Raw genomic sequence first — 127,829 nt, 5'->3', positions numbered from 1 at the left:
GGAAGGAAGGAAGGAAGGAAGGAAGGAAGGAAGGAAGGAAGGAAGGAAATTCACAGATCTAAGGAATCTTGAGAGGGAGGAGAGAGGTCTGCTTCCGATACACTGAGCACAAAAGAAAAAATTCTCAAATTTTTTAATATCAAATTTTCTTCCAGAATATGCTTGATCAAAAATTAATACTTTAAGGGGCATCTAGGTGGCTCAGTCAGTTAAGGATCCAACTTGGGCTCAGGTCATGATCTTGCAGTTCATGAGTTCAAGCCCTGCATCTGACTCTGTGCTGATAGTTTGGAGCCTGATTCAGATTCTGTCTGTCTGTCTCTCTCTCTCTCCCTCTCTCTCAAAAAATGAATAAACATTAAAAAATTTTAAATAAATAAAATTTTTAAAAATCACTAATTTAAGTCTAAAATTTGCCTGCAACTGTTATAGACTCCTTTTCTTCCTTTCCTATCCAAAAGAAGTCATGACACCCAGCATCTTGGGCAACAAGGAAAAAGTTGGAGGTCATTGCCCAGTGCTTCCTCTCTCCTCCCCTCCTACATTTTGCCCTCTACAGAAGCCTCACCCCAGTCTCTACCTGCCTCCCAGATGGCTCATCCCTCTTCTTGCCTTCAGAAGAATCCAGTGGTAGGGCACATGGGGAAAAGCAGATGGCAAATGGAAACACAGAAACCTCAGGCTTGAGAGGGCTGCCAGACTGAAAGCAGGAGCCATATCTTTCATTTCTCTATTTTCAGCACCTAGTATAAGTCCTGGCACAGAGCAGCCTCCCAGAAATTGGGTGGAATAAATGAATGAATGAATGAATGAATGAATGAGAGAAATCAAAGCACCCATAAGGAAAGACTCTTAGTCCTTCTTTATGTCTTCCAAATTCAAAAAGGAAGGTGAGAGAGGCTCAGGAGAAAGGAGTCACTTCTGCAGAAGCTCTGCTCACACTGGAGGTCTAAGATGTCTGCCCATCACCCTGGAGTCTAGGCAGGAAATTAAGCAACTACATCCATCATATTTATTGAACAGCTCTTCTCTAGAAGACACTTGTGCAGGAGGTCGGTCATGCACATGAATCCTCAAACTCTAAAAGAGAATGTTCTTCTCACTTCACAGCACTTTGTCCTTGCTCTCCACACTCCAGCCTCACTTGCCTTGTTTTTGTTTCTCAAACACACCGAGCCTTTTCTTGCCTCCCAACTTTGTCTATTGCTGTTCTCTAGGGCTGGGACTCTTTTCTCCAGCTCTTCATGCAACTGGCCCTACCATTCTGCAGGATGAAGCTCAACTGTGAACTCTTGATGGAGACTTTCCCTGATCTTCTCATGTAAAAAGCCCCTCTCAGGATTCTCCGTAGTTCTTGATCCTGTGATTTCCTTCTTATATCTCATTCAATATTTTTATTTATTCAGCGTGTTTGCTTGTCTATTATACCCCTAGCATATAAGCTCCTGAGGTGTACTGGGATGATGAACAGCATGAGTTCTAGAATTAGACTGCCTGCATGAAATGCCAACTTTCTCACTTACTAAGCATGTGACCTTGATTATATTACCTAAATACTATGCCCTGGATTCCTGACCTATAAAATGGAATTTATAATAGAACCTTGTCATAAACAGTGCCTCATAAACAAACATCATGAAATTTGTTAATGCATGTGAAGACTTAGAACATTACCTGGTACATATAAAGGGACTCATGAAAATTAACTTTGCTCATTGTTGTTATTTACTGTTACATCTGTTATTACTGCTCTATCCTGATGCTTAGCACAGAGTCTGGCATAAGAGTATCTTATAATAGGCACAGAATATCAGCTAAACAAATGAAAGCATGCATGCATCAATAAGAGCCTTCAGAAAAGCCCAGAGAAGATGTTATGGCACTGAGAGGAAGGCAGTTTACTTCCTGAGGTGCCTCAGTCAGGAGAGGTTGCAGGGGGAGAGCAGCAGGGCCAGAGAAGTCTCTTGAAGGAACTGAGGGAGTCCCTAGGGCTCACACTGTGACTGACCCAGACCTGGGCCATAAGGAGTTCCAGAGGGACTTGGGAGGAATGGGTTCTGGGGAATAGTTAGGGAGTAGTTGAAGAGGTCAAGGGGCAACCTTGGGTTGTTTTCACCGCCCCAAGAGGACAGAGACTGGTCCCAAGTTTGCCTCAGAGGGATGCACCTCCAACTCACAAGGCTCTCCTCCCATAGCCTCTCACGCCTCCCTCAGCCACAGGAAAAAGAAAGCAAAACAAAAATGAGATCATTTTATGTTGGCGAGGATGTAGAGAAAAAGGAACCCTTGTGCACTGTTGTGGGAATGCAAGCTGGTGCAGCCACTCTGGAAAACAGTATGGAGGTTCCTCAAAAAGTTAAAATTTGAAGTACCCTACAATCCAGTAACTGTACTACTGGGTATTTACCCAAAGAACACGAAAACACCAATTCAAAAAGACATATGCACCTCTGTGTTTATTGCAACATTATTTACAATAGTCAAACTCCAGAGTTTGGCACACTGAGCAGCCCAAGTGTTCATCTATTGAGGAATGGATAAAGAAGATGTGGTATACATATAGTGGAATATTACTTGCCAATAAAAAGAATGAAATCTTGCCATTTGCAGCAACATGGATGGATCTACAGTCTCTAATAGTAAGTGAAATAAGTCAATCAGAGAGGGATGAATTCCATTATTTAATTCATGTGTGAAAATTAAAAAAACAAACAAAGAAAAAAAGAGACAAACCAAGTAACAGACTCTTAAGTACAGAGAACAAACTGATGCTTACCAGAGGGGAGGTGAGTGGGCAGGTGGCTGAAATAGGTGAAGGGGATTAAGAGTACATTTATCACGATAAACACTGAGTAATGTATAGAATTGTTGAATCACTGTATTGTACACCTGAAACTAATATAACACTGTATTTTAACTATACTGGAATTTTAGAAACTGAGATAATTTGGGGGGTCTAAAGCCATGCAACTGCACCCTCCCCATGGATGCAGGGATTTGAGAAGGGCAAGTTCAGCCTCCTTGCTGTAGTTCAGGAAGGATCCTGGACCTGCTAAAGAGAGAAAGAGGGAGACAGTGGGAGGTCTGAGAGTCCTGAGAACCCAAGGACCATCTCTAATTTGTTATGGGGAAGCAATAATGTCCAAAATCCAAAGCTCTGACCAGAGAACTGCTGATGAAAGAGAACAGCTAAAAGGTTTCCTCTCCATTCTCTCTCTGGGCCATGAGCTCAACCACCCAAAACAACACATGCACACACATCCAGCGAGAGCCACTGAGGAGCAGGTCATGCATGCCTGCCAGATGCTGTGAGGTGTGCCAGGGCCCTGGGGAACTCACCCTGACTGCCCTGCCCAGCCTGAGTGCAGCTGTCCTTCCTCTCAACTCCCACCACTCTGGTGAGGTAGGGGCTACAATAATGGGTGAGCACATGCAGCATGTGGGGGCCCGGGGGAGTCTTCGTGGACCAGTACATTCACATCAGCAAAATCACTGCTGTAGATTCCAGGGTGGGGGGTGGCTCCCTAGAAATGGGGGCCCCAACAGAGAGCAAAGACTAGCACTGGATCCCAGATAGGCAGAGAGCAGCTCAGCTGTTTTCTGTTTATCTCTGGGCTTTTTGGTTAGCTGAGGAGGAAGGGTGGTCAGAAAAGGAAGTTTCATTACAAATCAGGAGAAGGCCAAAGGTCCTGCTGAAAGAGAGGCCAGCAGAGTCAGAGGGAACTTACAAGGGGAAAAATTAACCGATAAGAGTAAACTGTTATTCATATTAAATTAGGGGACAGGTGATTTGGAGAAAACCTACAGACCCTCCCAGATGGTTTTTGGGGTTTTGCACTGCAGATGATGGTTTTATGGAACCCTTCTGGGAGTCAGATTGTAGGAGCTGTGCCAGGACCTGAGCAGGGACAGGACTCCCTTCCTATTTAACTACACAATAAACACATAATAGCTTGTCCCAGAGGACAGACCCAGGCTTTGCATACTAAACATTTTGGTGGTAGGCTTTGGGGGCCTCTGAGAAGAGGGGCTCACTCTTGGCAGGGAAGAGGGGGAATGGGAAGATAAATCATTCAAGGAGATTCAGGAACTGCTCCAGGTGTTTGGAGCAAGGGCTAAATTATAGGGGAAGCACTAAATCCAGATGTGGAAGAGAAGGGTTTCCAGAGACCTGAAGAGGCAAGCAGGAAAACAGAAAAAGGAGTAGAAGGCAATCATTATGGCCCAACCACCTTGTGGGGACTGGTGTGTATATGTGTGTGCACATATACATGTGTGGGCGGGTTCAGGTATGCATAGGTGTATGCATGCATGCATGAGCGCACTGGAGGAATACAAGAGTTGTGTGTGTTTGTATGTGTATCTGCCTCTGTGTGCACATTTTGTGTCTATATAGCTGTTTGTGTATTTATATGTGTTCACGCACTTGGGGTGTTGCCAAAACTTCCCACCGAAACTAATGGCAGGCTGTTCTCTCTTCACTGAGGCTTATCATGCTAATTTTAATCCCACATTATTGTTTTAAGTTGGCTCTAAAAATTAATATTAAAAAATTCTATAAACAGAGCCTGGGGCTAAACTGCAAGAAAGGTCCCTAGAAAGGAGTTTTATTATCACTATTGTTCTCATAAGAATGTTGAGGGTAAAGCTTGTCACCCTTCCTGTTCCATCTGGCTAGCCTCCCATTAGTGCAAGGCAGAGCACCAGAGAACACCTGCAGAAGGTATCCAACTGGCCACAGCCTGTCAGGACCAGAGAGGACTGGTGACTGTTTAGTCAGACCCCTGGTTTTCTTACTGAAAACACTGTCTGTGAAAAGACTAACTACCTAGTCACTCAGGTAGTATCTTCAGAATCAGCCTGAAGCTCTCCATTGCCTGAGCTTACCATATGAAGGTTATGTCCTGTCCTGGGAGAATGGATGGAAAATGAGTGTAATCTCTGGCACACCCTCACACACATAGTTCACACATTGCTGATGATGACATCCTTTGTGGCTCCAGTTCCCTTGTTCATAAAATCAGGGGTTAGAACTAACAACTCTTGTAAGCCATTTCTATTCTACCATTTGGTGAGTGTGTGAACAGGACCAGCTGGTTTAGTTGGGGAGAGAGGCAGTTTGTATTCCATGCAAACTCATGGCCTGGCCCCTCCACTGTGCTCTCCTGATCTGCCCTCTCTTGTTCCAGCACCTGCCCTTCCCCTGCTCCAGTTGGTGTGGAGCAGGGAGCAGAATGTAGAGACAAGGAAAACATAGTCTCCGGAAAGATTCTCTTAGCAGAGTAAAAGGAACAAGGGTTATTCAATAGGGAAGGAAAAAGCAGAGTATAGGGATTGCTGTAATTCATGCTTCATTAAGAGAATGAGGAAATGATCCTGTGCTGCAGCAGAAGGTACTCAGGTTAGATTTGGAAGAACTTCCTTGCTGGCGAAGAGGGCTGTTAAATACAGGAAAGGAAGAGGGAATGAGAGGGAGGGACAGCTGTCACCAGAAGCAGTAATTAATTATATTTTCAAATATCTGTGAGATGGCATGGACGATGAGGCCCCTTCCACATCTCAAGATCTTGATCAAAGTAGCTGACTCTGAAGCCCCTGCCCCTGCCCCTACCCCATCCTCCACCCACCACACATATTCAGGGAAGGAGCAGGGCAGAGCCTGGCTGGGTACTGACCAGGAGAGGAAAGGTGGTGGGGAAAGAGGTCCCCTGCTTCTCACCATCAGTCCATGGTACATAGAAACACATTGACTGGTGGTACAACTTTAATTCAGCAATGCCTGACAGTGGGTCTAGAGTTGGTGGAGTTAAGAAGGCATCAGACCTTGAGCAAGAATTTGAGCTTCTAAAAAACACTGACATTCTCTGGCCCTGCTATGGCCAGAACCCCAGCAATAGGAGCTGGCCTCTCCTGGGGCTGTGAAGAGGATACAGGGTGGCCTTGACTACAGGTGTCCGGGAGGAAGACCAGCCTGTGGGTACAAACCCTTAAAACAGGTATAAGGATAGCTTCTAAGTCTCTGGCAACCTGACACAAAAGCATTTGGAAGTATCTCCATAGATAGCTACATGCCATGGCTGTATCTACACCCCATATATACATGTACACACATATGCATACACAAGGACTCCCTGGTCATACACTCCCCTGGCCCTCCTGGCACACACAGGCAGGAAATATACTGGGGCTTCTTTGCCCAAGGAACCCTGGGAAATTACTAGATAGCCTGCTGGCCCCCTTCTCTCCATCTCTGCTCCTCCTTGTTCCTTCCCAGTCCATCTCTACCCCACGCATTGCCCCCCTGCTTTCTCTTTGGAATGTCCAGGGCACTGTGGGAGAGGGAGTTGAAGATGACACTAGGCAGCTGGACATGCCCTTCGACAAGGCAGCAGTGCCCACAGGTGGGGCCGCTCTGTTGGCCGGCGCCCAGGGACCCCCGTCTTCACCCTACATGGGTAGCTCCGTATCCCAGCAGGTACCCCTGCCCCCACCAGCTATCTCCCACTCCGGGGTGCCTGAAACCGAGGAGGGAGCCGCACCCTCCCCGCTCCCCAGCTCTGCCTCCCAGTCCCAGAGAACCGCCCCCCAACTGCCCAGCCCGGAAACAATCACCCTTTGAGAAAGGCTGCCAAGCTGGGCGCCAGGAACAGCCAGGATGGAGGCGGGGTGGGATGGGGGTGCAGGCAGCGGGTCTGGCGAGCTTTAACTCTAGAGAGCCGAGGTCGGGCTTGTCTCGGCCCCCGCCCGCAGCCCCTGCTCCAGCTCCTCAAGCTGGTGCTGTTGGGGCTGGGAAGGGCGAGTGTGTAGGGGGGCGAGGGGTGATACCAATCCCGGGAGGGGGGGTCGCCTCCTCCTCCTCGCGCCCCCCGCCTCAGCTGGCGAGGTTGGTACCGCCCATTAGCGGCGCGGGTCCCGCCAGCAGCTTGCGCGCTCTCGGGGGCGGGGGCAGGGGGAGTGGGGGTGGGGAACGAAGGGGTGGGGGCGGGGCGGCAGGCGCTGTCAGAGCCGCGGCTGCACCGGCGCATCCGCTGCCGCCGAGGGGACTCCGCGCTGGCCCTGTCGGCTCGGCTCCGGTCGCTCCGCGCCTCCCCCTCGCTGTCCCCAGGGCCTGGCTCCCTCGCCTCGCCCCCTCTCCGGTACCCCGTGCCTCCCCCTACCCGGCTCCCCCGCCCCTGTCTCCCTGCCTGCGCCCTCCCGCGCGCTCCCAGGCTCCGGCCGCCGCCTCGTTGAGCCCAGAAGGAGCCGGGCCGGGGCGGCGGGTGGGTGCGCGGACCCCGCGGCTATGAAGTGGCCCCCGGGGGCCCGGAGCCCGAGAGCCCCCGGGGAGGGAGGTGCGCGCGGCCCAGGGCAGCAGCCAAGGGGCGCCGGAGTCGGCGCGTAGGGGCCGCCGCCCGCCATGGACCGCGCCGGGGACGATCCGGACTCGCCGCCGCAGGTCAGTGCCCCCGCGCCCGCGAAAGCCACCGCCGCGCACAGAGCCCCTTTATGCGTCCCCATCAGTACCCATGCCATGTCCTCCTTGGATGCGAGTGTGTCTGTGTGTGTGTGTGTGTGTGTGTGTGTGTGTGTGTGTGTGTGCGCGCGCGAGCGCGCGCAGCGGGGGCAGCTGGAAAGCGGCCGGGAACGGGCCGGGGCTGGTAGGCACTGCTACCGAGGGGGCTGCGAAACAAAACCCGGGCGATGCCTGCCCTCCTCCGGTCGGCCTTAAGGGGAGAGTTGGTTCTCGGCAGCTTCTCACAACTGGCGCAGGCTTCTAGCTCTTGGGTCCCTTTCCACCTCAGCAGGTGGTTCCTGGTGGCCCGGAGGAGTCAGGGGCCCGACACCTGCCGCACCCCTGCTCCCCAAAGCCATCCCCAGTCGCTGCAGGCGCTGGCAAGTTAACTCTCTTCAGGGGACCCAGGCTCTGCAACTCTGCTGGGGAGACTGAAAGGTTGTAAGGTGGCAAGGATGACAAAGGGTCCTTGGGACCCTCATCGTAGCCAGGAGGAAGGAGGCATGACCAGCTTCACCACCCAGCCTCCTGCATCTGGGCTTAGGCCTGAGGTCCTGATCCCTCCAAAGGGAGGGATACAACTTCTGAAAAGGAGGCTGAGAGGTGAGGCAGGAAAGAATAGAGGAAGCCACAGGATCTAACAGTGCCAGGGAAAGGAGGTGACAGCCTGGTACCAAGCAACTAAGGTCAAGGGAGACACCCCCTCCCCCCCACACATATAATACATCAATCAACAAACAGTCCTGACTACCTCCCCTTCCCCTGCCTCCACCCAGCCAGGCCTAGTGTCACCCATGCACTATTTTTTAAAAAATTTTTTAATGTTTATTTTTGAAACAGAGAGACAGAGCATCAGTCGGGGAGGGGCAGAGAGAGAGGGAAACACAGAATCCCAAGCAGGCTCCAGGTTCTGAGCTGTCAGCACAGAGCCTGATGCTGGGATCTAACTCATCAACCTCAAGATCATGATCTGAGTTGAAGTCGGAAGCTCAACCAGCTGAGCCACCCAGACTCCCCAGCCATGTACTATTTAGATGAATTCTAGTAGAAGCTGGAGCTAAGGGATTCCAGGGATTTCCAATTCACAGGACTCCAAAGGGGACCTCTGCTGACAGTTGCTAGCCCTATGCTGGTGGGGCAGCTCTGCCTGCATGGTTATCAGTCTGGATGGAGGACCCGTTGGGACCTGGTTGGGTTCTGTGGCATGCTCTGTAAAAGGATCAGGTGTGAGTGTCCTGTGCATAGCACTGTGAAGTTATTATGTGTTTGTGTGGAAACAGGGGGCACATAGCTTCTTAAGTTACTGGGGTTATGGGGGCAAGTGGCTTCACAAGACTGATGCTGTAGGGTTTTCTAAGATTTGTCTTTCTGTGCCTCATGTCTCCCTACCTCTGCCAATAGCCACCACAGAGATTGAGACATTTGCTCCCAGAACCTGCTTAACTGGTGACCATTATTGCCCTTACTGGACCAAATGACAAGACCCCCCTTCCTTCATATGGAATGAAGACCCTTCCCATGAGACCCTCAAGGACACTGTCTACTCTGCCAAGTCCATCCCCAGCACCCCAAAGGTTCTAGAGTTGCACGCCATTTACCGCTTCCCCTTTTGGTGCGAGCAAGATGGCTCACCAGCATTAATGGAAGAAGGAGGGTTAATGAATGTGTGCCCATTCAGCACAGGAGCCAAGTGGCTTGCTGTGCCCATTTCTCTACCTGTTCCTGCATACTTGGAAATTACTCTATTTTTAGGCATGTTGGAAGCTTACATGTGCTGGATTGAATATGTGCATATAGGTTTCTGGATGAGCAGGCACTAACTGGTCCACCTGAAGGATGGGGCAGGTAAATCACTGAGGTGGGACAGTTCCAGTGACAGGATTGGAGCCTGCAGTAGAGACCAGGGGTTGTAGAGGAAGATGCCAGTGGGGCTAGCCCAGTCCCCCTGCCTCAGGCCTCTGGATAGACCTGGATTTTCCCATAGTAGTTTTTGAGCGGTGAGGGAAACAAGTCGGCTTTACTTCTTGTTGTGAAGCATAGGGTGAGGAGACAAGGCAGGAGCTTTGCAAGTGTGAGAAATGCAGTAGGGTGAGCTGCCTGGGAGTCAGGCTTAAGGGTAGGGGAACATGCTGGTTAAGTCTGGCTAGAAAAGAGGAATAGAAATGCCTGAGAGCTCCCATCTGCTGACACTGAAGGAGAAGCAAAGGCAGGGCTCAGGAAGAGAAGGAATCTGAGAGTCTGAGGCAGGCAGAGGGGTTAGCCTGAGACAACAGACAAAGACACAGAAGCACGCTCACAGAACAACAGGGCAGGGGGCCCAGAGGCAGAGGTCTGGCTTGCCTGGCAGTGCAGTTGGGGTTTGTCCAGTGCTCTCCCAAGCTCCAAGGTATCAGCACTCATTTGCCTGGGCAGGGGACTCCTCAGGGAATTAGGAGGACAGTCTCCTGAGGAATGCTCTTTCCATGGCTCTGATGAATGCAGGGGTGGTTCAGAGGGAGGCCCAAAAGGCAGAAAGGGGACTGGCTATTGGATCAAGAGTCTTCTGGAAGACCTTCTTGCTCAGGCCCATCCCCCAGTGCTGAGGGTTTCTCCCATCTTCTGGACCCTGCCCCTCCGCCCCTCCTGGTCCTGGGATGAAGTAGGGTAGGGAAGGGTGTCGACTCTGGGGAGACTGGCTCTGGGGAGAAGAAAAAAGTAAAACCTCTTTCATGACCCCCCAGGCTGCCAGACAAGAACTTTGGAGACCCTGCTGAAGAGCATTATGGGGAAAGGAATTAGTACAATGCAGAGCACAGGCTCTCAGCCAGGCCTGGGGGGCCCAGCTCTGTTCCCTCTATGACTAGTTGAGTGGACTTTGGGAAAAACTGAGCCCTCTAAGCCCTGGTTTCCTAAAAACCTGTAAATTGAGGAAGCCTCATCTCACCAGGCTGTCTTTAAGTGAAGTGCTAGATGGATATTAATTTATGTACTTATTTTATATAACCTCCTCCCCTATTCTTCCAGGATCTGGATGGCTCTAGGATTTGGAGTAGCAATTCTCTGGCCAGTTCTGAAACCAGTCACATTGGGATGGTTGTAGTCTCTCCACCCCCCATGCTGTTCCACCCCATCTGCTTTGCCACACCTCCAGACTCTGGGCCTTCCCCTGGCCCACCTGGGGCATGCCTGTGTTGCAAGGACATTCTAGGTGTCTCCTTGAAACAGCATCAACAATGTTTCGATGTCTCATTAGTAGTCAGTGTAATTGTTCCAATTTATCAGCCAATGCTCCCCTAAAACAATTTGTGTAACTTAGAAGAACTCTGGCTCTGTGACCTTCTATTATCCATGATGAAAGATGACAAGGTGGACAGAGATCACTCAAAATTCCGTTCACTTCCACACACATTGACTGAGCACCTACTGTGTTCCAGGCTCTGGGCCAGTGCTGAGAACATAAGGCATCAAATAATCCAAAATCAGGGGTTTTTATTTAGCTTTTGGAAGGGTTATGTGGGTTGCTCTTTTTTTTTTTTTTTTTTTTGCAGCTACAGCAAATTTACTTTTCTAATGAGGTTCAGCCCTAGCCAATATTAAAATGAGTCTGTGCTCCCTGTGCGTACCAGCTGACAGCAGGGCAGGCAGCCTCCCAGCAAAGTGCCTGGCAGGGATTAGGGCTTTGCCACCGATAAGCCCAAAAGTGGAGAGTCTCAGTCTGGATCACCAAGAGTTGACTGGATTTAGGGATAAGCCTTGCCCACAGGGCTGCGGGTCTCACAGCTAAGTATTAGAGCCATGGGCAGGGCTTCTTTCTTCTTGTATGTGGGAAATGTGAGCTCTTATTATCTCTTTATGAAGGGAAGAAGCATGGAGGGAGCAGAGACAAGAAAGCAATATTGGGTATTAGGAGTGGAACTATAGTACCAGACCTGAGATTGGGTACCTGGTTCTGCCAGTCCTCTCTGGCTGGGCTCATGCCTTCTCCTCTCTCCTTCACTTCTGTCTTGCTTCCTTCCTTATGAGGCAGGTGGGCAATCTGGCCTCTGAGGCCACACGTCTCTTTAGGCTCAAGACTCTGTACTATTCATTTGACCGTTATTCAGAAACCTGCATAGCCCAACACTAGATGTAGGATGGACTGCTTTCCCTCCCATAGTGGGCAATTCCTCATTCATAGCAGCCACATTTCAAGAGTTCAGTAGCTACATGTGGCTAGTGGCTACCATAACTGGACAGCACAGATACAGAACATTCCCAGCATCACAGAAAGTTCTACTGAAAGTGCCATTCTAGACTTGACATAGATGGTTTAGTGAGATGGCTAAGAGCATGGACTCTGGAGTCTGACTGGCTAAATTCAAATATTGCTCTGCTACTTAATAACTGTGTTTCCTTGGGATGTTACTTAACCTCTCTGTGCCTCAGATTTATCATCTCAAAAATGGGAATAATACTAGGAGATTTTTGAGGACAGAGCAAATCATTACAGTTAATCATGGTGATCACCCAGAACATGCAATAGTAAGTGCTTTGCCTAGCAATTTCTATTCATTTATTTAACAATTCACTTAATAAACACTGAACAGCTTACTTTATGCCTGGCATGATGCCAGGTGCTGGGTCTGTCAGTCGTCAGCATGTGACCTTGCTTCCTAAGCCTCAGGCTCCTCACCTGTGATGGGAATGTAGCCCAATAATAGCGCCTGCACCACACCCCTGATGAGATACAATGAGATGAGGAATATGTCTTCCTTTGTCCGTGACACTTCTAGATAAACAGGAGCTAACATTTTTGGAAGTGGATGCACCTGAAATTCTCTTTTTATTGGAACCACTCTCACCAAAAAGCATTTCCTAAGCCCCCAGAGGTTCAAAATGAGCAAATGAGGCCCCAGCTGCCTCCAGCATCATGCTGAATGAGGATGGAGCAGGAGACTTAAGGGGCTCTTGCCTGGGCTCAACCCCACCCTCGTCCTGAGGGAAAGAAAGCTAGGAGGCCACTGTCCTGAGCTCAACAGAGGGAAGCAGCAAGGAGGGAGAAGGGCCCTTGGCCTGACAGGATGAGGTGATCAGCTGGCTAACCCAGGGACACAGCTATGTCAGCAGCTAACTATGTAATAGAATCTCATGGAACCTCATCTTCCTCATCTAAAATATGAGGAGTGGGAGCCATATGAACATTGCCCTACCTGAATTATACCATTTACCTTGGTAGAGGAAATGGGTCTGAGAATCAAGAATTTGCCATCCATAGCCACAAAGTATCAGATAAACACTGAAAACTATCTAGCCTGCAGGGCTTTGCCCAGAATTTGGATTCTGTGATTCTTGGTTGCTTCCTTCTTTTTATAGATAAGGAAACTAATGCCCAGAGAGGTTCCTGGCTTATCTCAGGTCACACAGCATGGTAGTGCCTTATCCTAGACCATGACCTAAGTCTCCCAGCTCCCTGCTTCTCCCTCTCTGTCAGCCGCCTGCCCTCTTATCAAGACAGAGATGCACATCAGGGCAGCAGGAACAGCCTCACTCAGGCTGGGGCTAAGAGGCCAGCACTTGAGACACCAAGGCCCCTTTCACACAGGCTGGGATGAGTCTTCTCTCTCCTCCTCTGACACATGGCCCAGGAAGACTAACCAAGCTATCTCTGACAGACCCCAGGGAAGGTCAGATCTTTCAGACCACAGGCAACACATTAAAAATACATACAAAACTTTAATTAAATCACTGAACCATTATCCCAGTATTGTGTCCATGCACACTCTAACCAAAGGAATAAGGTCAGCCTGGAAATCATCAGGCTGAGTGAGCCACCAGGGGCCCTTGATATCTTGAGACTGAGGTTGTCTCAGCCCAGACCTAAAGCACTCAGGGTTCCCAGTGGTTGATTGAGGGTTTCCTCAGGGATGTCTTCTGAAGCCTGAGGAGATCTGGGCATGCTCCTCAGCCCACCTCCCCCATCACCAGCATCCGGATGCCCTTGGAAATAGGTACGTGCAGACTCCCAGAGATGTTAGTGACCTGTCCCCTGGGAGGCAAAGTTAATGGAATAATGCATCCAGGCCAAATAGGCCGCATGATGGACTTCAAGGAGGTGCCTCTTCCCTTTGGCCATCCTGGGCATATATTTGTTTCCCCCACTCAGTACCCTGTGCTCTCTTTTCTACCCTCTTAGTGCATGGAGCACAGACCAAGGACAACCCCTTGTTCCAAAAGAGTGACTGGCCAGAACTCACACCAGGATCCAGGAGCCTCATTTCTGGGCAGCAGGTTGTCCATGCCACCAGCCTGTTTAGGTTGACGTACAGCCTCTGGACATGTTATTTTCTTTTTCTGCCAGCGTTTCTGAACTTAAGCTGAAGTATTACTAGCCTAACTCATCACTTGTTGATACTAACTTCTTCTCCCACTCATAAATCTCTCTCTGGAAACAAATGCCCCAACTGCTCCATCTCTGTCCCTTCCCAAGCCCCATGACTGGGTGACACAGCAAGCTGCCATGAGTGTATGAGGATGTGTGTGTGTGTGCATGCATGTGTGAGCATGTGTGTGCATTCATGTGTGTCCGTGTATGTGTGCACACACTCTTCCACTACATCTTGCTCACTCCTAGCAGCACATCTGGAACCTCTGGGGGGTGCCCTGTGTATGTGTACACACAGCAGTGCTCCCCAGTGACAGCCAGCAGGAAGGTGTACCCAGCAGCCCCACTTGGTACTACACACAGATGCCCACTCCAGCCCTGATGCCATGAAAGCCCCCAGCCCCGCCATCCCCTCACCCTGCCTAGTGTGCAGGCCCTAAGGGACGTGTCATTGTTGACAGATCTAACCAGACCTCTGGATAACCAGTTCTTTTTTGTGTGTGTACTACACACACACACACACACACACACACACACACACACACCATCTACCATCTTAACCATTTCTCAGAGTTCAGTGGTATTAAGTACATTCACATTGTCATGCAACCATCTATCTCCAGAACTTTTCATCTTGAAAATTGGAAACTATACTCATTAAACAACATCTTTCCACTTCTCCTTCCCTTGGCCCAGGTAACCACTGTTCTGCCTTCTGTTTCTGAGTCCGACTACTCTAGATACCTAATGTAAGTGGTGTCATCCAGTATTTGTCCTTCTGTGCCTGGCATCTTTCACTTAGCATAATGTCCTCAAGGTTCATCCATATTGCAGCATGGGTCAGGATTTCCTTCCTTTCTTAGGCTGAGTAATATTCCATTGTATATGTCAACTGCATTTTATTCAGTCATCCAGTTGACAGGTTCTTTGATGCCAGGCCATGGAGCAAAAAGTTCTCGGTAATGGTGGTTCTCCCCACTTGACCTTCTCATTTAGGGGGTGTCTCAGTATAAGGGTCCAGCAGAGACCTCTATGCTCTGAGCTAACCAGGTAGCATAGGAGCACAGAAAAGAAGCCCCATTTTATTTGAAGAGAATGGTATCTTTTTGGGATCTCTGGTTGCTCCCTTCACTGCCCAGTGACAACTGAGCATCCTTGATGCCTACCCCTGTGTGGCATTCCCCAGAAGTGCACCTGGCCCAGTCCTTGAAGGTTAAACAGGAGCTCAGTGCACTGAGGAATAATGAGGAGAAAAACATTCTAGGCAGAGGTACCTGCCAGTGAAGGGATGCCAAAATCCTGTCCCAAACCCCTCCCCACATGCCACCTTCTCAGGATCCTGAGAGAGAAATCTTCCCTGTACTCCCAGAGCTCTTCCCTGGGGGCAGGAGCCCTTGGTGACCTCAGAGAGCTCCTGTGTATGTGGCAGGCCTACCTTAGCACATGGCTTTGAGCTGTTAAGGCTCCATCTTTATGATCCATAGCCACCCTGCTACTAGCTATATAATACACAGTCGGTAAAACATATAGATAATGTCAGCATAATCTACCATCTGGGGGACTGAGATTTAGGGATCCTCCATTCATCACATTCACGCCTGCCTGCTCACAGGGGGAACACACACTGTCCACTCTGGACTCCCAGGCCTTCTGAGGCTGGGCTCCCCGTACCCAACCACCTTCAACACCTTTCCTTAACTATTCCTCATCCAGTCAACAGGGTTAGCTGATACCAGGAGGGATCTAAAGGATAAGGTACAAGTAAGAGAGAAAGTTGGGCAGCCTCCGAGGTGGAAGATGAAGCTTTCCAGGCACCCGGCCTGCTTCCAGGGGAGAAAAGCCAGGGAATGAGGGGGCCCATAGGTGCATGGCCCTAGACCCCTGCTGATGGCCAACTGTCAGCCCCAATGCTGTGAGAGTCTCCATTCTCTGAGAGCTCTGGAAGCAGGAAAAGAGAAGAGGGGGCACCTGACCTTCCAACATCCCCAGTCCTTGCCTAAGTGTGTGTCTCAGGGGATTGGGCAGAAACATGGAACTGATGTTGGGAGGCAGCACCAGGAGGTGTCCCAACACCAGGACAGGCCCTGGCCATCTACCCATAGCACAGCCTCTCAGTTCTGAGCTTAGCTTCCAAATCTGTGAAAGAGGAGCAAGGAAAGAAGTGCCTTACCAAGGGAGCTGTGCAGAAAGGCAGCCATGGGCAACTGTATGTGAAAGAGCTTATAAACTCTGTAGTGGGCTGGAGGTGACCTGGAGGTCAGCACGGGGCTAGAGGGGCCAGGGCCAGGGCGCCAGGTTTCCAGGACACGGCCTCCCTGTGTGTGTGGCAAGTCTGCCTTCTCCAGGCCACTGCACACTTGCACCTTTGTTTATCACACTGCTGCATGCCAATGTGCCTGCTTATTGTGGAGTCCAGTCTCAGCACAGCCTTGTCCATGGAGGGAGGAATCTGCTAGAAAAGCTGCCCCAGAGGCTGGTCAGTGCTCACCTCTCTCTTCCCCTTCTTTTTCAGGCTCTTGAATTCAGCTGAATCTTAAAACAAGGTGGTGGTGGTGGTTATAATTACTCTTTTACTTTACATTATCTGACATTTTTAGTGTTAATTGTATGCAGGCCCCATGCTAGAATTTTCCATGGATTCCTTCATCTGATCCCAAAAATAGCCCAGTAAGAGTTACAGATAAGAAAACTGAGTCACAGGGGTATTGGTGCAGCTTCTGCTTTGTGTCAGGGCCTGGATTCTGTGGTGGGATCCAGAGGTACTTAAGTAAGACCTGGTGCCCCCAGGGGAACCCATGGCCTAGAAGCTGGAGACAAACATGAAAAACAACAAGTGCACAGAAGGTTACAGGGCTGAACCTTCACTGCATGGACACTGAGTGCTCAGGCCTGGAGAAGAGCATGGCTGGGGAAGGCTTCAAAGAAGGAAGGGCAGCCTGAGGGCATAGAGCTCAGGATGGTCTCACCTAGTCAGCACCCTCACCCAGAACTATGTAGACATCAGCTCCAAGAGAAACTGAGACAGACAGCAGCCTGAACGACATGAGGGTGGGAAAGATGGTGCTATGGGGACAGACTAGCATTGGCTGCTTACACCCTCCCTGGAAGGTGTCTGAATGCCAGCATCACCCACAGTCTGAGAGGCTCTGCATGGCTATCCCAGTCCACCCTCACCATCGACCCTCAGGTTACCTGGCCTGCTTGGTTCCAGTCCCTAGGCCCTGGTCACATGCCCTGCCTGCTGGTCTGCAGGGATCTAATGGATGCCAAGTCAGTCACCATGTCCTGTGCCAGGCTCCATAATGTGGACCCTCATTGCAACAAGTGCTTCACATCCACTGAGGCCAGCACTGGGCTTGTTTCATACTCCCTGGGCCACCTCTGTAATTGAGGGCCAATGAGATGAGAGCTGTGCCCTCCCAGCTCCCAAAGCCCAGGATGCTAGGGTACCATGGTCTTTCTGGGTTCCAGACTGTTCTCTAACCTCAGCCTCAGCAGGGAGCAGACCATCCCCACTGCTGCTGCTAGGCTGGCAGAAAAGGAGGGTCATACCTGTGTGGTTCTTGACCGCTGTTCCACTAGCAACTGATGATTTGCTTGTCTTGTCCCACTAGCCCCTACTGTTCATCTTGTATTGGAATCTGCTGAGCCCTCCACTCCTATTGCCCTCATCCCCACTCAAGCAGGTACCTGTGGTGGCGTGACCCCATGAGTGTGTGCCACTTGGAGGCAAGGCCCCACCACACGTCCTGAGCTTCTCTGCAACTCTCACAGAGCTCACTAAGTATTGCGGCAAGCTGGGCAGGAAAGGCTCACAAGCATTTTTCTGTAACCATACATGGAATCCAAGGCCGGACAGTATCCTGGTGCAACCTCGACCTGTGCCAGGGTGATATGCATTGCCAGTTCTGCACCCCTGTCTCCAAGAGGGTGAGGTGAGGCCAGGGCAGGCAGAGGATATGGGGAGGTGTCCTAGCAACTGTGAGTGAGAACTCCAGTGCTCCCACAGCTCATGATGCAGAGGACAGAGGAGCTGTTCTGGATTTGCTCACAGAACAAACCAAGTATGTTGATTTGTGCTTCATGCAGGAGCAAAGATCCAATTCTGAGAGTTGGCAGAATCAGGAGGAGCACTGGGTCCAAACTTGGCACTCATACGCATAGCTGGGCACCACATACTGAGTGTTAGCAGGCTCCAGTTAAGGGGACCACTGCCCACTGTGCCCAGAACAGTCCCTGAGCATGTCTATTCCTGATGCATTGACTCCTGTTGTTTTATCACTTCAGCATGGTCTGGAGGGCCCTGTTTTTGGTAATAAAATACATGGTCACACCCACTCTGATGGACAGGGTCAAGGAAGGTGACTTAAGCACAGATGCCCAGTATAGGCATGCAGGCCAGGAGGAGGAGCCCTAGTTTCCACTGAGCCCAGTGAAGAGGTGGGAGCATGTCCCTGGAAGGCAGCCAGCAGTGAGCTTGGACCAGGAGAGGTGTCACAGCTGCGCTGCCTGGCCCCTGTGAGGGTCACTTCCACCTAGGGAGCAGGTCTCAGACAGACATGAGGCTGAGCCGCTGTCTCACTGGACCCAGGATGCCTGGACACTCAATGCCCTGTGCCTCAGTTTTCTTCATCTGTAAAACATCAATAAAACTTTGGAATTACAAGTATTTATTGATTAAATGAGACCACCAGTATGAAATCATTTGGGAAGTTACAGGTCCCTATTGGGATGAGTCATTTTATCAGTAGTTTTTAGGGGAGGCTGCCCCCTACCCACAGCACCACAGAGAAGGTAAATTGGCCTGTCCACCTCTATGCTCTAGGATCTGGGGCCATTGGATGCCAAGGGCACACAAGGTAATCCTTCCTTTGAACAGAGACCCAATCATGGGATTCTCCAGAAGGACTCAGAAGCAATAACCAAACCCAGCCAAGAGTGTGTGTACATGTGCCCATGAACACATGTGCATTCATTCAGATGGTGTGCTGGCCATGAGCACAGTTCTGCATTCAGGTGTGTGTGTGAAATAACTTGCTGCCCTGTTAAATCACTCTGAAGGGGTGCTGTGTAGTTAGCTGACAGCCTTGATGACTTGTCAGAATGGAAGACTCAGTCCGGCCATTCTCCTGAGTGAAATTACAAATTCAGGAGGATGGGGAGCAGGGTATCTCAGTCACCTTTACCAGGCTGACATCTTCCCCAGTCAGTTTACAGAGGGTGGTAAGAGGTGAGAGGCCACAAACACCAAATTGATACTCAGACTATCACAGGATAAGGAGCTGTGACAGCCAGCAGGGTCAGGTACACATGTACCATGCTGGGTGATGGCAGAGGTCTGGCAAAGAGGGACAGCAGGGGTCAGAGGCCAAGGTGAAGAAGTAAGGTTGCAGGTGGAAGGAAATAAGGGAGATGCTAGCTTGTGAGAGCCAGGCCTTGCTTGCTCTTTGGGCATCTTGACTCTAAATTGAGACCTCTTCTCTTGGGCTGGCTCAGACACTGGCCCTAGATGGGAATGGGCAATTACCATCTGAATGAACCAAGTAGGTCTTCTAGCTACCAGAACTTCCCCAAGTAGTGCAGGGAGAGGAGAAGGCTCTGGATGGTAGAGGCCAGAGACTGCTGTGGACAGAAAGTGGATAGGAAATAGAAGAGGGTGCAGCTAGAGCAGTGGACTGGGCCACATGGCAAAGAGCCTTGAATGCCAAGCTAAGTAAGTTACAGTCAGCAGGAGATGCAAAAGGTTTTGAGTGTGAGCAAGTCAGTATGGGGGTGAGGGTCAGGCAGTGGGCTGGAATCTGAAGAAAGATCACAATGGGTGGCTGTGGGAGCAAAGATATGACCCAGACCTGTATTGGAGGGATGCAGCTCAAGGCCTAGGGGCAGGCCAGGCCAAAGGAGCTGAGGCCCACCTTACGTGAAGAGGGGGAGGGATCCAGGGCATTTCTGGGATTTTTATATTGGCAGAAGATGGATGACAGAAAGAAGGAAGGGATGGGGAGCTGCTCTAGGAAGAAAGATGATACTTGAATCTTAGTCATGTTGTATTTAAGGTCACAGTGGAATATGCCAGACAATAAAAGAGGCATAACAACTCCACACTGGAGATGGGGAAACTGAGGCTAAGAGAAATCATAGGTAGTTATCAATGTCCTCACACTGTGTAAGGCCAATGTTAGCACTTGAGGAAGGGAGGTGTCCGTTCTGACTATCCCAGCCACCCTTCCTCACTGCCTCCTCCTTCGGGGGTGATATGGGGCTTTCAGGATCTGTGGCTCCCACCCTGCCTTCCAGCAGCCAGTTCAGCTGGAGGGAGTTGGAGAGAAGCAAGGCCAAGCAGATCCATCTCATGCCCCCTTCTGGGCTGTAAGTAAGTTTGGCAGTTGCAAATAGCTGCTTTTATTGGCACCAATCATGGGTCAGATAGTTTAAACTTATTTTGCCTAATTACCCTAACAACCCTAGTGAGGGATGCACTATTTTTATTCCCATTTTACAGATGGAAGACCAAGGCCCAGAGAGATTACCTTGCCCAAGTCACACAGCAGAGGATGAAAGCCTCTAGTATTGTGCCCAGGGCTGTTGGCTCCAGGGCACAGGCTCTTCACTATTTGTCCAATTGTGTGCCACTCTTCTGGGCAGAAAAGAGCAAAGATGGGAGGGAGGCAACAGAAGGCTGTGACTATGGTTAGAACCTGCTGTTACCCTCAGGAGCTACAGGGGCCAAACAGGAGCTGAGGGTCCAGAGTGGAGACCAGGCCTCCTTGTTTTGGTGGACAGACTCTAAGGTGTCCTCCCTCCACCACATCTCCTGACTGCTGCTGTTTGTCCTTTGTGTAACTTCTTCCCCTTTGGTGTGGATGGCACCTGTGACCACCCTCTAACCAGTAGGATGTAGCAGAAGTGATGGGATGTCACTCCCATATTTTGTTATGTAGGACTCTGTCCCATTGGCAGACTTGCTCTAGATCCCACCCCCCTCCCTTGCTGGCCTGATGGAGTAAGTATTTATATTGGAGAAACCTATATGGCAAGGAACTTCGGGCAGCCTCTAGGCATTGAGGGCAGTCCCAGACAACAGCCAGCAGGGAGAGTGGCCCTGAGTCCTATGCCCGAAAGGCAGAGGACTCTGCCAATAGCTTGAGCCTAGAAGCAGGTTCCTCCCCAGTGAGCCCCCCAAGGAGAGTGCAGCCCAGACAGTACACTGCAACCTTATGAGCCCCTGAGCCATGTCTGCGCTCCTGAGCCACAGAAACTGAAGAGAGTAGACGTGTGTCATTTTAAGCAGCTAAGTATATGAAGACTTGCTAGGCAGCAGTTGACCTTCCCTTCAAAATGCTGGCATGGCTGCCAGAACAGGCCTGGGGCGAGGATGGAAAGATGACATGGAAGGGAAGGTAAAGGAGGTGAGGGTGGTGGCACTTTGCAGGCCCAGAGCCCTCCCTGGGCCCCAAGGCCCCAGCCAAATGCAGAATGCTATGCTGGAAGCTGGGCCTCAGGGCTCTTCGGACTGCTCCCCAAAGTCCCACACTCCAAAGTGTGACCCTTACTGCAGGGCTCTGTGGCCATGCGCAGCAGTTTGCCTGACTTGTACTCTCCATTGTCCTGCCAGTGATTAGCACACACCTGTGGAATGCCTTGCCCACCAGCTCCCTACAGTCAGCCCTCACAACTTGCCACATGCTAGCTCTTCAGGGGGGTGCCCATGGGCCTTGCCGGCCACTACCCAACTCTCCACAACCCTCCGTCAGGCATATGTCCTCCAACTAGCTGTCTCCCTGGCCACTGCGCCCTCCCTGCTGTCCCCACTCTTGAAGGACCAAGCTGGGGTCATCTGTGTGCTTGGGCCCCAGCCTAGGCCAGCACCAACTGACAGTAGCAACTAATGTCCCCACAAAATGAAGCATTTGATTTTTTTCTCTAAGAGCCTCCTGCCTGGAGGCTCTGGGATGAGTGGATGCCTCTCTGACTGAAGCCCACAAGCTACATGATTCAGGGAACTTCAATGAAACCAGCTGGGGCCAATCTCTTGTTCTGTTTAAATTCCTGCAGTGAACCAGAATGGACTTTACCTTGCAGAATACCACACAAAACCAAACCCCAATTTTCATTTCTTACTGATTCATAATCCAAATTGAGTTGAAAGGCTGTTTCAGAAAAAACAAAAAAAGAAACAAAGGAGCTACCTAAAACAAACAAACCATGAGTTGCATTTTCTGACACTGTTGGGCTGGAAGAAAACCAAAGCATAAAAGTGTGCTTTATGCCAAGCCTGAACTGAACTAATACTTCCTCTGCCCAAGCCCTTGGCTTGGTTTTCCCAGCTAGAAAGGAACAAGATGGTGCAAGATCTGGAATCTATGCCACTCTTCCTATCGGAAGTATCCAGGAGTGAGAGCCAGCAGTGGCCAGGCCCTGAGGCAGGACACAGACCTCCCCAGAGCCTGGGTCTTCCTCTCCTCAGCACCACACCATGAAAGCAGGGTAAGGGAGCCCCTTCCTGGAACACTCAACCTGACCACGAGGAGGGCAGGCCAGGACTGGGCCCCCACAAGCTCAGGAAGCTCTGTCCCTGGGGCAGAAGTGCCAGATGGGTAAGCCAGGAGGCAGCACCAGGCCTGCAGGAAGGGAGGCAGCATGGGCATGTGGGGCACACTGATTGAGAGTCCAAAGGCTTGAGCATGAACTCTGCCAGAGACTGACTTTGGCGGCGACCTTTGGCCAATCACACAGCCTTGGTTTCCTCATATGTAAAGTGAGTTTTCCTGCCTGCTTCATAGGGCTGTTGTGAAGATCAAAGGAAAATGAATCCTGTTGGCCCAGCATAGGGCTGTTACTGGGAAGGCTTGCAGTTCCAACCAGGTGTCCCACAGTACCTTCACTTCTTCTGAGTGGAATGAGTGGTGGAACTCCCATCCCTCCCTCCAAGTCATGGGGGAAAGGGAGGAGGAAAAGGATCAGGAGGCCTGGGCAAAGACGCTACTTGGATACCTCCACCATGAGTGTTCTGGGGGATGGTGGGTGGAGAGAGGCAAGTGCCTGTGTCCTGTTCCCCAGCAGGAGCTGGTGGCTGGAAGCCAGGGCCAGGTTTGGGGATGGAACATGGGGGTGGCCAGGGGTGGCAGAAGACTGAGGCCGGGTTAATGAAGTATGGATTGACTGGCCCAGGCAATGATTAGCTCTGGCATTGGGCTTTTCCTGAGCAACGGCAGCAGAATCAATACTAATCCCTTGATCCCATTAGGGGCTCTTGCAGGTCTTTGGGACAAAGTCTCTGCCCCTCTGAGAGAGGCACTGTCTGGGGCTAGAGGGTAAAGCTGGAGCCTTGACCAGCATCCTTCCCACTATCTTCTTTTAAAACTTCCCCACTTTCTGCCTCCTATTACCACATCCCTGCTCCCATGCTCAAAGGTCTGGTGCCTTCCCTAGCCATCCTAGCTTCCCCATCCCCCTCTGACTACCCCAACCTTCTTCTGGGCCCCCAACCAGTGGAGCTGATTATGCTTCTGCATGGGGAGGCTTCAGCATCTGTCTCGTCAGCCCCAGGGGGACTCAGGCTTCCAGATGACAGAGGATGGCTTCACACATACAGCAGAAGCTCTCCTAACCAAGACTTTCCTCAATTGGTTTAGCATAGTACTGATGCTCTCCATTCCATTTGTAAAGCACACTAACAGATGCGTGTGCAAGCATAATGCTGGACCTCCCCTCTGGTGTCCCCCCTCCCTGTGCTTATACTAGCCAAGCTGCATACTTGCTGAGAGTCCATAGTTCCCGAACAGTTTACAATGGGCATGCTTGCTGTCACCATCATGGGATATTATACAAACCATGAAACATGAACTGGAAAGAAATAAATATGCTGTTTCTATGAAAACTTAAGTTGAATGCTCTCAAAGGACTCCATAAGATGCATCTAGGGAAAATTTCTCAAAATTAGGTGAGGATTGGTTGGAAAAGTCATAAAAACTTTAAAGCATACTGCACTTGAATTGTTCACCAAGTGTCCTTCAGGTCTCAGACTACTCCAAAGAAACCCACACTGGAGGTCACAGGCAGGGCACTATGGTGTAGATGACGTCAGAAAGGCAACATGGGACTCACCTCAACTGTCCCTTGGCCCAAGAAAGAGCCTCGGCCCTGTGTCAAAAAAGCAGAAGTGCTGCAAGCTACCCAGTGCTGGGTGGTTTGGGTTTGTGAAAAATGACCACGTTATTGTGTAGTAATGGGAAAACATCATTTATTGAGCTCTTAGCTATTTAAAAGTTGCTTAAGTTGAAATGTGTATTCTATGTGTGCATTTTGAAGGACTCTTCACTTTAATGGATTCCTTTGACCAACTGACAAATGATGTCAGTCTTGGATGGTTTCTGAGTTTGTTTGTGACTAGTCTCCATCACACACACACACACATACACACACACTCTGCAACATTAGAACTCATCACACATCACCCTGAGTGATGTTGTGGGAGCCTCACAGACACCTGTGTAAAGTTCCTCTTTCCCTCTAGGCTGTGAGATGCTGGAAGGAAACCCTTGCCTCCCTCCCCCATGCTGCTGCATTGCCCATAGAACCTAACACAGTATTTGCCTACTACAGATGCTGAGTTAATATTTGTTGAATCTGATTAAATAAGCCTCCTCTTCAGCAACTAGGGGCATTGATGAGGTTTTCATCTGAACACCTGTAGGCTCAGAAGGAAACTTTCCTTGCATTTAGAATCATCCAGCCTTGAAGCCAACATGGATCTAGCTCTGCCACCCCAGGCCCAGCATCTCCTGTCCAGCCTGACTGGCTCTGCCCCCAGTCTTGGGAAGTTCCATCTGAGTTCCCATACCCAGGGAACCTAGTTCTCACACACAGCCTATGACACCCTAAAACCCATAGACAAATTCCTATGTCTTTCCAGACATGGCCAATCATCATAGCTAATTGGTCCTTAAATCATGACTATGTTCCATGAAAAGTTGCTAGGTTGACTTCCAGCCTTGAATGCCTACATGACCCCCACTGTTCTCATATAGAACACTTCTTCATCTTCATGGAGGCCTGTTTCAACCTCACATTGCTAAAATGGCAAAACTAAAAATTCATTAGAACTCTCCCAATCCAGCCTCTGTATTTTAAGATGAAGGTGGAGGCCAAGGAGGGCAAGCAATGGAACCCAGTCCCCCAGTGAAGGGGGACACTGTCCACTACCCAGAGCACTGTCCAGGCCATTGCTGCCCCATCTCCCTACCACTGCCTCCAAGTGCTCTGCTTTTGTCGCCAAATGACCATCCCCCACTCGACGTTATATTCTCCACCCACATCACAGCCTTTGTGTCCAGTGAAGGCTTCTGAGGGTGGAAGGGCCTCCACATATCTGTACTTACTGGGGGACAAATGACAATTGAGGTTGCTCACAGATATGAGTGACAAGTATCAGGTGGGGAATCATAGCCCCACCAGGTCCTTGCAGTTTCCTGTCAGCCACCCCTCGCAGCCTCCACCCAACACTTCCTCAAACATCCCATTCTCCCTGCTCTTGCCACCTCCTCTCTGCTGGCCTCTGGGGTGTGGCCAAGCCCCTGCTCCATCTTCATGTTGATTCTTCTGCCCTAGCCAGTAAGGGCCCAGAGCAATTCTGGGGTCTGAACCTGTGACCACAGTCTAGCTACTGCCTTTCTACCAAGGCACAGGCAGAAGCAGCAGGCTGTGGTGAGGAGGCCACCCTTGCAGTCCCGTCTACAGATCTGCAATAGGGGTAAGTGCAGCCCCCAGCTGCCTCCCCTGCCCCCAGCCCCATTTCCCATAAACCTGCCCCCTGCTGGCTAGCTGGCTTTCTCTAAGGCTGGGGGCTCTCTCTGTGCTGCTTAACAACTGCCTGGTAATTAGCTCCACGATTTTGCTACTATGCTTATAATAGCCTCCATTAAAGTTATGGGGTTTTCAAGCCATAATGGCTTCCAGAGTAATTAATGCACAACTGGGTTTATTGCTAAGTTTATTTTTAGAGCTTTTTTCCCTCATCCCATCCTTCCTTTCCTTTCATAGATGTTTTGACCAAAAAGACTGGATGGGATCAGAACGGTCTCTCCAGAGCCCTCATGTACACTTGACTGCATCCTTCCTCACCCCAAACCTGCTGCCTGCTCCCACCTCCAGGGAGCTGCTGGGACCCCACAGAGCAGACAACTTTCATGGAGGAGTGTGGCTGTGAAGCAGTTCTTGGCCAGGGCCTGTGTGTGGACCTGTGGTTACCCTGCACCTGAGCTGGATTCTAGGCTCTTGAGCCTGGAACCTCTCTTCCCACACTCCTGCCAACAGCATAGAGCCAAAGGGCCTGGACTTATGTCTGGGCCAACCATGACCTTATTGATTGCAACTTCAGACAAGTCACTGATCCTCACTGGGCATCAATGATTTCCTTGTGAAATGGGGTTACAACAGCACCTATGGCCAGCGGACCATGAGGATCGAACATGAAGTATAAGTGCTACATAACAGCTTGTTATTACTAATGACAGCCCAAGCAGACAAGCAGGAGGTTGAGCAGGTACAAGAGGAAAGAGACTTGGGATAAAGAGGCTGCCCATTAAAAAAAAAAAAAAAAAAAAGGTACAGATGCAGGCACCTGCACCATGAGCAGGCTGGATATGCACACAACAAATTGGCATGGAGCTTGCCTCTCTGTTACTTTCTCCATCCTGGAATTAGGACCCTCCCCAAGATGAAGGACATTTGGAAAAGCTCCTTTTTGAGTCACTAAGAACCCAAAGGAAATCTCCCAGCTAGACTTCTTAGAAGCTCCCTTGTCTTCCATCAAATGTGGCCTAAGATGGCCCAGCCAAACCAAGCCCCTGACTCAGCCCTTTGCAGCCTAGTCAGTGACCTTGGAGTGGGGAAATTGGGCTGGGGCTGAGGGTGGCATGAGGTCACTCCATTTCATCATACTTAGTACATGAGATCCAGACAGGCCTCCTGGGGTGGACACTGGGCTCTGTCACCTGGAGGGGCCGTGGAAGAGGAGTTTGTAGGAGACACAGCACATACCCCAGAATTATTCTCCCTGGTCTGTGTCCACATCATTTGTCCCTGCCAGTAACATTTAACCTCAGTGGATCTTCCATTTCCCTGAGAAGTTGGGGTAGCCTGTTTACCTCCTGCCTACGAGGAGACAGTGGAGGCAGAGCAGGCCCCTGGTGGTAAGTGGTTGGCTGCAACATGCTGACTGACCCTGGAAACCACAGTGCTCTTTACTGGAAGACATAACTGGTTCCTCCACAAGGTGACAAAACTATTTGGAGAGAGAACTAGACAAGGACAGAGAAACACACTGTTTCCAAATCTGGGATTGGGAGGTGGGGGGCAAAATTCTCCTTAGCCATGGCTCCTGATGCTGCCAGAGATAGAAAGCATGTGCTACCTGGGGCTGGATTGGGCAGCTGGCCTCTCTAAGGGATGTCACTGCACAGTGCTGGACACTAGAAGTGGTGAGCATGCCAGGACCAGCCTTGGACTTCCCAGGACTGACATTTCCCCACCCCCTTTGCAGATCCCATCTGTATCTTACACAGGGTTCAGCAGAGAAGGGACAAGGAAGGCAGAGAATAGGATCTGACAGTTTCCATGGTGGTTGTGAGGGCTCTGTGTGTGCTCTCTTTGTCACACAAGACAACAAGCCCCAGAGAAGGATGCTGCTGACGGACCCTCTGCAGAACTGAGAAGAAATTCAAGCAGGCTCACCCTACTCACCGAAGGGGTGTCTCTCCCAGGGCTCCTGTTGCTGCTATTTTGAGTTCCGTCTCCTCAGGGTATGGCAGCCCCCACAGGGACCATCTCTTCACCTTGCTGATACCCAAGCTATGCAGAATTCATGAGAATTTCCTATTGACATTGACAAAGAGAAGGCACTTGCTGCATGTACTCCCAGGGCCTGTCCCCAAAACATCTGTTGGCCCTCACCCCAACGCCTACCCCTTTATCTAGGCTATGAAGAAACCATCTGGACACAAACGTGGACACCAGAGTAGCCAATGCATCTTGAGCACTCAGTACATATATATACACCAGGCACCATTCTGTGGCTTTTGTGAGGTTAACATTTAATTCTGAGCCTTGTGACATAGGTAGTGATAGTACCCTATTTCATAGATGAGAAAATAGAGGCAGAAACAGTTGCCATAACTTGGTAAAGGGCATATGGCTTGTTGGTGGCAGAGTTGAGGTTTAAACCAAGACTTATGTGTCTGAAAGCCGTGCCCTTAACCTCTGTGCCCTGCTGACTCATGTAACTGGGCAGCACCTTGTCCCCATGCCTGTGGGGGACAGAGGCTGGCCGAAGCAGTCCTCAGGGAGAAGGCAGTGCAGGCTCCACTATGAAAACGCCAATGCTGTGAGCCCTGCAGCCAGGCCCTGCCCTTCTGGGCATCAGTCCCCCCACCCCCAGGTCTCTGGCCATCCTGTTCTGCTCTCTCTTGCAGGTGTCCACTTCACAGGGTTCCTGATTGTGCCCCTGGACAGCCACCCCTTTGCAGTCTCCGGTCTGGCTGGACTCTGCAAACCTGCTTCCACAATGGGTGGGTTGTGAGCGCTGGTAAGACCTGCTAGCCAACATTCGGCTTCTCTGCTCTCCCTGTGCCTGGCCTGAGCAGCCCATTCCTGTTCTTTTCTCCCCTGTGCTTGCCACTGTCTGCTGCCGTCACCCCTGGGGCCACCCTTCTCCTGACCTTGCCGCCACTCAGGTAACGAGGAGCTGTGGGCCCAGCCAGCCTTGGAGATGCCGAAAAGACGGGACATCCTTGCGATCGTCCTCATCGTACTGCCCTGGACACTGCTTGTCACCGTGTGGCACCAGAGCACCATTGCGCCTCTGCTCACTGCACACAAGGGTGAGCCCCTCAACCTCTTGCCCTGGCCCCAGCCAGGCTTCTGTAATAAGAATGACCACAGCTGACGCTGATGGAGTTCATATTTTCATTTACTAGGCAGTTGGGAAGAGCCATAGGATGATCAAGGCCAATGACCTTACCTTTTGGGGGGTCTTGGTCCCTTTCAGAATCTGATGAGTGCCAACACATGCATGCATGCACAGATGCACATACACGTGCACAGAGACACACATGCAGAGAAACACACAAAGGCACACATGCACAACGCTGCATCCAGTCTCAGGACATGTAAGGACTAGTTGCTTTTAGCTGTGAATGGGGAGGGATGGATGGACAGGGTTTCTGGCCTGTGTTTTAAAACCATTCAGGGAGAGCATATTATTTGCTTCTCTTTTCCTGCTTGGGCAACCCTGATCCTACCTAGTGAAAATAGACCTGGAAAGAGAAAAAGTCCCACAAAGCACTCGTGGATGAACAGACTAGAACCAGTTTCTCCTGGCTCTGAGTCCAAGACTTTCCCTCCCACCAGGTTGCCTTTCCTTCTCACAATGGGCTCCCTTTACTCTTCTCCCTTCTATCTGCCCCATATCTGGCCTGCCTCCTCATTCCTCAGTCTTTCATCTCATGCTCTTCTTTCCCACCCACCCCATGCATGTACAGACTCAATACTGTAGGGCAGCAATTCTCCTATTGAAATGCACATCATATTACATGGGGGACATGATAACATACACAAGTACCCAGGCCCATCCCAGAGAAAGAGAGTATGGCTCTGTGTTAGGGCCTATAAATCCATGTATGGCTCATAACCCTGAGTGATTTGGATGCAGGCAGTAGCCAAGAATCATAGTCTGAAGCCAGGCTGTTTCACAGTTACACGGTGGGGCCTGCTCAGCCCCAGCAGTTCTTGAAGCTTCCATGAGGAATATTTTCCAGGCTGGAGATTGCAGAATTCCCACTGCCCCATGCTGGGCACTTAGAGCCTCTCCTGACATTTATCCTCCAACATCTCTCTTTAATGCTCATCATTTGGAATTGTTATCCTACAACTACATCATTCCAGAAGGTTTAAAGCTACAATACACCAAGTGACATAATATCATGTAAATTCCATTCTTGGCAAAGCTCTAGAGTCAGAGGTGTCAGAATGTTTCGCTAAGCACTGATGCTGCTGCCTGAGGATAGGGAGCTGGCTTTCTGTGTCCTCAGAATATGTCAAGATGGGCTTAAAGAAAGCTGCAATGAAATAATGTCAGGGGCACCAGGAGGCCTTTGTGACTCAAAGGTTGCAGAAGCCCTGAAGCCAGCACTGTGGCCCAGACAGAATGCATGGAGAACTTTCCCAGGGCCAAGATCAGTCTGTTTGGGGTGATTTGAATGGAAGAAAGATGGGGAAAATGGCTCTAAATCTTCCTTCCCAGTATTCAGTTTCCAAAACTTCACTGACTGCAGGATGAATTAACCCTTATATCAATTTTGGTCAGAATCCCCATCACCTATCTCTCTTTCCTCCACCTTGGTCTGTTTTCCAAGTTTGACCTAAAACCCCTCCAAAAAGTCACCTTTGATCAACAGAGGCTGAGCTAGTCTTCTACACCTGCATTCACACACCAGGGGGCATGGTATTCCCCACTGCATGTCTTGTGCCCTTGGCCTGTGTGAACTCCCTAAGAGCCTGGAGCTGGTCATCTTCTGGGTGCATCTGTACCTCCTCCCAGAGCCCAGTGTCAGATCTAATACATGAACTGCACACACTCCATGTGCTAATGTCAGTGATGGGAAGTAGGGGAGGTGACAGAATGGCTGATTCCCAGCATCTTCCCTGAAACCATACTTCAACCCAATCATGAAAATGCTTATTGCATCCTTTCTCTAGGTACAGGAAGCTATGCAGAAGTAGGGCTGGCAACTGTCCTCCTTTTAAACACGAGGAAATGATAACAACTGCCTGGCAGTGTTCTGAGTCCTTTACATATATTGACTCATTAATCCACATAGTAACTCAATAAAATAGATGCTATTATTAGCTCCATATTGCAGTTGCTAAAATTGAGGCACGAGAAGTAACCTGCTCAAGGGCATAGTTAGTGCCAGAACTGGACAGGGTATGAGCCCAGTGTTTGGATTCCTAGGTATGTCCTCTGACCATTCCCATCTCCTAGGTATGTCCTCTGACCATTGCCACCTCCTGCTGAGATCATGTAAGAGCAGTGAGGGCCACACAGTTTTTCACACAGAAAGACTTGGAGAGCAGGAGCTCAGTAAAATCAATACCAATGACCCTGATTTGTCCTCTTGACAGGACTGCTAGCCTTACTAATGAGAAAAATGTCCAGGATGTAAGAAAAAGCTTGGTAATAAGAGCTGCCCCAACCAAAACAGGTTGCCTTCAGGAAGGAATGGGTTCCCCATGCCTGTGAGTGTTTTACCAGAGGCCAGACCTCTTCAAAATTTCACTGCCCCTGATGGTGTCCTTGGGGAGATATGTATAAACACTAGCTGGATGCTAGCACAGTTAGGGTCAGTGGTACGGTTAGTCTCCCAGATGTTTGAATGAGTGTCTAGAAAGTGCAGATCAGGAGTTTGACATCAAGCAGCAGAAAAGCTAAAGCAAGTGTCCACTCTGTCTTTTTGTGTAGGTCAAAATTTAAGAACATCTAAAAGCACAAACAACAGGTTCAGGATTCAAAATTATCTTGGCAACTATAGGCATAACCCTGGAAGAAAACGTGGTAGTTAAGCATGAAATTCTGCACCAAGATTCATAAACAGGAAGGGAGAGAGAGGCCCCACTTGAGTAGAGAGTTTGTGAAAAATTGGGCTGAGCTAACCTCACACTTTGTGAGATCCACAGTGTGCTGCAGCTAGGAAAGCACTAACACTGGGGCATTGTGGCATTTACACCACTGCGGGTGGCAGTGCTGCCCTGCTACGCAATCCTAAGGAGGTGGGGGGGGGGGGGGGAGAGCGGGGGCGGCAAGTGCAGTAAGCTCTGGCCAGATAGGGAGAGCACTAGGGTGGGAAGCGTCAGGACACTTTGTCATATAAAACCCAACACATTTAGGAAGTGAGAAAGCAGTCTTGGAATTTGGCCAGCCACACTCAAATAGCCACAGAGCTGTCAAATATGAGAAGGAGGAAGAGGTTATTTCTGTGTCATTTCGGGAGTCAGAACTGGGAAAATGCCTGAGAGAATTCCAGGGATGCAGCTTTCTCGGTTACCTGTAAAAGCTAGAGCCCAGGCAGGTTTCCGATGGCATTCCTGCAGAAGGAGCAGTGGGGAGGTGTGTCTTAGCAGGGTGGGTGACATCCTGCCCGTACCTGAGGCCAGAGCCAGGCCTGCACAGCCCAGCCACACACCGTGTGTCTCCCAACCCTACAGATGACGGTAGTGACTCCCGGCGCGACGTGCCTCAGGGCGCCGACCCCAGGGAATACTGCATGTCCGACCGCGACATCGTGGAGGTGGTGCGCACCGAGTATGTGTACACGCGGCCCCCGCCGTGGTCCGACACGCTGCCCACCATCCACGTGGTGACGCCCACCTACAGCCGCCCGGTGCAGAAGGCCGAGCTGACACGCTTGGCCAACACACTGCTGCACGTGCCCAACCTGCACTGGCTGGTGGTGGAGGACGCGCCGCGCCGGACGCCGCTGACCGCGCGCCTGCTGCGCGACACCGGCCTCAACTACACCCATCTGCACGTGGAGACGCCCCGTAACTACAAGCTGCGCGGCGACGCCCGTGACCCGCGCATCCCGCGGGGCACAATGCAGCGCAACCTGGCCCTGCGCTGGCTGCGGGAGACCTTCCCGCGCAACACCAGCCAACCGGGTGTGGTGTACTTCGCTGACGACGACAACACCTACAGTCTGGAGCTCTTTGAGGAGGTGTGGGACGGGGCAGAAGGCTGGGAAGGGGTGGGAAGGGGTGGGCAGAAGGCTGGTGTGGGGGCCCTTTGGTATGGGCACGAAGGGAAACAGTGGGGTGGGGCGAGCAATGCCTGCTGGGGTGTCAGTGTAGACTGCAGGCAACCCGAGAAGGATGGAAAAAACTCATTGCAGACTTCTGCAGTCACCCCTGCCTCAAGGGAAGAAAGCAGAGGATGTAGCTCATAGAACAAAGTCTTGGCCTTAGAGGCATGCCCTTAAGTGGTATAATTTTATGTGCAATAATTTATCCTTGGGACTTGGGAGTCATGGGAGTCTGGGCAGGGGAAGGAGTCATTTCAGACTCTACATTGGGAAGACAGAGGTTTTTGCAGGAGGAGAGAAAGCTAGACTCCAAGTCTTGTGGAGAAGAAGCATTTTAGCTGGGGTGAGCGTCAGGCCTTGCTTATGGCAAGGCAGGTTCCTCTGTAGATGCCTACCATGGAGGATGCATCTGGAGATGGGGCTGGGCCGGATCCCCTGGTATGGCTTCAGATGGCCTATGTGTGTAGAGTTAGTTGATTTCTCCTTCTCTGGGGACAGGCACCACTCCCTATCAGCAGTCCCATGTGTCCTGACTCTGGATTCCCTCTTGTAGATGCGCAGCACCAGGAGGGTGTCTGTGTGGCCCGTTGCCTTCGTTGGTGGCCTTCGGTACGAGGCCCCACGGGTCAACGGGGCTGGGAAGGTGGTCGGCTGGAAGACAGTGTTCGACCCGCACCGACCATTTGCAATAGACATGGCTGGATTTGCAGTCAACCTGAGGCTCATTCTACAGCGTAGCCAGGCCTACTTCAAGCTGCGTGGTGTGAAGGGAGGCTACCAGGAAAGCAGCCTCCTCCGAGAACTTGTTACCCTCAATGACCTGGAGCCCAAGGCAGCCAACTGCACCAAGGTAAACCCTCAGCAGAACTGGCAGGTATAACGCAAGCTTTTCCCAGCCCATCCAAACACTCCCGACAGGTCAGAGGGAAGGAAATAAAGACCTCAAAACTGCACTGCAAGGGACCAGCCTAGAGCCATGCCTTCCTAGAACACCCTCCCAAGAAGGTAGCTTATACCCAGTCAGGCCATCATGCTAAAATCAAGCACAGAAATGGAGAGGGTGGCAGTCAGTAAGGAAGACCAAGGGTCGCATCCCCTCCCAAACCTCAAAACAGCTAGGCTCCAGACATGTGTGAACACATATGCATGAACATGTTCATGCCAAGGTGCATGCACACACATGCCTGCATGCACGTGTGTGCACACACACACACACATACACATACACACTGCTTCTAGTTTGGACTGCTCCAGCGAGGGCCAGGACTATACACTTGGCTGAGCCGAAGTCTCTTGAAGAGACCCATCAAAAAACACAGGGGAAGATGAGAAGTAAGAGGAAATCTTGGGACTTATTTGTCTATTTTCTGTAGCTGCACACTTTGTATTTCCAACAGACATTTTGAATGCCTTATATGTACAAACAGCAAGAATCAGGAGGCAGGTAGAAATAAAGAACAAGGACAGAACGGAGGGGCAGCAGAAGTACTTGTAGAGTGTGGGAGGGACCTGGGAGGGGGTAAGCTGAGGTTAGGGGGGGGACCTGCTCCATGTTGTTTTGTGTCTCTGGACACACAGATCCTGGTCTGGCACACACGGACAGAGAAGCCGGTGCTGGTGAATGAGGGGAAAAAAGGCTTCACTGACCCCACTGTGGAGATCTGAGCCCCAGGCTACAGGTATGGCAGTGACAAGGGTAGACAACACACTGGGCAGGGGCACCCCAAGTGTGGATGTGGAACAAATCTGCCAAGGCTTTTCCTCTTGGTTTTTAACTGTGGGAGAGCAGGGCAAATACTTCAAGAGTAGAAGAGACATAGCTGAAGTCCCCTTCTCATTGTGCCGCCTAGAAGTTCACGGGAGCCAATTTCCCCTGCACACCTGGGTCCTTCTGCCACCAACTCCTTTGAAGGTCTCACCTTCTAGACACAGCCTCATGACAACCTCCTGTCATTACTGCTGTTATTGTGGCCATGACACCAGTCCCATTGCAAGGCATTACTATGTGGACTCTTTCTCCAGGCTTTGTCTTCCCCTGTGGGTTCCTCTTCAGCCATGCTGCTATGGCAGGCACCCCTCACTCTCCTGCCTCCACCTCATCAAGCACCTCCGTGTGTCTCTTAATAGCAACAGTGTAGCACATTGATGAAAGCATGGACCCCAGAGCCTAGTTCAGGCTCCAGGCCTACCACTTTTCATCCTTTGACCTTACTTTCTTTCTCTAGGCCCCAGTTTATTGACCTGTAAAATGGGTTGTTAGGGGCACCAAGAACAATCTTTGGTACATAATGAGTCTTATGTAAGTGTTGCTACTTTTATTTAATTCTTTAAAACTTTCTATTGAAGTAGGCCACAGGATCTATCTACATTTTAGAGGTAAAGAAAGGGTGTTCAGAAAAGCTAAATGAAGTGAATTGTGCCAGCTGTTTGTCCAAGTCAGGAAATTTATGGGCTTTTCTATAATATCATCCCAGAGGTGGGAGCTCAGATGGTGGGATACACATCTGTCCTCTAGCCTCAGAGTTAAGCTTCAACTTCTTTATCATGTTGGCAGCTACCCTGCCCACAGGAGACCATGGGGTGTCAGTCTGCCTGTTTTGTGCCTTGAACCAAAATATCAGCTTGAACAGTGCCACTGAAAATGCATCTGTACAGGGCCCCATCCCCTACCTCCTCACCTGGTCACTGGAAGGACCTGCCCCCACCTGCCTCTCAATAAGGGATTCACAGAGGACCCTAGGGGTTGGGCTCTGTGGAGCTCCTGGGTGAACCCTGATGGGGGCTCATGATTGAGCAGTTTGGCCAGACTGGCTGCCCCTCACCTGCCTCCCTGCTTAAACACCTCACCCATATTCTTCTCCCCTTCACAGGAGCCTCCTTCTCGAACCCTGTTCCTGGCCTTCCATCCTCTCCCCATGGCTGATGGTCCCTCCGAGGCAAACTCCTAAGGAATCACCATCACCCTCCTTTCTATACTGGGGGCTTCAGAGAGAGCCCAGCCTGATGCCGGGACAAAGGACGGAGAATCAAAGCACAGAAATCCCAGACCTGTTGTTACCTTCCATCCAGTATGACCAGGGGCCCAGCTGCTAGCCAAGTCATGCCAACCAGCGAGCCGGTGCCCCAGCACGCCTCCCCAGAGCTTCCTGCACTGACAGGGCCTGACGGAGCAGATGCGGTGGGCACCTAAGCCCTGGAGTGATGCTAGGCTGGGAGAGAGGTGAAAAGACCCCAGCTGTCAAGTGCAGTGTGGCCTTGCCCGGCTCCCTGCTCCTGGGGCCCAGCACGACTGCACAGGCCACCTGGCCAGGGAATTCTGAAGACCAGAGAACAGCCCCCTGCCCAGGCATCAGGAACACTGCCCCGCCCTGTCCTCGGAGAGCTGCTCTCAAGTAGACATACCTCTGTGGCTTTCCTCTGGTTCCTATTTCCAGAGCATAAGGCTGTCTTTGATCCCAACAGGCAACCACCCTGCATGAGGGGAGCCTGGGCCTGCCATCAGGCTCCCCCATACCTCAGGCTTGTGGTGGGAGTGGAGTCCCCTACTCCGGGCCCACATCCCTCAAGCCTGCTCCTTCCAGCACAGGGAAGGAGGTGGGCCCTTGAGCCAGCACAGGTCATGGACTGACCTGGACTAAGATCATGCAGGCCCCTGTCTAGACACTGTCTCCCCACTGCCCACTGGGCTCCATGGCCTCTTGCTTGGGCTGGGACTGGGGAGGGCAGGAGCCCTCTTTCTGGAGCTCTTGAGAACCACAGACCTCAGGGGCTGAAGTGAGCCAGGGGTGGGCAAGGCAGAAAGAGGAGGGAGGCAGGGGCCATCCAGTACTCCTTCCTGCCCCTGTTTAAGGGAGGAAGGGGCTTTGGGTTAGCAGAGGGACTTGTGGAAAAGGGGCAGAGATCATTTGGATCCTGAGGGGAAAGGAGACCTGAGCACACATTACTTTGGAAATCATTCTATTGTAAACACAAAATGGGAACAAAACTCTCCCTTCTCCCTGAGTTGGGAGCATGAGAACAAGCCTGCTGCTTGTTCCCTCTCCCCCCACCCCCACCCCTGAGGAAGAACAGTGTGCATGTGTTACTTCCCTGTACCTGGAGGCTACTGACAGGGACAGCCCTCTGCTGGCTATCACTCATGCTCCTGAAAGTTGGAAGCACAATTTTCCTCCCAACTGGAGGAAAAGGAAAGGACTGAGCCTACTGAAGAGGTGTTTATTTTTTAACCCTAACAGCCCCCACTCCATTTAAACTCACAGGACCGGTCTGAGGACCGCTAAGAACCCACTCCTGGGTGGGTGGGTAGGATTCAGTCCAGCAACCTAACATTCAAAAAATAGCATTGGCTGCCTATTTTGAAACGGATTTAACTTCCCACAGCATTCGTGAAACCATCCGATGGGATCATATCCCTGAGAACCCTGAGCCACCTTGCAGGATATTCCCAGCCTCTTACACTTTCTATGGTGGCTCTGGAAATCAACCCCTCAGAATCAAGTGGGGTGTCATGGGAGGGGAGGGAGGAGGTGTGCACAGGGCACCCACCAAATGAGTGAATTCATGCCCAGGCACAGCACTGCCTCACTCACTGAAACCAGCCCTGAATGCTCAGGTCAGCCTGGCTGGTCTTAGGCCACCTTCCTAGCCAAAAACCCAGGGCTTATTTTTCAGGAAATTGATAATGAACAACAAAATGGGATATTCTGTTTTTATTTTTGTTTTTTTTGGCGGATGCTATTTCTGTTGATTTCACCTAATAGCCTCTCTTAGCCGCATGTGTATTTATTTATAATTATAACCCTGGTGGACTGCAGCTTTCATCTTTGTTGGGAATGAGTTTGTTATCAATCAGAGTTGGGTCCGTGACTACAATTTGTTTCTCAAACCCAGTGTGTTCCTGCTCCCCACCACAAGAGTGAGGCCGGGGTCTAGGAGCCACCAGAACAGAGCCTGGGGTGAGGGTGGAGCCTGTGCAGCCGCACCATCTGGTCTGTTTTAATTTAACTGTATTTAATTTGTTTCCAAAATTAAAAGTCAAACATGGTTTTTAATAGCCCTAATCCTCTGCAGCCCTGCCTTACTTTATTCTCATTTACTGCTTTAACCATCCAACAAGTATTTACTTGGCAGGTGCCTACTATGAGCAGGCATTATTCTAGGAACTAGCACAGAGCACTTGTCTTCATGGAGCTTCCCTCCTTAGGGACAAGACAGATGAACACCAGGCATATACGGTATTTTAGATGTGATCTGGTCTAACGAGAAGTATGAGGCCAGATAGGGGTGTCAGAGTGTAGCTGAGGAGGAGTTGATCCCCTCTCTAGGGTGGTCAGGAAGGCCTCCCTGATGAGAGGACCCAGAAGAGCAGTAGAGTACAGACACACAGTTACCTGGATCAGACCATTCCAGAAACGGGAACTCACTTCCAGGCAGAGAGTACTTAGCATTTTTAAAGATCAGCAAAAAGGCCAGTGTGTCTACAACTGACTGGCAAGACAGGAGGGGTTGGGTGGGAGGTAAGATGGATGCAGTTGGTGGGGTGCACAGAATATACTGGCCCTGGGAACCGGGCAAAGCTTTTGGCTTCTGCAAGTAAAAAGGGAAGTGGAGCCGTTGGAGGGTTTGGAGCAAAGGGCCAAACTGGCCTGGCCTATAAAGAAATCACTCCCCTTTCTGTGCTGACCATAAACAGAGGGCAGGGCAGGCTAGCGGAGGTGGCTCCTGCCATGATCCAGGCAGGAGATGATGGTGAGTCAGAAGAGCAAGCCTTGGGACAGAGAGAAGTGGTCAGGTTCTGGATATGCCTGAGATACAGCCAGGAGAATGGAGTGGTGGAGTGGTTGTGCAATATAAAATGGAGAAGCTAAAACCAATCTGAGACACAGAATAACCATTTCCTGCTACGGGACAGAGTGCAGCAGGGATCATGGGGGAATAATCGGACTTTGTCATCACATGCAGGGGCAAAGGTGAGTGTACAGCCAGTAGATCTGGAGCTCAGATGGAGATAAACATTGGAGAGCATGAATTTCCAGGCTGTTTACAAACCCTGGTTAGTGATGCACCCACAGTGAGTGTGGACAGAGGGAAGAAGAGGCCCAAGAAGCAGGTCTAGAGATGTGGGGGTGATGAAGAGTCTTCTAAAGATTCTGTGATGAAGCTATCCAGTAGGGAAGGTCCTGACAAACATGAATAAACTCTGTAGGATGAGCTCTGCCAAGGGGCTTTGACAGAGAGAAGCTGCAGGGTTAGCTGGCAGATAAGAAGGTCAAGGACAGTAAGATGGAGCAAGAGGACCAATGCATCCCTAAACAGATTTTGATAAAAGCAATTAAAGGGGATTCTTCACTTTATAAAAGGATTTGCTGTAAGATTCATTTAAATACCAGTTCCCTATCACATCTTCCAACAAAGCCAACCTTTACATACACCTTTGTAAGAACACAGTCAGGTATAAAGTAAGGTACAGTGACACCGCTCCCAGTGCTGGCCATCCCCAGATAGTAGGACCCTTGGGCCCAGCCCCTTGTTATTGTATGTCCTTGACCCAGGCTCAGCTCTTGGGCCCAGTGGCTACACACCACAAATGCCCTACTGCAGAGTCCTTTCCTTAGCCAAGCCCAAGATGTAAGCCATGGGATGGCTGGGAGCCCCATGGCCTGCTATTCCCCACAGGCCTTTATGGATTCCTGGCATAGTCATCATCCTGGAGAGGTATTGGCTATTTACGTTTGATTATTACTGGCAACACTTAGTTTCTGGCAGTACAATCCAGATGTTATTCGTGAGGAAAACTCACCCTCTGTAGCTAACTCACATGTCGAGCTCTTGGCTATCTAGCAGATTCTTGCAACTACCCACCAGCACCAGAGTGAATATGTACTTGACTTCTCCTCTCCAAGGGCACTAGCAATCCACAATGACATGTCAGGCAGAATGAAGGTCAGGAGGGAGGTGGTAAGGAGCCAGGAGTTAGATCATCCACTAACTAGGTAAACTCAGGGTCTAGATTCTCAGTGCCAGATAGACTAAATGGGTGCCTGACACCACAATGCCTTTGCCTGTGGTAAACAGGGGCACAGATGGGATCAGAAATATCACTAAAAAGGGTTTGATTCAACTCTCGCTTTATTGCAATTCAGGACAGTGAACCTAAGCCAAACCAGTGGACTTGATCCCTAGAACAAGCACCTCAAATTTGGACAGACAGTTGCAAAGGAAGACTGGCTCTCCTCCCTCCTGCTTAGTTACAAGGATTGAAGGAGAGACTGAGTCGGAAGCAAGGTCTGGTCTAGGCTTGCAGGCCCCGTGGTTACACCAACATAGCAGGGAGGCTCCCTGCCCAAGCCACTGGAGCTGGGCCCTCATATTGGGGTGTGGTTTCTTCTAGGGCCTGCATTCCCTCCTCAGCTGATGTTCCTTCTCATCAAGTAAAACCAGAAATATTCTCTAATTCAGGCTGAGTATTTCTGTTTCTCCTAAGCTTGGCTTGTCATCCTGTCAGATGCAGTTAAAGTGGAAAGGAAAAGAAGAAGATGTGTGTGTCTCTCAAATGGAGCTTCTTCCAGAATCCCAGAGAGAGGTGAGACATCACCCCCTTCCCCATTCTATACAAATGGTGACAAACCTTCTATTTCAGAAATGAAAAGGGGCCATGAGGGCCATGCTGAGTGCAGGTGAGAACATCATAGAAGCAAACCTCATCACGTGGAGATATGATGAGACATTCCCACCCCCCAGAGAGACATCCCTCTGTCCTCTCCCAAAGAGCAGGAAAGTAGAAAGGTGCCATCAACAAAGCCCAGTCAAGAAGCCACTTAGGTAAGAAGAGGGTCCCTCCCTCCTATTCCACTTCTCTTCTTCAGTTCTTCCAAGTTTAGGGCCTTGAATTAAAGTAGGGGGCAGAGCTGTAGCCCCCATGGCTGCCTGAGAATGTTACTTAAGGAAACTCTCCCACATGGGAGAGTGTCAGGGAGCAGAGCACCAGGCCTTGCTCAGCTGGGAGGACAGTGGTGCTCTCCTGCTTCCAGGGGGCGCAGGAGCGGTGCTGCTCAATCAAGGTACTGGTTCCTGCCTAGGTGGGGTGTTTCAGTGAACTGTATCACAGGGCCTGCCATCTTCTCCTCGAAAACAATGACCTGGGAGAGAGAAGGGCTGGTGTATGACAGTAGCCGAGGTTTGTCTTGGAGCCAGATGAGGGTGCCTTAGGGGAAGGGATTGAGAAGCAGGCTGGAAGGAATGGGGACCCACAACTCATCAGCACCAAGGAGGAATACAGAAGGAGCTGGCTAAACCTTCTGCCCCCCCTCTCCTGCCCTAACCAACCTTAATAGACTGTCACCCGCAGCCCCCAGGGAAACACTGTGATACTGGGGAGGGCTGGGACAAGGGAAGGACTTGCAAGTGTTCCCACCTGGTTGATGCCTTGATCCAACCAGGCACCTGGGAGGTAGAGGGTCTCCTGGGGTCCGATGTTCCAGTAGCGTCCAAGGTTTTGGCCATTGATGAATACAACCCCCTTCTCCCAGCCCTTTAAGCAGAGTGGGAAAGGGGTTAGTTTACCATGAAAGGCACTGAATATAAAGTCACATGAGAAGACAGAGATGGACACATGCCTTGCATTCTTCTCTCAGCTTCCAAGATATCAGTATGAATGGATATTTTAACAGTCATGAGGTTAACACATGGGGTATTCTATCTCCTGTGTCCACTAGCTCTAAGCCTCCCCAGCAAGGCACCCAAGCTCAGACCTGGACCCTAAGAAGTATCACCAGGTGGTTCTTCTGCTTTGAGTCCACTCCGCCTCTCCAGGGAGGCCCCAGAGACCCTTCAGAGAGGGCAACACAAAGACAGAGACTCTCTGGGTGCAGGTGATATAGAAGGCTCCAGCAAGGGCAAGTACAGGGGCTTGGGCTCAGAGCCCTCGGAGGGAAGACTGGAGAACCCAGGCAGTAAGGGGACTACAAACCTCCAGCTTCATGAAGGTGTCAAAAGGGGAAAGGGAAATTGACAAGACACCCAAAAAGAAAGCAGGGAACGTAGGTACTGCAGGGATAGGGCTCCATTTGTCGACGCTGAACCTATGAACAGAAGACAAGAAAGAAGAAGGGCACATTCTCAGATCTGGACCCTATCCCGCACTCAATCACAAAGGCATCCCAAATTTTCACCACCTGTTAACAGCATATCATGGAAATTCCCCAGTCTTTAGCGTTGGTACTGCCCCTACCCTGAGCAAGCTGCTCTGAGCTCTGGGTCTGTTTACATGTGATCGGGAGGAGCTAGGCCAGAGCAGGGCCTTCCTGGCTCTTATTACATGTTATCCATGGGTACACACACTTCATGGGGTCAGGACTCACCTCTGAAAGAAGCTCTTTTTCATATCCAAGCTGTAGATTCTGAATTTTTTCAAGGGAGAATCATTCAGATAGATATTTCCAATTAAACCTGTTGGAAGAAGCCAAGGAAACATGAATAAGGCCAAAGGAAGGGGCACAGCTGACCCAGCTAAGGCCCAGCACATACATGGAGAGTTTCTGGAAAGTTCAAGTGAAAATTCCTCCAGAAGTATATACTCCCTACAGTATATAATACAGAGCTCTTCACGTGGTATAAAACCTCCTCTAGAAATCCCAAAGGAGAGAAGAGTTAGTAATAGCAATATTTGCCAGGCCTTCTCTGGGACTTGCATGGAAGAGTACATCTAAGGGCAATGACAGAGCTGAGAATGTCATAGGGTGAGAACAGTCTCTGGTCTCTCTCTGAAGGGGAAACTCCCTTTTGAGTATGAGAATTCCAACACAATAAAATGAAGCCCAGTGGGCAAATGATCAAGAGGTAACAACAGTTCTAACTTAGCTTCAAGGTCAGATTCAGTGGTGTCCCAAACTAAACAGACCTAATAACTCAGCCAGAAATCTTCTATATGGCCTAGGATTAAGGATATATTGTTTAAGTATTTGAATTGTGAACAGATGGCAATATGATTTGGGCATCTGAGTCTGAGGACCGATGCACACTTTTGCATAGTGATTAACTAGTGCCTGGGGGGAGGAGCCATCGATGTTGGTCCTGGAGCAGCTTCCAAGGTCCTCATAATCATGGAGCTGCTGAGTTTCTGAAGAGGGATTGTGAATAGGCTTGGGACTGTAAATAGGTTCCATGGAGCCTGTGGACTCTTAAATTGCAGGTACAGGTGTATGTGGGGGTAGGTCTATGACTTAAAAACACTGAACTGCTCCAGGGTAAGAACTCCACAGTGAGAGTCCAAGGCACATCTTAATCAGGGACCTGGGAGGCAAAGACTGGGAACAGGGTCATGCTGGCAATCCCTTCCTGTCCCCAGGAGAGCAAAGGAAGTGAAGATGGGCCTGGAGATGGAGCTCCTTGGAGGAAGAAGCTGAGATCCAGAGAGTAACACCGGGGGGATTGCTTAGGGGAAAAGGAAGGTAAGCCTGGACAATGCTAGAAGCAACTGTGAGGCCTATCCAGAGAGGGCCAATCTCCAGGACCCAAGAAGCCCCCAATGGCTGGGCCACAGTGCTTCCCTGGCAGGCAGGGAAGGGATGCACAAACTTCCTCATTACAAAGGCAAACACCCATGAGAGCTGGGAGGTCACCAGTGTCCCTTACAGTAGTAGGATTTATTTGTCTGAATTCTTATGTCACAACTTACATGAAACCACCCACATTTTGACAGATGAAAAGGAAGAGGCACATTTAAGCATAGAAGGTTTAGAAGACCAGGAAAAATAGAGGCATCTGGGTGGCTCAGTTTGCTGAGAATCCGACTCTTGATTTCAGCTCAGGTCATGATCTGACAGTCATGAGATCAAGCCCACGTCAGGTTCCATGCCAGGCATGGAGCCTGCTTGGGATTCTCTCTCTCCTTCTGCCCCTCCCCCACCTCTCTCAGCCTCTTTCAAAAAACAAACAAACAAACAAACAAACAACCCAGGAAAAATAACATGAATTGGTAAAATATTCCTAGGGGAGCATACCATCAAGAGCATTTGTTTACTGTATGTACTAACTCCTCCTCCCCACCACAAATGAGATCATCAATGGATTTCCAAGGTGGATCAAGAAAAGAAATTGAGTGTGAAGATCCAAGAAGGCAAGGGTCCTATGCCATTTTTCGATTTCTGGGGATCCCCTTCCTTAAGTCTCACCACCCCCACCCCACCCCAAGCAGATTATCCCCTGATAAAGCAGACTGCAGCCCAGAGAGATGTGGAAAGGCTGGCTCAGTGTTTCCTGTGTGTTCACCATGGACATGTGGACAACATGCATAGGAAAGAGGTCAGAACCCAGGTGGGACTTTCAGGCCCACATCCACCTCCCTCCAGTGGGCCTCCATGACTCAGCTCCCTCCAATGGCCCTCTGCAACCCACCTGTCTCCAATAGGACTCTACAAACCTCTTCCTTCCAATGGGCCTCCATGACCCACCTGCCTTCAATGGGTTTCCACAATGGGCTCCCTCCAAAGGGCTACAATGGGCTACAATGACTCTACCTCATGAGAGTCAGCCTCCATGAACTGCTGGCATGCTGGTATGAAGAAAATATAGCCAGGCACTGCTAAGCACTAGAAGCTCTTCTCTTAGCACATGCTATGACCCACCTTTGCGCTGGTCATCAATATTATCCCCGTAGTTGACTCGCCCACGATTCTCCACCAAGATCCTCAGCCTGGTGTAACCCTGCCAGGAACATAGTGGTTGATGATGACTGCCTGATTACCCAGCCATAAGATTTCTTTGTGGAACCCCAGTTATTCCCTGAACTCTGAGGATGGGTGTGAAAAAGTACCCACTGATCAGATACCAATCCTCTTCCCTTCTTGCCATCAGCAGCTCTGTGATTAAGAAGGCTCCCATCTTCTAGGTCTTCCTCTTTGACTCCCACCAAACCTATTCAGGAAGCAGCTGGTGCTAGCCATTACCCAGCTCCCCAGAATAACAAACCTGGATCAAGGGAATAACGATCTTCTGCTTTTCATAGTCCAAGAATCCTATAGACACTGTGTTCACAAATACCTGCCAAAGGAACAGACAGAAAGCATCCATGGGTCCACAGGTGAGTGGCATAAGAGGAATTTCTGCTAAGCAAAGAAAGGGGTAATATTATGTGTGTGTGGTGAATATGGGTGTTAGCCAGGCATAGGAGGAAAAATGGGCATTAGCCCATGATTGTAGTTGAAAAAGACAATGATGGGCCATTTCTACACACTGGTACCAGGCAGATACATGAAGACTCAGGAGAGAGAGTCAGATGTATATGGTAGGGCTGGATGACTACAAGGTCACAGGAATTAAGAGAAGACATTCCTACCTGTCCCCGGTCACGCACAAGACCACTAAGGACACCTGATGAAGCAATGGTAGTCTCATACAGAGTGTACCCAAATGACTGTCCATTTCCATTGTTTATTGGCAGGTTCTCCATATTGACTGGTTTTTCAGAATTGACTGGCTGTAGAGAGAAGAGTCGGTAAAGATGCAGACTAGGCAGAGGAGAAAAGAGGCACAAATTTCATCCTGAGGCTTCTCGGGGAGTGTGGAGTAGCAGACAGATCCTACCTGGGGCTGGCTGTGGGGCAAGGGGCCCTCTAGCCTTTTCTACTAGTTTGACTTCTCATTACACAAACATGGGGAGCCAGTCCTGCCAACTGGTTCTCCAACCTCCAAAGTTCTGATTTTGACTTATCACATTAACCCATGGCTATCCAGGGTCACGCGTGTGTGTGAAGGCAATGGAATGAAGCCCAGCAATGTATCAGACCTGTGGCCTTTCAAACCACCACCATTGCTGCATCACAGCACCCCCCTGAGTCAGCTCCAGGGTGCACCCTATTCTCAGAGAGGGATAGAGCCCACTCACAGGCCTCCTCACCTCCTCTCTGTCCACCCAGGCTGGAGAAAAAGACTTCCTACTGTGTTACCCAGTTTTTCTTCAAGTTCTTTTTGTTCCTTCCCACTTCATACCCTAGCAAAAGTCTGTTCTCTTAACTCTGAGCTCTAATGTCATAAAACAGACCTCAAAGCTATCAAGCATTTTTTACCCCTCCACAGCCCTGCTTGCCCACCTAGCAACTGCCCTGGATTCTCTACCCTGCTGCACTCACCTCCTCCATGTACTGCAGGGCATCCCACAGTGACAGGTAAAAATTCAGGCTCAAGGGCTCATATGCAATCTTGGGAAGAAGGTCAGGCTGGGGAGGGAGAGGTACACCTGCAACACAGACAAGAGGGCCATCCCAAAAAGTCATTGCCTCCTCCAGCCTCCCTAGCCACTGGCTCTTGTCCACAGCCCAGTGTGATCCTTTATTCTGGAGCCAAGATGTAAACAGTCTTAGACTGCCTGATTCCCACTGGGAAGGTAATGTGGGGGCGGGGGTGCAGGGGACTTTCTCATACCCTCAGGAGTCTTACCGCCCAGAGAAAAGATGAAGCTGCAAGCACACAAACTATGATGAAAACAGTTTCTCAAACTTGCCTGTCCTTGTCTAGGGACATTCTTGCACATAGGTCAACTGGGGTTTAGGTGGGATAGTGAAGAAGTAACTCTTTAGGGGTCTCAGAGCACAAGTAAGGGCCCAAATAGGTGCTCAAGTCTGCTGACTGCCAGGTACCTGAGATGGAGCCAAAGAAACTTCGGAGCTTGAAGTATTTAGCTGTGTAATCCCCCGCCTCTGTCAGCACAGCATCGTAGTCTGCAAGACACCAGGACACTGTCACTTGTCACCTGTATCACAGGACAGTGTCCGCAGCAGAAAAAAAGAGAAAGGAGAAGCTGGAGTATAGAGGCAGGGTCTTTTTCTCAGTAATCTGGGAGGCAAAACACTTTTCGTGTGAGCCATCAGTCAGAATACAATAAATACTAAATACTATAAAGTGACACTAAAAGTGCCATGGCCATAGCATGACCCTCAATTTCCTGCATCTTGCCTACCTTCTGTGGACTCTCAACCTAAAGGGAATCAGAGGTCACACATCTCAAGGGCCTAAAGAGGCTGCCCTCATTGAAGAATCTGCCTTCACCCTGCCTGTGCCTCTCATTTCCAAAGGCTCACAGGCATGTCCATGGGCTTCCATCTCCTACTGCTCTAGAAATTTAAAAGTGACAATCCAGACAAAACTATCCCTTCCCCAGGCACTCTAGAGCCGAATGCATTAAAGTGCCAGATGCTGCCCCTAAATGATTCTCCACAAAAAGCCCCAGACATGCAAATGTGGCATGTTCCAGGGAAGGCCAGTGTTGGGGACTACTTACCATAGCTGGTGACATCAGACTTATAGTCATGAAAATGCATGGCTCCATTTATGAAGCCAAAGTTGGTGCCTCCATGGAACATGTAGAGGTTGATGGAGGAGCCAGCATCGAGAATGGCAGACACTGTTTTTAAAACCTCTGCAGCAGGAGGGGAGAGAGGGGATGTGCAGAGCGAGTCAGAGATTGGGACAAGCCTCTCAGCTTTTCTGATCCCCCAACCCCATCAAATTCAACTCCATAGCTCTGCCCTTCAGCTTCCACTAGAACCGCAATCACAGAACATGAAGGGCATGAAGAGAAATGGGCCAGCACCACGACCCCCGAGCTGCAGCCTTCCAGCTGTCGGTTCCACCATGTCCCTGATGACTACGATCAGAACAGTGTGCTGCTTGGGCTACGTCCACCCTTCTCAACCATTACTCACACTTGGAAAGATGCAAAAGACTGGACTCATAATTGGAGATGTTTAATTCTGATCACCTCCCCAATCCCACCTCTATGAGAAAATAAGCCAAAGATGTGAAAACATAACATCAAAGGAGAAATATCAAGTACTTTTAAATTTTTTTTTTTTCAACGTTCATTTATTTTTGGGACAGAGAGAGACAGAGCATGAACGGGGGAGGGGCAGAGAGAGGGAGACATAGAATCGGAAACAGGCTCCAGGCTCTGAGCCATCAGCCCAGAGCCTGACGCGGGGCTCGAACTCACGGAGCGCGAGATCGTGACCTGGCTGAAGCCGGACGCTTAACCGACTGCGCCACCCAGGCGCCCCTATCAAGTACTTTTATACACACACACACACACGTATTGGCAATCATATTGGAAAATATTAATTTTTTTTAAAAACTCAGTATTGATGAATCTGTGGGAAATAAGTATTCTTGTTTAATAATAGTAAGAATTGCTAACATCTTGCCAGAGTACATGTACACCGAAATGTATACTGAAACTTCATTCATGTAGCAATTCTATTGCTAGGAACTTAAGCTAGGAAAAATAATATGCCAGGTATGCAAAACTGGATGTTCAAGAATGTTCACTGCAATGGTGTTCAATTAACAAAAACCACTGGGGGGTGCCTGGGTGACTTAGGTGTTGAGCTCAGGAGTTGAGCATCCAACTCTTGAATTTGGCTCAGGTCATGCTCCTGGGGTCATGAGATCAAGTCCTTCATCAGGGGCCCTGCACGGAGCATTGGAACCTGCTTAAGATTCTCTCGCTCTCCCTCTCTCTCTCTCTCCCTGATCTCTAAAAAAAAAAAAAATTAATTAAAAATAAATTAAAAAAAACGAAAACCACTGGAAGCAACCTAAGTGTTCATCAATAAGAGAATGGCTAAATAAATCATGTTTTAATCACCAACACCACAGGGTTCTTTGCATCCTTTAAATTTTTTTTTTCAACGTTTATTTATTTTTGGGACAGAGAGAGACAGAGCATGAACGGGGGAGGGGCAGAGAGAGAGGGAGACAGAATCGGAAACAGGCTCCAGGCTCTGAGCCATCAGCCCAGAGCCTGATGCGGGGCTCGAACTCACGGACCGCGAGATCGTGACCTGGCTGAAGTCGGACGCTTAACCGACTGCGCCACCCAGGCGCCCCTCTTTGCATCCTTTAAAACAGTGATGGACTCTCTAATAGTGTGGAAGGCTCTCCATTTGTGTCAGTCACTGGCACAAGCAGGTAACACAGAGCAGATGTGACTGTATGTGTCCATATCTCTATCTGTGTGTGCGTACAGGGCTGCAGACAGAGATAGCAAACTGCTAGCACACTCTACAGCTGACCCTTGAACAACATGGGTTTGAGCTGTGCAGCTCCACTTATGTACACTTTTTTATAGTGCAGTGCTGTATTTTCTCTTCCATATGATTTTCTTAATAGCATTGTCTTCCCTCTAGCTTGCTTTGTTGTAATAATACAGTATATGATACATACCATGTACAAAATATGTGTTAATCAATTGTTCATGGTATCAGTAGGTTTTTGGTCAATAGCAGGCTATTAGTTATATTTGGGGTGAGTCAAAAGTTATACCCAGATTTCAACTGTGCAGGGGGTCAGCACCCTTAACCTGCACATTGTTCAACAGTCAACTGCATGTGTTTTCTCTGGGCTCTGGGATTTTTATTTCTTCTTTCTACATTTTCTGTATTTGCAGGATGTTTGCAATAGGCACACGTTATTTATCTAATACAGAAACATGATAATGTACTGTTAAAAGTCCTACCATTCTCTTTAAATGTCAAGACAAATGACTCTGGACTATCAAGATCTGACTATTATATGCAGATAATCCCAGGAGCCTTGCACCCTACAGCTTATTTACATCAATTAGCAGGTTATTTGGAACTGATTTTTACTTTGTAGGTCAATACACATGGTGGATATAGGTACCGTAAAGCACTCACCAGAAGAATCCAGTATGTTGTGTGGGCCTCCCCACGAGTCAAACCACCCGGTCCAGTACTCCATCACCATCTTGGGCTGAACCCTCTGGACACCACAAAATGAGAAGTTAGCTGGCCAAAAGAGGCAGAGGAGAGCTCTTCCTTCAGGGAAATTCTAGCCCCTCGACCCTCCCAACTCATCCCTGGCCACACACTCCTTGACTTAAGGTCTATCAAAAGCAGAGCACAGATGAGGACCAAATGCACGAGCACCAGCTGAATCTCCACATGTGGCCTCCACACTTCAGGTGGAAAGTGGAACGAACTAACACAGTTGATGCAGGAGACCCTGCTGCCTTAATGTGGCTTTAATGTTGCATATGGTGCTAGTGAGAAAACACAGAAATGTGTGTTCAATGTTAGTCTGCATTAGAATTCAGCATGTGCTCCGAGAGTCTTTTCCTACATTGGTTTGCTTTCCAGGCCAAGCCAACCTTTGCCTATCCTCTCTCGGGGAAGGAGAATGTTATATCAGGATAATTCCATTTCTGAAGGGCACGCCGAGGATGCAGACCCCTCAGGTGCTGGAAGAGTCCGAGGGCTATAGAGTGGGCCCTTTCTTGAGATCTAGCTTAAACAAAAGTGTAAAACTGGACAAGAAAATCAGAGCACTATATAGCACACTTATTCACAGTTCAGGCACTGCAGCCACAATAATTGGCTTCACACCTTGGCTAGGATGTTCAATAACAATTAAGTCTTTAATATTACCTCAGAGTACTGACTTTCCCATGGGATTGTCCCCAGGAAGCAGAAATCATTCCCAGAGCCATGCTTTATTCTGCCATGTTTTCAGAAGAACCAGAGCATCTGAGGGAGGTGTAAGGACTAATTTGCTGCTGTTTCAGGTTTCCTACTAGAGATCCTTCCTCATTCATCCTCATTTATCAAGTACTTTCTCTGTTAGTGATGGCCTTACATTTAGAGGACAACACATACAGAGCAACAAAATCTGGTCCAGAGTGATGGGGTAGATTTATTATCTTATGAGTAGAAGATACCAACCCCACCAGAGTAAAGGTCAAAGTAGTCACAACAATTTTTTTAGCAAGACTGGTGGTTTGGTTGTCTTTACAGCTGTCTCCCTCCCAAGAAGGGGATACACTATACCATGTTTAAGTCACTAAGGGAGAAGTAGATTCCAAGTGTCATATGTCAATAGTCTCCAGTGCCAGGAAGGGATTTCCCAACTTGAGGGTGCCAGGGCCAAGGTATGGGGGTATCTACCAGTGGCCCAGGTCACTGCCCCACACAATGTGGTGAAGAGCTAGAACTCTGCCTCAGTCAACTGTGCTATACTCCCTCACCAGTCACTTACTGGGTGCTCTATTTGTTCTATAAATCTGTGCCCTTAACTGTAAAATGAGGAGACAGCTCACCTGGTTACTGGGAGAATTAAATGAGATATTACATGTACAGCCTTCAGCACATGATGCCTAGCACTTGGGAAGAGCTCAAGAAACCATCACTGGACATGAACATGAGGACCCAGCAAGGTTTTGACATCCCAAAGTAAGCAGAGCTGGAACTATCCTGTTTGAGTATTCAAAGCAGACTTTGATCTAAGTCCTCTTCCTTGAGGAAAACAGACATCCCTGAACTGTGGACAGAAAGGCCATTGGCAGTACCAGTCTGTCAGCAGGATGACCTGGCCTGGGTGCACAGGTGTGGGGCCGCTCTCTAAGGATGACTAGAAAGGAGCCAACATGAAGCCTTGCTATCCCAAGTGCTTTCCAAATATTACCTCATTTGATCCTCAACCCTATGAGAAGATACTACCATCATTCACACTTCACAGAAGAGGAAAGAGAAGCACAGAGAGATCACACTACAGAGTGGGCAGAGGGGAAGCTCACAAAATGCTATACCTGCCTTGGACAGCACTCAAGCACAATCCTACTCAGTTGCTGGGGAACTGTTTATTGGACACATATTTCCACAGGTAGGTCACAAACCCCATGAGGACACAGACCCTACTATCTTAGTTACTTCAGGGTAAGAGGGCCTAGCCACACTCTACATGCAGAGCAGACACTCAGTGAACACTGGAGGAAGGAAGGCAAGGAGAAAGGGTCTGGACCCAGGCCCACCCAGACCTACTGTCTCTCCCCTGATCAGCCTAACAAAATCTCCCTGGGGTCAGTTCCCATCCTGCCCCATCTCTTCTCATTCCATTTGTCCCTCTAAACTCAAGTAGTAGCCACATCATACACATGGGCAGCCCTCATCTTCCACGGCTTCACACTTCCATGGTGACTTCAGATGGATGTGCCTTCGGATGCTACTTCTGCTCTACCAAACAAACAGGTGGGATGGAGAACAGCCCTACCATCTCTGTGGGCACCTATTCACGAGTGATATGAACACTCCAACAGCTCCACACTAGGCCTGGGATCAATGCCTATATCTAATAGGTGGTGACAATTTGGAGCATTCACACCCTTCAGTAAGACATGGTGAGAGATGGGGCCTCAGCTCTATGAATGGGCCATGGCCAGATTCCATCTGCCTCCTTAGGAAAGACAGACACATGAATTCTAGAGAAGAGAAATCAATCAGAATAGGATTTAACTGTAAATTCCCATCAACTTGAGAGATGTGGACTTATAGTTAGAAACTCTTTTCTCCTCTGACCTGGAATGGCTCAGGCCTCCCATCCTGCTGATGAAATAATCTTTCTAGGCCTAGAAACCTACAAGTTAAGGTCAGACACACAGTACAGGACAGGAAAGCATTTTTGTGGAGTCCACAGAATTCTAGTCCAGAGCTTCTATGAGCAAACTGAGCCTAGAGCTCCAAAAAGGGCCCCTTTCTCCAGAGGCAGGAAACCACATTCATGCATCAGTCTATATAGCAACAACTTAGAGAAACTTCTCCACTTCTCCACTGCTATTCTGACTGGGGGTGTGGCAACATGGGGACAACAGGGGTTAAGAGCCACAGTGCAACAGGATGTCTGTGAGATGAAAGGCTGAGCGAGTCCTGAGTCCTTCTTCCCCTGTCCCAGAGCCCTGGGCATAGCTGCAGGTACCCCAAAACACCACACACTTCCTGACAGAGGTTCTACTTGACTCTAAGACTTCCTACACTCATGCCAAGCAGAGCAGGCAGCTGCTCCTGGGCCAGACTTACCTGGACACTTAAGAGAAAGTTGGTTAATAACTGCAACTCATGCTGTGACTGCAAGTTGATGGTGGCCAGCACTGTGAACGGCAAGCAGAAAAGAGAAAGGATTGTCTTAAAGCCAGGGAGACATTCTGAATTAACCATGACCTTTCCCAATTCATCAGCAAAATAAATTAACTAATCTTGACATTGTTTCCCACCTCCAATTAGAGTTAAGTTCCTGTGATGTCAGGAGATTTATCTTATTCATCTTGGAAACTCTACCACTCAGCACAGAGCTTACAGGGCAGTCACTCACGAGGCATCTGTTCTTGATTAATGTAATTTTTACAATGAGAGTGTGCATTTCTGTTAGTTATTCTTTTGGAGGAGCCGAGAGTCTGATGTTTATTTTGCACCTCAAGTATCTAGTGCAAGGTGATGATCTAAATGAAAACTCTTTTATTCCTTAGATGAGGACTAATTTTGTATTCCATTCCATAATGTGTCCATTCTATAATTTAAAATTATATTTTAAATGGCACCAGTGAGGGGTGCTTGGGTGACTTCGTTGGTTAAGCATCCAACTCTTGATTTTGGCTCAGGTCATGATCTCATGGTTCACGTGTTCGAGCCCTGCATCGGGCTCTGCACTGACAGCTCAGAGCCTGCTTGGCATTCTCTCTACAAACAAATAAACATTTAAAAATAATAATAAATGGCACCAGTGAAAGGTATGCTGGAGAAAGATGTGCTACATTTGGCTTGTGGCCATGGACCCTTTGGCCTACCCCAGCTGCAGAACTTGGCTCTGAGGCTCCTTGCCTGCCTGTTGTCCACCTGGACAGTAGGACTCAGAGGCACTGGGCTTGGTCTTAGCTCCAGTGGGTCTGGGAATACATGACAGAGACTGGGCCAGCCTGCCAAGCCGGCCACCCTGACACTGTCCTGTTGGACATAAGCCACTGATTACCAGTGATTAAAAATAAACAATAGCTGAGGCTCTAAGAGATTAAAACATTTGCTTCAAGGTCACACAATTGGTGAGCAGCAGACTAGGGTACAATCCCAGGCCCATCTGACACTGACCCATTGTCCTTGGATGTCACCATACTCCAGCAATCTACTGGATAAGACTCTATATCGAGACCCCTCGTCACATAAAGGAGAAACCTTGAAGACAAGAAGCCCGTCTGAAACTGAGCAGGCAAAAATCTCAGAAGTGAACAGGATTAGCATGACTAACTGAACATAACAACTATTGCTAGCCTTCCTCACACTCCACTAAAATAAAAATGAAGGAATGCAAAAGTAGAAGTTTGTAAAAAACAAGACCTGAAGAGAAGACAAAGCAGAGAGGAAGTTTCAAGAAAATCTCAGAAGACTGCAAAGGGCAGTGGGTCAGTAAATGGCCTAGGAGAGTGGAAGAAGTTTCGACCACTCCCCACTTCCAGCCTAAGGACTTACCTGACGTCCCAGACACCATGCAGCCGGAGGACATCTCTGTCCCCTGCCTTACACACTCCTCAAGCCTCTTCCCCAGCTGCTTCCCCACTGGTGCCCAACCCCAGGGGACCACACTCTCCGGAAAAGCTGAGCCCGAGTGTCTCCAGGCTTGGAGGGATCTGTGCAGCAGAGTGTGGAGAGGTTTGCAGTGGGGCATAAGGGCCATCTCAGTCAGGGGATTCCTGCCCATTCCTCCTGCCTGACTCCAGCAACAGATCAAAGGATTCTTCTCTGGAAACACTTAAAAGCGCTAAAGAGATTATCTCCAAACACTGACATTTAAAGGCTTCCATCCTTTAAATAGCACACCCCGGCCCAACCCCTGCCCCAGCCTCTCCTGGCACTCATTGCCATGTGGCTGTTCAGTGCCTCCTCCTTCAACTGCTCAGACAAGAGCCAAACAATTGAGAAAAATCCCCTCGTGGAAGATTGAGCAGAACTGTTAAGTATTAAAAAAAAAAAAAAAAAAAAAAAAAAAGTAGCACATTCTCAAAGCAAGGTAAGAAAGATACTGTCCATTTAAAAAGTATGTCCTTGGGGCATCTGAGTGGCTTGGTTGAGCAACCCACTTTGGCTCAGGTCATGATCTCACAGTTTGTGAGTTCGACCCCCGCGTCAGGCTCTGTGCTCACAGCTCAGAGCCTGGAGCCTACTTCAGATTCTGTGTCTCCCCCTCTCTCTACCCCTCCCCTGCTCATGCTCTGTGTCTCTCTGTCTCTCAATAATAAATAAACGTTAAAAAAAAAAAAGTATGCCCTGAGAAAAGAAATATATTCAAGAAAATAAAATCCAGGAAATAAGAGAAAGATTACAGGACAGAAATTGAGGAAGTCATCCAGAATATGGAACTAAAGGGCAGAGATCAATCAAAAAGACAAGCAACTTAGATAATCGATATAAAAGCCCAATCTACAAATAACAGGAGTGACCAAAAGATCAGAAAAAAGAGGGAAAACATATCAAAAAAAAAAAAAAAAAAGAAAGAAAGAAAGCACTGACTAGATGTCCCACTGACAACAACCACAACTGTTTCAATTCAAATGACTCACAAAAGTGCCACAAAAGGAAAAGAATCTCACACCAAAGAACATCATTGTGAAATACCAGAATACCAAGGATAAAGGAAAATCCTGTAATTTTGTAGAAATGGGAAGGAAAAAATATACACAGAGAACATATAAAAGAAGGATCAGGAAACAGAATGTGCCTGTACCTCATCAGTGACAGCGGGCGCTAGAAAATCAGGGAACAGTGCCTTCACAGTTCCAGAGAGAACCAGAGGTCAGCCTCAGGTAGAGCTCCATCAGGTCAGGGGCAGTGGGGTCTCAGACGCATCGGACTTGACACAGAATCTGATATATACAGATGTTTGAAACACAGTGTGACAGAAATTTGGAAGATCTTTGGTAAAGGTTTGTTTAAAAGAGAAGGGGGGGGACACCTAAAACTAATGTAATATTGTGTGTCAACTATGTGTGTGTCAACTTAAATTAAAAAAAAAAAAAAAACAAAAAAAGAGAAAGGGGGGGGGGAGATTTAAAAAATTGAAAGGAAAAGAGAATAAACAGGATAATTACACCGAAAGTGAAAACCAAGCAACCGAAAGTCAGCCAGTTCACAAATACTGCCCAGAATATGGCTCGCACCGTAGCGGGTGGGAAGGGCATTTCCACGTGGTAATGCAGGCACCAAGAAACCAACCAGAATTATGACGTAGCCACACCGCCAGGAACGCTGCGGACCCAGGTCTCGTACGGGGAGTGGAGGAGGAAGCCGCACTTCTGTGGCTTTATTTTTACACCTTGTGAATGTCTTACTTTAATTACATTTTTAACTAACTGAAAAAAGTCTTTCTGGGCAGCAAGCACGGCTCTGGAGGTCAGGGAGTTAGAAGACACCAGGAGGGGCTTGGCGGGGGCGGAGCCGGGGTTGGGGCGGGAAGGGCACGCCGAGGGCGGGGCCGGAGGGTGGGACCGGGAGGGGCACGGCGGGGGCGGAGCCAGGGTGAGGCAGAGAAGGGCACCGCGGGGGCGGCGCCCGAGTTGGCAGGGAGAGCAAGGAGGGGCCGCAGCGGGGCGTGGGGAGGAGCATGGAGGGGGCATAGCCTGGAGAAGGGGCCTGGCGGGCGGGCGAGGGGAGGAGCGCGCCGTAGAGAGGGTATGGTGTCCAGCAACCTGCCTGGGAGACTCCCTAATGCACCGGAGGCCTTGCTCAGCACACTGCCGACACGCTAAAAATGTACACCAGCCTTCAAAGGGCCTTGCCTTCCCAGCACTGGCCACAGCTCCTCCTAGGCCCCACCGAGTGGCACGGGCCCGCGGAGGCCTTGGAAGTAGTCACAGGAGACAGTGCCACCGCGTGGAAATGGCGGGAATCGCTGCTGGTCCTTGAGGAACTCAATAGTCTAGGGAAAGGGCCTTCTGTTCATTCATCCAGCAGTCACGCCCTGGGGGCCCCCTGCTGGCCGGCGCTGGCCTAGGGCTGCAAAGATGAAAGTCCCTATCTGTTCAGTCTAGTGGAGGGGAGGGCGACGAAGAAGGAACTGGAAAGGGACATGCACTGCAGCAGGGGCAAGCCGATTGTGGGAGCCCGCAGGAAGCACCAGGCAGCTCATTAGAGGCCCTTCAACCACCATCATCTATGCAGAGCATGAACCGAACCGTGTCCAGGCACAGAAGTACAGCCTAACAAGACGGAATTTAGCACTGCAGTGAGACAGGTAAATAAAACAAACTACCCAGAATGTTAGAAGGCCAAATAAAGCAGGCCCAAAGAGCCGGGGGAGCTCTAGGAGGAGCTTGGGTGTTTGGAGGAAACCTCACTTGGAGGTGATCTCAGAGAAAAACGGGAGGAAATGGAATAGCTATGCAGGTATCTGCATGAAGGCTGGAGGTGTCCAGTATGTTCCAAGAACAGGTAGGAGGCCAGGAGGGTGGAGCTGGAGACACCTGGCCAGATCACAGAGGTCACAGGTCAAAGGATGCCCCTGGAGGTTTTTCTCATAGCTTGTGCTTCACTGTCAGCAAGGCAGAATGTACCTGAAGTTCAGGTGAGGCATGAGGTGATCCAAATGACATTTTCAAATACTATGTTCAGAAAAAGTTGTGCAGGAGTCAACAGTAAAAAGGAGCATTAGTTCAGTGCTGTGGCAATAATGCATATGAGAACAGTGGTAACAGTTCAGATGCTAAAACTTGAATCTGGATAAATTTGAAGATAAAGATAAAAAGAATTTGCTGATGGCTGTATGTCAGGCACACAGAAGGAGAGGTCTGAGAGTGCCTACAAAGTTTAGGGCCAGGGCAACTAGGGGAAATGGAGATGCAATTTACTGAGAATAAGAAGACTAAAAAGTGGGGCGGACTCTGGGAGGGAAACAGACAAGTTCAGTTCTCTGCTGGTTCCACTGAGACCTGCAGCCTTCCTGGGCACTGTGCCCAGTATGCAGATGCACACGTGAGGCAGGAGTTCAGGGAAGGTTGCTGACAGAAACAAGCATCTCACAGTTATCAACACACAGATCAGATTTAAAGTCACCTGGATGACACCACCAGGGCACTGAGTGTATGGAGAGAATTCATTCCAAAGGGTGAGAAGTAAAGAATTTAAACATCAGAATTTGGAGACAGACATGTGACCAGCAGGAGATACCAAGAAGGAGCAGCCTGTGAGTTCAGAGAAAAAAGTAGGAAATTGGGTCTCAGACACCAAGGGTGGAAAACATTTCAAAGGGAAGAGATTGATGGCTGCTGATAAGTAAAATCAGAGAAGTCAGAGGCAATGAGGATGAACGCTTAAATTTATAACATGAGGTCACTGGCGATCTCAAAAAGAGCAGTGGCAGTGGAATGGTGAGGGTGGTAATGTGGTTCCCATGGTTTAAGAGAGAGGAGGGGAAAGGGCCTGGGGGGGCAGTGAGCATGGACATGGGGAGAGCTCTTGAAAGGGGAGCAGAGAAACACAACAGGCTTTGGATGGGGAAATGAGTCAAGAGATTTCTTTTAGAAGAGAGAAATGGGGGTGCCTAGGTGACTCTGTTGGTTAAGCATCTGACTCTTGCTTTTGGCTCAGGTCATGATCTGGGGTTCATGAGTTTGAGCCCCGCATCAGGCTCCCTGCTGAGAGCATGGAGCCTGCTTGGGATTCTCCCTCTCCTTTCTCTCTGCCTGTCCTATGGGCACAGGTGCTCGCTCTCTCTCTCTCTCTCTCGCTCTCGCTCTCTCTCTCTTCAAAATAAATACATAAACTTTAAAAAATAAAGAAGAGAGAAAGAACATGTTGATATGCAGATGGGAATAATCAAACAGAAAGAGAAAATCTGATCACTGAGGGCAGAAGCAGGGAGCTCCTGGAGCAATGCCCTTGAGTAGCTGAGGGAGAAAGGGCTTGGTGCACAAGGGTGGAGCTGGGCCGGCACATCTACAGTAACAGGAAGAGAGGTTAGAGTCAGGGAGATGGATGCTGCTGGATGGAGAGCCACCATGGTCATCTACACTTGCTGCTCAGCCAGTTGCTGTCACAGCAGGGGCTACATACCCCCTGGGCAGTGGTCAGCCATCTCCACGATTTTGGCAGGGTTTGAGTAAGCCATCCTCACAGGACACCCTCTCTGCAGACATGCAGACGCTTTCCAGTATGACCAACTCACCATTTCCAGCTTGTAGTCTGCAGAACACTGTTAGTGTCCTGCGTAAGTGCTCAGCAGAAGTGGGAGACCAGAGAGATCCATGTGACATGGATCCTCCAACCCTCTGAGGCCCAGAGCTTCGGGCCCAGTGCCATGCAAACAGGAGAAGCACAGATAGCAGAGAAACTCCACTTGTGGCTCAGGCCATTTGGGGAGGGGGGCGTGCACAGTGAGGCCAGGGTGCTGATCCCCCACCCTATCCCTGCACAGCCTCCAGGTAGGCACCTCCATCCATGACTCCCTTTTGCAGGCCGTCCTTGTTGTCTGAAGTCAAGAGCAATTCCACAATACCCCGGTCTTCCAAGGCCTATGGGGGGGAAGAAGACAAGTCAATATTCACTCCTCAGAGCTCCTGCCATGTCACACAGCTGGGAAGGTGGCAGCCAGAAAAGAAAGAGGGAGAGATTCAAAATAAAGCATTTACCTCTCCACAGAAAATGGACAGAAACCCTCCTGTCTGTGCCCACCATGTTCAACAAAGCTCCTATCAGCTGAAGTCCAGCTGAGGCAGGGGTAGGGCTATCAGACTCTGACATCTCTTGGCTGCCCCAGATCTGGCAAGGTGTCAGGTCTGGCTGGTGCTCTGTTCCCATCTAGGAACAGAGGGCAGCTCGGCAGGGCCAGATGCTATGCTGTCACCTAGCAGCTGACTACAGGGCTCTACAAGTGGGTCAGGCCTTCCTGATACCAGAAGCAAGCAGCCCATCACTTCCTCACACTGGGCCAGGGTGGGCTCTGTTCAACCGCCATGCCCCAGCCACATGCCTATGACATGCTGCACATGCCCAGTAGAACAGGAGGCACTCCTTGCAGGTTGTAAATCAAATGAAGAACTGGAAGGAACACACACTGTGTTGAGATGCAATAACCATTTTACCACTCCAAATAACTGCTAACACTTATGGACCACTTACAGTCACGCCAGGCCTTCTGCTAATTACTTTACATAGACTAGCCTATTCAATCCTCACATTTAATAACTGTACAGATGAAGAGTCTCAGAGAGGTTGGATAAAGTGTTAAGGGATACAGAGCAAGTGAGCCAGTATGGACTTGAATCTAGAGTCTGCCCACCTTGAAAGGCTCTGCTTTAGGCCTATGGGCTTTTTTGGATTAGAAACCCCAGCAAGGGGAACTTTCCTATAATTTAACATGCAGATATTTTTATAAGATTGCTTATTTCAACCAAATTCTTTGGGAAACAGGTGAGGCAGAGAGATAATCCCTGGGGTGCATAATGTTCATATCTAAACCTGATGCAAGTAAGGAAAGAGCAGAGTGGGCCCTAATTCTCAGGGACAACAGAAGCCACAGAAGTTCAATCCATTAGGTAAGATAAGATGTTTATTAAAAGCCCTGGACCTACCACCTCACAACTCTCTAGCCAGTCATTTGCTGATATGTAACAGGCTTTGCCTTTGTTTGTACCTTATACATATAGCATCATGTGGGTTGAGAGGGTGTAACCATCTTTTACAGCTGTACTAGTTGCACTTGACTTTTCATGGCCATCAATCTATTGACTGCACACTGTAAGGGGTAATTACTATTACTGTTTCCTGACGACCAGTGATCTGCCAAGCAGAGTTCAGGGTCTTGTGTCTATAATCTCATTTCATTCCCAGAACAGCCTTAGAGAAAGCATTCTTGTCTCCATTGAACACATGATGAGGCTAAGGCTCAGAAAGGTGAGGTGACTTACCCAAGGTCATCCTATGCTGATGGTGTCCACATGTCCATTACACCCAGAAGAAGCTGCATGGCAGCTCAGGAGGGGTGCTGGGAGCTCTTGCTTGAGAGCAAGAGCTCAGGATGACAGGGGTGTGTGCTGCAGCTTCTTTTTGTCCATCTGTCTCACATATGGTACCTTCCCCAGACACCAGGGAGGTGTTGACTGAGCAGGAGAAGCCCCTTAACAACTGAATTCTCCTCTCCACACCATCAGCAGAGCTCTTCTCTGCAGCTCAGGACTCAGTAAACACCTGCTGGAGAAGCTCCAGCATTCAAGAGATAGTCCAAGGGAAAGAGTTATAATGCAAGAAGCTCTCCTGTCCTGCACCCTCGTTGGGATCTTTCTAGCTAATTCAAAGGCAAAGAGGAAGCTGGAGGTGTGGTCTAATCAAGTCTGCAGTTGGGTTTGATTATCAGGGTGGAACTCTCCCCTTCCTGATTTTGGGAATGCCTCTTTCTGGAGACAGCCTTGCTCCCTACATGGGGCTTTCTGCAAGAGACAAAAAGGGAGCAAGAGTAGATGAAATCCTATAAGCAGGAGTGCTTGAGCTCATTCTACCTACATGCAGGGACTGAAGTAATTTCCAGACAGAAAATGAATCTGCCTATGACAGTAGAAGAGATGCTGACATCATGGGCCAAAGCTAAAGCAGCTTTAATTAGGTGGATTCCCTGAGGCCACTTAACATTTCCTCAATGTTTCCTCTATAACCACTGCCAATGATCTATCAAAGTCTTATTTATTGACTACTTACTGAGAACAGTCCTAGAACAATCCTGAGCCAAGTGATCTCACACACGCGCACAATTCAGAGAGGCAAATTCTCTCATTATCCCCACTTCAAAGAATAGAAAATGGAGGTTTAGAAAAATAAAGGCCTTTTCTCAAGGTCTCAGCTACTAAGTAACAGAAACCAGATAGGCTTGTTCTTTAAAGTGTCATCTAGCCCAGCCCTTCTCTGATCTCCCATACATTAAATCAATGGTTCTCAAACTCACACACACATTGGAATCAGATGTCTGAGGACCACCCCAGAGATTCTTATTTAATTGATATGCTATATGGTTTGGGCATAGGGATTTTTAAAGTGAATGTACAGACGAAGCTGGGAACCCTTGCTTTAGATGCTGGAATGAGGGCAGCCTTTACAGGGAGACTTCACTAATCCTCACACTCAATTAAGTCCATCCCTTTATTCTCAGCCACTGCAACCCCATGTGTGTACTGCAACCCCCAATTAGACTCAATAAAAAGTAAATAAGTGATGACCTCACTGAAATAAAAGTATGGTGAAAGGATTCACTAATAAATGTGGTATTAATATGAGAAAAGTACTAGACCAACATGTCACATCACAGCCCATACTACATTCCAGAGGAAGGAATATGAAGAAATAAAGATCTGATATTTACCTTCTTGATGTAAGGCATATAGGCGGGGTCTCTGTTATAGGAACCATATTCATTCTCCACCTGCACAGCAATGATGGGGCCTCCATGCTTGTACTGGAGAAAGAGATAAACAATCAGAAGCTGAATTTGTAGTGGAAGCTGTACTATCTAATTTCATCATACTTCTCACCCATTAGCAGCAAAATATTCCATTTGGAAGCAAAAGTCTCAAAAGATTTGATTATATAATTGAGAGTGATGTCAGTAAGACACAGAGAAAGTAGGGAGTTCCAGGCCCTGGTTCCCTATGGAAACATCAAACAATTAAAGACTAAATAAAATAACTTTATTTTATTAACTGGTCTGGAAACTAGTTAAATGTTTAAGCAAATGAAGAAAAACACATGTTTAAAATGATAGGAAATATCTTGGTGTTTTTGCTCATCCTTGCCCAACCTCCTCCCTGGCACAGTGTGGCATAATCCCAAAAGATCAATCTAATTCCCAGTTCCTTCCCTCAGGACAAAAGGAGCAAAATGGAACTTGTTTGTAGCCCACTTGTCTGTGGGCTGCCCAGTAGACTAGTTTCTGTCTCATCTGATTTGGAGCTCAGACAGCAAATGTTGGCATAGTTTGGACCTCAGGCTAAAAGCAACACAAGGCAGTGGAGGTCACAGCATGTGAAAATTTCAGAGGTTCTACAGACTCATATATGCCTGTGCAAGGGATTATAGGCAGAGGAATATGATAGAACATCTAAGGCCACAAAGGAAGGTGGGGTGAGACTCTTTGGAAAATTAAGACATGTAAAAGCAGCCAGGGAAAATTGGAGGCAGGGGTTTGGGGAAAGGCACACACACACAGGCCAGACTAGACACATACCCAGGAAACATCTGAGAAGATCTGGAGCCATAACCCTATGCTTATCTTAATGTGTAGGAGCCCACCAAATAGTGAAGATGTTCCCCACAAGTCTGCAAAGACTATGAGAGGTGACTGTTGTTTCAAATGTCCAATTTTCAACAACAACAAAAACACAAGGCAAAGAAACAGGATAATACAGCTCATTCAAAGGAATAAAGTAAATCTCTAAAGAAATGCACACACTTAATAGACAAAGATTTTAAAACAATCGCCATAAATATGCTCAATGAGCTAAGGAAAAACATGGACAAAGAGATCAGGAAAATGCTATATCAGCAAAGTGAGAATATCAATACAGATAGAGAAACTATAAAATATAAGAAACAAGATTTCTGGAGCTGAAAAATATATCTGACTAGAAAAAATTCACCATAGAAGTTCAACAGCAGATTCAAACAGGAAGAAGAAAGAATGGGCTAACTTGAAAACAAGTCATTTGAAATTATTCAGTCTACAGAACAAAAAGAGAGAATGAAGAAAAGGGAACAAAACCTGAGGGGCTTATGCAACATCAGTAAGCAGACAAAAATACTCATTGTGGAAATTCCAAAAAGAAGAAAGAAAAGGGGCAGAGAGATTATTTGAAAAATTAATGGCTGGAAACCTCTCAAATTTGAGAGGACATGGGTATACAAATCCAAGAAGCTTCGGTGAACTCCAAGTAGCATTAACCAAGAGACAACACTAAGGCACATTACAATCAAACCATCAAAGCCAAAGACAAAAAGAGATTCTTGAAAGGAGCAAGAGAAAAGCAACTTGAAACATACAAAGGATCCCCAATAAGACTATCAGTGGATATCTCACCAGAAATCTGGCAGGGCAGTGACAGAAGGATGATATATTCAAAGTGCTGAAGGGGAAAAAAAACTATCAACTGAGAATTCTGTATCCAGCAAAACTGTCCTTAAACAATGAGGAAGAAGTTAAGACATACTCATACAAGTAAAAGTTGAGGGAATCTGATACCACTAGACTTGAGTTATGAGAAATGCTACACAGAGTCCCTCAAATTGAAATGAAAAGATGCCACACAGTGACTTGAAGCCCCTTGAAAATATAAGGTTCTCCTGTAAAGGTAAATATATTTTAAAAATGTAAAAACCAGTATTATTCTAATTTTAGTTTATAAATCTACTTCTTATTTTTTAACAGGATTTAAAAGACAAATGCATGAAAATAATTATTAATCTAGATTAATGAGTACACAATATATAAATATGTGACTTGTGACATCAATAACATACAGCAAGGTTGAGCTGTAAAGGAGTAGTTGTGATTGTATGTGTGATTAAAGTTTAGTTGACATCAATATAAAATAGAACATCATATCTTTAGGACAGTATTTGTAATCTTCATGGTAACCACAATGAAAATATCTATAGAATATACACAAAAATGAATGAAAAAGGAATCAAAACTTGTCACTATGAAAAATCAACTAAATACAAAGGAAGGTAGTAATAGAGGAAATAAGGGAGAAAAAAAGCTACAAAACATACAGAAAACAAATAACAAAATGGCCAAAATAAATGCTTCCCTAATAGTAACTTCCTTAAATGTAAATGTTTAAACTCCCCAATAAAAAGACATAGATTTGGACTTGAACAACACTATAGACCAAATGTACCATATCCACATATATAAACACTCCATCCAATGACACAATACACATTTTTCTCATGTACACATGGAACATTCTTCTCCAGGAGAGATCATATTTTAGGCCACAACAGAAGCTTTAATACTTTTAAAAGATTGAAACCATTCAAAGCATATTTTCCAATCACAGTAGAATGAAACTAGAAACCAACAGCAGAAAGAACACTGAAAAATTCAAATTTCAAATTCCATGAATATGTGGAAATTAAACAACACACTCTTAAAAAACAACCAGTAACCCAAAGAAGAAATAATGGGAAAATCAGGATATATCTTGAGTCGAATGAAAATAAAAATTCAACATAAAGTTATGGGATGAAGTCAACATCTAACTTTTCACCTTAATGAACTAGGAAAGAGAAGCTAAACTTAAAGGTTTAAGGAGGAAGGAAATAACAAAGGTTAGAACAGAGATAAAAAGAGATTTAAAAATAGAGAAAAATAAAAAAACCCAAGAGTTAGTTCTTTGAAAAGATTAACAAAATTGGCAAAGCTTTAGTGAGATTAACTAGCATAGCCACATTATTCACAATAGACAAAAGTAACCTAGGTGTCCACTGATGAATGAATGGATGAGCAAAATGTGGTCCAGAGATACAATAGATTATTATTAGGTCTTAAAAAGTAAGGAAATTCTGACACCTACTACAACACAAATGAATGTTGAAGACATTATGACAAATGAAAGAAGCCAGACATAACAGGACAAGTATTACAGGATTCTACTTATATGAGGTACCTACAGTGGTCAATTTCATAGAAACAGAAAGTAGAATGGTGGTTGGCAGGGGTTATGGAGAGGGGAGATAGGAAGTTAATATTTAATGGATGCAGAGTTTCAGTTTGGGAAGCTGAAAAAGTTCAGGAAATGGATGGTGGTAATGTTTGCACAACAATGTGAATGTACTTAATACCAGTGAACTTAAAACCACTTAAAAATGGTTAGAATGGTAATTTTTATGTTAGGTAAAATTTATATTATGACAAAATTACCATAATAAAAATAAAATAATTATGTTATACTCAGAAAATGCTTTTTTAAAGAAAGGTCTAGTACATCATTTCCATATTTAAGAATGCTTCTAAGCCATACTCCTGGCATGACCTTCCCTAAAACCACCTTCCCTAAAACCTCTACCTCCACCAATCTACTACAACCTGCTGAATCATCTCAGTAATTCCATCTTCCTTATAAAAATGTAGGCCAAAAACTTCCTGGCTTGTTGCTTCTTTCATTACTAGGGCTTCCAGATTTAAGAAATAAAAATACAAGATAGCCAGTTATACGTGAATATATAATGAATAAGTTTTTATATAAATTATGAATATTTTTAATGTAAGTATGTCCCATGTAACATTTAGGATATATTTATACTAAAACATATTCCTTGTTTATCTGAAGTTCAAATTTAACTTAGTACCCAGTGTTTTATTTGTCTACCCTACAGATGATCAAGTAGTTCCTTTGATCTATGTGTGCTGTGAACATTACAAACCATTGACTGAAGAGCAATTTTTATTGATGTACTAATTTTTTATTGTACTAATTTCTCAGCATGACTCTTATTTTTACATAAACTATTAATTATTCCCATTCCTGCTTTTTTATTGCTTCCAAATATTACATGCAATAAGATAATTTCTTCCCAAAATTGATTTTTATCACTTATTGAATGAAATATGCACCATACAGCACCTTTTTGATAGCAGAAAGATGTACCTTGAAAAGTCATCAATTGTAATTTTATAACTACAAAAAGTCCCGTGTATTACAGGTAAGGGCCTATCCATTTATGCTCTTTTTCACAAAGAACTGAGCCACTATTGGGATGCCAATCAGTGGGTTTTTCAGAATAAGACATCACATCGGACATTGTGTGGAATAATGTAAGCCCTTGTGCCTATCTCTTCAGCACTGAACCACCTAAAACAATATTGAAATACATCTTTTAAAAGACAACTATTGCAAACCCCTCCAATTATAGATCTCAGGCAGTGGGGAGGAATGTGTTCTGTATTGAAAGGAACTGGGAGCCCTTTGTCTGAGAGCTAACCTAGGACTGTTTACTTCCAGTAGGAAAATAGCTGAACTTCCAAGAAGAGTCTCCTTGCTTTTACCTGGAGTGGCACCACCCTGGACATCAGGTGATCAAAATAAAGGTCCACTGCTTCGGTGAAGCCCTTGTAAGTTGTTCTCAGCCTCATGCCAGAGTCTTGGAGTAACCAGCTTGAATAAAAGGGGGGTGGGAATTAGTTGCACTGTTTATGAGTTTCTCTTGGCAGGAGATGGTGGGGAGAAAAGCAGTGGCTTCAGAGTGCTGGGGGTAAGCAAGACAATTCCCACCCCACCACCTCCACTCAGCCAGGAAGGCAGGAGATTGTGCAAACAGATTCAGGGGCAAACACTGCCAGAACTCAAGACCTGCACTCTGCACTTGTTTCCCTACCAAAAGACACCAGCACTGCTAGGGATTTTATTTCGAGCTTTATGGCTATGGTCTGGCTGCCAGTCAGAGTGAGAAAATCTTCTCACTGAATTCAAGGCCCAGCATGGAAGCATTTACTCTAAAATCTCATTACAAAGGGGTAAAGCCAAAAGGGTTAAAGAATCACTGGGACCAGATGCAACTTTCTGGTGTCTCCCAGAAAACTAAGCCTGACATGGAGGTCATGAGAGGCTAATCCACTTCTCATTCCTGTCCATCCATCCATCTGCTGCTCTCCACGCTGACCCTGTGACTCATTAACATCAGCCTCCACAGCTCTTCAGAGCTTAGTTCAGAGGAGGAGCTGCAGAGCGAGATTAGTTCTTCCCACAGCCTGTCCCTTGTGATCACATTTCCCAGGTGAACCCAGATCATTTGTTCCAGAGTTAGGAACTCTTCCTTCTCACTTGAAATTCTAAGTAAAACACTTATATTTTCTTAAAAAGGGTCTAATGCTTCACATCCTAAGTTGGAAGTCCTGAACAAGGTCAGAAAATTATCAATTGATGTTAGGTAAAAATGCAGGAGGAGAGAGCAGCTTCCTTTAGACTGACACCTCTACCCTCCCTCTCACCTAAACCAGGTCTAGCTTCTCATCACCACTGGGTCTTTGCCTGTTTGGGCCTCCCTGGGGTGTGCCCACATGCCCATCCTCGATGCCAGGACCTGAGTGGACAATGCTGCCCAGGAGAAGGACTGAGTGCTGGAGCTCCTGCTGTTCTGAGCTAACACTTAAATCCTGTCCTCCTGGCAGCTCTGGCTGGGCCTGAGGACATCACTGACACACAGATTTCTAATCCCTAGGTGCAGGGGGAGGGCACTCTGGCTGTGTGCATGGCCTTGTCAAGGGCACTCTTGCCAAGCTGAACAGCACAGAGACAGAGAAGTCATCCTGGAGAGCAAAGGAGATGGAGACAGAGCCTGCCTGGGATCCCTAGGGAAGGGCTGGGTGGAACTGGAGAAAAGAGAGAAAACAAAGCCTGGGCTAGTAGCTGTGTTACAGGGAGAGGCCATTCCCAAAGGAGACCACGAGGCAAACAGGACCAGCCTTCTTCCCTCTTGGGGTGGCATGGTATAGGAGAGAGTTGATCTAACCATCTGGAACACTGTGAGGATGGGAGAGATTACCCCCTATTAACAAGGAAGTCTTTTTGCTGAAAATTAATCACAATGATGAGGACAAGGAATGAATGTGGTACCAGGTGATTACTGCCCAGATTTCTACTCCAGCCACAGAGCACTCTACTGACCTCAGTGGAGACTACACATTCTAACATAACTCATTAAAGCCTTAAATTTTAAGATAAAACATAAAAACAATAATTTGTTTCTCTAATACTTTATTAAGATAAAGTAACATCATTTAAAATGGCTCCCTTTAGGTCCCACTTATTCTGAATGGTGTTTCAGTACAGAATGAAAAATATACTTCAATAGCAAAATTAAACCTACCTTTGTGATTAGCATTTTGCACAAGCACACAGGACAGCTCAAGCCACAGCCCCTCACAGCCCCGCTCACCTGGGCAAGCCCCCGAGGTCGATCTCACTGCAGATGTAGGGGCCTGGACGCAGAATCACCCACAACCCGATCTCTTCAGCCATCAGCACAAAGGCCCTAGGGAGGTCAGTGTTAGCAGCTCTCAAGACATCAGGGGGGGAGGGTGGGGATGAGCCTGGCACACATCACAAGGTGGTGGATCTACCTGGCTCCTCCCCTCCCTGCTTTCAGACGCCCTGTGAGCTGGGTTCTCCCCTGCCCCCAGCCCAGTACCTTCTGCATAGTTCTACTGGGGGCATGAGGACCAAGGACATCAGACAAGATACGGTGTGTGTGGGGGGGTGGGGGGTGGAGGGTGTTCCTAACAGTGAACCTGACCCCAACAGTCTTGCTACCCTACATGGGTAAGCTCTGTCCCAGCCCAGGTGCTGGACCACACTACAGAACAGGGCAGACACTGGAGATTGATACCTCTGAGCTGCAATGAAAAGGTCTGAGCTCAGAGGAGGCAAACTCAGACCCTGAGAGTAACAGGTTCATGTCTGGAGAGCATTTGGGTCCTGAGAACAAGGCTCCAGACCCCAGGCTGTCTCTGGTTCTCAATGCAGAATGGAGATGGCCCTTTGATTCCTGACCAACCCAAGGGGCCACCTCTTTGCCTCCCAGCCTTAGGCCATGCCACAGAAGCAGTGACAGCACTTACTCCAGGTCCAGGTTCCCAGAGAAGTCAAATTTGCCTCTTTCTGGCTCGTGGAGATTCCATGGAACATAGCTATAATAGAAGATAATTACAGGAATGAGCTTTTCATTTATTCCACTTCATCTTCCAGATTACCTTCTTTATCCCTAAAACCCATTATGATGGTCGAAGATGTATTTCTTAGGCACATTGTTTTAATGGTATCAGGACTGGAACCAAGAGCTAACTGAGGAGATCTAGGGACCTTAGAGTATCCAGGGCCAGTCCCTGGGTGGCTAACAACTCATCTCCTTAGGAGAAGGGAGAGAAGGCCAGTAAGATTTGGGTGAAGCATAAGATGTGATCACAGGTCAGCTTGAGCATGCACTCCCCCACGTTCCTCCTTCCCTCCCCATGTCTCCTGTTCTCTCTTTATCAGCTGGTGGAGAAAAGGTAACTTTCTAAGAGAGTAAGTTAGAAGTAAGGTAAGAGGAAACCTCTGATCAGTCCTGTTTTTACTGAAGCAACCAGAATTTCAAATAACTCTTTCCTTATCTTCTAAAGAGAAGATAAGGAAATAAAGTAAGTTCTTCAAGGGGCCCAACTCAAGGGATATATGATAGTAACACAGCTGCTCCTCTCCTGGACTCCCACCCACCCCTGACTTCCAGTGGAGCCCCTGGAATTGAGGGAAGTGAGACTCAGGAGCTCCACATTTAAGGAAATACACATTACTCAGATTTTATAATGCAAGATGCTTAGCCTACAATATTCCCACCAGCTTCAGGAGTCCTGTGATGTGTGAATGTACCCTCAGGATCAGAACTTACATACACAAATAAATGGATCCTTTTAAGTAATCCTTCTGGAAAATTATATACATGTGTTTCAACTGTGCTGTTATAGCCCAGAACATTCCTGTAATTCTTTTTAGAAATTATCTTCAGAGCTGCTTCAACAAACCACCCAAGAAAATCCACATCCTTGATCTGTAATCACATATGTTTTCCTGAAAATAGAATAGTCCAGCCTGATATAACCCACTTTATTTCATAGACTTGGATCCAACTATCTTTTGGCAGTTTTGAAAAATAAATCCACAGAATGATAAGATTCTTCACAACTGAGCATATTTTTAACTGATTCACATATTCAACATTGTACTGAGTGCCTATCATGTGCCTGTCCTTGTGGTCAGTGCTAGACTGGAAGCCATAGTGCTCTGAAGATAATTCTAAACAGGAATGCTGAAAGGTGATGAGAACTTCCTTAGGAAGCTATTTTGAAAAAGATCACACTCATTTGCTAAATAAATTGGGGGGTGGAGTGCTTGTTTAAAATATATATATATATATATATATATATATATATATATATATATATGATAATTTAATCACCTCCACCCCTACACTCCCCTCCTTCACTATATTCCTTCGTGTATACACCATTGTTCTTTCTATGCCTCTAAACCTTACGTCCATCCTGTCTCCTCATCTGCACTAGTGGGGAGTGCTGTGCAGATGAGGAAAAGGAAGGTGTCATAGCTGGCAAACCTAAGCAGGAGTGTGGATGACCTGATCCTCCTATATTTTTCCTCACAAAGCTTAGCACAAAGATTCTCTTCAGGGACTGCTCAGGTCCAGGATCTGGCAGTGCTCCCCCATCCTGACACGATGGAGACCTACAGGCTAGGCTGCCTAGAAGAAGCCCAGGACACAGATGCCACAGATGCCAAAGCTCTGGGGGGGGGGCGGCCGGGGGTGGGGGCAGCACTCACGTGGTGAGGGTATTCAAGCCACAGGCTTTCATCTTCAGCAAGCGGTCCCTCCAGTATTCCTTGGGCACCCGGAAATAGTGCACAGAGCCCCCAAAGATCCAGAAGGTGGAGTCCTCCAGCATGAAGTGTTGGCCGTTGGCCTGCAGCCCTGATTGCCGGTGTCTCAGCCATGCAGGGACCAGATTATACCAGTCCAACCTGCAAAGAGAAAAGGCAGCTGGCAAGGCTGGCTTATCTTCAGCAATGAGCAGCACAGAGTGTTAGGAGACAGGGTTCTTCTCCACAGGCCTGCTTCTGAGGCCTTCAGAAAAGGCTCCCCACCCTCCGACTTAGCCAAACTTTGAAAGGCATCTTTCTTCAGCACACTCATATGCACCCCACTGTAGGGGAAGAGCAAGCTGAGACTATAGTCAGGAACAAGACAAACACAATGGTCAACATGGAGACTCTGCTATGGGGACAGAAGGCGAGGTGGGGGCACACGGCACGGAATGGATATTCTCAGGGGGCGCGGGGTGCCCAGGGCAGGTGTGGCACGCAGGTTCCTACAATGGCCAGCTCTTCTAGGCCATTTGACTAAACATCAAAGGAGCAGCTACTTCAAATAGTACCTCTGAGCCACATTGTGGTCACAGCTGCCCGGCTTGAGGTGCAAATACCTGGAAGGAGGTATCTGGGTTAGAAACAGCATTTATTCATTGACCAAATTTCCAAGTCTTAATTATTATCTAAAGATCAAGTTGAAGTGATGATCTAGCACAACAGAGAGCCCCACCTGGGAGGGCTGTTGGAAAGTGTTAGTCCCTGGAAAAGCAACTCGACCAAGCGGAGCCCACTCAAATTGATCCCCATGACTAGAATTCCCTCCCTCTCTTTTCTCCCCAGTCTCCAAAGACCATGAGAGAAATCCAGCAAGAGACGCTGGAGGAGCCAGGACATTCAAGAGAGTTGGAGAGAAAGAACCTCAGCTAGGCCAAGATGGCAGAGAAGTAGGGGGACCCATTCTTCCTGCCACTCTCAAACAAAGAAGTGCAGAAGCCAAAGGACTTTGAACACCAGAGCCTGGGAGGAAAAGAGACTGAATCTACTAGGAAGAAAATGGGGAAGCTGGAAAGAAGATAGGTGGGTAACTGCAAACTGGGGGAGATAAAAAACAGCCACATGGGCACGGAGCGGAGGCACTCCCTTCAACGGAGAGACAAAGGGAAAAGAAAGAGCAGCTAGGGAAGTGCAGGACCGTATCTGGACAGGAGAAAGTCCAGGGATTGAGACAGAGAGGGATCCGATCTCTAACTGCAGGGCTTTCTTTGGACTGGAGCTGGCTCCCTGTTGGTGCACCTGGAGAGGAGGGGAGCCTGGGTGTGGTGGTAGGTCAGGGGCTCAGTCCTCAGTTGGAGGAAGTGGTTCCCTCCCTGGAGGGCTATGTGATAGTACAGAATCTGCCTGTGTCTGCCACTCCTGGGCACAGTGGCTGGGCCAAGGGTGCAGTCTGCAGGAGGAAAAGGCTGCCATCTCTCTGGAGTGCTGTGGGAAAAGACAAAGCCTGCCTGTGTCTGCCACCCCGGGGGCTCGTGGCGAAGGTGGTGGCTCTTGGTCCCCAGTAGGAGAAGGCTGTCCTCCCTGAAGTGCAGGGGCACAGACAAAGCCAGCCAGGACCACATATCCGTCACACTGAGAGGCGCTTCCCCAATGCCAGAGTGCACAGAGCGGGACTTTGAATCCTAGTCAAGCATAGGGTCACGGGAGTTGGTGGAGCGAGAAGGACCTCCCCACCTGTGCCCTCGGCACAATAAGGATGACTCAAACAGAGTCCATCGGGTCCAGCTCCGTGGAGAAGAGACTGGGGGATCACCATTCCACACACCACCACCACCAAGGTGGGGCCTCAGGGATCAGTACTGGGGCCCAGAGTGGAGGTGGGTCCAGATTATGCCAAACCATGCCCCTTTGTGCTGGGTAACTGCGTATCCACCACAGCAGCACAGACCCTGCAGACAACTACTCCCGACAAGCGACGCAGCATTGCCTGGATTAACTCTAGGTCAATTCTGGATATATAGATATATTCTCCATCCCCCCCCCCCATTTCTCCTCCTTATCTCTTCCATGCCCTAGGCTGGTTACTCTGGTTATTGCCTGTCTAAACAGACATATTTAATCCATTGTCTTGATACATGTTCTACACCTCCTTATTTACACTCCTTTCTCTCTCTCTGGAATAATCAAGCAATATCGTTTCTCTGTCTGAGTAACTTTATCTGTTTCCTTTTCCCTGCCTCCTTCTTTATTTTCCTTTCTCTCCATCTGGATTAAGCCTTTTACCTCTCTGTCTAATCAATGTTTATCTTTTCTCCCCCCCCCCCCGCCCCCACGCTCCCCACTCCTCCTGTCATTTCTCTCCTTGTATGTTCTCTTCCATTAGCACTGCCTCTGCCCTCTTCTTTACTTTAGTCAGTGTTTTGGGGTTTTTTTTGTTTTTAGTCTTTAGGTTTTTGTTTTTGTTTGTTTGTGTTATTTGTTTGTGTGTTTGTGTGTTTTTGTCTCCTGTTTGTCTATTTGTTTTCCTTTACAGGGCTACTCCAAGGAACAAATCAAAGCACACCTGGAGGAGGATCCAAAATATCACTAAGAGTAGGGTAATAAAAAAACCAAACACAACAGAGAGCAAGTAACCATCTCTGAAAAAACACCTCCTGAAGGGCCAGGCCCTGGACACTGTATAACCCTCCTTTCATATAGCAGTGCTTGCAGGTGCAGAGCACACAACAAGCATTTAAAATGCATAAGGGACGAAAAACTAGCCAAAATGACAAAACAGAATAATTCTCCTCAAATGAAATTCCAAGACGTGGCAACAGCTAACAAATTGATCAAAACCGATTTAAGGAGTATAACTGAACAAGAATTTAGAATAATAGTCATAAAATTAATTCCTGGTCTTGAAAAAAACAGAGGACAGCAGAGAATCTATTGCTGCAGAGATCAAGGGACTAAAAAATAGTGATGATGAATTAAAAATGCTACAAATGAGGAGGAAAATAAAATGGAGGCAGCCACAGTGCGGATTGAAGAGGCAGAGGGGAGAATAGGTGAATTAGAAGACGAAATTTTGGAAAAACAGCAACCTGAGAAAAAGAGAGACAAAAAAATCCAGGAGTATGAGGGGAGAATTAGAGACTAAGTGATGCAATCAAATAGAACAATATCCATATCATGGGAATTCCAGAAGAAGAAGAAGAGAGAAAAATGGGCTAAAGGTGTACTTGAACAAATCATACCTGAGAACTTCCCCAATCTGGGGAAGGAAACAGGCATTGAAATCCAAGAGGCACAGAGAACTCCCTTCAGACGTAACTTGAATCGATCTTCTGCATGATATATCATAGTAAAACCGGCAAAATACAAGGATAAAGAGAGAATTCTGAAAGCAGCTATGGATAAATGGGCCTCAATATACAATGGTAGACACATAAGAGTAGTAGCAGACCAATCTACTGAAACTTGGCAGGCCAGAAAGGAATGGCAGGAAAACTTCAATGTGATGAACGGAAAAAATATGCAGCCAATAATCCTTTACCCAGAAAGTCTGTGATTCAGAATACAAGGAGAGATAAAGGTTTTCGCAAACAAACAAAAACTGAAGGAATTCATCACCACTAAACCAGCCCTACAAGAGATCCTAAGGGGGATTCTGAGTGAAATGTTGCAAGGACCACAAAGTACCAGAGACACCACTACAAGCATGAAACCTACAGACATCACAATGACTCTAAACCCGTATCTTTCAGTAATAAAACTGAATGTAAATGGACTAAATGCTCCAACCAAAAGACATAGGGTATGAGAATGGATTAAAAAAAAAAACAAAAACAAAAAACAAGACCCCTCTATTTGCTGTCTACAGGAGACTCATTTTAGACCTGAGGACACCTTCAGATTGAAAGTGAGGGGACGGAGACCTATCTATCATGCTACTGGAAGTCAAAAGAAAGCTGGAGTAAACATACTTGTATCAGACAAATTAGACTTTAAATTAAAAGCTGTAACAACATATGAAGAAGGGCATTATTTAATAATTACAGGGTCTATCCATCAGGAAGAGCTAACTATTATATATGTCTATGCACAGAATACGGGAGCCCCCAAATATATAAAACAATCACAAACATAAGCAACCTTATTGATAAGAATGTGGTAATTGCAAGACACTTTAATACTCCACTTGTATCAATGGATAGATCATCTAGACAGAGAATCAATAAACAAACAAGGACCCTGAATGATACATTGGATCAGATGGACTTGACAGATATATTTAGAACTCTGCATCCCAAAGCAACAGAATATACTTTCTTCTCGAGTGCACATGGAACATATCAAAGATAGATCACATACTGGGTCACAAAACAGCCCTTAATAAGTATAAACAAATCGAGACCATACCATGCACACTTTGAGACCACAATGCTATGAAACTTGAAATCAACCACAGGAAAAAGTCTGGAAAACCTCCAAATGCATGGAGGTTAAAAAACATCCTACTGAAGAATGAATGTGTGAATCAGGTAATTAGAGAAATTAGAAAATATATGGAAATAAATGAAAATGAAAATGAAAATACAACAATCCAAATATTTTGGGATGCAGCGAAGGCAGTCCTGAGAGGAAAATACATTGTAATCCAGGCCTATCTCAAGAAATAAGAAAAATCCCCAATACAAAATCTAACAGCACACCAAAAGTAACTAGAAACAGAACAGCAAATACACCCCAAACCCAGCAGAAGAAGAGAAATAATAAAGATCATAGCAGAAATAAATAATATAGAACCTGAAAAAACAGTAGGCAGATCAATGAAACCAAGAGTTGGTTTTTGAGAAAATAAACAAAATTGATAAACCTCTAGCTAGGCTTCTCAAAAAGAAAAGGGAGAGAACCCAAATAGATAAAATCATGAATAAAAATGGAATTATTACAACCAATCCCTCAGAAATACAAGCAATTATCAGGGAATACTAAGAAAAATTATATGCCAACAAACTGGACAACATGGAAGAAATGGAAAAATTCCTAAGCACCCACACACTTCCAAAACTCAAACAGGAAGAAATAGAAAACTTTAACAGACCCATAACCAGTGATTAAATTGAATCAGTTATCCAAAATCTCCCAACAAATAAGAGTCCAGGACCAGATGGCATCGTGGGGAATTCTACCAGACATTTAAAGCAGAGATAATACCTATCCTTCTCAAGCTGTTCCAAAAAACAGAAAGGGAAGGAAAACTTCCAGACTCATTCTCTGAAGCCAGCATTACTCTGATTCCCAAACCAGACAAAAAAAGACAACTACAGGCCAATATACCTGATGAATATGGATGCAAAATTTCTCAATAAGATACTAGCAAATCAAATTCAATGGTATATAAAAAGAATGATTCACATGACCAAGTGGGATTCATTCCTGGGCTGCAGGGCTGGTTCAATATTTGCAAATCAATCAATGTGATATATCACATTAATAAAAGAAGAGATAAGAACCATATCATCCTGTCAATCGATGCAGAAAAAGCATTTGACAAAATTCATCATCCTTTCTTAATAAAGACCCTCGAGAGAATCGGGATGGAAGGAACATACTTAAACATCATAAAAGCCATTTAAGAAAAGCCCACAGCTAGTATCATCCTCAACGGGGATACACTGAGAGCTTTCGCCCTGTGATCAAGAACACGACAGGGATGTCCACTCTCACCGCTGTTATTTAACATAGTGTTGGAAGTTCTAGCATTAGCAATCAGACAACAAAAGGAAATCAAAGGCATCAAAATTGGCAAAGATGAAGTCAAGCTTTCACTTTTTTCAGATGACATGATACTGTACATGGAAAACCTGACAGACTCCACCAAAAGTCTGCTAGAACTGATACATGACTTCAACAAAGTCACAGGATACAAAATTAATGTACAGAAATCAGTTGCATTCTTATACACTAATAATGAAGCAACAGAAAGACAAATACAGAAACTGATCCCATTCACAATTGCACCAAGAGCATAAAATACCTAGGAATAAATCTAACCAAATATGTAAATGATCTGCATGCTGAAAACTATAGAAAGCTTATGAAGGAAATTGAAGAAGATACAAAGAAATGGAAAAGCATTCCATGCTCATGGATTGGAAGAATAAATATTGTTAAAATGTCAATACTACCCAAAGCTATCTACACATTCAATGCAATCCCAATCAAAATTGCACCAGCATTCTTTTCGAAGCTAGAAAAAGCAATCCTAAAATTGTATGGAACCACAAAAGACCCCGAATAGCCAAAGTAATATTGAAGAAGAAAACCAAAGCGGGAGGCATCCCAATCCCAGACTTTATCCTCTACTACAAAGCTGTAATCATCAAGACAGCATGGTATTGGCACAAAAACAGACACACAGACCAACAGAATTGAATAGAGACTCCACAATTGGACCCACAAGTGTATGGACAACTCATCTTTGACAAAGCAGGAAAGAATATCCAATGGAAAAAAGACAGTCTCTTTAACAAATGGTGCTGGGAGAGCTGGACAGCAACATGCAGAAGAATGAAACTAGACCACTTTCTTACACATTCACAAATGTAAACTCAAAATGGATGAAGGACCTGAATGTGAAACAGGAAACAATCAAAAACGTAGAAAAGAAAGCAGGAAAAAACCTCTCTGACCTCAGCCGCAGGAATTTCTTACTTGACACATCTCCAAAGGCAAGGGAATTAAAAGCAACAATGAACTTTTGGGACCTCATGAAGATAAAAAGCTTCTGCACTGCAAAGGAAACAATCAACAAAACTAAAAGGCACCCAACGGAATGGGAAAAGATATTTGCAAATGACATATCAGATAAAAGGCTGGTATCCAAAATCTATAAAGAACTCACCAAACTCCACACCCGAAAAACAAAATAATCCAGTGAAGAAATGGGCAGAAGACATGAATAGACACTTTTCTAAAGACATCCAGATGGCCAACAGGCACATGAAGAGATGTTCAATGTCACTCCTCATCAGGGAAAGACAAATCAAAACCACACTCAGATACCACCTCATGCCAGTCAGAGTGGCTAAAATGAACAAATCAGGGGACTATAGATGCTGGAGAGGATGTGGAGAAATGGGAACCCTCTTGCACTGTTGGTGGGAATGCAAACTGGTGCAGCCGCTCTGGAAAACAGTGTGGAGGTTCCTCAAAAAATTAAAAATAGATCTACCCTATGACCCAGCAATAGCACTGCTAGGAATTTTCCCAACAGATACAGGAGTGCTGATGCATAGGGGCATTTGCACCGAAATGTTTATAGCAGCACTTTCAACAATAGCCAAATTATGGAAAGAGCCTAAATGTCCATCAACTGACAAATGGATAAAGAAATTGTGGTTTATATACACAATGGAATACTACTTGGCAATGAGAAAGAATGAAATCTGGCCATTTGTAGCAACGTGGATGGAACTGGAGAGTATTATGCTAAGTGAAATAAGTCATACAGAGGAAGATACCATATGTTTTCACTCTTATGTGGATCCTGAGAAACTTAATAGAGGACTATGGGGGAGGGGAAGGGGTAAAAAATACATTACACAGAGGGAAGGAGGCAAACCATAAGAGACTCTTGAATAATGAGAACAAACTGAGGGTCGATGGGGGGTGGAGGAGAGGGGAAATTGGAGATATATATATATATATATATACACACACAAATCTATATATATATACATATATACATATACATATATACACAAATTTATATATATACATATATATACATATATACATATACATATATACACATATGTACACATATGTGTATATATGTATATGTATATATATATATATGAGAGTTGGAGACAGAAAACAACAGCGTGAGTGAGTGAGTGAGTGAGTGAGTCTGGGGCAAAAGCAAATTTCCATTGGTGCCTCTTCTATGCCCACTTTTCATTACAGTTCCTGCCACTAGAAGGCATATTGCCCTGCAGGGCTCTTCTGCATAAAAGAGCTCCCTAAACTGCTGCTGGTCTTTCCATTCCTTTTGTAACACTGGCTAAAACTGTGCCACTGCTTAAGGCCCAAATTGCTTCATTCAATCGATACTGATACACACTGGGGACTGTCATCACTTAGAAGAAACAGAGATGCATGAACCAAAATGGGCTGAGATCTTCAGTCTTGATTCTGGATTCAGCCATTCTCTGTGCACTTCAAATAGGCAGCTCTTTCACAGAGCTCTGGCCAGCCACAGGGACCAATGGTGCAGGTCATGGGGGCAGAGAACACATGCATGTCGCACACACCATCATTGACTCTCCCAACGTGCTTATTGGATGAGCCATCCCTCCTGCTCTCTCTCCATTTCTTCCACAGCCCTGTATTCCTGCTGGGTCCTTTTCCTACATGCCAGCCAGCTTCTCCTCCACCTACAATGCCAAGTGCTTCAGCTCTGAATATAAAGTTACATACCCTAAACTGTAAAGCAGCTGGAGCCCTGCTATTAATGGGAAAAATTCAATTGCACACACTCCTCAGGAAGTTAGCTCCTGTCCTACCAAAGTTCCTCCAAACCAGATGCTTCTGACATGTACAATGTTCTCCACATCACTGCACACTCAGATAATTACAAATTATCGGCTGCTATAAGCCAAGTGCAAAGATAAGGCCAGGGCTGGCCCTCCAGGGCATGTAAGGCATGCAGTCCACACAGGGTCCCAAGCTGAGAAGGCTCCCTTGCAACAAGTAAAATAAGCCACAGAGATCTAATCCACAGTGCAATGAATATAGATAATATTGTACTATAATTATGTCATGTGATAAATACTGCTACAGTGGCAATCATATTACAACATATAAATGTATCAAAGCACACACTGTACACATAGTTTCAGACACACTACCTTCATCCTGAAATTCTTAATACTTTTTTTTTTATATATGAAATTTATTGTCAAATTGGTTTCCATACAACACCCAGTGCTCATCCCAAAAGGTGCCCTCCTCAATACCCATCACCCACCCTCTCCTCCCTCCCACCCCCCATCAACCCTCAGTTTGCTCTCAGTTCTCAACAGTCTCTTATGCTTTGGCTCTCTCCCACTCTAACCTCTTTTTTTTTTTTTCCTTCCCCTCCCCCATGGGTTCCTGTTAAGTTTCTCAGGATCCACATAAGAGTGAAACCATATGGTATCTGTCTTTGATGAATGGATAAAGAAATTGTGGTTTATATACACTATGGAATTCTTAATACTTTTTAAACAAGGGCCCCATATTTTCATTACGCACTGGGCCCCACATGTTAGGGTAACCTGGCCTAGCAGTGGCAGAGGGCAGTAGCTGAAATATATATATAGCTAATTGTTGAATGAAGAAATTATCTAAATCATCCAGGAGGAGTCAGAAGGCTTTGTTTAGATGATAACTATTTCACAGGTCTTGAAGGCAGAGAATATAAGAAAACAGAGGAAACTAGGGGCAAAAGTATTAAAAAGTGAACGCAGATGTACTCCAAGAATAGCAAGCAGACTGGTGAGAAGACTGTATGAGCAGTATCCCAGCCTGGAGTCCCTCAACAGTATATGCGTGGCACTGGCACTCACTGCTCACAACTGCTTGCTACAGTCTGGGATTGGTACAGAAATTGAAGTACCTTTACCGTAATGAAGGTAATTTTATGTCTGTTGAAGCTCATCATAAAAGCTGGGGCAGGGACTTTGTATATCTTTTCATTTCCTTTTTCTAGTAATAATTTTTGAATGTGTTTTATCAAGTAACAGACTAGAAAAAAAAATTTTTACAAAAGGAAAAATGATTCTTCACCACAGATTGAGAAGTATTGCTCTAGACCAGAAACAACAGTCTGTCCTTGGGCAGTTGTGATCAGAGCTGGGAGGACAAATATATTGACCAGTTCAGTTTACCAGGCTTAGCAACCAAATGGATGTAGGACGTATGAGACCAAAACAGTGTGAAACCACTTCAGCAGAAGCCTTCCTAGCACTTTGCTGAAGTCAGCTACAGCACAAAAAGAGAGGTTTGGGTTTGGCCACAGTGGCTCTCAAAGCTGGTCCCATATCTAAATCACCTGGGAAACTTAGAACAATGAATGCGCAGGCCCCACTCCTGACCAGTTAATGACCTTGGAGGTGGGGCACAGGTATTGGTAGTTTTTAAAAGCTCCTCCACAGATCGGAGCAAGGCTGAGCCACTGGTCTAGGGCAAGTTTTACAGGAAGGTCTGGGGCAAATCAGGGACCCTGATGGCCAGAGTAGGGAGAACAGGAGGCCAAGAAGACAGAGGTGACACAGATATCACTGACCACTTGGGAATATTGTAAATGGCCACTATGGGAAAAGTAAATTATTTTGATCTCCTCCTTCCTACTTCTCACAGCCACCAGGACCCAGAATTCATGATGCCACTGCAGGAGTGAAGTTATGCTATATTATAGTTGAAACAGTCATTTGTGGATAACCTGAGAACCTAATCACTTTTTCCTTTCTCTAAACAGAAAAGTCCCATGTTCCAAGTGACTTGTAAGTGATATTTCAGAATATAGTTCTTCCAGAGGACCACCTGTATGGGAAAGTGAAAACAAGAACAATATTTGCACAAGGAAGATCTGGACATGATCCTGGCCCTACCCTTGTAGGACCATCACTTTGGGTCAGTGACACTAGCTCTGTGGCCATGAGTTTCTTCCTCTGTAAAATGGGTGAATGCCTAACTGTTCACAAAGACCCTTTGAAGGTCAGATATAAATGAAATACTCTGAAACGTGCTATAAAGGAGTTTTGTGGATATTTGAAATGTTTATTTTTGTATGCTTTGTATATTAGAATAGCCTCAGTGTGGGTTTTTTTTTTTTATGTCCTTAATAGAGAATACTCCCAATCTTTCCATTCTTAAGCATTTAATTTTCTGTCTAACCATGTTTTATGCACAAGATTTTGTGTCAAGTCATCTTATTACAGTTTCTAAAATTTTACAACAAAAGGTCTGTCCAGTGGGATCCTGTCAAACCAACCCAGCCCCTTGACCAGCAGTCAGCAAACCCCAGGTGTGGGCCAAAGCCACTATGCCTCCTGTCTTTGTGTAGTCAGCAAGATACGAATGTCTTTCACATTATTAAGTGGTTAGAAAAATAAAATCAAAAGAGCAAGATGTGGGAACACAAAAAAATTATATTAACTTCACATTTCAATGTTAATAAATAGTTTTATTGGCACCCTGCCATGCCCATTCGTTGACATACTGTCTGCGGCTGCTTTGGGGCATAGTGATGTTGACGTGAAAGACACCATGTAGTCTGCAAAGCTGAACACATTTGCTACCTGGCCCTTTACAGGAAACTGCCAACCCTGCCCTGAAGGATGAGGCCTTATATACTAAAAGGAGGCCTCAAGCCCTCTGTGGCCACTGTCTGGGCCTCCTAGCCATCTCCTTGCTTTGGCTCTTCCCCTTAGCTCTTCCCTTTGACCATAAGCTCCTGAGTGTTCTGACTGCATCTGAAGTTTCTCATACCACATGCACAGGACAAGTTGTTTTCCTCATATCTGCTCCAAAGAACACTCTCTGCCCTCATGCCTCATCTACTCACTAGGCTTTATGTACTCTCCCCACTGGACACCTCTAGGCATCCCTTAGGTCCTCCACCCTTCAGGCTCACCCCAGGCTAGAGTGAGGAAGAACTGATGGACAGATTCTCTTCTTAAACACAGAGATACATTGACCAGTGGTAATAATACATATTTTTGCCAGTGGTAAAAATACACACATGCACGCGCAAAATCTCATTACTTTTAAAGACAGTGAAAATACAATTCAGCAGTCATGCCACCAGGCAGCAATCCTTATCCACTGGCAAGAACTTCAAAAGAACAATCTCCAGCTCACCAAGCTCACATCACTGACCCCAACTTTTATTTAGGACTGTGTCTCCCAAATGATGCGAGAGCCTCCCTCTCTCCACCCACTCGGTGCAGAGGTGCTGATGGTGCTGGAAGCACTCTCTGTGACCCTCATTCCAAAATACTTCCTGCTAGTAAGAGAGTCTCCCTAATCTGTCCCCTCCTTCTGGATTTACATCTCCAGGTGTGCACTGCACCTGCAGGGTACCTTCATCTGGAGTTTGATAAAAATGCAGAAACTCGGGCTTTACCTGAGACCTGAATCAGAATGTGCATTTTGACCAGACCCCACAGTAAAGTTTGTGAAGCACTAATCTATATTTTGTCCTTTGATATACGTATATGCCATCTCTTCCTGGGCAGAGCTTGTATTTGCTAGTGTCTTTATGTACTATCACTTTCTAAATTTTTTAAAATAAATATTACTCTCAGTGCTTGTTTAGAGGCATGAAACTAACACTGCAAATAAAAAAAGCTAGCTTGTAACTCCAAATTCTAGAGAATTCAACTGTTACCTTTCTGAAATCTTTCTGGTAGGTTACTAGGTGAATTTTTAATACATTAATAAAAGGGATGAATTCACTGAGAAAATGAGGATGATAAATTTGGTATTTCTCCAAGGAATCCACTGTGAAAAATGAGATGATATATATTAGAGCTTCATAAACGAGAAAACAGTGAAAATGGTTATTAATACTGATAATGATCATTAGTACTTGTTACCATAAGTTAATAATAACCTCAGTGCTTCCTGAATAATTAACTCAGTAATAACAAAATAAGGACAATGGAAACTATATGGTTACATGAGGTCGGGAGACACTTTCCTTCTAAATTAGGCCTGTTACCACAGAGCAAACCAAACCTTTAGGAAACCCTGTTCCCTTGTTTGTGTTGTTTTTCCCAGTGAGCAACTCATTCATGTTGAAACTTTTTGTTTCAGATTGTGGAAAGCTTTTCTGTGTGTCTGTTTGTTTGTTAGATTGTGGAAAGCTTCTTCTTCTTTTTTTTTTTTTTAAAGAAATCCCTGCACCCAACATGGGGCTCAGACTCAAAACCCCAAGATCAGGAGTTCCATGCTCTACCAACTGAGCCAACCAGGTGTCCCTTGTTGAAACTTTTTTTTTTTTTTTTTTTTTTTTTTGATACAGGGCATCTGCCTTCTTTTTAGCTGGAGCGTATTTTACTTTCTCCTGGAATTTTTGTTTGCCTTTGTATCTTAGCTTCATAGTAGGATAAGTAAATTTTCAGCCCTTGAATAAACTGAAGAGCAGGCCTTGGTCACTGACCTGACCTGTCCTCAGGTTTGCCCTGCTCAGAGTCCTACTCTGTTCACAGTCTACAGTGAGGTTCCTGGAAAGTGGCACACATGTCAGATTTCTGACGGGGCCCCACACAATGTAACAATACCTCTACATTCTGGTTACTTCCATCCCTTTTGGCAGGTGATATATGCTGTGTGAGCCATAGATGCAACAGGTTTTAGCAGAAACATTAGGCAGAGGACTTGGGGCCTGAGTTTCCCAGGTGAGGAGTTGCCGTCAGGCAGACTGGGAGTGTGAAGGGGTAGAGGGATGAATCCTTCTTATACTTTATCACAGTAGTGGATCATAAGGACAAGGGACACAGCACAGGCTCTACACAGGCCAGACTTCACCAGACATGGTCAAAAGTGCTGAGTTAATGTGCTTGAATTAGAAAAGGCAGATGAGCAGGTGGCAAACTTACAATTTCTTTCATGTGAAATGGGTCCCTGAATTGATTCTCAGATCTCAGAGAGAGTCTTCAGGGTGGGGTAGGAGAAGAGCCAGCTCCGGTTGCTTACTTGAATGATCTTGAATGAAGTATGCTCATTGAAGCAGGTCTGAAATGGTTCTTTCCATGCCAGAAGGCATCCCTATATCACCTGTAAATCCTGAAAATATATTGATCAGTAACTGGGGCCATTGTAGAACTGGGAAGCTTCACCTGGGGTCACAGCCATCTCCTTCAGCCACACAGTCTGACCAGATTCAGACCAGTATCCATCGACCAGATGTGACAGAGACAGCATCATCATCTTCTGGAGCATCTTGGCCTCCAGCATAGACCAGGCAATGCCCATACAATTTGAGGCTCTCCAAGGGTATGGACAAGCTCAGGAGATGAAGTAGGAATCTGTAGAAATAGTCCTTCAAGTCACAGAACATAAGTCCTCGCTGGTCCTAAGGACTGGTTATTTTGGCACTATATGTAATGTATACTTGAGATATGACAACTTACAAATCCAATTTCCAGGTGCACTGTGAACCCATCAGGGCCACCTTGAGAAGAGGTTCAATCTGGGTCCAAAGCATCACATTAAAGATGATGACCAGGGGTGCCTGGGTGGCGCAGTTGGTTAAGCGTCTGACTTCAGCCAGGTCACGATCTCGCGGTCCGTTAGTTCGAGCCCCGCGTCGGGCTCTGGGCTGGTGGCTTGGAGCCTGGAGCCTGTTTCCGATTCTGTGTCTCCCTCTCTCTCTGCCCCTCCCCCATTCATGCTCTGTCTCTCTCTGTCCCAAAAATAAATAAAAACGTTGAAAAAATTTTTTTTTAAAAAAAGATGATGACCAAGGAAACACTCATATCTTCATTAATCCAAGTGTTCATGCTAGAAACCATTATTTAGATGGCAGTTATGTTAAACTGCCCAAAAGACATCATCATGCATAGAAATCTCCTCACTTGGATTTAAAATACAAATTTCTAGTCGTCACTCTCAAGATCCTAATGTGGTTACAGGCTCCCATGAGGCCCTATTTCCTTGGGCATTCTGTTCCCCTCAACTGTGCACTTGGGGATATTTTGGCCTTACCAGCCTTAAGGCTATATACTCCTCCCTCAGTGGGGAATCGTGAAGGCCTAAGGAAGGAGCTGCCCACTCTTTGACCCAGGCCAGTGCCTTTAATGCCTCTAATCTAGAATAATGGCTCTCGGATCAATCCTGGAACCCCAAGAACTTCAATCCCAGGGAAATGGAACTCTATCCTTGTAACTGATCCAACTTCCTGGATGTGATCCTTGGCCTGTGCCCAAAGCTTTAGGCTCCTGCTTTGCTAGAACAGCATTAAATATTTCCAAAGGGGTTGAACCTTCCATTTCAAAAGCTAGTATAACCTCATTTTGCAGGTCATTTTGCAGCATTCTGCAGGTCGATGGCACTGCTACAATCTTAGTACCTCTGTCTTTCCCTCTGAAAAGGCTTCTTGGTGAGCCAGGAACTGGCCTAGCATGCAGACTCCAGCAAGTCAGGCCAAGTGTCTACCTACATGATCCAGGGACATGTGTTGGTTTGGAGGGCAACATCTTCCAAATGCTGTAGGAAGTTTGTATTGAATAAACACCTACTAGACCAAAACCTTGAGACCCAAAGGTGAAGTAACAAAACAGTTCAGGAGTAATCAACCACATATTAACAATAAAAAGTGTCCTTGGGGCGCCTGGGTGGCGCAGTCGGTTAAGCGTCCGACTTCAGCCAGGTCACGATCTCTCGGTCCGTGAGTTTGAGCCCCGCGTCGGGCTCTGGGCTGATGGCTCGGAGCCTGGAGCCTGTTTCCGATTCTGTGTCTCCCTCTCTCTCTGCCCCTCCCCCGTTCATGCTCTGTCTCTCTCTGTCCCAAAAATAAATAAACGTTGAAAAAAAAAATTAAAAAGTGTCCTGATGTTATGTAACAGAAATTTTTCATTATGGGAAAATTTCCCACTGATAGCATCATAAATAGAAAAAAATATTATATCTCAACTTAGAGAGGGGTGAAAATTCTGTTAGATGACCCAGAGGACTCTACTGATAGCAAGACTCCCCTCTTAGAGTACTTGTGGAATCAGAATAAAATGATTTAATGACACAGGGGCAATATAAATATGCTCAACATTTTTTTTTAATCATTCGCCACTGCATGAGACTTATCTACATAGATATACAAGAAATGTACTAGCTCTTAAAGACACAAAGAACCTGTGCACATACAAAGTAAACAGAATTTTCCCCTCGGACTTTAGAGCTCAGAATCTCCCTCACAATGATCCAACAGAAACAGAATGTGCTATTTTACTTACTTATTTTAACTTATTTTTACTTACTTATTTTAAATGTCTATAGATATTTAAAATGAATATCTTATATGGTCAGCAATCCTAGAGACAGAAATATACCTACAGATATTCATTGTAACTTTGTGGATTTTCTTATTTGTTTTTACTTTATATTATTTTATTTTAATTCCAGTGTAGTTAACCTACGTTGCAACTTTGCTTGCAGTAGCTAAAAGATTGGAGACAATCGATGTTCATCAATAGGAGATTGTTTGAATAAATTATGTCCCTAATGGACAAATGGGGTAATAATACATAGAGCTGTCTTGTTGTATATGTAATTCCCCTGAAGAAACCATTATTAGTAATCACCTCTGCTAGAGGTGAGAGGGGTACCTTAGGACCAGAAGTGGAGGCTTTATTTTCCTCTTTATATTATTTGAATATTTTATCCTTACAGATTACCTACTCACAAAGTAAACTTTGCAGGAAGAGCAGCATGCTCTTGAAAGGAACAATGCCACTGTCTTGCTGTGCACGGATGCATGAAATCAGTGAGGATCATCACCTAAGAAGGTCTACCCAGTAGACCCAGTCAAGAGTTATTTGCTTCATTACCATTAGCCTCTAAAAATACCCCTGCCCTTCTATTGCAGGAGAATCTCACACAACATGTGTGGCCTTTAATATCCAGAGCAATAGATTTAAGCAAGAAATAAACCTGAATGGGGAAGAAGCAGAAAATATCCCTATACGAAAAGAATTCTGCTAGATTATAGGGGAGGAACCAGAGAAAGGGGGCTGGCCTCCAGAATCCTTCTCAGGTGCTAAATATTCTGAAAATACTGACCTAAACTCCAGCATATCCTGAATCTTCATTAGAAGAGCATTCAAGTCAGTATAATGGAACTCTGAGTCATTGCAACAAAGATTAAGCACTTTTATTTCACTTGCTACTTCCTTGACCTAACGCACAGAAAACTCTTTGGCTAACCTTCCAATACTTCTGCTGCTCAGGCTGTGCAGCTTTTGCCCCAAATTTAATCTCCATGTTCTTGCTCCAAGACACTCTGGTCCCTTCAGTTGGCTAGTACAGCATTGTAAGAATCCCAGTGCCAACTCTATCTTCCCAGCACAGGATGGCTCAGACATCCTACCTCTCTCTGACTGAGCCACTGCCCAGGTAGCCATGTTCCCCCACTTGTGTCAGAGAAATGACTACCTGCTGAAAGAGACACTTCCCACATGCTGAAAACTTCACTACTAGAAGATGAAAGGAACAGTGTTCAAAGAGTTCAAACATTCCAGGGAATATGACTCAGGCCTCAAGCAGGGTAAAGTCCTAAAACAGGCAAAGCTCATAAAATCGGTGACCTCACATAAGGCCAGGAAGAGAGGCACAATTTGCCCACACACCCTTGGAAGACAGCACTTTCCGTAATATGTTTGAAAGAAGGTGACCAGGTCATGTTGCTAAGTTATCCACCTCCTCTAAGGAGAAGACTGATAAGGTTCTCCTCTTCTTTCCTTCAAGAACTTTGGATCTAGAATCCAGGTAATGTCAGTGAAGGAGCACTAAATGAGGCAGAGCTGGGCAAAGAGATGAACTTACCTTTACAGAGGCATGATGCAGGGTGCCTACCTGGCCACTTTCCTCTCTCCTAACTTTTGCCAGCTAAAATATCAGGTATACGAGATGCAGAGTTAATTGGGTTATTGCTCACTGATGCATTTATATTAAGGAAAAAAGTCATGAGTAAGAACTATGCCTTGATCATATCAAGCAGGAATTCTTGCATTCATGGAGTGGGAGTAGGAAAGAGGAGAGGGAGCTGGTTCAGATATGGTTCACATTGATAAGCACCAAAGATCTCCAAATGATATGCTGAGTAAAAGAAACCAGATAAAAACAGAGTACATACTTTAGGACTGCATTTCTATAAAACTCTAGAAAATGCAAACAAATATATGGTGCCAGAAAACAACAGATCAGTGTGCCTGGGGCTGCGGAAGCAGAGAGGGGCAGGAGAGAGAGATGCAAAGGGGCATAAGGAAATCTCTGGGGCTGATGGATATTTTCACTGTCTTAATTGTGGTGGTATTTTCATGTTTGAAATTCTGAATTTTCATATTTGAAAATTTTATATATATATATATGTTGATCTATATATACATAAATTATATATATATTTATATATATAACTATATAGATATATACAATTATATATATAATTATATATATATTTATGTATATATCTATAAAATTTTCAAACTGTGCAAGCTAAACATGCAAGCTTATTGCTAACAATTATACTGCAGTAAAGGTAATTTGAGACCACTGTTCAATCTAAGGAAAAAAAAAAGAGGTCATCTTCAAAAATCATCTTTGTCCTCCTATTTCTTGGATGTGATATAATCAAACAGTTATGACTGACTATGAACTAGCATAAGGTAAAGTTCATGGGAAAAAACAAAAGCTGGATCCCAGCAGCCCCTTCCCTTCCCCCACCCACTACCTGCCTTCTGAGGTACAAGAAAAGGGCTGATCCTAACAGCTCAGCTCCACAAAGCTGCCAGCTAAGTAGCCAATTCCCTTGTGACCTATATTCCACTAGCCACATCCACATTCCCAGCTACTGCTGGGAAAGGTCCCCACCTCCAACTCAGTTAATGATCCAGTCAAAGCTAGAGCAAGGCAAGAAGAGGAAGCAACAAAAAGTGTGTTCTCCTCTGGCCTCCAGAGATAATCCTTGGTGCCCAGCCCATGCAAGACAGGACAAATTGATCAGAAAGCCTATTACCATATGGTGGTATCAAAAAGATGCCCAAAAGACACATATTGTGAAGGACCCTAAGAGATGGCCCTGAATTTGGGTCAGAGCTTCTCTGTCCTACCTAGTATAAAAGAATAACAAGGATAACAATGACTTTACTAAGCATTTCAAACTATTTCCTCAGGCTTGAGTCACAGCTATTCCCAGGTACCTCCATAAGCCCCTGACTGATTCCTGCTGCAGCCACCCCAACCCAGGTAGGGACATGGTTAACTCACCTGTGAGAAGCTCAGGCTTCTTCACAGCCAGTCGACTACCTGACACCTCATCTTCTTTCATGCCAGACATCAACAAATACCCAGCCTCCCTCCCACACCTTTTCCTGTGGACTATTAGGGTGCACTATCTGGCCCAACTCAAGCCCCTCAGAGCTGCTCCTCATAATGACCTGGCTGGGTCCCATGCATGGACTGCCATATCCTTGACCCGCAACAATAGACAAACAACATGCTACTTGCACACCTCTGGCCTTTCTCTCTGTGGTGTGGGCTCCTGATACCCTGCTGCATGCCAGAGGCTCCTGTTGCCTCTGCTTTCAGTAAATCCTTCTGGGGTTTGCATCAGCCTTGCATCAGGAGGAAGGCTGAGCATCCTACAAGAGCCAGAGCCAGTCTTCAAAGAGGAATGGGTTAGAGATCACTGACGAGATGGAAAAAAAGGCTTGGGAACAACTGGGGAAACAAAATGCCTCTTTAATTTTCTGAGCCCCAGAGTAAGAAGAGTGCCATGTCTTTCTCTCAAACAGTATCATGACATCCTTCCCAACACCAAAGTCAAGAACAGGTAAAACAAAGAAGACATGTAAGTCTTGAAAAGGTGGAAATAGAAAGTGTTTCTGAAGGTGTTCTTGTGGCAGCAAAATACATTCAGATATTCACTTCCATCAAAAACTTCCCTATCTCCTGGAGGAAACTCAGAGAAACTAACAAAGGGGATAGAGAAGAAGCAAAAGCTAAGTGGGGTTGTCTGCCCGGACTAAGCTTCAACATTAACTTGCACTGCCAAAGCATTTGATACTGCTGGTCTGTGTTCCCAGCAACACTGGAGGTTTTGAATATGGAAAGTGCCAGCCATCTACCTGAAAGACATGGTCAGGGTTATAGAATACTATAAATAGATACAGTTAACAAAAAATCTGGGCTAGGGCACCCATGCAGGCTGTGGGTAAGTTATTCTATCATTAAACACAACCATTTGCCACAGACAACACTTTGCAAAAGGGGACTGGGAAGGAGTGAGCTGGTGACTGACAAATGGAGAGAGAAGCTGTATCAATCCTAGAGTGGGGCAAATAAATCCAGGGCTGAGGATCTTGGAGGACCCATGGGACAGCGTTCTGCTGACTGCTCTGGGAAGTCAAGATCTACCATAGCTGGGAGCCCCGGAGCTCCGGCCTCTGCGGAATAGACAAGCCTTCTAGCAGGATTGGTAGGAAACGTACGGACCCGGGAGAAAAACAGAAGCAGGTTCCCCAAGGAGGACTAGGGGCGGAGCAGTGATGGGGGACATTTGAAAGAGACCTGAAAGCTAGTTCTGTTGTCCTTCCCAGAGAGCTGGGAGTATCCACGAGGAAAGCAGAGCCCGGGCATCAGAAGCACAGAGAAAGAGTGGGGAAGCTCTAGGACACAGACGCCTGGAGAATGAGCGGGTAGCGCCTAGTGTGACCCAGGGGCCTGGATCTCGAGGCAAGGAGCAGAGTGCCTAGTGATGCAGGGGGACGCCAGACCCAAAGAAGAAGAGACTGGAGAGCCATTCCCCGTGGGGGCTCGGAATTCGCGGGATGCAGACTCTTGGGGCCGCCTCCCTCAGGTGAGAGGGGAGGCGAGAACTACGGGTGTGGAAGGCTGAGATGTCTGGAGTCAGGCAGGTGCCGGGCGGGGCTCTCTCACCTGCGGAGCACCAGGTAACTCAAGATCACCAGCAGCAGGAGTCCGAGTGTGCGGCTGGGCTTTCGCCCGACGCTCCACTTGCTCATCGCGCGGCTTGGAGGGACCGCAGCTAGCATTCCAGCCAGCACTCAGCAGCGCGCGAGGGAGGCTAGACGCGGGGGGCGGGGCCGCACTCCGGTCGCCCGGGCTACCTGACCGCGGCCCGCCCGGCCCGCAGGCGCTCATTCGCTGAAGCCCTCGGCCCCGCCCCTCGCGCCGTCGGGCTAGCGTGGGCGGGAACGGGGCCTAGAACAGGCTGCAGCCCAGCGCTACCCGGCGGTTCTCTGGGTCTGCCGCGCCCCAAGTCTCAAAGAGGCATTGGCTGTTTCTGCGGATATTTACCTGCACGTGATATGCAAACGGGTGCAAAATACCCGGCGCGTGTAGCCCAGTCCTTGCACACTCCTAGAGTACACCCCACCCCCACGCTACATTAGCAAGCAGCGATTAAAGGCACCTGCAAAGCCAACGCACTATCTTAAAGCAATTCAGATTTTGAAGAAAGAAAAATTTGTAGTGACATATGTGAAAAGTCAAAACGTTGTAGAATTTTCTTTAGACATAATTTATGGCTTAGTGTGGTTCACGTTTGCATCGCATGGGGATGGTGGGGTGCCGAGAAAGGAACACCAAAATATTTTTTGCCTTTAGTCTCCACAAGTCTTGTTCCGGTCCTGACTCCCAGCACATTCAATTTTTTATCTTTAAAAAGTCCAGATAAAATACTCACATGAAAAGGACTAATAAAATTCTTATTCTGGTACAGAATTATATCACAAAGGATATTGTGTGAGATTTGGGCAAACTTATGCTTTCTAACAATCACACACCTAACTCATGCCAAGAACAGAATTCAGATTTTACTGAAAGAGAATCTGAAACATTTTCTAGGAAGGCTAATGTTTTTTCAGAGCACCCGAGTTTCTAGGAAATACCCCGTTTCATGTTTCAAAACTACTTCTGTCACTTGTACATAGTTTTGAAATTGTAAAGTTGATAGGAACAAAATGAGATTTTACTTTTCAAAACAAAGACATGCAGAGTTTGGTGTGAAGAGTCCTTTTTGTAGCATTGGGAAAATATTTAGTCAGGTAGCAAAAAACCAAGAAGCAAAAACAAACAAATAAGAGGGGAGGATAGCAGGGCCAGAAGCATTCCTGGAGACATTTAGAGAGAGAAGTAGCTACCCCTTAACACACTGTACAAAATCAGTACCTTTTCTCCATTTTTAAAGGCATGTAATTGTTTGATACATACTAGGAGTATGATGAAAATATTTTGGTATAATTGCGATAAAAGATAGCCCATGAAACATGGAGAAAGTGTTAAAAGTCTAGCCCCCTTTTTACCTTTGGAGGCCCAACCCTGGCACATACCCAACACTCACCCCTCACTCCTTGTGATATCGCTGGGGAGGAGTACAATCTATTACACATCAGGGTATTCTAAAGTTACTTAAACAATACCAGCAGCTCCATACTTTTTCAGATATTAGCAAAAACTAATGAGCTATAAAACCCCTGAAATTCTTAGCCCAACTCTATTACCCTTGTTTTTATTTATGGAAGAAAACATAAATAACTCAGTGGTTTAAAAATAATCATTACCCCTTAACCCCCTGGGAAGTACAGAACTATAGACACAACTACTCACACTTTAAGAGCAATTTTACTTTATCTTGATTTAATGATACCACGGAGAGTGTTACAAATAGCTCTAATCTGAGATAGCACTAATCTGAGAGGTGTTTTGCTGAGGAGCCAAGACATTTGGGTTTTAAAATATTAGCAAGGGGCGCCTGGGTGGCGCAGTCGGTTAAGCGTCCGACTTCAGCCAGGTTACGATCTCGCGGTCTGTGAGTTCGAGCCCCGCGTCAGGCTCTGGGCTGATGGCTCAGAGCCTGGAGCCTGTTTCCGATTCTGTGCCTCCCTCTCTCTCTGCCCCTCCCCCGTTCATGCTCTGTCTCTCTCTGTCCCAAAAATAAATAAACGTTGAAAAAAAAAATTTTTTTTAAATAAAATATTAGCAAGATACTCCTTCAAAATACTCTTTTCAAAATGTTTAATGAATTTAACCCAAGGAAGACAATGAAATACTCAAATCCCTGGGAATGTAAGCTACAGTTAAATGAACTGGCCTGGTGGAGATGAAAACAAAGTGTTCTGGCAAGGTGTATGAGGTGGAAACAAATCCCTGACGCTCAGGAATCATAATCTTCACAGGTCACCTTTCTGGGGTCAAGGGTTTTGCTTTAGAAAATATACCAAAAAAAAAAAAAAAACCTAGTGAAGTCCTGTTGATATCCTCAGCCCACAGCTCAGCTATTAGAGCTCTGACAGACTCAGAGAGCATGGTTCCTTCCTTGATAATTCACCTATCGCACATAGTCAGTGGGAAAGAAATGTACACCAAGAAGCATGGTGGGAGTAAAAGCTACAATCAGAATCAGTACAGTGTAGGCTCTCAAGAAAAATAATCGTATCAAACTAACCTCATTGGCAGTTTTATTTTTATTTATAATAGGTATAACAAACAGGTATATAGATCAATTATTCATTTATTCACATGTCTTATTTTTAGTACTTTGTGCTAATGCCTTAGATATAGAGTATCTGAATTTTAGAAAAACATTTGACAAAATCTTTCTTAAGGTCATGGGAACGAGATGCAAAATGTAGCTTCTGTGATAATGCAGCTACTTGAGCCCCTGGAATTACAAGGTCTATCCATCAGGAAAAGCTAACTATTATAAGTGTCTATGCGTGGAATACAGGAGCCCCCAAATATATAAAACAATCACAAACATAAGCAACTTATTGATAAGAATGTGGTAATTGCAGGGGACTTTAACACTCCACTTACAGAAATGGATAGATCATCTAGACACACTGTCAGTAAAGAAACAAGGGCCCTGAATGATACATTGGATCAGATGGACGTGACAGATATATTTAGAACTCTGCATCCCAAAGCAACAGAATGTACTTTCTTCTCGAGTGCACATGGAACATTCTCCAAGATAGATCACCTATTGGGTCACAAAACAGCCTTTCATACGTATACAAGAATTGAAATCATACCATGCATACTTTCAGACCACAATGCTATGAAGCTTGAAATCAACCACAGGAAAAAGTCTGGAAAACCTCCAAAAGCATGGAGGTTAAAGATCACCCTACTAAAGAATGAATGGATCAACCAGGCAATTAGAGAAGATATTAAAAAATATATGGAAATTAATGAAAAATGAAAATACAACAATCCAAATGCTTTGGGATGCAGCAAAGGCAGTCCTGAGAGGAAAATATGTTGCAATCCAGGCCTATCTCCAGAAACAAGAAAAATCCCAAATACAAAATCTAACAGCACACCTACAGGAAATAGAAGCAGAACAGCAAAGGCAGCCTAAATCCAGCAGAAGAAGAGAAATAATAAAGATCAGAGCAGAAAAAAACAATAAAGAATCTAAAAAAACTGTAGAGCAGATAAACGAAACCATGAGTTGGTTTTTTGAAAAAATAAACAAAATTGATAAATCTATAGACAGGCTTCTCAAAAAGAATCGGGAGATGACCCAAATAGATAAAATCATGAATCAAAATGGAATTATTACAACCAATCCCTCAGAGATACAAGCAATTATCAAGGAATACTATGAAAAATTATATGCCAACAAACTGGACAACCTGGAAGAAATGGACAAATTCCTCAACACCCACACCCTTCCAAAACTCAATCAGGAGGAAATAGAAAGCTTGAACAGACCCATCACCAGCGAAGAAATTGAATCAGTCATCAAAAATCTCCCAACAAATAACAGTCCAGGACCAGATGGCTTCCCAGGGGAGTCCTACCAGACGTTTAAAGCAGAGATAATACCTATCCTTCTCAAGCTATTCCAAGAAATAGAAAGGGAAGGAAAACTTCCAGACTCCTTCTATGAAGCCAGTATTACTTTGATTCCTAAACCAGACAGAGACCCAGTAAAAAAAGAGAACTACAGGCCAATATCCCTGATGAATATGGATGCAAAAATTCGCAACAAGATACTAGCAAATTGAATTCAACAGCATATAAAAAGAATTATTCACTATGATCAAGTGGGATTCATTCCTGGGATGCAGGGCTGGTTCAGCATTCACAAATCAATTAATGTGATACATCACATTAACAAACAAAAAGAGAAGAACCATATTATCCTGTCAATCGATGCAGAAAAGGCCTTTGACAAAATCCAGCACCCTTTCTTAATAAAAACCCTACAGAAAGTCGGGATAGAAGGAACATACTTAAAGAACATAAAAACCATTTATGAAAAGCCCACAGCTAACATCATCCTCAATGGGGAAAAACTGAGAGCTTTTTCCCTGAGATCAGGAACACGACAGGGATGCCCACTCTCACCGCTGTTGTTTAACATAGTGTTGGAAGTTCTAGCATCAGCAATCAGACAACAAAAGGAAATCAAAGGCATCAAAATTGGCAAACATGAAGTTAAGCTTTCACTTTTTGCAGATGACATGATATTATACATGGAAAATCCGATAGACTCCATCAGAAGTCTGCTAGAACTGATACATGAATTTAGCAAAGTTGCAGGATACAAAATCAACGTACAAATCAGTTGCATTCTTATACGCTAATAATGAAGGAAAAGAAAGACAAATAAAGAAACTGATCCCATTCACAATTGCACCAAGAAGCATAAAATACCTAGAAAGAAACCTAATCAAAAATTTAAAAGCTCTGTATGCTGAAAACTATAGAAAGCTCATGAAGGAAATTGAAGAAGATTTAAAGAAATGGAAAAACATTCCATGCTCATATATTGGAAGAATAAATATTGTCAAAATGTCAATACTATCCAAAGCTATCTACACATTCAATGCAATCCCAATCAAAATTCCACCAGCATTCTTTTCAAAACTAGAACAAGCCATCCTAAACTTCATATGGAACCACAAAAGGCCCCAAATAGCCAAAGTAATTTTGAAGAAGAAGACCAAAGCAGGAGGCATCACAATCCCAGACATTAGCCTCTACTACAAAGCTGTCATCATCAGGACAGCATGGTATTGACACAAAAACAGACACATAGACCAATGGAATAGAATAGAAACCCCAGAACTAGACCCACAAACGTATGGCCAACTCATCTTTGACAAAGCAGGAAAGAACATCCAATGGAAAAAAGACAGTCTCTTTAACAAATGGTGCTGGGAGAACTGGACAGCAACATGCAGAAGGTTGAAACTAGACCACTTTCTCACACCATTCACAAAAACAAACTCAAAATGGATCAAGGACCTGAATGTGAGACAGGAAACCATCAAAACCTTAGAGGAGAAAGCAGGAAAAGACCTCTCTGACCTCAACTGTAGCAATCTCTTACTCGACACATCCCCAAAGGCAAGGGAATTAAAAGCAAAAGTGAATTACTGGGACCTTATGAAGATAAAAAAGCTTCTGCACAGCAAAGGAAACAACCAACAAAACTAAAAGGCAACCAACGGAATGGGAAAAGATATTTGCAAATGACATATCGGACAAAGGGCTAGTATCCAAAATCTATAAAGAGCTCACCAAACTCCACACCCGAAAAGCAAATAATCCAGTCAAGAAATGGGCAGAAAACATGAATAGACACTTCTCTAAAGAAGACATCTGGATGGCCAACAGGCACATGAAAAGATGTTCAGCGTCGCTCCTTATCAGGGAAATACAAATCAAAACCACACTCAGCTATCACCTCACGCCAGTCAGAGTGGCCAAAATGAACAAATCAGGAGACTATAGATGCTGGAGAGGATGTGGAGAAATGGGAACCCTCTTGCACTGTTGGTGGGAATGCAAATTGGTGCAGCCGCTCTGGAAAACAGTGTGGAGGTTCCTCAGAAAATTAAAAATAGACCTACCCTATGACCCAGCAATAGCACTGCTAGGAATTTATCCAAGGGACACAGGAGTACTGATGCATAGGGGCACTTGTACCCCAATGTTCATAGCAGCACTCTCAACAATAGCCAAATTATGGAAAGAGCCTAAATGTCCAACAACTGATGAATGGATAAAGAAATTGTGGTTTATATACACAATGGAATACTACGTGGCAATGAGAAAAAATGAAATACGGCCTTTTGTAGCAACGTGGATGGAACTGGAGAGTGTGATGCTAAGTGAAATAAGCCATACAGAGAAAGACAGATACCATATGGTTTCACTCTTATGTGGATCCTGAGAACCTTAACAGGAACCCATGGGCGAGGGGAAGGAAAAAAAAAAAAAGAGGTTAGAGTGGGAGAGAGCCAAAGCATAAGAGACTCTTAAAAACAGAACAAACTGAGGGTTGATGGGGGTTGGGAGGGAGGGGAGGGTGGGTGATGGGTATTGAGGAGGGCACCTTTTGTGATGAGCACTGAGTGTTGTATGGAAACCAATTTGACAATAAACTTCATATATTGAAAAAAAAATGAAAGCAGGTATGGATAATGGGCCCTAACATACAAAGGTAGACACATAACGGTAGTAGCAGACCTATCTACTGAAACTTGGCAGGCCAGAAAGGAATGGCAGGAAATCTTCAAAGTGATGAACAGAAAAAATATGCAGCCAAGAATCCTTTACCCAGAAAGTCTGTGATTCAGAATACAAGGAGAGACAAAGGTTTTTGCAAACAAACAAAAACTGAAGGAATTCATCAGCACTAAACCAGCCTTACAAGAGATCCTAAGGGGAACTCTGTGAGTGAAATGTTGCAAGGACCACAAAGTACCAGAGACATCAGTACAAGCATGAACCCTACAGATATCACAATGACTCTAAACCCGTATCTTTCTATAATAACACTGGATGTAAAGGGACTGAATGCTCCAACCAAAAGACATAGGGCATTAGAGTGGGTAAAAAAACAATACCCCTCTATTACTGTCTACAGGAGACTCATTTTAGACCTGAGGACACCTTCAGATTGCGAGGGAGGAGATGGAGAACTATCTACCATGCTACTGGAAGTCAAAAGAAAGCTGGAGTAGCCATACTTATATCAGACAAACTATACTTTAAATTAAAGCCTGTACCAAGAGATTAAGAAGGACATTATATAAGAATTACAAGGTCTATCCATCAGGAAAAGCTAACTATTATAAGTGTCTATGCGTGGAATACAGGAGCCCCCAAATATATAAAACAATCACAAACATAAGCAACTTATTGATAAGAATGTGGTAATTGCAGGGGACTTTAATACTCCACTTACAACAATGGATAGATCATCTAGACACAGGATCAGTAAAGAAACAAAGGCCCTGAAATATACATTGGATCAGATAGACTTGACAGATATATTTAGAACTCTGCATCCAAAAGCAACTGAATATACTTTCTTCTCGAGTGCACATGGAGCATTCTCTAAGATAGATCACATACTGGGTCACAAAACAGCCCTTCATAAGTATAAAAGAGTTGAGATCATCCCATGCACACTTTCAGACTGCAATGCTATCAAACTTGATATCAACCACAGGAAAACGCCTGGAAAACCTCCAAAAGCATGGAGGTTAAAGAACACCCTACTAAAGAATGAATGGGTCAACCAGGCAATTACAGAAGAAATTTGAAAATACATGGGCACAAATGAAGATGAAAATAGAGCAATATAAAAGCTTTGGGATGCAGGAAAGGCAGTCCTGAGAGGAAAATACATTGCAATCCAGGCCTAACTCAAGAAACAAGAAAAATCACAAATATAAAATCTAACGGCACACCTAAAGGAAATAGAATCAGAAGAGCAAAGACACCCCAAACCCAGCAGAATAGAAATAATAAATATCAGAGCAGAAACAAACAATATAGAACCTAAAAAACAGTAGGAAGATCAATGATACCAAGAGTTGGTTTTTTGAAAAAAACAAAACAAAACAAAACAAAAACAAAATTGATAAACCTCTAGCTAGGCTTCTCAAAAAGAAAAGGGAGAGAACCCAGATAGATAAAATCATGAATGAAAATGGAGTTACTACAACCAATCCCTCAGAGATACAAACAATTATCAGGGAATACTATGAAAAATTATATGCCAACAAACCGGACAACCTGGAAGAAATGGACACATTCCTAAGCACCCACACCCTTCCAAAACTCAAACAGGAAGGAATAGAAAACTTGAACAGACCCATAATCAGCAAAGAAATTGAATCGGTTATCCAAAATCTCCCAACAAATAAGAGTCCAGGACCAGATGCAAATAAGAGTCCAGGACCAGATGGCTTCCCAGGGAAGTTCTACCAGACGTGTAAAGCAGAGATAAAACCTATCCTTCTCAAGCTATTCCAAAAAATAGAAAGGGAAGGAAAACTTCCAGACTCATTCTATGAAGCCAGTATTACTTTGATTCCTAAACCAGACAGAGACCCAGTAAAAAAAGAGAACTACAGGCCAATATCCCTGATGAATATGGATGCCAAAATTCTCAATAAGATACTAGCAAATCGAATTCAACGGCATATAAAAAGAATTATTCACCATGATCAAGTGGGATTCATTCCTGGGATGCAGGGCTGGTTCAACATTCGCAAATCAATCAATGTGATACATCACATTAATAAAAGAAAAGATAAGAACCATATCATCCTGTGAATCAATGCAGAAAAGGCCTTTGACAAAATTCAGCATCTTTCTTCATAAAGACACTTGAGAGAGTGAGAGTCGGATAGAAGGAACACTCTTAAACATCATAAAAGCCATTTATGAAAATCCCACAGCTAACATCATCCTCAATGGGGAAAAACTGAGAGCTTTTTCCCTGAGATCAGGAACACGACAGGGATATCCACTCTCACCAATGTTGTTTAACATAGTGTTGGAAGTGCTAGCATCAGCAATCAGACAACAAAAGGAAACCAAAGGCATCAAAATTGGCAAAGATGAAGTAAACCTTTTCCTTTTTGCAGATGACATGATAGTCTACATGGAAAGCCCGACAGACTACACCAAAAGTCTGCTAGAACCAATACATGAATTCAGCAAAGTCACTGGATACAAAATTAATGTACAGAATCAGTTGCATTCTTATACACCAATAATGAAGCAACAGAAAGACAAATAAAGAAACTGATCCCATTCACAACTGAACCAAGAGTCATAAAACACCTAGGAATAAACCTAACCAAAGATGTAAAAGCTCTGTATGCTGAAAACTATAGAAAGCTTATGAAGGAAATTGAAGAGGATACAAAGAAATGGAGAAAACATTCTGTGCTCATGGATTGGAAGAATAAATATTGTCAAAATGTCAATACTACCCAAAGCTATCTACACATTCAATGCAATCCCAATCAAAATTGCACCAGCATTCTTCTCAAAGCTAGAAAAAGCAATCCTAGGGGCGCCTGGGTGGCTCAGTCGGTTAAGCACCTGACTTCAGCTCAGGTCACGATCTCACGGTCCATCAGTTCAAGCCCCGTGTTGGGCTCTGGGCTGATGGCTCAGAGCCTGGAGCCTACTTCCAATTCTGTGTCTCCCTCTCTCTCTGCCCCTCCCCCGTTCATGCTCTGTCTCTCTCTGTCTCAAAAATAGATAAACGTTAAAAAAAATTAAAAAAAGAAAAAGAAAAAGCAATCCTAAAATTTGTATGGAACCACAAAAGACTCTGAATAGCCAAAGTAATATTGAAGAAGAAGACCAAAGCGAGAAGCATCACAATTCCAGACTTTAGCCTCTACTACAAAGCTGTAATCATCAAGACAGTATGGTATTGGCACAAAAACAAATAGACCAATGGAATTGAGTAGAGACTCCAGAATTGGACCCACAAATGTGTGGCCAACTAATCTTTGACAAAGCAGGAAAGAATATCCAATGGAAAAAAGACAGTCTCTTTAAAAAATGGTGCTGGGAGAACTGGACAGCAACATGCAGAAGAATGAAACTAGACCACTTTCTTACACATTCACAAATGTAAACTCAAAATGGATGAAGGACCTGAATGTGAGACAGGAAACCATCAAAACCCTAGAGGAGAAAGCAGGAAAAAAACCTCTCTGACCTCAGCCGCAGAAATTTCTTACTTGACACATCTCCAAAGGCAAAGAATTAAAAGCAAAAATGATCTATTGGGACCTCATGAAGATAAAATCTTCTGCACTGCAAAGGAAACAATCAACAAAACTAAAAGGCAACCAACAGAATGGGAAAAGATATTTGCAAATGACATATCGGACAAAGGGTTAGTATCCAAAATCTATAAAGAAACTCACCAAACTCCACACCCGAAAAACAAATAATCCAGTCAAGAAATGGGCAGAAAACATGAATAGACACTTCTCTAAAGAGGACATCCAGATGGCCAACAGGCACATGAAAAGATGCTCAACGTCGCTCCTCATCAGGGAAATACAAATCAAAACCACACTCAGATACCACCTCATGCCAGTCAGGGTGGCCAAAATGAACAAATCAGGAGACTATAGATGCTGGAGAGGATGTGGAGAAATGGGAATCCTCTTGCACTGTTGGTGGGAATGCAAACTGGTGCAGCCACTCTGGAAAACAATGTGGAGGTTCCTCAAAAAATTAAAAACAGATCTACTGTGCCCCAGCAGTAGCACTGCTAGGAATTTTCCCAAGGGATACAGGAGTGCTGATGCATAGGGGCACTTGTACCCCAATGTTTATAGCAGCACTTTCAACAATAGCCAAATTATGGAAAGAGCCTAAATGTCCATCAACTGATGAATGGATAAAGAAGTTGTGGTTTATATACACAATGGAATACTACATGGCAAAGAGAAAGAATGAAATATGGCCTTTTGTAGCAATGTGGATGGGGCTGGAGAGTGTTATGCTAAGTGAAACAAGTCATACAGAGAAAGACAGTTACCTGATGTTTTCACTCTTATGTGGATCCTGAGAAAACTTAACAGAAGACCATGAGGGAGTAGAAGGGTGGGAGAAAAAAAGGACAGAGAGGGAAGGAGTCAAACCATAAGAGACCCTTAAAAACTGAGAACAAACTGAGGGTTGATGGGGCGTGGTGGGAGGGGAAAATGGGTGATGGGCATTGAGGAAAGAACCTGTTGGGAGGAGCACTGGGTGTTCTATGGGAACCAATTTGACAATAAATTTCATATTAAAAAATAAAAAATATATATATATATAGTAGTCAAACACTAGAAATAATATAAATGTCTATCAACAGTAGAATGATGGTTGAAGATTAAATAAAGTATGGTATTTTATAAAATGGAATCCTATACAACTATGAAAATGAATAAAGCCCCACAACATCATATAATGGCTGAATCTCAGCAACAAAAAAAGCCACGTGGAGGAGGGGGGGAAGGCAGTTCAACTTACATGAAGTCTAAAGAAGAAGCACTGAGTTGGAGTGTTAGAAGTCACAATAATAGTTAGAGAGGAGAGGCAGTGATTGGGAGGGGTGCTGACAATATTTTATTTTTTTATTTCAAATAAATTACATGGTGTTCACTTTGTGATAATTTATTGAACTGTTCATTTATTTTGTGCATAATATTTCATGCATTTATGTCATTATGTGTGTGTGTGTGTGTGTGTGTGTGTGTGTGTGTATATATATATATATATATATATATATATATATATATAGCTATACTAGGTAAAAATTACTGCCCCCCCAAAGTTGCAGAATATAATTTAGGGAATGATCCCCTTCCTATTAATGGAATAATTGTGTATATGTTTTGGCAAAGTTATATATGAAATCGCACAAACTGTTGATATCACCAGCCTAATCCCCTGAACTCAGGAAATTTCTTATAGAAGTTTCTGTCTGTAAATATTACCTTTTAGGAACTAAACTCCTAGAAGCTTCTACCTAGCCGTGAATCTTACCTTTAGAAAGAAACTAAGGTACTGCTGGAATAGAAAAAGAAATATTTGAGGACCACACCTGTGCAGAGGAACCAAAAATTGCCAGAAGTGACCTCAACCTCATGATAATGCTAAAACCCCTTCCGAATATCCATTCCAAGCCCTACTAAAAGGAGTCTGCTTTCCCATCTTTATGGGGACAGGCTTTGGAAATTATTTTTCATGATCTCCTTGTAGGCAACTCCACTTGGTATAGTCTCTATCCATAACTCACCAAGGAGTGGCCCATTTTGGTCCAGTGACATGGGTAATGTTTAGTCCTGAGAAATAGAAAGGAATTGGAATAGGGAATAGATTAGAAGGAGAAATTTCATCATTTTCATTCTATAGCTTCCTATTATTTCGAATTTTCCATTGTGTTCTGATTTATTATTTTTTTACTAATGATAAATTAGGAAGATTAAGAAATGTCAGAAGTCTTGTTCCAAATGAGAAAGAGAAAAACAAATATAATAGGGAGGTATTCCTTCCAGGAACGCTATAGCTTTGCTTCAAAACTCTTTTGAAAAGAATAGGTGGTTGGGACACCAGAAGAGATTAGGTCAGCTCACTTACAAGTAGTCTCAGGAAAGTGTCCTTGGGTGAAGAGCCAGCCTTCAAGGTACCAAGGTAGAAGGCAGGGCCTGAATAGTTTTTTCGGACAGGCTTCCAGGTGGCAGAGCGGAGCCTAGAGAAAGAGCAGAGACTTGAAGAAGACCTCCTCCTCTTTCTAGTGCCAACGTTTCCCCACTCAGAGCCCAGAATTCTGATATCAGGGAGATATATTAGAAGCATTAAATCAGGAGTCAGAAGACTAGTTCTGGGGTTCTAGTCCTGACCTTAAAGCACTCTATAATCAGGGGTAAATCATTTCACTTTTCTGAATCTTGGCTCGTCATCTACAAAGTGAAGAGTTTGACATCTGTAAGCCCCCTGATCCCTCCAAGTGTTTTTTGGGCCTAAGTAGGAACATACCTTTCAAAGAAGCTCATGGTCATCTCCAGAGAGTAGATAATAAAACCGTTCAAGGGAATGTTATCAATAGTGACAGATCCAGTTAATCCTGCAAGTGGGGGTAGGAAAGAATGTGGACAGGGACCAGACATTCTTCAGTGTCTGGAAAAGAAATGCAGACTGTATACACCTGTGACAATGGCTCAGACAGGAGGGCAAACACTTGTCTGGCCTGCTATAACTGAAAGTTTCTTGTATGTTTCCATATTACCAAGAAAACGTCGACTTAGTATCAGAACTTTCTCTGAAATTCCCAATGGGAGACTGGGCCTTGCTCCACAATAGGCCAAGACCCAACCTAACTGCTGTGCTTTCCTACCAGGAGAAGGCAGGACCAGGGAGAGGGAAGGAATTTGAGTCTTTGGTTCTGGGACCTAGGTATCCCACTGCTCAAGGGTTTCATTTTTTCCTCCCAAGTGCAATACTGCTTCAGTATAGGATCCAATTAACCATAAAGAGAGATTACAGCCTGTTTCCCACCTTTCCGCTGATCTTGAATTTTCCATGAGAAATTGACTCGTCCTTGATTCTCCACCAGGATTCTTAGAAGTTGACATTCCTAAGAAGAAGCAGAGGGACAGGGAGGGAGAAAGGAGAGGGTGAGGAGGCGGAGGGAAAAGGAGGAGGAGAAAGAGGAAGAGGAGAAGGAGGAGGAGAAGTAGTTGTTGACATTCCTGCTTGGGATAGACCAGTTCACAGAGACTATATGGCTACGTAGAGTTTTTACTCTAGAACCCATTCTATTCTCTGAGTCCCAGATGGAAGTACAAGTAAATGGGAGAAAATGGGCTCTACTCTAGAGCCCAACAATCCTCCTCTCTCATGAGGACTCTTTGTGTTCCTGTTCCAAACTCAATCTTTCGTTTTCCCTGTTGACTTGCCTTGGGAAAGAATTTGCCTTGACTCAACTGTGTGCCTTTGATCAGAGACCTAACCAGGGGCAGATGATTGACGCGGGGCCTAATGGCGAATTTCCATTCACACTGAAGCGTGTATGCTGCAGCTCTGCTAAACTTGGACCTAGGAGATGCATTTATGCTTATAGCCCTAAATACTTGCTGCTGGAAACCCAAATGAGGAACAATACCAAAGGACAGTGGCATAAGAAGGAGGTAGTCTATCTCAGGACCAGGCTATGACTACATTTGAGTCAGAGGTCTAAGGAAGCACCCAGACTCTTGAATCACATACCCTGATTTTAGGAATGTTCAACTTCTTAATACCATCACCCAGAAGTCCTATATTTTTCTCATTCAAAAACACCTGCAAAAGAAGAGCCAGCATCAGACTGGTAGGTGTACCTGAAGAAAGGAAAAGAGAGGCTCTGGTTTAAGGAACAGATCATTATGAAGTAAGGGACTGGCCTTGGTGATCACAGATGGATAGAAGCTAACCAGGAGGATTTCATACACTTAATTTGTGATAAAGCAGAAAGCAAGTTTCTTTGGTTTGACTTTATATTCCCAGTGCCTCACAGATAGTAGGTGCTTGAAAATATTATCTAACAGTAAAGTGACCATTGACAATCCTTCCCAATAAGTCAGGCTAAATGTTCTGCTTACCTCCATAGACAGCCTGCTGACCCCTACCTGTGCTGTATCTTGAACATTAGCATGGAGAGAACCTCCACAGCAGATAAAAGTCTCATAAAGCACTAATCCATAGGACTGGCCATTCCCATTGTTTATAGGGAGGCTCTCCATGTTGACTGGTGTATGAGATGTAACAGGCTGTGAGAGAAGCATTGCAGAAACAGGAACCAGGATGATGAGAAGTTGGGATCCTTCTTCCACAGGCTCTTGTCATTTTTTGTTGTACCTCTTAATTGTCCCCAACAGATATTTGGATGAGAAATACTAAAACCAATGCAATGTGATAATGCTCTTTTGCATCATCTCCACGTCTTCACTGTCTGAAAAACTCAAGGGATGGTGGGAGCATGGTAGAGGGAAAAATTACTGCAATCATGCCATTAATGGAGTGAATAAGTTGTATTTCAACATAAACTAAGTAAAGAATTATGCACTAAAGCAAACATTTAGTTAGCATCTACAACGTGCCGATCATGACTTTTTATCTAAAACAGTGATAGCAGAGGTGAAACTAATATGAATTCAAGAGTTAAAATTTTTCAAATAATTTTAACCTTTTCTTCAAAATAGTCCAAGTAATATAATTTTAAAGGGAGAGTATGAACCCATAAAAGTTCAGTGATTTGGCCTATTTGATTGTAGAGTCAAACTCGGTGTCATGGGTTCCTGGCTCTTAGTCTTTGCCATAGGGATCATGTAGTCCCACACAAGAGCATCTATCAGATGGGTTCATCTGAGCTGGCAAAGAGGATCCTCCAATATCTTGCCTCTCCCCCACCCTCATTCATTCTTCAGGTTGAAGCTTCTTCACAGTCTACCCAGAAAGTTTATGGTTCTTACCCCATAATTCTAAATATGGGCATCCAAAGGATTTATTTTCACCCTTCCCAATAAGAAGTTCTTAAAGGATTCTCTACTCTGTGGCCTAAGGCCTTGTCCCCATGCCCCCAATGGTCACTCCTCCATTCTAGTGCCAGGCAGTACTCACCTTATTTAAGTACTGTAGAACATCCCACAGTGGCAAATAAAGGGATGGTTTCACAGCGGGATACTCAGCCTTGGGAGAGAGCTTGGATAAAGGGGGCAGATGCACTGCTGAAATGAAAATGAGTCATGGGGCAAGAAGTGCCTGAAATAACTACTGCCTTCTCCAAACTTCCTCAGCCCTACCCAAGAACTCTTGTACCCCAGAGCCAACAAGAGAAATGGGTCCTAGCCTAGCATATGCGATACTTCTCCAAGAGTGATGAGAAACTGTAAATAACAGTTGGAACTCTTTTGTATGCACAGATAGCTGATAGACACACACCTCTACAGGGTAATGTTGATCATATAGACTAAAGGCTCTCAGGGAACAAGAACTGTACCTTATGCCTTCTGGCAATGCCAGTGCTCACTTACTTTCTAGAACATAGTAGATGATTGACTTTATTTAAACAAGTAAAATGAAGTAAGATAACTTTTGCTATTGTATGTGAGGGTACTATGTCATCATATTAAGAGCTCTACAAATAGTAACTTAATTTTCACAGTCACTATAGGAGTCAAATATCATTGTCTTTATGTTTCAATGAGGAAACAGGTTTATGGGCTTAAAATACTCATGCAAAGCCACTTATCTTTTAAGTGGGAAAACTGGGATTTGAACTTAAGTTTGCCATAGGTCTTAAGTCTCCAAGTTTCTGCCCATGAGGGAACCTTCCCTTGCCTTACCCTTCCACTTCATCAGGAGAACCCTCCCTCAAGTTAAAAATGTTTCTGAGTACCTACAACAGATCCAAAGAGTTTTCGAAGCTTGAAATATTTTTCTGTGTAATCCCCAGCCTCTGTCAGCACAGCATCATAGTCTGCAAGACACCGGGATATTGTCATTGGCAGGAGACCCTCCATAATAGACCCTGTTTCAGCACTTCTGTCATGAGACAGGTCAGGACTACCAGAGGGAGACAGAGGATACATCTTCCCCACCCCCTGGACCAGTCCATCCCAGGCTGTGGTGGGGTGGGAGGGTGCAAGTAATGCCACTTTGGGAGCATTCCACACAACACTTCCTGAGGATCTGAGGCTGCCAAGACACTGGACTCATCTTTCTGTTTTACTTTCTAATGGACACTCCCTTCTTCCCTCAATCTGGATTGCCTTGGTGTGTCTATCAGTGACCACACAGCAGTCACTATTTGTATTCTGTGTGTCTTAGAAGGTTCAACTCAAGGGATCAGTATATATGATGAGTGAAGCAGGGCTCTAGGTCTGAGGCACCGCATCTACTCAATTACAGCCTGTTGGGGGCATTATGAACATCACAAAAGAAAGGAAATTAGACAGGAAAATCCTGAATGCTCAGCATAAATTATAGGTCAAGAATTCATTGATGCTCAGGGCATGCTTTTGGAACCTCCTCTGTAGAGCTCCAGTACCACTATGCCAAGAGGTGACCATACCAGTGAGCACTTGCCATAACTAGTGACAACACCTCTGTGTTTCCCAAAATATGTGGCCCCATTCATGAAACCGAAGTTGGTTCCACCATGGAACATATATACATTGAAGGAGATTTCAGATGTGATAAATTTGGACACAGTATCCTCAACATCTGTAAAGGAGGAAGATAAGAACACAGAGAAAATTAAAAATTAAGACAGAAGTCTCTGATAAAATCTTATCATTCTCAAACCCCTCCCCCACATAATCAACTTAATTATTTTGTTCTCCAACCTCCGCCAAGATTCTAACCAGAAAATAGGTGGAATTGACCACAACTATTCCAGGAAACCAAGTCTTATCAATACCAAAAGACTTTTAAAAAATTATTTTTCTCAGAGTATGTACATAATTTGGCTGTATGTTGTATATATTTAATAATGGCCCAAGAACCTTTATGTCACTTAAGTATCTAATGTTCATTAAATTTTTTGAAATTGTACAAATAAATTAATATAACCTCATTACTCCATTCCAGGATTACTATCTCTTGAGACACTCATTTAAAACCACTGCAATAGTCCACAAGTGGCTATTCCCAATATTTAGCCACAGAAACTCTTATTTTGTCACCATGATTTAAAAGGTATGATCATCTTTCTACTGGCCATCATGGGGAACATGTGGAATTCAATCCTGGCTGTGCTTTTTAATATTTGCATGAATTGGACAGCCTATTTTTCTCTCAGAGCCTCCTTCTTTATCTCCTAAATGAAGGTCCTAATTCCTACTACCTCATAGTATTGATGACAGAATATACAAGAAACATGGCATAGTGCCTGACATGAAAGTGATCAGAAAACTTTGGTGGTGGTGGTGGGTTTTTTTGTTTTGTTTTGTTTTGTTTCGGTCCAAGTGGGCTTTCCTCAGTTACCTGGTATTTTTTGTTGGTTTGCTTTACTTCTGGTACAAGTGAGCTTGTTTTAATATCAACAGCAAAATATCTTTAATAGCAAAATATTTTTATTAAGTCAACAACATCTGCCAGGCACTGTTCTGAGTGGTTTATCTAATTAAATCCTCACAACAAGCCTATGAGGTAGGTTAATTGATAATTCCTGTTTCAGGTGAGGGCACTGAGACTTAGCAGACAAGGAAAGCTGCCTTGGGTCACACAGCTAGTTATGCAGACTAGCAGAGTTAAGACTGAAATCCTTATCTCTTTGGTTCCAGGATCCATGCTTTCAACTGTCATCGCATATTGTCTTCTGATAATTACTACCATGTAGTTGACAACACCATGGCAATGGCCTGTGCATTTACCAGAGATGATTAAGACTTTTAGCAAATGAATCCCCTTCTTCATAGATGTTATCTTTCCAAGACCCTTTCCATGACCACCTCGCCTTACATCTGCAGGCCTGTCCCTGTCTTTTCTATCACTGCACCTGTTTGTTTGCTTCAAAGCACTTTTCATATATGGAACTCTTGATCATTTCTTAACTGTCAATTATACTAAACTCTTAATTATTTTTCATCTCTACCCTGAGGGTAGGAACCAGGTCATTTTTGTTCATCAATGCACCCTCAAGCCTACCCAAATCCCTGTACCTAATAGGTATTGAATAATATTTGTGGTTGAATGAGCTAATTAATTAGCAAAGAAATGTGTGAATGATCCATGACTCAGGGCCACCTCTACTTGGGGTCAAACACTGCAAAACACTTACCTTCAGCATTTTTAATTATATGTTTACCTCCCCATGTGTCAAACCAGCCAACCCAGAATTCCATGACCATAATGGGTTTATTCCTCTAAAAACAAACAAAAGCAAATACCAAGCCTGAGAAGATGTAAAAAGAATATCAGAAAAATTGAATACAAGATAAAAACTTTAAATAAAAAGTTAAAAATGAGTTGGAGGTAAAATTGAGGAAATTTCCTATAAATAGTAAAAGTCAACAGGATATAAAATATGAGACAACTTAAATATCTTATAAGATCAATTTAGGATGCCCAACAACTTACTAATAAAAGTTATGAAAAGAGGACAAAGAACACAGAGGAAAGGAAATTACAAATAACTAACATGAAAACTTCCTTTAACTGAAGGATATGTATCTCTAGATTGAAAATGCCCCTCAAATGGTCAACACAATAAATGATAAAATTATTTCAAAGGTTTCTTTTGGTTCTCTGAGTATCCCTTTTTCTTAATATCTTACTCTTGTCTCATGTATAAATAATATTATCCGTATATTTATGAATATTAATAAGAATTTTTATATTATATTCTGTTTCCTGAATTAAATCCATATTACCTGGCTTCCATTTTCTTCCTTTTTGGTAGTTTAATTACTTTTTCATTGGAAACTTTTACTACACAAATGCCATTTGTATTAAAGAGGGAAGACTGATTTCTGGTATTAAAGTGGTACTGTGCTATTGGTGCATTTGATATTCTCCTCTTGGATATCCTCAAAACCAAAATGAAGAATGAGAAATGGAAACACAAACAACATCTTCCATGAACCTAGCAGACATCTGAAACTTCAAAATATAAATTAAAAAGAACGAGTGCCAAAGTACTGAAGTTCTATCATGTATTAAACAAATGAAGAAAGAAGATGCTTTTTGTTGATGATTTTAGGAAAGGGTGCCAGCACAAATTTCTCCCAAATAGAAAGCATATCCTATAGTGAAATATCAAAAGTTTTTTTATTTTTAATTACAAAATGGGGCACATGAGCTGGCAAAAGGAGTACACTTTGCATAACAAAATGTATCAGAAGCTTGAAAGAAAGCAATTATCGCAGAATCACAGATAAAAACTATTAGTGGAAAGAAGTCTGCTTGTGAGGCATCTGAGAGCAGATTTCAACTGCTTCCCTTGGTCAGCCAAAAATGGGAAAAAGGAGGTAGGTAAAGAAAAGAATTCATCCCTACATAAAACAATGTGTCATTAAGATTGTTAGCCTGAGATACAGTGATGTACTCTATCTCATAGAACGTCACTTAAGTTTTTGAACCAATAAAAACTGATCTTAACTAAAGAGTAATAATAAAAAAGGAATAAGAACAGAATACGTTTTTTAATTACCATAAAAACAAGGAGAAAAAAAGGAAAAAAATTACAAAAGATAAACATCAAACACTTGCCATGAGACAGTCAAAATTGTGGCCCAAAAATATTGCTGTGAAGTTAAGAATCTCAATGAAACAGTTACCTCTATAAACTCAGGCATTAAACACAACTAAAAGTGCTCAAGGAAGACAGAATAAGAAAACATAAGAAGCTAAAATATTAACCTGGTGCCTTTAAATAGATGCAGAAAAAGCATTTGACAAAATACAGCATCCTTTCTTGATAAAAACCCTCAAGAAAGTAGCGACAGAAGGAACATAGCTTAACATCATAAAAGCCATATATGAGAGGCCCACAGCTAATATCATACTCAATGGGGAAAAACTGAGAGCTTTCCCCCTAAGGTCAGAAACACAACAGGGATGTCTACTTTCACCACTGTTGTTCGACATAGTATTGGAAGTCCTAGCCTCAGCAATCAGACAACAAAAAGAAAAAAGGCATCCAAATCAGCAAGGAATAAGTAAAACTCTTCGCAGATGACATGATAGTCTATATGGAATACCTGAAAGATTTCACCAAAAAATTGCTAGAGATGACACATGAATTCAGCAAAGTTGCAAGATATAAAACCAATGCACAGAAATTGCCTGCATTTCTATACACCACTAATGAAGCAGCAGCAAGAGATATCAAGGAATCAATCCCATTTACAATTGCACCAAAACCCATAAAATACCTAGGAATAAACCTAACCAAAAAGGTAAAAGATCTGTATGCTGAAAACTATAGAAAGTTTATGGAAGAAATTGAAGAAGACTCAAAGAAATGGGCAAACATTCCATGCTCATGGATTAGAAGAAAAAATATTGCTAAGATATTGATACTACCCAAAACAATCTACACATTCAATGCAATCCATATCAAAATAATACCAGTATTCTTCACAGACCTAGAACAAACAATCCTAAAATTTGTATGGAACTACGAAAGACCCCTGAATAGCCAAAGTAATGTTGAAAAAGAAAACCAGAGACACCTGGGTAGTTAAATAAACACCATAATGTAATAACGTTAATAAATAAAAGTTTAAAAATTTGTAAAATAAAAGAAAAAGAAAAACAAAAACAAAAAGAAAACCAAACCTGGAGGCATCACAATTCCAGACTTTAAACTGTATTACAAAGCTGTAATCATTAAGACAGTATGGTACTGGCACAAAAAGAGACACATAGATCAATGGAATAGAATAGAGAACCCAGAAATGGACCCACAAATATATGGTCAATTAATATTTTACAAAGCAGGAAGGAGTATACAATGGAATAAAGATAGTATTTTCAGCAAATGGTTCTAGGAAAAAAGGACAGCGAAATGCAGAATGAATCTGGGCCACTTTCGTATACCATACACAAAATATTTCAAAATGAATTAAAGGCCTGAACGTGAGACAGGAAAATATCAAAATCCTACAGAAGACAAGTAGCAACTTCTTTGACCTTGGTCACAGCAACTTCTTACTTGATATGTCTCAGAAGACAAAGGAAATAAAAGCAAAAATGAACTATTTGGACTTCATCAATCTAAAAAGCTTCTGCACAGTGAAGGAAACAATCAACAAAACTGAAAGGCAACCAACAAAATGGGAGAAGATATTTGCACATAACATATCGAATAAAGGGTTAGTATCCAAAATCTATAAAGAACTTACCAAACTCAACACACACAAAAAAACAAATAATCCAGTGAAGAAATGGGTAGAAGACAATACAGACTTTTCCAAAGACATCCAGATGGCTAACAGACACATGAAAAGATGCTCAACATCACTCATCATCAGGAAAATACAAAAACCACAATGAGAATGCACACCTGTCAGAATGGCTAAAATGAACAAGTCGGGAACTCGGGAAACAATGTTGGCAAGGATGCAGAGAAAGGGGAACACTTTTGCATTGTTGGTGGGAATGCAAAGTGGTGCAGCCACTCTGGAAAACAGTATAGAGGTTCCTCAAAAAATTAAAAATAATAGTCCTACAACCCAGCAATTGCACTACTAGGTATTTAGTCAAATGGTACAAAAATGCTGATTTGAAGGGGCACATGCACACCAGTGCTTATAGCTATGCTATCAACAATAGCCAAACTATGGAAAGAGCCCCAAATATCCATCAATTGATGAATGGATAACATACATATATATATATATATATAATACTATATATAATACTATATATATATAATACATATATTTATGTATTTCCATATATATAATATATACATATATATTATATATACAGAATACTACTATAATACTACTATAATACTATTCTATATAGAGAGTATTCATCACTACTCAGTGATGAAAAAGAATGAAATATTTTCATTTACAACAATGTGAATGGAACTAGAAGGTATTATGCTAAGCAAAATAAGTTAGTCTGGAAAATATTGATATCATATGATTTCACTCATATGTGGAATTTGAGAAACACAACAGATGAACATAGAGGAAGGGAAGGAAAAATAAGATAAAACAGATAGGGAAGCGAACCAGAAAAGACTCTTAAACATAGAGAAGAAACTGAGGGCTGCTGGAGGGGAGGTGGGCAGGGATATGTGTTAAGTGGGTGATGGGCATCAGGGAGGTCACTTTTTGGGATGAGCATGGGTGTCATGTGTAAGAGGTGAATCGCTGGTTTTTACTCCTGAAGGCTGGACTACACTTTATGTTAACTAATTTGAATTTACGTTTAAATAAATAAATTTAATAAATAAATTTAAATTTAATAAATTTAACTTTCAATAAATAAATTTAAATAAATAATAAATAAATTTAAATAAATAAAATAGAATCTGGTGGAGTAAAAAAACAAAAATATAGGTAAAATAAAAAATATTAAGTCAAAGCCGAAAGCAGATAAAAAGAAAATAAAAGTAGTGAAAAGTAAAAAAAAAAAGTAAATGGAAATGAACATAAAGTAGAAAGGATTCTAGAGAAATGGATAAGAGACATGTGGAAGACAGAAGAATTTTGCACTATACACAACTTGTGTCCCTGAACTGAATAAACCAAATAATAAACTAAGAAACATACTAAAAGATATAACAGAAGACTTTCAATCTCTAGTAATGATGATCTATGTTATTTGGACTCACCTTCTCACTGAGGACAAAATGATGGTGGATAAAACAGATGATCTTTGGGTGCCTGGGTGACTTAGTTAAGCAACCCACCAACTTTTGATTTCTGCTCAGGTCCTGATATCATGGTTCCTGAGATCAAGCCGCCTGACAGCGGGGATCCTGCTTGGGTTTCTCTCTCTCTCTCTCTCTCTCTCTCTCCCTCTCTCTCGCCCTTCCCCCCTCTCAAAATAAATAAACTTAAACAAAGTACAGATTATCTTAGATACAGCTGAAAAGAGAATCAGTACACATTAGAATGTGATGATAGATCAGAAGAAAATATCCACAGGCAACATAAGAAGAAAAAATACACAAACTAATATATATACAGAGAACACATGAGAAGGTCTAACATAATTGTAGTTGGAATCCCAGAATGAACAGAGTGAGACAACAAGGCAGGAGCAATATTAAAGTGATACTAGTGGAGAATATATATGTCCAAGAAGTTCCAAACTGGAAAAAACAATAAATAAATACATTCAGTCCATAAAGTAAGTTTAAGTGAAAAAATACTGAAGACAAAAAAAAAAATCTTAATAGCAGACAACAGAGGAAAGATTACCTTCAGAGGATTAAGCCTGACAGAGGACTTCTCAAATGCAACCATAAACGTAGCAGACTATGTCCTGAAAGAAAGCAACTACCAAATGAGAATTGTAGAGTCAATTAAAGTCTGAGGTGCTAAAAAAAACAAAACAAAACGAAACAAAAACAAAAACAACAGTTTGCCATAGGCAGATATCACTAAAGAAATTTGTAAAGGATATACTTCAAACAGAAAAAAAAGTAACCTAAATAGAATATCTGGGATATAAAAAATAAATAGCAAAATATGATACAAATGAATATTGATTGCATACAAAATATATAATAATACTTTTTAGTTATCAAAAAAATATAAGTCAAATACAAGATTAAAACATAACATGTGGGGTAACCTGAGTAGCTTAGTTGGTTTAACATCTGACTTTGGCTCAGGTCATGATCTCATGGTTTGTGAGTTTAAGCACTGTGTCAGGTTCTGCACTGACAGTGCAGAGCCTGCTTGGCATTCTCTCTCTCTCACTTTCTCTCTGCCCCTCTCCTGCCCATGCTCTCTATCTCTCTCTCTATCTCAAAATAAATAAAAACAAAAAATGAAATAAAATAAAATAGAATGTCTGTCTGAAGAAGTAAACTCAAAGTGTTCTAAGACACTTTTACATTCTAGGTAGAGAACAAAGATATTGCTTAATTTTAGATTGTGGCAGGTTACATACTTATGTTAAATTTTCAAGAATAGCTTTTAAAACATAAAATTATAGCTGATAATTCCCATTTTGGTACAGGGAAAAACAGGAATATGATTTTCAAAAATAGTCAAATCTATTTTTAAAAGCCAAGATTTTAACGAAAAAGATGAAAAAGGACAAAAACAAGTCACAAAGTAAGATGGTAAATGAAAACTCAATATATATCAATAATTATATTAAACATAAATGATTAAGAGCTCCAAATAAAATATTAATTGTGTCAGACTGAGATAAAAAATATTCAAGTAATCTCTGCTTACAGGAGACATGTTTTAAAAAGTTATAGCAAAATTAAAAGTAAAATGACAACACAAAAATTATACACTATATATTAAACAAAGAAACCTGGTATGGCAATATCAATAACAATTGAAACTTACCTTAAGATAAAAAGTAGTGCTACACAAGATAAAAAGAAATAGAGTCTGACATCAAAAACACAAAACGTAGGTGAGGGTAATAAAAATGAAGTTTTAGGATGCATTCAAACTTAAGTTGTTACCAACTTAAAAGACTGTTATAAATATAAGTTGTTCTATGTAAGCCTTGTGGTAATCAAAAAGCAAAAACCTATGGTGAGCACATGAAAGATAAAGAGAAAGGAATCTGAGCATAGCATTAGAGAAAATAAATCACAAAAGAAGGGAACAAGAAAAGAAGAAAGAAACAAAGGAATTATAAAACAGCCAAAAACAATGAAAAAATGGCAATAAGTGCATAACTATCAATAATTACTTTTAAAGTAAATTGATTAAATTCTCCAATCAAAAATCATAGAATAAAAAATGGATAAAAAATTTAGATCCATCTATATGATGCCTACAAAAGACTTACTCCACATTTCAGGACATACACAGAATGAAAGCAAGGGATGGAAAAGATATGCCATGCAAATACAAATCAAAAGAAATCTGGAATAGTTATACTCACATCACATAAAATAGACTTTAAAACAAACACTGTAATAAGAGACAAAGAAGGTCATTACATAAGGGGTCAATATAAAGAGGTCAATTCAAAATGAGGATATAGTATTTGTAAATATTTATGCCCCTTTTTAGTAGCACCTAAAAAATAAAGCAAATATTAACATATCTAAAAGGATAAATGGATTGCAATACAATAATAGTAGAGGGTTTAATACCCCACTTTCATCAATGGATAGATAATCCAGACAGAAAATCAGTAAAGAAACATCGACCTTGAAGACGCATTAGACCAGACAGACTTAACAGACATAAAGAAAACATTCCATCCAAAAGCAATAGAACACACATTCTTTTTAAGTGCACATAGAACATTCTTCAGGATAGATCACTTGTCAGGCCATAAAATAAGTCTTAATAAATATAAGAAGACTGAAATCACATGAAGCTCTTTTCAAGCCACAATAGTATAAAATGAGAAATTAGTTACAAGAAGAAAATTAGAAAATTCAAAAATATATAGAGATTAAACATGCTACTGAACAAACCATGTGCCAAAAGAGAAATCAAGAAATCTGGAGACAAATGAAAATGGAACTACATACCAAAACTTAAGGGATGCATCAAAAGCAGTTCTAAAAGGTAAGTTTGTGTGATAAATTCCTACATTAAAAACCAAGAAAGATCTCAAATCAACAACCTAACATTATATGTCAAGGAACTAAAAAAAGAACCAATTAACCCAAAGTTAATAGAAGAGAGGCAATATTGGGGCGCCTGGGTGGCTCAGTCGGTTAAGCGCCCGACTTTAGCTCAGATCACGATCTCACAGTTTGTGAGTTTGAGCCTCTCATCGGGCTCTGCACTGACAGCTCAGAGCCTGAAGCCTGCTTCAGATTTGATTCTCTTCTCTCTCTCTCTCTCTCTCTCTCAAAAATAAGATAAAAACATTTTAAACGTTTTTAAAAAGAAGAAAGAAAATATTAAAGATCAGAGTAGAAATAAATGAAAGACTAAAAACACAATAAAAAGATCAATGAAACTAAGAGCTGTTTTCTTTTTCAAGATTGACAAAATAGAAAAACCTTTGGCTAAACTTACCAAGAAGATAGAGGACTCATATAAATAAAATCAGAAATGAAAGAGGACATACAATTGATAGCACAAATATACAAGGAAAACAAGAGACTGCAATGAACAATTATATGCTAAAAAATTGGACAACCAAGATGAAATACATAAGTGTCTAGAAACATACAACCTGCCAAGGCTGAATGATGAAGATATAGAGAATCTAATACATCCCAATAAACAAAAGTCCAGAACCAGATGGATTAACTGGTGAATACTTCCAAACATTTAAAGAATAACTAATGAAAATCCTTTTCAAACTCTTCCAAAAAATATAAGGAGGGAATATTTTTAAAAACAATTTCCAAGGCCAACATTACCCTGATATCAAAACCAAGCATACTTCAAGAATATAAAATAGTAAGCCAATATACTTGAAGAACGTATATCCAAAAATCTTCAACAAAATATTAGCAAACTGAGTTCAACAATACATTAAAAGAATCACTCACCATGATCAACTGGGATTTATCCCTACAATGCAAGAAGGTTTAACAACCACAAATCAAACAATGTAGAATAGAATTGAGAGCCCAGAAATAAATCCATGCATATATGGTCAATTAATTTATAACAAAGGAGCCAAGAATACAAAACGGGGAAAGAATACTCCCTTTGATAAATGGTGTTAGGAAAACAGGACACCCACATGTAGAAGAATGAAACTGGACCCCTATCTTATAACTTACACAAAGGCTAACTCAAAATAAATTAAATACTTGAATGTAAGACCCAAAACCATGGAATTCCTAAAAGAAAACATAGGCAGTAAGCTCCTTGACATTGGTCTTGGCAATGATTTTTGGATCTGACATCAAAAGCAAAGGCAACAAACACAAAAATAAACAAGTGGGATCACATCAAACTAAACAGCTTCTGTTCAGCAAAGGAAACCATTAATAAAATGAAAAGGCAACCTACTTAATGGGATAAAATACTTGCAAATCATCTATCTGATAACATTTAATATCCAAAATACCTAAAGAACTCATACAACTCAATAGCAAAAAAAAAAACAAAAAACAAAAAACAAAACCCAAATAGCTGATTAAAAACTGGGCAGAAGTTCTGAATAGACATTTTTCCAGAGAAGAAATATAGATAGGGAACAAATACATAAAAAGATAGACTCCACCAAAAGTCTGCTAGAACTGATACATGAATTCAGCAAAGTTGCAGGATACAAAATCAATGTACAGAAATCAGTTGCATTCCTATACACTAACAATGAAGCAACAGAAAGACAAATAAAGAAACTGATCCCATTCACAATTGCACCAAGAAGCATAAAATACCTAGGAATAAATCTAACCAAAGATGTAAAGGATCTGTATGCTGAAAACTATAGAAAGCTTATGAAGGTAATTGAAGAAGATTTAAAGAAATGGAAAGACATTCCCTGCTCATGGATTGGAAGAATAAATATTGTCAAAATGTCAATACTACCCAAAGCTATCTACACATTCAATGCAATCCCAATCAAAATTGCACCAGCATTCTTCTCGAAACTAAAACAAGCAATCCTAAAATTCATATGGAACCACAAAAGGCCCCGAATAGCCAAAGTAATTTTGAAGAAGACCAAAGCAGGAGGCATCACAATCCCAGACTTTAGCCTCTACTACAAAGCTGTCATCATCAAGACAGCATGGTATTGGCACAAAAACAGACACATAGACCAATGGAATAGAATAGAAACCCCACAACTAGACCCACAAACGTATGGCCAACTCATCTTTGACAAAGCAGGAAAGAACATCCAATGGAAAAAAGACAGTCTCTTTAACAAATGGTGCTGGGAGAACTGGACAGCAACATGCAGAAGGTTGAAACTAGACCACTTTCTCACACCATTCACAAAAACAAACTCAAAATGGATCAAGGACCTGAATGTGAGACAGGAAACCATCAAAACCTTAGAGGAGAAAGCAGGAAAAGACCTCTCTGACCTCAGCCGTAGCAATCTCTTACTCGACACATCCCCAAAGGCAAGGGAATTAAAAGCAAAAGTGAAATTAAAAGCAAAAGCAAAAGGTGAAAAGGGACCTTATGAAGATAAAAAGCTTCTGCACAGCAAAGGAAACAACCAACAAAACTAAAAGGCAACCAACGGAATGGGAAAAGATATTTGCAAATGACATATCGGACAAAGGGCTAGTATCCAAAATCTATAAAGAGCTCACCAAACTCCACACCCGAAAAGCAAATAACCCAGTCAAGAAATGGGCAGAAAACATGAATAGACACTTCTCTAAAGAAGACATCTGGATGGCCAACAGGCACATGAAAAGATGTTCAGCGTCGCTCCTTATCAGGGAAATACAAAGCAAAACCACACTCAGATATCACCTCACGCCAGTAAGAGTGGCCAAAATGAACAAATCAGGAGACTATAGATGCTGGCGAGGATGTGGAGAAACGGGAACCCTCTTGCACTGTTGGTGGGAATGCAAATTGGTGCAGCCGCTCTGGAAAGCAGTGTGGAGGTTCCTCAGAAAATTAAAAATAGACCTACCCTATGACCCAGCAGTAGCACTGCTAGGAATTTATCCAAGGGACACAGGAGTACTGATGCATAGGGGCACTTGTACCCCAATGTTCATAGCAGCACTCTCAACAATAGCCAAATTATGGAAAGAGCCTAAATGTCCATCAACTGGTGAATGGATAAAGAAATTGTGGTTTATATACACAATGGAATACTACGTGGCAATGAGAAAAAATGAAATATGGCCTTTTGTAGCAACGTGGATGGAACTGGAGAGTGTGATGCTAAGTGAAATAAGCCATACAGAGAAAGACAGATACCATATGGTTTCACTCTTATGTGGATCCTGAGAAACTTAACAGGAACCCATGGGGGAGGGGAAGGAAAAAAAAAAAAAAGAGGTTATAGTGGGAGAGAGCCAAAGCATAAGAGACTGTTGAGAACTGAGAGCAAACTGAGGGTTGATGGGGGGTGGGAGGGAGGAGAGGGTGGGTGATGGGTATTGAGGAGGGCACCTTTTGGGATGAGCACTGGGTGTTGTATGGAAACCAATTTGACAATAAATTTCATATATAAATAAAAAAATAAAAAATAAAATAAAAACACCAGTCAAAGGCGAAAAAAATCAAGATCCTTTTATTTTATTTTATTTTATTTTATTTTATTTTATTTTATTTTAATCCCAGTACGGTTAACATACAGTGTTATATTGATTTCAGGTGTACAAGGTAGTGATTCAACATTTCCATAATCTTCTAGTGCTCATCACAAGTATACTCCTTAATCCCTATCACCAATTTCACCCATCCACTCCCTTCTTTCTGGTAACTCCCTTCTATAGTTTCTCTGGGCTTCTCTCTCTCTCTCCTTTCCTTTGCTTATTTTCTTGTTTCTTAAATTCCACAAGGAGTGAAGTAATATGGCATTTGTCTTTCTCCAACTGACTTATTTTACTTAACATTATACTCTCTAACCCCATCTACGTCATTGGAAATAGCAAGATTTCATTCTTTTTTATGGACAAAAAATATTCCATTATATATACATTGCATATACTTTTTCTTTATACATTCATCTATCAATGGACACTTGGGCTGTTTTCATAATTTAGATTTATAAATAATGCTGCAATAAATAATAAATAAAAATGGTATATGTATCCCTTAGGATTAGTGTTTTTGTATTTTTTGGGGTAAATACCCAGTAGTGCAATTACTACATTATAGGGTAGTTCTATTTTTAACGTTTTGAGAAACCTCATACTGTTTCCACAGTAGCTGCACCAGTTTGCATTCCAAACAACAGTGGAAAAGGGTCCCTTTTTGTCCACATCATCACCAACATTTGCTGACTCTTGTATTTTTTTATTTTAGCCATTCTGACAGGTGTGAGGTGATATCTCATTGTAGTTTTATTGGTATTTCCTTGATGATGAATGATATTGAGCATCTTTTCATGTGGCTGTTGGCCATCTGCATGTCTTCTTTGGAGAAATGTCTCTTCTTCATGTCTTCTGCACATATTTAATTGGATTATTTGCTTTTGGGGTGTTGAATTGTACCAGTTCTTTACATATTTTGGATACTAACTCTTTATTGAATATGTCATTTGCAAATATCTTCTTCCAATCAATAAGTTGCTTTTTAGTTCTGCTGATTGTTTCCTTTGCTGTGCAGATTTTTTGTTTTGATGTAGTTCCAATAGTTTATTTTTGCTTTTATTTTCCTTGACTCAGGAGACATATCTAGAAAAATGTTGCTATGTATGGCTGATGTCAGAGACATTACCACCTATGGTCTCTTCTAGGATTTTTATGGTTTCAGAAAAACAAGACCAATTTATATATTGCTTATAAGAGACTCACTTCAAATATAAGGACACACATGGACTGAAAATAAAGGGATGGAAAAAGATATTCCATGCAAATGTAAATTAAAAGAAAACTGGGATAGTTATACTATCAGACAAAATAGACTTTAAGACAAATACTGTAATAAGAAATAAAGAAGGTCATCATATAATGATAAAGGGATCATCTAACAGGAGGATGTAACATTTGTAAGTATTCATGCCCTCATAGCAGCACCTTAATATGTAAAGCAAGTATTAAAAGACCAAAACGGAGAAATAGATAGCAATAAAATAATGGTAGGAGACTTTAATGCCCCACTTTCATCAATCCATAGATCATTCAGACAGAATATCAATAAAGAAACATTGGCCTTGAGGGAGGAGGGGCCAACATGGTGGAGAAGTAGGGGGATCTGTACTTCCTGCATCTCTCAAACAATGAAAGGTTGAAGTCAAAGGGCTTTGAACCCCAAGAGTCTGGGAGGAAAAGAGACTGAGTTGACCAGGGAGACACTGAGACAACCTGATGGGCCACCAACCCATAGGTGGGTGATTGCAAACTGGGGGAGATAAAACGGGCCTTGTAGGCATGGAGGAGAAGGATCCCCTTCTGCAGAGAGACAAAGGGAAGAGAAAGAGTGGCTGAGGAAACATAGGACTGTATCTGGACAAGAGAAAAACCTTGGACTGGGACAGAGAGGGATCCCATTTCTAACTGCAGGACTTTCTTCTGACTGGGACTGGCTGCCCTTTTTGTGTACCTGGAAAGGAGGGGAGCCACCCCGGGTTTGGTGGTAGGTCAGGGGTGCAGTCCCTGGGAAACTGGTCCCCTCCCTGAAGTGCTGGAGGACAGGGAAAAACAAGCAGGGCAACATATCAGGGGGCATAGGCAGGTACTTCCCCAGTGCCTGGGCCCAGCCAAACTCCAAGGCATGAGAGTCAGCAGAGCTAGAAAACTGCCTCATCTGCATCCATGGCACAGTGAGAATGGCTTGAATGGAGTGATTTGGGACACCAGGTCTGTGGAGAAGACCCTGGGGGGTCATCATTTTTCTCCCCTCCACCACCAAGAAGGGACTCCAGCAATCAGACAGTGGGGCCCACAGTGGAGGTGAGACCCACCTACACGAAACCACACCCCTCTGCACTGGGTAACTGTGTATGTACTAGAGCAGGATAGACGCTGAGGGACCAGAAGGCCCCCTCCTGCAGACCAGAGCTGCTGCATTGCCTGGATAAAGTCTAGGACAATTTTGTTATTTAGATATACCCTTCTCTCCATTTCTCCTTCTTATCTCTTCCATCCTGTAGGCTGGTTACTCTGGTTGTTGGTTTGTTTAAGCAGGCATATTTAATCCATTCTCTTGATACATGTTCTACACCTCCTTCTTTACTTTACTTTCTCTCTCTCTGGAGTAATCAAGTTGTATGGTTTCTCTGTTTGGGTAACTTTATCTTTATTTCTTTCTCCCTGTCTCCTTTATTTTCCTTTCTCTCTCTCTGGACTAAGCCTTTCAGTCTCTCTGTCTGGTCATGTTTATTTTTATTTTTTCTTTTTCTCCACCCCTGTCATTTCTCTCTTTGTATGTGATCTTCCATCAACACTGCCTCTACCTTGTTCTTCACATGTAGCTGGTGTGTCTGGGCTTTTGTTTTTGGATTATTTTTGTTGTTGTTTGTTTGTTTGTTTCATTTGTTTGTGTGTTTGCCTGTTTTTGTTTCCTTTTTGTCTGTTTGTTTTCCTTTCCAGGGCTACTTCAAGGAACAAACTAAAACACACGTAGTGGAGGGTCCAAAACATCACTACAAGTAGGGAAATAAAATAACCAAATCACAACAGAGAGCAAGTAACACTCTCCAAAAAACACCTCCTGAAAGGCCAGGCCCTGGACAGTGTATGAACCCTCTTTAATATAGCAGTACTCCCAGATGCAGAGCACATAACAAGCTTTTAAAATTCATAAGGGAAAGAAAACTAGCCAAAATTATGAAATGATAGAATTCTCACCAAAAGAAATTCCAGAAAGAAGTGAAAGCTAAAGAATTGATCAAAACAGATGTAAGAAATATAACTGAATAAGAATTTAGAATAATAGTCATAAGATTAATTGCTGGGCTTGAAAAAATCATAAAAGAGAGCAGAGAATTGGGGGATGAGCCAAGATGGTGGAACAACATGGAAGCTTTTTGTGTATCTCCCGTCCATGAAATACAGCCAGACAACACTAAACCATCCTACACACCTAGAAAACTGATTGGAGGATTAACACAACAATCTGCACAACCTGAACTACAGAATTCAGCAGGTACACAGTGTGGAGAGCTGAACTTGAGGAGCAAGAAGCCGTGAAAGGTAGGGAACTGCTTTTGCAGAGGGAGAGAGGACAGAGACTGGGGAGTGGGGGAGAATACAGGAAAAGAACTGCTCCCCAAAAGCAGCTGGAGAGAAATTGGAAAATTGGAAACAGACGCAGGGACTAAACTAAAAAGGGAGAAAGGAGAAAAGAGAGGGTTTAAATTCCATTAAGACTGTAAACAAGGGGAGCACAAAGGCTACAACCACAGCTCGATACCAGTGGTGCTCTGGTGGGAAGGGCAAATCCCCAGGAACAGACTGGGGTCCGGGAGGTTCTCGGGCCACATGGGCAAAAGCAGTTCCACTGCTGGAAGGACATTTTGTGGACACTGGTGAAGCCACCTGGTCCCAGCAGACCCCAGAAGGCAGCCACATTCGCTGGTGCTGGGGCAAGGTCATTAAGGGTGAAGCCTGGTACCAGATGTGTGTTGTGATTTTCCATGATCCCTGAGACACTGCTGCTATACTGTCCCACAAACATTTTCTGGGATGGGCTGGCACCTGGCCCACAGTCTTGGGGCACCAGCAACAACAGAGTCCAGCAGGCGTACCTGGGTGCAGCTGATATTAGGCCATTTCTCATGTGGCCATTGCTCGCTGATACCCTCCTGCAGAGGGGTGGAACAGGTCAAAGCCACAGTCCATCAGAAGTAAGGGGCTGGGGAAAATGGCCACATCAGAGACAAAGTTTGGGAGAGAGGTACTGCCTGGGACCTGGTCATGGGGAGTGATGAAGTGGGGAGTGGATGAGAGCTGAAGCAGGAAGATGGATGTGTGATTGCTGATCCAGGAGAACAGACTGGGTAGCTGGGTGGCGCCAGTTTCACCGCTCCTGCACATGCGCATATGCACCTATGGGCCCTGCAACAATCCACCCCAGTAGGCTAGCAGCGCCATCTAGTGGAGAGCGGAGCTCTTACTGAGCCCCACCCAACTGGGCCAACTTCCCTCTTCAAGAATGCAAGTCTCACCGCCTGCTAATTTATGGACTATAAAGAGCTACATAGACTGACTTCTAGGAGAAAACAGCAATTTCAGTCCTACTTCAATTTGTTAGCAGGTTCATATATTCAATTTTTTTCTTTTTTTTTCTTTTTCATTTTTCTCTTTAACAATTCTTTTCTTTTTCTTGAAACAGAAATATAAAAAATTCATTTTTATTTTCAATATTTATTAAAAATATCTTTCTGTAATTTATATTACTATATCTTTTACTTTTGTGTAAATGTTTTCAAATTCTACTTTACTTCCATCATTTTATTTTAGTCTCCTTCAGTGAACTCAAATTTTCAAATTTTCAAACAATTTCCTTTCTTTCTTTCTTTTTCTTTTTTTCTTTTTTGCTTCTTTTTCATGAATGCAGAAAGAGAAAAACTTAATTTTTACTTTCAATTTCTATTAAAATATTTTTGTTTGATTTTTCTTACTATATTTTTTGCTGTTATGTAATTTTTTTCAAATTCTATTCTACTTCCATCATTTCATTTTAGTCTACTACAGTGTAGTCACTTTTTCAAATTTTCAAACGATTTTTTTCTTTTATTCTTTTCTTTTTTAATCTTTTTTAAAATGTTTTTTTGTTTCTTTTCTTTCTTCTTAACTACATAAAATGAAAAAAAAATAATATTTATTTTTAATATTTATTAAAAATATTTTCCTTAATTTTTTTCTGCTATATTCTTTACTTTTATGTATATTTTTTCAAATTCTATTTTACCCCCACATCTCATTTTAGTCTACTTCAGTGTATTCATTTCTCAAATTCTCAAACGACTTCCTTTTTTCACCCCCCCCTCCTTTTTTCTCTAATCTGTCAAACCACTTTCAACACCCAGACCAAAACACACCTAGGATCTAACATCATCTATTCGATTTCTGTATGTGTGTGTATTTAATTTTTAATTTTAATATTTTTTTAATTTTAGTTTTTTTAATTTCAATTTTTCTACCCCATTAATTCCTTTTCTCCCTTCAAAATGACAAAACGAAGTAATTCACCCCAAAAGAAAGAGCATGAAAAAACGACAGCCAGAGACTTAACCAACACAGATACCAGCAAGATGTCTGAACCAGAATTTAGAATCACAATAATAAGAATACTAGCTGGAGTTGAAAATAGATTAGAATCCATTTCTGCAGCGATAAAAGAAGTAAAAAATAGCCAGAATGAAATTAAAAGTGCTATAACTGAGCTGCAATCACAGATGGATGCAGTGGCAGCAAGAATGGACGAGGCAGAACAGAGAATCAGCAATATAGAGGACAAACCTATAGAGAATAATGAAGCAGAAAAAAAGAGGGAGATTAAGGCAAAAAAGCACGATTTAAGAATTAGAGAAATCAGTGATTCATTAAAAAGGAACATCAGAATCATAGGGGTCCCGGAAGAGGAAGAGAGAGAAATAGGGGTAGAAGGGTTCTGTGAGCAAATCATAGCAGAAACCTTTCCTAACCTGGGGAAAGACACAGACATCAAAATCCAGGAAGCACAGAGGACACCCATTAGATTCAACAAAAATCAACCATCAATAAGGCGTATCATAGTCAAATTCACAAAATACTCAGGCAAGGAGAGAATCATGAAAGCAGCAAAGGAAAAAAAGTCGCTAACAAACAAAGGAAGACAGATCAGTTTGCAGGAGACCTATCCACAGAAACTTGCCAGGCCAGAAGACAGTGGCAGGATATATTCGGTGTGCTGAATCAGAAAAATATGCAACCAAGAATTCTTTATCCAGCAAGGCTGTCATTCAAAATAGAAGGAGAGATAAAAAGTTTCCCGGACAAACAAAAATTAAAGGAGTTTGTGACCACTAAACCAGCCCTGCAAGAAATTTTAAAGGGGACTTTCTGAGGGTAGAAAAGATGAAAATATATACAAAAAAATAAATAAATGCCAAAAAGCAACAAAAGATTAGAGACAACCAGAGAACATCACCAGAGACTCCAACTCTACAAGCATCATAATGGCA

At 44.4% G+C, this 127,829-nt stretch overlaps 3 protein-coding genes and 2 long non-coding RNA genes across 8 annotated transcripts; 2 read left to right on the top strand and 3 right to left on the bottom strand.

The window, feature by feature from the left end:
- The first annotated feature begins 7,287 nt into the window (after positions 1-7,287).
- B3GAT1 (beta-1,3-glucuronyltransferase 1) lies at positions 7,288-37,496 on the top strand. Of its 2 annotated transcripts, none has more exons than XM_040483597.1 (7): positions 7,288-7,435; positions 28,301-28,413; positions 28,562-28,708; positions 32,091-32,599; positions 33,237-33,533; positions 34,262-34,362; positions 35,554-37,496. In XM_040483597.1, exons 3-6 carry the CDS (start codon positions 28,597-28,599, stop codon positions 34,346-34,348), a joined length of 1,005 nt encoding a protein of 334 aa, XP_040339531.1. In that variant the 5' UTR covers positions 7,288-7,435; positions 28,301-28,413; positions 28,562-28,596; the 3' UTR covers positions 34,349-34,362; positions 35,554-37,496. The 2 variants fall into 2 exon arrangements, with proteins under 2 accessions (XP_040339531.1, XP_040339530.1); XM_040483596.1 differs by having other exon boundaries at positions 7,421-7,435; positions 28,301-28,396.
- LOC121035665 (uncharacterized) lies at positions 25,987-26,665 on the bottom strand. Its single transcript, XR_005793013.1, has 2 exons — positions 26,119-26,665; positions 25,987-26,085 (listed from the first exon to the last, which is right to left on the bottom strand). It is a non-coding gene; the product is annotated as an uncharacterized LOC121035665 (long non-coding RNA).
- GLB1L2 (galactosidase beta 1 like 2) lies at positions 37,402-91,739 on the bottom strand. 3 transcript variants are annotated; one of them, XM_040483594.1, is made up of 21 exons: positions 91,587-91,692; positions 84,536-84,722; positions 71,471-71,518; positions 70,860-71,057; positions 69,107-69,175; positions 68,425-68,520; positions 66,536-66,644; positions 61,853-61,945; positions 58,934-59,015; positions 52,543-52,613; positions 49,372-49,456; positions 46,959-47,096; positions 46,318-46,398; positions 45,811-45,917; positions 45,018-45,158; positions 44,651-44,722; positions 44,308-44,386; positions 42,043-42,130; positions 41,652-41,763; positions 41,097-41,213; positions 37,402-40,821 (listed from the first exon to the last, which is right to left on the bottom strand). In XM_040483594.1, the coding sequence occupies exons 4-21, from the start codon at positions 70,979-70,981 to the stop codon at positions 40,735-40,737; spliced, it is 1,749 nt and encodes a 582-aa protein (XP_040339528.1). In that variant the 5' UTR covers positions 70,982-71,057; positions 71,471-71,518; positions 84,536-84,722; positions 91,587-91,692; the 3' UTR covers positions 37,402-40,734. The 3 variants fall into 3 exon arrangements, with proteins under 3 accessions (XP_040339528.1, XP_040339526.1, XP_040339527.1); XM_040483592.1 differs by lacking the exon at positions 84,536-84,722 and having other exon boundaries at positions 91,587-91,739; XM_040483593.1 differs by lacking the exons at positions 71,471-71,518; positions 84,536-84,722 and having other exon boundaries at positions 91,587-91,735.
- Positions 56,425-72,931, top strand: LOC121035666 (uncharacterized). The gene is made up of 3 exons (XR_005793014.1): positions 56,425-56,740; positions 66,492-66,601; positions 71,745-72,931. It is a non-coding gene; the product is annotated as an uncharacterized LOC121035666 (long non-coding RNA).
- A 12,330-nt stretch (positions 91,740-104,069) lies between the features above and the next one.
- Positions 104,070-111,061, bottom strand: GLB1L3 (galactosidase beta 1 like 3). The gene is made up of 10 exons (XM_040483598.1): positions 110,978-111,061; positions 110,269-110,353; positions 108,573-108,710; positions 107,884-107,964; positions 107,106-107,212; positions 106,115-106,255; positions 105,717-105,788; positions 105,006-105,084; positions 104,487-104,574; positions 104,070-104,199 (listed from the first exon to the last, which is right to left on the bottom strand). The coding sequence occupies exons 1-10, from the start codon at positions 111,059-111,061 to the stop codon at positions 104,070-104,072; spliced, it is 1,005 nt and encodes a 334-aa protein (XP_040339532.1).
- Positions 111,062-127,829: the final 16,768 nt, after the last annotated feature.

The sequence above is a fragment of the Herpailurus yagouaroundi genome, unplaced genomic scaffold (assembly GCF_014898765.1).
Source record: "Herpailurus yagouaroundi ecotype Mexico unplaced genomic scaffold, PumYag 161, whole genome shotgun sequence".
Lineage (NCBI taxonomy): Eukaryota > Metazoa > Chordata > Mammalia > Carnivora > Felidae > Herpailurus > Herpailurus yagouaroundi.
Note: the sequence above shows the minus strand (reverse complement) of the source record. Positions and strands in the feature narration are given on the sequence as shown.

Excerpts from the sequence above, each read along its gene's own strand:
- B3GAT1 (XM_040483596.1), top strand. Across the intron at positions 32,600-33,236 it reads GTCTGGAGCTCTTTGAGGAG|ATGCGCAGCACCAGGAGGGT; the intron begins GTGTGGGACGGG and ends TCCCTCTTGTAG. Across the intron at positions 33,534-34,261 it reads AGGCAGCCAACTGCACCAAG|ATCCTGGTCTGGCACACACG; the intron begins GTAAACCCTCAG and ends CTGGACACACAG.
- GLB1L2 (XM_040483592.1), bottom strand. The coding sequence starts at position 91,702 with ATGCTAGCTGCGGTCCCTCCAAGCCGCGCGATGAGCAAGTGGAGCGTC. Across the intron at positions 71,519-91,586 it reads AGTTACCTGGTGCTCCGCAG|GTATTTGCACCTCAAGCCGG; the intron begins GTGAGAGAGCCC and ends ACCTCCTTCCAG. Across the intron at positions 52,614-58,933 it reads AAAGGGAGTCATGGATGGAG|TGCTGGCCACCATCAACTTG; the intron begins GTGCCTACCTGG and ends TGCCGTTCACAG.
- GLB1L3 (XM_040483598.1), bottom strand. The coding sequence starts at position 111,061 with ATGTTGTTTGTGTTTCCATTTCTCATTCTTCATTTTGGTTTTGAGGAT. Across the intron at positions 107,965-108,572 it reads AGGTGTTGTCACTAGTTATG|ACTATGATGCTGTGCTGACA; the intron begins GCAAGTGCTCAC and ends GGTGTCTTGCAG. Across the intron at positions 104,200-104,486 it reads ACCATGAGCTTCTTTGAAAG|GCTCCGCTCTGCCACCTGGA; the intron begins GTATGTTCCTAC and ends CTCTTTCTCTAG.